Raw genomic sequence first — 144,179 nt, 5'->3', positions numbered from 1 at the left:
AAATTAACCACTCCCCTGGTGGTGCCTAACCCTAACCACTCCCCCGGTGGTGCCTAACCCTAACTCCCCGGTGGTGCCTAATCTTAACCCCCCCGGTGGTGCCTAATCCTAACCACCCACCGGTGGTGCCTAATCCTAATCACCCCCCGGTGTTGCCTAACCCTAACCGCTCCCCTGTGTTGCCTAACCCTAATCGCCCCCCAGGTGGTGCCTAACCCTAACCACTCCCTCTGGTGGTGCCTAAACCTAACCACTCCCCCTGCAGAAACACCCTTTTACACAGAGAAATGATAATATCATTGATAATGTAAAATATGTACATACAAACAAAATAATATCAAAAACTATAACGTTGCAAGCTTCTTAAAACGATAACATACTTCAAAAACTTTAATGTTCTAATGTTGTTAGCGATATTTATTGGGCACCCCTTTTTTTTGTTTTTTTTATGTCGTATGGTGGCGCCCTTTTTGTCCACTAGCCGCCGGCGCCCTTTTTTCCTGCTACCGATTCCAGGGAGATTTGATGACAATGATTGAGTCTGCCTAAAATCTTATTACCATCAGAAGACAATTCCAAGGCTGCCTGTGTACAAGGTTCTGCTTTGAATTGTTTTTCTATTAGGTGTGTCTGTTGGATAAGCTTAAACAGTGAACTCCGGGAATCGGGGGTGAAAGAGGAAAAGAGAACACAAGGAGTGCCAATATAGTGTAGTATTTAAACCAATGGGCAATCAATGATAGAAATACTACTTAAAAAACAGGTTGTTAGACAGGCAACCACAGTACCAGACATGTGGAGAATTCCATCTCTGCACGCTTCTGTATAGGATAACTTCTTAGAACAAAATGCTGCTTATAGAACACCGGGGGGGGGGGGGGGGGGGGGGTTTAGGGGTCAACTAGGAGGAGATGGGGGGAGGATGCACCTAAAAATGTATAAAAGATTTAAAATGTTATAAATGATCTTACCTCAGACCAGGAATGGGGTATCAAAAATATTGGGACACTGAAAAGTCAACGCGTTTCACTGGTCTTATCCTCTTTCTCAGGTCAATAATCACAATGTCTGTGTGCAGATCACCACAGACCACAGAGGGTAAGGAGGCATATCTGTTTTCCCCCTTATTAATGGGGCCACATACTTCTGACTGAACCTAGCATACAGCACTAAAAAACGTATTTGGACTGCACTACCAAATTGTTACCTGTCTGTAGGTAAATGCAAGGGAGGATTACAGCTGCCTAGAATCCCCCCTCAGACCAGGGCTGGTGCAGTGTCTGGGGACAGGCACAAGTTGAGACACCAGAATATCTGCAGGTATCCTGCAGCTCACAGCACTGCCCCCTTTCTTTCCCTGCTACAGCTGACTTTGGATGGAGCAGCAGTGTGTGTACAGAGCATGGTGCAGCAGCGTGTGTACAGAGCATGGAGAAGCTCTGGGGAACTTAACAGAGTCATGTCTGAGCACACAGTCCTGTGCCCTGCTGTGTGAATGCTTCACTTTCCCCTTTATTAGCAATGTTGGCTGTCCTCTTTGTTTTCTGTATCCAAACTGCTTCTGATCGATCCCGTTGACATTGGGATCGATCAGGAGCAGTGCAGACATCAGGAGCAGTGCACTGCAGACATTTAGGAAATAATTGTCAGATCCTGTCAGTCGGATGGGAAAATTGCATTGTGTTGTGTACCCAGCATCAGGGCAGTTTCTAGGCTAAAATGCATCCAGGGCGAGGGTGTAAAAATTGCGCCCCCGCCGCGGAGCCAGGTATACATGCCCGCAGTATAGGTTAGCCAGGTCTAGTTGCACTCAGTATAGGTAGCCAGCTATAGGTCCCCCCAGTATAGGTAGCCAGGCATAGTATAGGTAGCCAGGCATAGGTGCCCCACTATAGTTGCCCCCAGTATAGGTTAGCCAGGTAGGTGCCTCCAGTATAGGTAGCCGGTATAGTTGCCCCTTCATAGCCGCTGATACACACACTGCTTCCGGCTAAACAGGAAGCAGTGTGTGTATCAGCGGCTATGAAGAGAAGAGGAGACCGGCGGTGATTGGAACCAGGGAGGTGAGTTGCCCTCCCTACACAGCGTTTCCTTGCAATCACACTCGGAGGGGGGAGCACGGAGGGCGGCCCACGGAGAGGAAGGGAGGGAGAGGTTGGGCTGCCCTTCCCGCGGCTGACTCCCCCCTCCATTACAGCAACCACACACTCCTTCAGCGCCCAGGGCGCCTGCACGGGCAGCATTGCCCTAGAAACAGGCCTGCCCAGCATGATGTCCTACCATATTATTATACTGTATTGTGCATGGCTGAGGGAGACCTTTCAGGAATCCCCCATTGAAAATGCTGGATTTGCCCCTGCTGTCAAAGACACAGCAGAGAGGCCTTTCTGATCTCTCTTCTCATAATGTTTTGTCCAATCTCTGAGACTCTGACCGTAACCAATGAGGGAGCGTAAACTGTATGTATTTTTGTATTATTTATACTACTGGTTTGTATAGTGCCACAAAAAATGATGAACGTATATAAATCAATAACAACTACAATAATAACATTTCCCGTTCTTATGCAGTGACGAAACTCGCCCCAGTGCGGTAATAAACAGCAATAAAAACCTGACAAAGGTTCTGACCATTCCTGGCTCTGTCTAAAAGAGAGGAAAAGTTGTGAGTCAATGGCATGTGCAGAATTTAATTGCAGAGAATGGGGGAAGGGTTTAGGAAGTCACTGAACCACCAATAAGGAGTAACAGATGGATGGAGTTGGTCTAGAGGTGAGACCCAACAGAGAAGATATACATGTCCTCTTCCAGGGGCGTAGCAATAGGTAGTGCAGAGGTTGCGACCACATCCGGGCCCTTGGGTCAGAGGGGCCCCAAGGGGTCCTCCCTCAAGTGCAGTATTAGCTCTTTATTGGTCCTGTGCTCATAATAATCACTTCTATAGATAGTTTGAATAGTAGTAATCATTAGCAAGCTGTTCCCCATTCCCTTCTTGCACCTCTGACAGTGTGGTTGTCTCTGGCAGGTTTTGCTGTGCCATATCAATTGTTATGTATAGAGTGCTTGGCGGGCCCCAATGTAAAACTTGTATCGGGGCCCACAGCTGCTTAGCTACGCCACTGTCCTCTTCATACAGCTCACTACACCCATGTGTTTTTCTTCTCAGAGAAGTAACATGTGGTTCTCCAGCTGCTGTGGTCACATATATCTATCTCACTTAGTTCCATCCATAGTGTTGTATCTTTTATTAGCTTATTTCCTCATTCTTTAACTTGTTGTTTATCCATGTTTGACCATTTTCTTCAGTCTTTCACATGACACCATCACTTATCTTGCTATGGTGCATCTGAATAAAGCTGACCATACGCATACACGCAAAATGGGCACCCTGGAAATGTTTTAACGCTGGAAATATCCACTTGTAGAATATTGGTAAAATAACCAATATTCTACTGTTGTGCAGTGGTCAATTTTACCAGTATTTTACTATCACTAAACGTAACCCTATTCTCACACAAGCCCTCCCTCTACTGATGCCTAACCCTAACTCTTTCTACCCACACTGATGGCTAACCAACCCGCCCCACAATGCATAACCCTAACAGACCCCCCACCACCACCAATGCCTAAACCTAACCAAATCCCCCAACTGATGCCTAACCGTAACTCACCCCACATTGATGACTAACCCAACCAACACCCCCCTCCTCCCCCCCATACCTAACCTTGTATTATACAATAAATATCGGCACCAGGGATTTTTGGACGCTTTATAGGCACCCATGTTAATAATGGCTATAAATGGAAATTTGGGCGCTGGAGGAGCCTGATAAAATAACTGGTAATGGGGCTGTCTTCCATAAAACCTGCAGATAAAAATAATCTTAGGCGCCTACAATTCCATTTATAGCCACTAATCCCTGGCACCCAGGATTCCTGTTTCGGGCCATACACTGTTTAATATTTTCAATAGATGTATCATTAGATTCAATTAGATCATCCAATCTAACAAAAATAGGATCTTTTTGGTCAATATTTTGATCAATATACTGATCAAATAAAGACGCAGGTTTTTAGGTGATCTATCTGTAAGGTCCCAGAGGGAAATCAGGGGAAAAGGGAGGGGGGAGGGGCCACGGGCAGCACTAGCACGCAGCCAATGTGTATAATAAATGTGCACTGCATTGGACAGTACAGCTGCAGTGGTCAGATCTATATTAGGCAAGATTTCTGCTTTGGTCTAATATCAATCAGTGATAGCATGTGCAAAGTAGTAGATCTGTTTATTCTTTACAAAAGCACTCCCTGGAAAGGATCTATACAAAGATGTCAGCCAAGTTCCCTTGGCAATTAGACTGAGCAGGTGAAATTCTGTAAGTTCTTTTCTAAATAAAGAAATAACTGATAAACGCCCACGAGGAGATGAACTAGTCCAAAACCTGACAAATCTGTCTCCCTACGGTAAGTGACAGTGACATAGGAAAAAAGTAATTCATAGTGCATTTTACTTTGGAAGAAATGTACATTCATATGCATGCATTTTACATTTTAACATTTTTATGGTAGTTGCCCTTTACAAGTATTAGACAAGGCACAGAATGTTTCTCCTACCAGACTCAAAGCACCTGAACAGCAGCCACTAGGACACACTCAGTAGGCAGTAGCAGTGTTAGGGAGTCTTGCCCAAAGTCTCTTTACCAAATCGGTGCTGGCTTACTGAACAGAAAAAGCTGCGATTCAAACCCAGGTCTCCTGTGTCAGAGGCAGAGCCCTTAACCATTACACTATCCAGCCACTTAAAGGGTACTGACTCTACTGTGTTGTTTATATCTAAAATATATAACAAACATTAAGTTGAGTATTTAATATGTACTTCTCGACGATTTAAAGGGCTAGTAGAAAATATACTCACTTATTGTAAGCCTTATGTTTGGGTCTAGCAGGGCTGTGACTTGAGAGCTTGACATATGATTTACATTCTTGTGAATGCTAGAGGCTAAAAGGTAAACACAGCTTTATTTGACTCAGCTCCTGACTTGTTGAGTAAAGATGTGTTTTCAATTTAGATAGCTCACTGGCATGCTAAAACATCACGGTCTAGAAGCAGCACACACTGGCTCTGCTGACGCCTGCTAATGAGTCAACATGTTATATGAGCCCTAAATAAAAGCAAGATGCCACCGAGTAATGAGAATTAACAACTGTGTAAATATGTATACTAAAATCTGGTGTAAACATGACTATCAATTCTTTAGAAAAGCATACCTTTAGAAAGGAAAATGAAATGCATCCATTAGCATTGATATGTAAGTATACAAACTCCTTTGGAACAATTGGGGAAAAAGTAAAGTTAAAGGACAACTGAAGCTTGTGGGATATGGAGGCTACCATATTTATTTTCTTTTAACATGGACCTGAACTCTTGCACAGGACACAGGGAAAACAGAAAGAAATGCACCCTGTGTGTTTTTAGAGAGAAGAGCCTGTCTAATTCCCCCTCATGTATAAGTGATCACTAGTGTAATTTGACCTCTCAGCTGTGTCGGCACAGGAATTTGGCAGACCTCAGCAGACACAGCTAATATGTAAACACAGAATGTAAACCCTTTGTTTGCATCCATGAAACCAGGAAGTAGACATACTGCAGATATTGTAGGAGTTATGTAAGTTGTAACAAAAATGTTTTTCTTTAAAGGTTGTTATACTGCTGCTTATCTTTTAGAGCAGAGAGGAAGTTCTGTGTTCAGGTCTGCTTTAAACAATGCTAATTGCCTGGCTGTTCAGCTGATATTCTCTCCCTCTAATATGTTTAGTCATAGACCTTGAACAAGCATGCAGATCAGATGTTTGACTTAAAGGAACACTATCGATTTACATATTTTTTCAATTGAGATAGGAATTGTTTGGGAAGTGCTGATAAGCACTGGTGTATACATTTCACTGTTATCAAAATACTTTCACATTTTACTGGTGTCAAAACTGATGGCAGAATGTACCATGAAGGGAGGGGAAATTCCCCTCACACTTCATCAGTTAACCCTGTGTGTAATGCTGTGTGTGAGAGTGAGAAAGCTCCCAACAGCTGCAGCTTCTGTGTCCTGTGTTTCTGACTGAAGTGTGTGAATGGAACAGAGGAAATGTAACTTGTTAACATTTGTAATCGTCACAGCTTTTCATACTGTTTTTGCTTTCGGAGAAAAATACTCTGTAGTCTGATATGTAACTCTGGCTGTGCATTGAAGCAGACACCCCTTCTGCAATTGATTTGTCCCAATATAGCTAAATCCTACCCTCAATACGTTAAAGCTTTTGCCTCTGATATTTAACATAAAAAGTAGGAAAATGTTTACACAGCTACTAGACATTATTTGCACACTGTCATTTTAGAACACTTGGGTATTGATAGTATTCCTTTAAGTTTGGCTGCATTTGCCGCATGTTTGTTTCAGGTGTGTGTTTCAGTCACTACTGATGCATGAAAGATCAGCAGGATGCCAGGCAACTGGTATTGTTTACAAGTAAATAAATATGGCAGCCTCCGTGCCCTCTTACATCAGTTGTCCGTTAAAGATGGCGACACGTGGCGAAAGAGACCAGTCCTCATAAAGAGGAACTGTAGTAAAAATGATGTAATTAATAAATTACAAAAAATGTTAATATTCATTTGTATATTATTTACTCAGTGCTTGTCCATTGTAAAGTCTTTCCTAACCCCAATTTACATTCTAAAATGTATCACATGTGGTCCTGTCAGGTGATGTCTGTGGAATGTATGTTTACTGAGCATTCTAAAGACAGCTGGGAAAGGGGGGGGGGGGGTTGTTTCTGAATTCTGCTTATCCATTCGGCCCATGGTAAGCACCACTGGGGTTTGGGGCTACATCAGGGCTGGATTCACCATAAGGCACTGTAGGCACATGCCTACAGGCGCCTGATGATGGAAAGGCGGCTCACTCCCCTGCTGAGTGCCTCCCTCTCTTCTTTGATGTGCAGAGGCCCAAGTCGTGTTTAAATGAGAGGCTACTCACCTGACTCTCAGCATTCCACTGATAAGATCTACTTCAACTAAGGGAACCTCTAGCTACCTAATACTTTGGGTCACTTCTAGCTACTTAATACTAAGAGAACCTCTGGCTACCTAATCATAATGGTACCTGTAGCTACTTACGCCAGGAAAGGGAAGTAAGGGAGAAGTGACAGCTGGGCCAGCCAGCACACTAGCAGTGCAGTTCGGTTGGGCCTTGTAGGTTCAAGTATGGCGAAGTCTAGGGTGCCATGAGATCTGTGCCTATAGGCTCATGTGATGTAAATCCGCGCCGGGGCTACATACCTATGTACAATAATATACAGATATAGGAAGTGTTTATGATGTTGAAACCAGGAATATAACCATAAAAGCTGGTATTATTAATTATTTACTGAATTCTATTATACATTGTTACAGTGAAAAAGTGAACTTGTGCCCAACTTTTTATGGGAAAATTGGGCCTTAGTAAATTATAAAAATTTTCTATCACTTAAAGAGAGTCTGAAGCCAGTTATTTCCTATTCCTCTTCAGTATTAACATCAAAGATGATTCGCCACATCCCTGTGGCAGGAAATCCCTGGGGCAAAATCCTCTGTCACTTCCCGGAAAAGGCAGAGCTCTGCCTCCAGTGAAGTCGATCTCTGCCGATCTCCGCCTCTCTCAGTCTTCTTTCACTGAGAGAGGCAGGGAACGGCGGAAATTGATTGGACTGGAGGCAGAGCTACTGCGCACAGTTTTGCCCCCCCCCCCCCCCCCCCCCCTCCCCGGGCAGCAAAATCTACGACTTGGAAAGTCGTAGAATTTTGCCCCAGGATTTCGGGGGGTTAAATACTTCGTTCTGCCAAGGGGATGCGTCGAATCATATTTGATGTTTATGCTGAAGAGGAATGGGAAATAAAAAAAGGTAACTTTACTGGCTTTACACTCTCTTTAGCTGTTTCTACTGGCCAGCTGCTGCAATCTCTATTCATGTGATATTGTGACAAGATCAGTGAAGCTGAATTATTGCAAATTCCATCTCTTTTAAGAAGGCAAATCACTCTAAGCATTGCATTGCATTGCATAGTTGGATGGCTTTTCGGTCTCTTTTAGTCCCCTATAGTTTCTTTTGGGTCACCCTGAGCTGCTTGGTTACTCTGTTGTACTGGTCCAGGCCCTATCCCATTGAGCCATATCAATCCCTGCCATGCACTGAGGAGGACCAAAAATCTGAAACAGGCTGTCTGCATGTGGGGTTGATGTGGCTCTGAAAAATGTAAGGCTATAGGCTTGCTATACACCAGTGGTTCTGGATGTAAGCCTGGCTTCAGGGGCATAAAGTTATCATTTGCATATTCAGTAGCAGTGCATTGTGGGTAACCACAGATGTTGACTTAAAGCTGAATTATTGCAAATTCCTTCTGTTATTATTGTTATGCATATAAAAATAAAAGTTTTGAAAGAATATGTTGTTGGGTGAGGTCCTTTATATTGTGAAGGATCAAAACACAGTCCTCTTTAAAGGCAGTCCACCTTGCCCACTGAAGCTAGTATATTACTTTAGAAAAGGACTCATATAGTCGATGCAATCTCAAAATTACAAAAAAATTCCTAATAGAAAAAACTTTATTGGCACATATAGAAAAAGGTATATCCAAAGATAGAAAAATATAAAAACACAATTCTTCAATATCAAGCAGTGGGTCCTCATAAAGCCAAAGACACAAAAACAATATCTGGTTTGTCTTGGTAAGTGATTGTAGCTTTGTGGGTATTACATTTTTCAAGGCAACGACACATGTTCGTTTCGGGCTTTTGTAACTATATATGCCCTTCGTCAGGCCAAGATACCCAGCTCTGTGTGGCTCAATCAAGCGAGGAAAACCAAGTAAGAATCAACAAGCAATATGCTGGGGGCGCCTGAACATACCAGGCGAACACAGTACCTTCCCAACAGCGATGGAAACGCTAAGACGTGGGAAAAATAAAAGAGCATGAGTGGATGGTGTTGGTCAGACTTCTTTGAAACTATTTTTTCTGCTAAAAAATGTCCATCTGTCCCATGTGAAGAAGTTGAAAGGTAGATCCGAAATAATAACTTCAGGAAATGACAATATAGGGTGTACAAATAGCTTTAGACTGCTGCATATGTGTGAATACACCCAAAAGTGCTGTGCTGGCTGCAGATGGCAGAGGCTGTAACTCTTGTAGTTTGTCTAATTTGGGAGCATTGTGTGTGGCTGTCACTGCACCACACACCCTGCACAGCCCTCTGCTCTGCCCTCCCTCATTCCTCATCAGATAATGCTTTTACAGCTATCTTTATAGCTTCCCTTCCTCTTCTCAAGTGGATTGTCACCTTCCAATGTGCTGCAAAACAATTAGTAGCTCTACTATCAGCTAATGAGATGATAATGTGGTCTCTAGCCTATAGGGGCTCACAGGAGCAGAACAAAACATCCAAAAGACACCTTTGGGCAAACATTGATCTGACAAGGTAGAAAACTTCCAGCCAGTTCTCCATTGTTCCCAACTGCCAATGTCAAGATAAGTGAAGTGTCACAGGTCAAAGCCTATAAAAACTCAGACTAGATGTAGGCTCTGTTCCCACTTGAAATGAGAAAGGACATTTTTTGTCTGGTCTCCGGGCATTGCAAAACTGACAGTGAATGACTCCTATTTTATAAATAGGAGCGGTTCACACTTGTCACTCTGCATCAGATCCGTGGGCTCCATTGTGATAGGCAGGCCGCACTTCTGTGACGTCCACGATAATCTTTGGGCAGGATGCGTTCTCCATATAGCCTATGGTGGTAACACATCTGCCCCGGGCTCCAGCTGACCATAGCAAACCATCAGAGTGGACACTACTGTCCGCTCCCGTATATGAACCAGATGCAGATGGGAACCGAGCCTTAGGCTGGGACTGGGTACACACTATGAGATTTTCTGGCCGATTTACTGTCAGATCGATTATTTCCAACATGTCCGATTTGCTTTCAGATAGATTTCCGAGCAATTTCTGATCGATTTTACAGCTTCAACAGTGTATGAATATTTATTCCTGTGATACAATGAGGGCAGCCATGTTCTGTTAGTCACATTGTCACAGCCATGCTGGAGATGCTATCAGCTTACCTGTGTGTAAATTCAGTCCCCTCTCCTCCTCCCTCCTCCCTTCTGCCTCTGAAATCAATGGCTAGTAACACTTCCCCCTCCTCCTGCCCAGACTGAGCTCCTGTAAGCCCTTGCTACTGACTGAAAATGCCAAGGCACTGTGATAAGCTGTGGGCGAGGCTTGTTTCGTTTATAGGGAATTAGAGTATTAAAACAAAACAAAAAAAGTGTTTGACTTAAGGAATGCCCTATAAACTATATGAAAGAAACACAATTATGCAATGAGTAAAAGTTTATCTCGGATCCACTTTAAGGTGCCCATACATATAGCGAATTTTGCAGCCAATCAACCAAGAGACAGGTCTTTCTCTGATCGTATCTGAGATTTGTTGGGTGTGATAAACCAAAAGCAGATTCCCGATGGATTTCAGCATAAAATCTTTTGGGAATCGGCCTCATGACGCCTCCTTGTTGCCTTGCCGCCCCCGGCCGCATCCCCCCAAATGTTAGATGTACCCCCTGGTGCCTGTGCATTCATACTTAAACTGTCACGCCATGTCCACCACTGTGTGCGCACTGTACTTCCTCATTGGCCCCCTACGTGGTTCCTGGTGTTATAGCAGGTGGGACTATAACACACGTGCCCCATGTGCAATACGCCGGCAACCACATGGGGAGCTAATGAGAAAGTACAGTAGACCTAGTGGTGGACACCCAGAGGATAACATAACAGGTAAAGTATGAATGTACATCCAACATTTGGGTACATCTAACATTTGGGGGGACATGATCGAGGGTTTCCGTCGTGTTTGACATTCACGATTATCGCACGTCGGTACCGCCACACACCCAATCGACTATGTTGGCCCATGATTTCCCAGCATGTCCACTTGATACATTCAACCAATTCTGGCCCCAAATTCGTCAAATAGTTGATCAGGCATGCTCTTGGCAGCACTGATTTTCATCCGATTCAATAATAGTTATCAAATTGGATGGTCGATGGGCCACTAAATCAGCATATGTATGGCCACCTTTAACTGTAAGTCTGTGCAAGTGTATCTACCATACGAACTATTATTTTGAAGTTTGTTAAATGGCATTTGACTACCATGTATTGTTAAATCTAGTTGAACATTATTAACCTCCCTGGCTTTATGCCTGACACAGCATCGTCCCGGGAGGATTTTTTTTTAAATAAAATGAGTTAAATATTGTTAAGCTAGCACTTTGCTAGCTAACTATGGTGCCCAAGTCGCTCCGGTCCCCTCAGATCGCCCCTGATCACCTCCGGTATACATACCCCCCAGGGATCCCGCGATGGTGCAGCCTCCCAATCAGCACCCGACTTCGCTATCGGGAGGATCGGAACTGCGCATGACGTCATGACATCGATGACATCATGACGTCATGTCCGATCGTCGCCATAGCGACGAGTGATGCTGATTGGGAAGCTGCGGTTCTCGCGGGATCGCAGATGGGTGAGTGTTGCCAGCGGCGATTGGGGTTGTCCGAGAGGTGCCGGGAGGCTTGGGCAGCATAGTTAGCTAGCCAAGTGCTAGTTAACATTAAAAAAAAATGTATTTAAAAAATCCCTCCCGCGGACGCAGCCAATTAAACTGCGTACCGCCAGGGAGGTTAATAGTAGGGGTGGGATGACGAATCCTGCGAATCCACGAATCCCTCGAATATTAGAAAATATTCGAGATTCGTGGATTCGAATCCCGACCCCATTTTCCACTACACGAATCCGCCGAATCCCGACGCTGCATCGCCGCGCATCCGCCGCTCGCACTCGTCCCTGCTACCTATACTGAAGGCCGCTATACCTAGTTACCTACCAATACTGAAAGCACATGTACTGTGCTACCTATACTGAAGGCCCCTATACCTTGCTACCGATACTGAAGGCACATGTACCTTGCTACCGATACTGAAGGCCTCTATACCCTGCTACCTACCTATACTGAAGGCCCATATACCCTGCTACCTATACTGAAGGCCCATATACCCTGCTACCTATACTGAAGGCCCATATACCCTGCTACCTATACTGAAGGCCCATATACCCTGCTACCTATACTGAAGGCCCATATACCCTGCTACCTATACTGAAGGCCCCTATACCTTGCTACCTATACTGAAAGCTACCAATATTGAAGGCACCCATACCTAGCTAGCTATACTGAAGGCACCTTTACCTCGCTACCTATGCCTGGGTACCTATACTGCGGGCAACTATACCACGGATCGCACAATTCTTATGTGCAGGATTCGTTAGATTCGGGATTCTAAAGGTTCGAGATATTCGAGAACCTTTTTAGATTCGGATCCGGATTCGAAGAAATTGTGGATTCGTCCCATCCCTAGTTAATAGTGTTTATAAGAAACATAAATATCTGGTTAAAGTTTCATGTAGAAACTGAGAAGAGTCTACTGCTATGTCCAAGACACACTTTTGGTGGTCTTTCCTTTTATAAACTTGGGAGAAAGTTGTGATGGGTCTGCCCCTGCTGCTTACACTGTGATGTAAGAAAACACAGCACACATGTTTTACTGCAGTCAGTGAGTCCATATGGGAAATACCACACTAAAACAACACAAAAAGGTTTGCAGACTACCACTTTCTATGTGGTCTTGTTGCATAAGCTCTAATTCATAATTTTTAATGCACAATGGGCCTGATTTATCAAGCTGCGCTGCTGTGAAGGAGTGCCTGCTTTGCCTCCCTTACATAGCAGCACTTGCAGCTATGTAAGGAGCGTACCTTCCTTAGTTACGCGCTTTGCTTATATAGCAACGTGCGACCTTAACTGCTGGCGGTCCTGTAAAGTATTGTTACCACGACACTTCACTTGTGGCCGCTACTATGTTAATTTACATAGTTGTAACTATGTAAATGAACATAGTAGCGGCCACGAGTAAAGTATCGTGGTACCGATACTTCACAGGACTGCCCGCCGTTATGGTTACGCGCGTTGCTATGTAAGCAAAGCGCATAACTAAGGAAGCAAGCGCTGCTATGTAAGGGAGGCAAAGCGGATGCACTTTCACATTAAGCTGCGCTGCTTAGCAGCGCAGCTTGATAAATCTTGCCCATTGTGTGAAACAAATCACAAAGCACAAATGTATGGACAATAAACATAAACCCAATTCAATTTAAAACACACTACGCTGACCAATTTGAGAGTTTCTACATATATACACTCACGGTGGTGCGCTCCTTAAACTTATCAAATTCCTAAAATTATAAAGGAAATAGCGCTCCTGCTGTGTCCACAGTTCTAGATATAGAAAATAATTAAAACTTTTATACGGTTTTACGCTATTGGAAGGACTATGTGTTTTATTTGAGGTGATTGCTGTGGATACACTGCTGGGCAAAGTACTACTAAGAGGAGCCAGTATAGGCAGGGGATTGCCTGAAAATATCCCAGAGGCGTATGTGACCCATCTAGCCGAGGGTCATCTTCTAAGGGTGAGTGCCCACTTCTGAGGGTGAGGTGGTGGTGGTCATTCCATAAGCTTCTGGAAAGCAAGTCTGGCATGGAAGTGGATATATAGGACTTTGCATATACTATATCTAGAACTGTGGACAGGGCAGGAGTGCTATTTCCTTTATAATTTTAATAAACAGAAACCATCTTTAAATGTTAATGCTTTATCACCTTGCTTGCTGGGTTTGCAAAAGAGCCAGTGTAAGATGCTTCTTGCCCGAGTGCAAAGTACGGTAGTCTTTGAGCTGTCCAAAGTCCCCCTCCTACCCAGTCATCACCCACATCAGATATTTAGGGTGGAATACGGGGGGGGGGGGGATTTGGGGATCCAGCCAGTCTTTCCTCTGAACATGAAGCTGACCCTGACCCCCTCTTCCCAGATCCACAGCGGAAAGCAGAGGGAGGAGGTGGGTGATGTCAGGGGAGGGCTTTGTGGTAGGAAAGCAACTCCCTTTCTGCAGACAGCTCCATACTTTGTGCACAAATCATTGGATTTTTCAGCAACGTGGACACAGGAAAAGCCCCTTTCCTCCCAACAAAAAATGGTGCTTTGAAAAAGGGTGGATTATTTTCCAAAGAGAAGAGACCAGGCAAAGAGCTTATCCAGGCCAGAAATGATTACAATTGCTGATTAGCAGAGATTAGCAGAACAGTACAAGTTTTTACACGCAGGAAATGCCTTCAAATGTTCTTTTATGTACCTAATAGTAGGCACTTTAATTCTAGTTTTTGGGGAGTTTAATCACACTTTAAATGATGCAAATGGCCAGTCTGCAGTGCAGTGCTGTACCTAGGGGGCGACACGATGGTGACTAGGGAAATGGGTAGAATTTATCCGGCAGTCTGGCAGACTTGGCAGGAACACTACATGCGCAGGGAATGGCAGGAATGGCAGGAAGGCTGCTGCAGCCAGATTAAGCTGTGATGTTTAAATAAGCCGGTCTATCAATTCCAGAACACTGGTACCAGGACTGCCAGTCTAGTGATCTATACAGCCAACAAGAGACTCATCAAATGCTTCTGGATGAATTGCTCAGAGGTATCTGTTACATAATTCATATTAATTGTATGAATTATTTTATGAACACAAGTTTTGGTGTAGAAATACATTTAAAGGGAACCTACACTGAGAAGGATATGGATTTTTCCTTTTAAAGTAATACCAGTTGCCTGACTCTCCTGCTGATTCTGTGTCTATAATACTTTTAGCCACAGCCTCTCAACAAGCATGCAGATCAGGTGCTGTGACTGAAGTCAGGCTGGATTAGCTGCATGCTTGTTTTAGGTGTGTGATTCGGCCACTACTACAGCCAAAGAGATCGGCAGGACTGACAAGCATCTGGTACTGTTTAAAAGGAAACATCCATATGCCTCTCAGTTAAGGTTCCTTTTAAGCTATAGTTGAATGAGCCAGTGACTCTGTTATGATTTTATTATGAGGCCTTTCCCATGCAGCTATGCCCCCATTCTTCACCAATGAATAGAGGACCTCAGGTGTTGGATGAGTAGGAAAGAAAGCACATGATCTAGGTTTTTTTTTCATGAATCCTTCACATTTGGAGGTTGTTGTTTTTTTTTCCCCCAATAACTGGTGTCTAGGTTATTTAATGCTCTCAAGGTCAAAAGGCCAATGTTAAATAAATCTTCCAGTTGACAACTAACCTTTGTAGGGAGCAGCATGATTTGCACGCAGCATGTTTGGTTACCAAGTGCTTTTGGCCCTCTACAAAAATCCATTTGATTCTAGTTCTACATAAGTTAGCTGGGTTTCCTCATGTTAATGGTTCATTAAATTGCTGACCATGTGATTTTCCTGTTTATTCCCTGCAGATTCAATCACACTGATCAAACTGGATTAGAATGAATTTCCTTAAAATGTCTAGTTGATCGAATTTTGTCTTACAATTCATTGAATGTATTGTTTAGACTGGACAGAAAATCTGGGTAAACTGACAGCCCATTGCGTTGCACTGCATGGATTAGTGCAATGCTGCGTTTTAACCCATTTTCAACAGATTCCCTGCTAGAAATTTAAAATCTATGTGTTGTGTGTAGAAGGAATCTATTTCTTTCTGAATCCTTTCAGAGGAACATTGGCCTTGATGCATGAATTATACCGCGCACACACGGCATGGATTAATATTACCATGCGCAAATAGTGCGCGGTCAAGTCAGTGTAGCATGCATGCGTAACTACCGTGCTTGTAGCGTGATTGCTGTACTCCAGTACCAGGGTGGCTACTATGGTAACGTGCACTTTACCGTAGTAGTGGCAGTGCTACTGAAGTACAACGGTCACTCTATGGGCTTGATTCACTAAACCGTGATAACTCATATCACAGCCGCACTAGTGTTTTTGCGCAATCGCAAAATTTAGCGCGTAAAACGAGAAAACGTGTACGAAAACGCCCCATGAGTGCATCGCGCAGCAGTTATGTGGGCATGCTATGCTGACATGACCGCACACTATGTGCACACGGTGATATTACCACTTAACGACCGCCTAACGCCGATAGGCGTCGGCAGGTTGCAGTGGTGTTTCCATGGAAACGGCCGTTCCATGTCAGTTCACGGTGGTTGTCTCCGTGAACAGCCTGCGAGCCTTAGATCGCAGCTTGCAGGCGAAACGTAAACACGTGGGGAAGAAATTCCCGGTGTTTACGTAGCACGGCGCTGCTGTTGCAGCAGCGCCGTAAAGGAGATCGGCAATCCCCGGCCTCTGATTGGCCGGGGATCGCCGGCATCTGATAGGCTGAAGCCTATCAGGGGCGGTGCAGGATGGATCGCCGTCCTGTGCCGCCCACATACAATAGGAGAGGGAGGGAAGGAGAGGGAGGGGGGAATAGTGCTGCAGAGGGGGGGCTTTGAAGAGCCCCCCGGCTCGGCCACACAGAGCTGCAGCGATCAGACCCCCCCAGCAGGACATCCCCCTAGTGGGGAAAAAAGGGGGGAAGTCTGATCGCCCTGCAGCAAACACGATCTGTGCTGGGGGCTGAAGAGTGACGCAGCACAGATCAACCAAAACACCCCTGGTCCTTAAGTGGTTAACCCACGCTGTGTGTGTGCGGTATAATTACTGCTGGTTCATGCATCAAGCAGGTTGGGAGGAAATCTATATGTGTATGGCCAGCTTTACTTCACAAATATAATATACTCCGTACATCGCTGTGGAAGATGACAGCGCTATGTAAATATTAAATAATAATAATATAAACCATTGAAATAACAATCTGTACTAGTAGTTATCTGATGCAGTTGCAGTGTGGCCACCTGAATCGGAATTACTGGATCTGTTCTAGATCAGGACCTCACAGAGTTACTTGCTGAGGAAGACAGGAATGGGAGAATTATCAAGAATGGGGGTTGGTAGAGGGAATGTAAGTTTTGCTCTAGGGCATCATGATTTGTAGTGAAATCCCTAACCATTTGCATACCTAGGGGGAAGCGACAGGGGGGTGGGCTGCCCCATGCTCACCATGGTGGCGGGTGACACCTGGAGTCCTGTGCAGTTGCCCGTGCATGCCCCACTGCTGGTCCTTTGCCCCGGCATCTTGTGCTGTCCCAGCTGAGTGCAGAGTATTGAGCATGCGGAAGCCGTGTCTGTTATCGCACCTTCACAACGGAGTCCAGTGATGTCTGATTTCCTATCACCGCTCAATTCTCCTTCTGGTGCCAGCATCACTTCCTGTACTTGTGTGCTCATGCGATGCAGGAAACGATGCCAAACGCTAAGAAGAGAGCTGAGCGGTGATAGGAGGTCGGTCTTCACTGCACGGAGGAGCAGGTGAAATAACTTGACTTTTGGACAATGTCCTCCCCATGCTTTCAGAGCCTGTATGAGCCAAAACCAATTTCGGGTACAAACCCCCGTTTGTACTTGGCAAAATAAATTATTCTGATTCTGATAACAGAGCATGTCTTCGGTATGCGCATACTCTGCACTTATCAGGGGTACATTACATTCATTCACATACAAAGCCTTACATCCATTGATCACCGCCTACTCAGCTGCACGCCTCCACGCCCACCTATATCCCATCAAAGAATGACATATACATATATATATATATATATATATATATATATATATATATATATATATATATATATACAGGATCTTCTCAAAAAATTAGCATATTGTGATAAAGTTCATTATTTTCTGTAATGTACTGATAAACATTAGACTTTCATATATTTTAGATTCAAATACACACAACTGAAGTAGTTCAAGCTTTTTATTGTTTTAATGTTGATGATTTTGGCATACAGCTCATGAAAACACAAATTTCCTATCTCAAAAAATTAGCATATTTCATCCGACCAATAAAAGAAAAGTGTTTTAAAACCAAAAAAGTCAACTTCCAAATAATTATGTTCAGTTATGCACTCAGTACTTGGTCGGGAATCCTTTTGCAGAAATGACTGCTTCAATGCGGCGTGGCATGGAGGCAATCAGCCTGTGACACTGCTCAGGTGTTATAGAGGCCCAGGATGCTTCGATAGTGGCCTTAAGCTCATCCAGAGTGTTGGGTCTTGCGTCTCTCAACTTTCTCTTCATAATATCCCACAGATTCTGTATGGGGTGCAGGTCAGGAGAGTTAGCAGGCCAATTGAGCACAGTAATACCATGGTCAGTAAACCATTTACGAGTGGTTTTGGCACTGTGAGCAGGTGCCAGGTCGTGCTGAAAAATGAAATCTTCATCTCCATAAAGCTTTTCAGCAGATGGAAGCATGAAGTGCTCCAAAATCTCCTGATAGCTAGCTGCCTTGACCCTGCCCTTGATAAAACACAGTGGACCAACACCAGCAGCTGACATGGCACCCCAGACCATCACTGACTGTGGGTACTTGACACTGGACTTCAGGCATTTTGGCATTTCCCTCTCCCCAGTCTTCCTCCAGACTCTGGCACCTTGATTTCCGAATGACATGCAAAAGTTGCTTTCATCCGAAAAAAGTTCTTTGGACCACTGAGCAACAGTCCAGTGCTGCTAAGTTCTCTGTAGCCCAGGTCAGGCGCTTCTGCCGCTGTTTCTGGTTCAAAAGTGGGTTCATGTTTCCATCTGCTGAAAAGCTTTATGGAGATGAATATTTCATTTTTCAGCACGACCTGGCACCTGCTCACAGTGCCAAAACCACTGGTAAATGGTTTACTGACCATGGTATTACTGTGCTCAATTGGCCTGCCAACTCTCCTGACCTGAACCCCATAGAGAATATGTGTGATATTGTGAAGAGAAAGTTGAGAGACGCAAGACCCAACACTCTGGATGAGCTTAAGGCCGCTATCGAAGCATCCTGGGCCTCCATAACACCTGAGCAGTGCCACAGGCTGATTGCCTCCATGCCACGCCACATTGAAGCAGTCATTTCTGCAAAAGGATTCCCGACCAAGTATTGAGTGCATAACTGAACATAATTATTTGAAGGTTGACTTTTTTTGTTTTAAAAACACTTTTCTTTTATTGGTCAGATGAAATATGCTAATTTTTTGAGATAGGAAGTTTGTGTTTTCATGAGCTGTATGCCAAAATCATCAATATTAAAACAATAAAAGGCTTGAACTACTTCAGTTGTGTGTATTTGAATCTAAAATATATGAAAGTCTAATGTTTATCAGTACATTACAGAAAATAATGAACTTTATCACAATATGCTAATTTTTTGAGAAGATCCTGTATATATATATATATATATATATATATATATATATATATATATATATATATATATATATATATATATATATATATATATATATATATATACATATATATATATATATATATATATATACTGCATATAAGCTAATGTCCTTCCATATTATTATCTTGTATTTATATAGCTCTGACAACTTCTGCAGCACTTTACAGAATACATAGTCATGTTTCTGACTGTCCTCGGAGCAGAAGATCACAATCTAATCCTCCTACCATAGTTATAATCTAATGTCTTACCATAGTATGGGGGGAGGGGGGGGGTGTTTGTAAATAGTCAGCACCAGGTGTCAAATACCCCCTATGTTTGCCATTGCCCCTAACAGAATGACATTCATCAGCACAGCAGTTTATGATCACTCCACAACTTTCTGACATTTTAGTACATCAGGTCTGCTGGTCCGGGAAGAATTACAATTTCATTTAAACAGTACCATGGACAGAGGAACGTTGCTTGGTAAAAAACAGATGTTTTGCATGTGTATTAACTGTTATATTTTACTATATTCATCTTAATATGAATGGCTACATTAATTTGTGTGCGCTACAAGAGAAATAATGTACGATCCGTAAAGACACAAAAGGCAATTACCGTACCATGGGTGATCAAGCTTTTTGTAAAAAGAAAATCCAAGGATCAAACCACAGACTGGAGCCGGCAAACTGAGAGGTCTCCCTGGTCTTGGCTGGTCTTTTTACCCCTGCATAACATAACTAGAGCATTTCCGCAAACAATTGCGATTATGGCTCTTGCTGTACTTGGCGAAATAAAACTGATTCTGATTTTTGTCAAACAAACAAACAAAAACAACAGTGTTCAAATATATTTCTGGAAAAGGTATGGAGGTAGTGTGAACCCCTCTTGATGCGATCTGGCCCCTATAGCCAGGACCAGGCTGCTCCCAAAAAGTCACTGAAAATAAATGAAGAAAAAGAGAGGGGCGCTCTGAGTCCTTTGTGTGATAGATAGGTAGTCCGATAGGACAGGTCTCACCTGTTTTAAAAGCGGCCGGCACAGCGTGCACACAGCCCGGATGCGTTTTGTCCCTCTTAGCCGAGCCAGGGACCAAGCTCAGGCGCGGGGCGGAGATGACGTCACACGCTCCAGGAAGTGTGGAGTCCGTTGCCCAGTAACGCCAGAACGCCGTGCCTGGGGAGCTTTCCAGCACATTTATCCAGTGACATGCAGCGCCAGCGACTCTGCTTTGAGCGTTCTGGCGTTACTGGGTAACGGACTCCACACTTCCTGGAGCGTGTGACGTCATCTCCGCCCCGCGCCTGAGCTCTGTCCCTGGCTCGGCTAAGAGGGACAAAACGCATCCGGGCTGTGTGCACGCTGTGCCGGCCGCATTTCAAACAGGTGAGACCTGTCCTATCGGACTACCTATCTATCACACAAAGGACTCAGAGCGCCCCTCTCTTTTCTTCAAGTATATTTCTGTGACCCAAAATTGCAATTGCAAAAGCAAGACCCAACAAAGCCTCTGTTTGGGAGAGTCCTAAGTCCTGTCAGCCCTATTCAGGAGGTTATGATGTAAACACTTTCAAAGAATCTATAATCCTCCTGGCAGACAAACACAGAGGTTGCACTAGAGGGTCTTCCTCTGACTTGCACCAGTCAGAAGATATTTACACTGGAATTGGGGTCAGCCAGCAGAGCACCAAACGTTTATTCAGAGGTTTGTCCTCAACAATAACATTAACAAAGAGCCAAAGCTGGCTCTTAAAGTTAAAGGATCAACCCAAAAGTAAAATCTAAAATACGTATGCTTCCAGAAGTAAATGACTTGTAAATGACTTGTTTCCTATGTCGCTGTCACTTATTGAAATAACCTGTACAGAAATGCCAGCTAGCCTGGTTACTTCTGGCTGTTGCACTGTGCCTCTGTTCGCCCTCTCACATCAGTATTTTATTTTCTACCAAAATCATATAAGGACCAACAAGATCCTTAGGGGTGCAGTATGCAATTGTCACATTGATTGAAGACACACTACATTTAATACACCTTGTTGGAGCATCTTTATTAGTGAATAACATTATCGTCTGTATAAAAAAACAAAAAACTTTTTGATAATGATTTTAAAAATGTAGCGTGATGGTGGTGTGATGCAACCTCATCATGTGCTAATATGAATTATCATAGTCCACGTACAGCTTGCTACACATGTGCACAGCACAGCAGACAAGAACAGTCAGATGTGGAAAGGGGATACACACTGGTCAAACAACACAGAGGTCAGGGTCAAAACAGGGGTCACAGGATTTTACCTTCTATATCCCAGCCTGCATGTGTACAGGAGGCCACCCTGCTTTGTGAAATCCTCTGGGAGCTGTATTCTAGACTAGTGTTCTGGGAGCACCTAATCCTGGTTCTGTAGTTGAGAATTCTTTAACTCCACAGTTACAAACATTTTTTTAAAGACTCTCTGAATTTTAACTAGGCACTCTGCATTGAAATATAAATTATTCACACCTTAGATCGGCCCCTTTAAGCAGAGTACTTACCACCCGACGGGTCCAGCGATGTCCCCTTGACAAGCATGCAGCAATTCCTCTTTGTCATGCGGCGTTACACGAAGGCACACAATGATTGCGAACAGGAAGTGTAGCGATCGCAGTACTTACCGCGGAGTTGTCAGAGATCTTAAAGATCCGATCCGCTGTGACGGTCGTTATTGGTGCGTGTCGCTAAACGTCGTTTACACGATTGCGTGCCTGTCCCCATGTCGTGAGATCTTGGAAACGACTGCTCGTTGCTCAAAAATTGTCAGGAAAATTGCGTGGTGGGTATGGGCCTTTACAGTCTTCCTGAAATATTGCCTGGGTCATAGGCTGCATAACACAGCCTATACACTATACAATATTTTTTGCCCAATTCGATATTCAAACGTCTGAGCAAAAATCATGGTTATCCACCAGCCCACGATTGTGTTTTGTTTTTTTTGCAAGGCATTTTTTTTTTTTTTTGCATCATCAACCCACTATATCAGACACAATGCCTATCACTGGTAGATCGCAAGACAATCAGTGCCGCGGTGCAATAGTGTATGGGTAGCTTTAGCAGTGCTAGGGTCCCAAGTTAAAATCTGATAGATGACACAACCAGCATGGAGTTTGTATGTTCTCCCTGTGTTTGCATAGGTTTCCTTCCTCTGCGCACTACAATTTTCTCCCAAAATCCTAAAAATGGCCCTAGACCAGGGGTCCCCAAACATTTTGGGTCGAGGGCCGGGTCAACATACTTCAGACAGCTGGGGGCCCGAATGTACATAAAATGATGTAGAAGTCTTTGCGGGCCAGACAGTGAAGCATACACAGATGACAACCTGCAGTCCAATTGGACAGCAGTGTCACCTGATGTGGAATTTAATTGAAACCATAGTTTCCTAATTGGTTTGGCAGAATTTTGCTGATATTGGTGTCCATGGCAGGACTCATGGATTCCAGTGGCAGCCCCCCAAAAGTGCACAGTAGCTGCAGTGGGCAAGCACAGATAAGTAGCTCACCTCTCGGCTCAATAGACGATCTATCCTGTCCTGGCGTCCCCTTATCCATTACGCATGTGAAGCTAAGAGGTGAGTTACTTATCATTCCATGCCCTCTGCTACTATTCTGCACTCCGGGGGGAGGGTGTCCTTCTACACCTACCTGCACTGGGGGCCCTCTTCCTAACTATTCTGAGGGCCTATACTCAGGGGTCCTTATGGCTACCTATTCTGAGAGGGCTACCAACACGCGGGTCCTTCTGACTACCTATCCTGGGAGCCCTCTGGCTACATATACTGCAGGGGCTACCCATACAGGGGATCCTTCTGCCTACCTGCACTGAGCACTATGGCTACCTTTACTGAGGGGGCTACTTCTAGCTACCTACATGAGGGACCCAGTGGCTTCCTATACTGAGGGGGCTACTTCTAGCTACCTATATGAGGGACCCAGTGGCTACCTATACTGAGGGGGCTACTTCTGACTACTTATATTGGGGTCATCTCTGGCTACATATACTGGGAAGGGAGCTGGCACTACTTTTGGCTAATGGTGGGGATGTCTTTGGCTACCTATACTGGGTTCTACCAGGGAAAATCCCTCTGGCTATCGTGTGTGCGTGTGTGTGTGTGTGTGTGTGTGTGTGTGTGTGTGTGTGTGTGTGTGTGTGTGTGTGTGTGTGTGTGTGTAACTTCTTGCCTTACAACTTTTTTGGGAGGAAGGGGCAACCAAAACTTTGCTATGAGGCCCCATGATTTCTAACCATGCCCCTGTGGGCTGCAGAATATGTTAGCGCTATGTAGATACACAACAGGTTGTAATAACATCAAGGCAAAAAAAAGGTCATAATAATAAATGGAGTATATTTGCTGACTTTAGGACGGTTACATTGTTTCTTTTTTTACTAAATATTTTTACTTGATACTTGCACTTTTCCTCTCCTTTTCATAGAGGTAATTGTGAGGTCTTCTAATTTCTAGACATTGTGCTTCACCAATCTCAGCTTACTTTTATTCTCTAGGACTCTGCTTTGCTATTTTGAGCAGGGCTTTCCCAGGCTGATGACCTCTGGCAGCAGGTGAAGAGCTGGTGGATGCTGTCCTACGTGCATGAGTGCATACAATGGCTCCCTGTGAAGGGGACAGACTATTTGGTTTCAATAAATTTGGGTGTCATTAGATACATTCTTCTGTAGAAAGCCTGTGGAGCTATTATACCCAAATGTATGGAAAATAACCCACAAAGGCACGCAAAGTACTCCTTGTATGTATTCTATTCATCTTCCATTTAGGTTTCTACAATTAAATCTTGTTGCAAAGTCTTTCCATGTGTCTTCCCAGAGGAGGCCATACTCAAGACAAGGCACAATGTGTCAAAGAAGCTGAAATAGGAAACGTTATGTATATAAGAACCTCTACCTCCTGTCACCTTATCAGATCCTTCCATACTGGGAGGGTTGAACCACTGGGACATGACGAGGAGAGAGGTATGCATGGAATTAAAATGGAAACAACATTTCAAAATCAAATAATTTCCTATATAATCCATCCTCTGTTACAAAGGTTGGAAAAAAGACCATGGACAGAAATCGATAACCTGAGGCCCCGTTCACATTGCACGCGTTGCTGTCCGGATTTCTGCAACACGTGCAGGAGGCAGACACGCACAACATCAGAAAGTGCATAGACTGTATAGTCTGATGTTCACACTGCATGCGTTCTGGACCAGTGTGGTCCGCGAACGCATGCTGCACGCATTTTTCCCGAAACGCGCGGGGTATCAGCCACGCAACGCATGCAAACGCAGACAGCGTGCATTCGTACGCATTACGTTCCGATCGCACCACCATCTGCGTTTGGTAATATGAATGGGGCCTCACATGATGGCAGTTCCACCACTATCTAATAAAATAATACTTTGGTGCATTAAAGTGATACATTGAACAGATTAAACAACAATCTAAGCAGTAAGCTCAGCCTCAGCTCCAGTGCAACTTACCTTTCCTTGGGCTGATCTCAGTAGTGACTGCTTTGGGATTTACCACTAGGGATGACACAAGTTCCCCAGAAAATCCTTTTTCACAGAGATTAACAAAATGTTGTATTTGAGAAACAAATGCTCACTCCCAGACAGCTTTCTGACATTTAAATTAGTCCACAGACAGCCTGTCTGCAAATAAAAGGTGCAAATATTTGCATATCTGTCTGCAGTACCAAATTTAGCAGGAGCTGTAATGAATCGGCCATAGACAGGAGAGAGTTTGGTTGCACAAAATCGTAGATTACGTGACCAGCAGACGGCTTCATGTGCAGGTGTCCTTCTCAAAGCCCCCCTCCCTATCACTGACCTGCACACTAGGAGCTGCAAAAATAAAGATAAAAATTTGGTATTTTTCAAATGTAATGGCTGCCAAAAAAAAGTATATGTCAAAATGAATAGCAACTGTAACCAACAGACTGATATGACACAGTGCCAGAAGTTCCCACCCATGACAGAACCACAGCAAGGAGCTAGACATCTCTGAGCTGGACTTTTGTTTCAACACATCTCTATCCACTGAGTCAATGCCTATATGCAGCCTGCCATTTGCAGCGAATGAGGCACAAAATTGCAAGCACACATTTGGGCACTAATTACCTAGTCTTACATATGAAACATCATCATATACAGTATATGGTCCACTTATTACACGGGTCTTTAGTTATTCAGTAGTCTTCTGTAATGCAGTGTTTAGAGCAGAGGTGGAAACTTCTAAAATCTATCACCATGTGATCAGACTAAATACCTAATTGGTAGAACAGTTGTAAATCCAGTTTCTTTCCTATTGGCTGATGGAGTGTACAGCACACTGGTAGAGGATACCCTCCTGAAAGTATTTTTTAAAGAAGGCTGTATTCATGGAGCTGCCTATGGTCTTGGTTGCTTGACTACATTGGTTGCAGCAAGGCACATTCATAGAAAAGTGCCACAGAAGAAATTTGTATCCTTTACTCTGTACTGTACATGGCTGCTCATCTCATTCATCTTTCTTCTCATTCTTCCTCTGCTGCTCCTCTCTGTCAATCTCTTCATTGGCTACCAATTAACAGGAGGATCCAGTTCAAACTCTTAAAGCTGTCAACCGTACTATCTCAGGAAAAAAAATATACAGTATATAAGTAGATAAATACTCTACTTACATAACAGATGTATTGCACTGGTAATGTTATGATTCCTGTGAATTTTATAAAGGAAAAGTAGAGAATCCTATTCTAGACAGGTTCCATATTTACTGTGGCTATTTTGAAGCCAGTCGTGATGTAATATCCGCCCTTAGTCTCCTCTGCCTGATGCAAGTGTTTAGGATGGACTGAGAAATGGAGCAATGTGTTTTACTACATGAACCACACCTTTCCTGATTCAGTCCCATCAATTAATTTAAGCTGTGCTAAATATGTGTGAGGACGTTTTGTTACTATAATTGCCAATTCTGTATTTTGTACCAATTCTGTACTTTGTACACTGGTGTATACCATTGTCTGTATAATTATGTACTCCATGTTTGCTTCTTTTACATTGCCATGGAATATGTTGGCGCTTTATAAATCAATAATAATAATAATTGGGTTGATATCTATATTCACTGAGGACTTCAGTTCCACCACAAGAGGCAAATGAAAGCAACATCATCCTATCTACACACTCCTCCTTCAATTCATACCATATGCTTCCTCTTTGCAGGACACCTTCTCCTTAAACCTAGCGCCTGGAGCAAAGCATCGTAGGACCCATGTCTTTTGTCCATGTCTTTTGTCATTGAATGCTGCCATTTTGTTTGGTACTGTACCTAGGGAAATGAACCACTCTGCCAAGGAGTTATTGGTTGCTTTACAATAGCAGAACCGCAAGTGGATGGCCTTCGCTGTGTTCAGGTAGGCAGTGTCATTTATGACGGTGGAACCAAGTTAGTTTCTGCTGTGTGGAGAATTTTCCACTCATAACCTGTTTTTTACACCCAATAAATATCATTATATATAAATTTTTCAATAAGTATATTGACTTGGGAAACTTCTGAGAGTGGCCAGGAAGGTGTGCATCCACATATTGAAATAGTATATGTCCACCACACTTCTAACGTAGTACTACGTGGCCTCCTCTCTGGGTTATAGCACGACACATCGACCCAGTGGATATATACCTTGTCATTACTGAAATGGCGCTACCATCAAAGGAAGGCTGTAAATGATTCCCTGTTGTCTCTTGGAGGCCAGATTGCTTCTGAGACCTAGGCTTCTTTTCCCACAGCCATATAATGAATGAAATATGATATATAGATCTCATTTTGGCAAGCCACTAAATTGGAAGCCAAAAGAAGGCCAGACTGAGGTCATGTCATCAATTTTCCTGCTCTCCAGCCTCATGGACATTGGAGAAAGGGCACAAGGAAAGGGGGAGAAGGAGTTCATAAACTCCATCTTGCTTCCAGGGGTCAGCAGTTGTTTGCAGGAAGTGGGTGTTGAGAGATGTGCCATCCTTCAGCTAACTGGATTTCAGTATACAAGAGACAGGTAAGGTATAAGGAAAAGAAACATGAAAAGAAGAGTTGTCTAAAATGTATTTATCACCTCCTTCAACAAAACAAAAAAGATCGGCATTATGTAGAGTATGCATTGAACTCAATGGACGTACAGTATCTCTTTTTTTAACCCAACTAACAATGTAACTATTGTACTATATTCTACCCAGGTGATCTGTATTATACTATTGCTAGCCAGTGCTTAGATAATCTTTGAATGTCCATTGTGTTTATTTCTGGTGCCAGGTAATTACCTTTATTTAAAAAAAAAAAACATTAGAGGGGCACTACAGCGAAAAACTGTAAAATTTAAAATATGTGCAAACATATACAAATAAGAAGTACATTTTTTCCAGAGTAAAATGAGCCATAAATTACTTTTCTCCTATGTTGCTGTCACTTACAGTAGGTAGTAGAAATCTGACAGAAGTGGCAAGTTTTGGACTAGTCCATCTTAGTGAATGGCAGTTGCTCTGTCCAACTGCCAAAAGACTGTGTAGGAAGGAGGGAAGCTGGCTAGCATCATTGTTTAAAGAAAACCTGAACTGAAAATAAAAAGTCAAAATAACCATACACAGGTCATACTTATCTTCCATGTAGTCGACTACTCACTCTTTCTCCTCTCCTGCGTCCCAATTGTCCACTGTGATCAATGGAATTCTCCATCCTCCATTTTAAAAATGGCTGTTACCTCCTAACAGCTTCCTGGTCAGCACACTGTTAAACTGTCATATCACCCACTTGTCCCATAGGGAAACATGGACATTACCTTGCACATTCAGTTATAACTGACAGCTGCTGATATATAACTGACAGCAACTGGTATATTTCAGTTCTGACAAAATATTGTCAGAACTGGAAGGGATCACTGTAAGAAGAAATTGGTGAGCCTCTGAGAGGAACTGACGGCGAGGTTAGTATGTAATATTCATTTGCAGCAACGTCATCTGTTTATTTTAAATAATTTTCCTCGCTTCAGGTTCCCTTTAAAGAGGAATGCCAGTGAAAATAATGTAATAAAAAAGTGCTTCATTTTTACAATAATTATGTATAAATAATTTAGTCAGTGTTTGCCCATTGTAAAATCTTTTAAATCCCTGATTTACATTCTGACATTTATTACATGGTGACATTTTTACTGTTGGCAGGTGATGTAGCTGCTGCATGCTTTTTTGGCAGTTGGAAACAGCTGTAAACGGCTATTTCCCACAATGCAATTCCCACAGACAGGAAACTGCCAGGAGTACCACAGTCTTCAGTGTTTCTTGTAAGAGGAGTTTTGCCACAATATCAGTCATACAGCGCCCCCTGATGGTCTGTTTGTGAAAAGGAATAGATTTCTCATGTAAAAGGGGGTATCAGCTACTGATTGGGATAAAGTTTAATTCTTGGTCAGAGTTTCTCTTTAAATCCTTTTTAGGGAATATCTTTATAAAGAATAAAAGCCTTGCTGAGAATCCCCTATGAAGGGATGGGCTAGTCCAAAACCTGCCACTTCTGTCAGATTTCTACTGCCTACTTTAAGTGACAGCATTATAGGAAAAAAGTAATTCATGGCTCATTGTACTCTGAAAAAAAAATGTACTTCTTATTTGTATATGTTTGCACATATTTTAAATTTTACAGTTTTTTAGTGCCCCTTTAAAAAGTTTCCACAGTTGGTGCACAGGTAACTTCAGTAGTGCAAATAATAATTAATGCTGGGTGGTCGAATAAGTTTATTTTAAAAGCTGTTGTGTTTGTTTTTTTAAAACAAAAAATGTAAACAGTGGAGTTAGTGTTTTTATTACTTTTTAACACTTGGGGCATGAATGAGTTAGGGGCCTGACAAAAGGCTCTTGTGCTCCTTGACCTCCAGAGTAGGCCACTATCTGACCGCTCTATCCCCACAGCTGGCAGGTAGCATATACACCTCTACTCCTTTGTACTGGACATCACCCCAGGGTAAGAGAGATGTCCAAAGAGCTCAGTCAGTGTTTGTCATCATCAGACACTTTCCAGTCTTCCCTTGAAAGACATCCTCACAATGTAGAGGGGGTTGCAGGCTGGTAGAACAGCAAGGAGAGCCCAGCAGTGCTTCTGTAATATGACACAAGCACTGCTAGGTGAGCGTTAACAGTTAACACCTGTTTCTTGCAGGTCACATGACAAACACCCTGCCAGCTGAAAAGGTACTCAGAAGCAGTCTCTAATGACACAAGTTTTTGTGAGATCTCGTGCAATAAAATTTTGTCACATGAGCAAAATTGTTCTCATATTCATAACAGTGAATCCTGAAATGAGAGTGCGGCAACAAATTTAAAATAAAATTAAGTCAGGACGGAATTTTACTTCAATCAATGCCTTAGATAGCTAATTCTATGTGATGGTGAGGATTCTATCATGTAGGGTGACAGAGGCAACTGAGAAAACAAAATGTGAGAATGGAATCTTTCCAGTATGACTTTTAGGCTACTTTCCCACCAGGACGTTGCATTTTAGGGGACTTTATGGTCGCATAACGTGCCCCTAACGCAACGCCTGGTGGTGTTGGATGTGGACGTCAGACTGCGCCGCGTTGTGCAGCTCACTCTGGCGTCCGTGATGCCGTGATGCGTACTCGGACGCATGCGGCATCACGTGGTCCCGCCAGCCAATCGCCGCACAGAGCGGCCGCTCCAGGAAGTAAACACTGCACGTCACACATGAATATTAATTAGCCATGTGGCTGGCTGAGGAGGAGGAGGCGAGACCTCCTCCTCCAACATTACTGAGCATGTGCAAACAGTCTAACGCGGCTTAGCCGCTTATCACGTACAGCATGCAGCACTTTAACTTGACGTGCTGCGTTACAATGTAACGCAACGTGGGCACTGTGAACAGCCCATTGACTTTTCATTGCTGTGCGGTGGGGTGCGTTACAGGCTGCACTAACGTGCGCCTGTAACGTCTAACTGTGAAAGCAGCCTTATAGTACAGAAAGCAAGCACATTTTTTACATGTTCAGTGCGCCTGAAGGCTGGTGAAGGCTAAAGTCCAGTCACAGGCATGCAACTAGATACAATGGCCCATATGCAATTCCCTTTTTCACCTGAGTTTTCTCCTAGGAGATCATTTTTCATGTTCTATTTAAAATAACTTTCCAGTACTTCTCAACTGAAAAAGTACTGAAAAGTAGGTGAAAAAGTACTGTCAAAATAATTTTGAGTATTTTCTTGCTTTCTGGTGGCTTAAAAGGCATTTTATTGAGAAGTTTAAAAATATCACCTAGGAGAAAACTCAGGTGAAAAAGTGAATTGCATATGGGCCAATATGTGTTATGCTGGGCATACACGGCTCGATTTTGCCGCTCGATTCTTCCGCTCGATCGATTCCCCGCTTGATTCTGCAGGTGATTCTCTTATCTTCCGCTCGTTTTTCTTATCTTTTTCCATTGTCCTCAATGCAGAATCGAGCGGGGAAACGATCGGGCCGGAGATCAGACATGTCGGAAATTATCCATCGAGCCATCTAAATGGCTCAGAATCAAGCCGTGTATTCCCAGCATAACATGTGCAAAGATTTGAAATTCTGTCTTGTGATTCAGGTAGCTTTAGATAAATAAGCCAGCCCAGCCTCTATTTTCTTCTCTTTCACTCCAGAAAATCTATAATAATAATTTCCAGGCTGGCCGTTGTGTGTACGTGTGTCCTTACAGCCCGCACACGTCCCCTCCTGTCCTTTGATTGGCTGTGGCACTGTGTCTGTCTGCCCTGCACACACCCTCTTCTGCTCGGCCCCATGCTGATTGGACACTGCTCTTAACCTCTTGAGGACTGCAGGGCTAAACCCCCCTAGTGACCAGGCAATTTTTAGTTTAAAAGGCCACTGCAGCTTTAAGGCCAAGCTGCAGGGCCGCACAACATAGCACACAAGTGATTTCCCCCCCCCCCCCTTTTCTCCCCACCAACAGAGCTCTCTGTTGGTGGGGTCTGATCGCTCCCTCCATGTTTATTTTATTTTTTAATAAATATTTGTGTTGCCGCTTTTTTAAAAAAAAAACCCTCTTCCTTTAAATTCCTTCCCTCACTCGCTCCCTCCCTCCCCACAGCCGGCCAATTACGGCAATCGGCTGTCATAGGCTTCTGCCTATGAGAGCCGATCGCTCTCCTGTCCCCCAGGGGGACAGCCGTGTCACACGACTGTCCCCAGTGCAGCGCTGCTGCTGATCGCAGCGCTGCACAGAGTAAATAGACGGCGATCACGCCGTCTAACAGTCTCCCGAGCGGCAATAGCCGCTCGGAGACTGAAGGCGGGACGGAGCTCCGCCCCCCAAGCAGGAGATGCGCTTGCAGCCTGCGCGCGATCTCCTGCAAAACAGAGCCCCAGGACTTTACGCCACTTGGCGTTAGGCGGTCCTGGGGCTGCCGCCGCGGCCACGCCTACCGGCGTGACACGGTCGGCAAGAGGTTAATTGGATGGTGCTTGTGCAGCGTGAGAGTGGGTGGATAGTGTAGTGGTTAGGGGCTCTGCCTCTGACCCAGTAGACCTGGGTTCGAATCTCGGCTCTTCCTGTTTAGTAAGCTAGCACCTATTCAGTAGGAGACCTTGGGCAAGGCTCCACTGCTACTGCCTATAGAGCGCGTCCTAGTGGCTGCAGCCCTGGTGCTTTGAGTCTGCAAGGAGAAACGCACAATATAAATGTTCTTTGTGTGTGTGTTGGCGTGCACAATGTCTGGCAAGATGGCACACACAACATCTAGAGAGATGGCGTGCGCACACTCCTGCCCTGTGCAGCATAGAGCATGCCACCTGCTAGTACAAAATAATCAGGGACATGCTTAGCCCACTGACTGGGCTGTGAATAAGTACTGATAAGACTCAGATAACAACATTTATTTATTTACAGTATTTTACTTTAGTTAGATTTTAACCACTTCACCACTGAGGGGTTTTACCCCTTGAACACCAGAGCAATTTTCACCTTTCAGCGCTCCGTCCATTCATTCGTCTATAACTTTATTATTACTTATCGCAATGAAATGAACTATATCTTGTTTTTTTCGCCACCAATTAGGCTTTCTTTAGGTGGGACATTATGCCAAGAATTATTTTATTCTAAATGTGTTTTAATGGGAAAATAGGAAAAAATGTGGGAAAAAAATATTATTTTTCAGTTTTTGGCCTTTATAGTTTTTAAATAATGCATGCTACTGTAATTAAAACCCATGAAATGTATTTGCCCATTTGTCCCGGTTATAAAACCATTTAAATTATGTCCCTATCACAATGTTTGGCGCCAATATATTTTATTTGGAAATAAAGGTGCATTTTTTCAGTTTTGCGTCCATCCCTAATTACAAACCTGTAGTTTATAAAGTAACAGTGTTATACCCTCTTGACATAAATATTTAAAAAGTTCAGTCCCTAAGGTAACTATTTATGTTTTTTTAATTGTATTTATTTATTTATTTTTTTTAAATTACAAAAAAAAAAAAAATTGGGGAGTGTGGGAGGTAATGAGTTAATTTATTGTGTAAAACAATGTATTTGTATGTGCAAAATGCTTTAGGGTGTAGTTTACTATTTGGACACAAGATGGCCACAGTGAGTCTGTTTACATGCGACCTGTGTCCGGAAGGACGCTTACAGGAAGCAGTAGGAGGCTGGGAGAATCACAATGATCGCGCTGTTTCTCAAAGAAGCAGCAGATTATTGTGGGGGCTTAGATCAACGAACGGGAATGGATTTTACCGTTCATTGATCTCCGGGCGAGAGGGCGGCGGCGCGCACGAGCGGCAGGAGCGCGGACAGCGGCGGTAGCACGGAAGGTACGGATTTCTCCGTCCCTGGTTTTTTAGGGGGGAAAAAAGGGACGGAGAAATTCGTACCGCCGGGGGTAAAGTGGTTAATAATACTTTTATAATGTAAACATCCATAACAATGAAACAGAAGTAAAAATATCATATAGGTGAGAGGTAAAAAATGAAGGGCAAGGTCAGGTGACATAGTTATCATCATCTTATTAAAATGGAAAATAGTAAACTAGCCTGACCCTTGAACAACATTGTACTAATATACTGCCTCCACCACTACTTGCTGTCTGCCCTCATCTTATTAGCTCATCAATCCCCTACCCCAAAGCCAGATCATCCACAAGGCAATTTTGGGCAGTTCTGTAGAGCAGGAGGAGATGGCAGCACTTCACAAGGCGCGCAAACTGTTTTTGGAAGCTAACATCCTCCATTTTTTTGCATCTGTTTTGAATGCAAGTTGTGTAACCTGCCTATATTTAGGCTATGCACATCCATGCAGTTGGTCATTCACATGTAGCCTCCCTTGTAAAGCGCTGCCATCTCCTCCTGCTGTATAGAAATGTAAGTTTACATGTAGCTAGCTGTATCCATGCAGTTGGTCATTCAGATGCAGCCTGCCTTGTGAAGTGTTGCCACCTCATCCTGCTGTTTAGAAATGTAAGTTTGCATATGGCTAGCTGTATCCATGCACTATTTCAGTTTGCATTCCGTTTTAATCTGAGTTTATGGTTTAGTGCATAGTTTGCATCTAGTTTGAATTCAAGGTGTGTATTTAGCCTATAGGGGGCTCTGCACACCTCTGTTGGTAGTAATTTCAGGATTAGGAGCGCTGCCAATTTCACCCAATTCTAGGCAGTTGCCTATGGACTGGAGAGAGTCAGGGGACCATCAGTGGTGGGAAAAAAACTGCTATCTTGCCTAGGGCCTAATTTCATCTTAATCCATCTTAATCCATTTCTGCCTTACCCCGTTGCATTAAGTACACTTCTGCCTCCCTTCTCTAGGTTCTCCATTAATTAGTCCTTTTCTGATCCTCCTCCCTCCTTATGAGTTCTCCACTGCCTCAAACGTGTTGTAATTAGTGTTTTTCAGCCTGTGTTTCATTAGTCCTCCTTACCCTTCTTTAAGTAGTCTCTATGAGTATGGATGCATTGGGTTATAGGAAGCTGATAAAAAAAATCAAGTACTTATTATATGCTATCTGTATACAAATTTATTTAATCATGGTTTATAATGTACCGAACACATGATTACAAGTTTCTAGTTATTTTTTATATTTTGGTGGCATAGTGGTTAGCACTGCTGGGTCCCTGGTTTGAATCAAAGCTAGAGCACTATCTGCACAGAGTTTGTATGTGCTCACAGTGTCTGCATGGGTTTCTTCCAGGCACTCCAGTTTCCTCTCACATCCCAAAAACATACATACTGTATATACTCAAGTATAAGTCTAGAAATTTAGGTCTGATTCACTTCATAAAAGTATAGGGGTTGACTTATACATGAGTCACAGGCAACACTGAGCACACTGTGTGTACTAATTGTTACATTCCCATTTGCAGCAATTTACCCTGTGGTAAGTGGCACTTTCTTGATAAATGAACTGCTAAGAAAACACAGGTCTGAAAGTCCTGGCTACAACTATTAACAAGGAAAGGGGGGAGGGGGGATACTGGGCTGCATAAAAGGGAATGAATAATTGCAGCACTTGGGGGCCTGGAGGAGGTATGGGCTGCACTTAAGGGACAGGAGGGGATAATGGCTGCAATACTGTATGCAGTGCAGTTATTAACCCCTCATGAGACCCAAGTGCATCCATTAAGTTTGCTGGGTAGACTTGTACTTGAGTCAATAAAAAATTACAGCTTAAGAGGGTTGAATATTGGAGTCGTCTTATACACGCGGTCGACTTGTATTCGAGTATATACGGTATAAGTTGAGGGCCCGTTTCCACTTGAGCCACATGTGAGACGCGCATCGGCACTTCCGGGTCTGCGGATACGCTGATGAATCCCGATTTGCCTGCGGGGAAACTGCGGATTCGGAGTGAAAACCGCTCAAGTGGAAACGGGCCCTAACTGACTTCCCCGTAAACTGGCTCTACACTACAAAACATACACTGCTTGATACATACATAGACATATGACTATTCTAGAGACTAGGGATTAGATTGTGAGCCCCTCTGAGGGACAGTTAAGTGACATGACAATATACTCTGTACAGTGCTGTGGAAGATGCCAGCACTATGTAAATACTAAGTAATAATAATCATATTATAACTTTGGCCCACAGATCTGTTTTGCTTTACATTCCCTCTACTGAATTTTATAAACAAAGTGGCTGGGTTTATAATATGTGCAGTTATTTTTTTACATTTACTTGCATTCAGCTTTAAGTTGATTGCGCTTTGCAGACTTGTTGTTCCATTGTTATATTCATGCTGGAACATCTGACCATTACTGACCATAACATCTCAATCATACCATTAAATATCACATAGCAATATTCTGCAGTTACGCCCAGATTTGTGAACAAAAGACATGTTGTGTTGGGTTTCCAACTCGTAGTATTTTCAATTCAAGTCCTACAACAAAACGGCAGCAGGAGATTACTTGACATTTCTTCAGTCCAGTTTGCAAACTATATCACAGGAAATTAAAATAGGTTGTGGGTCACTTGATTGGAAAATGACATAACCACAATGACATAACCATTTGTTATAAAACAATGGAGTGACTGTGTGGGTTGGTTGAGTTCAGTCATGTTCATTGGTGGAGGTAGACAATGTATTGGATTGTCCAAGTGATGGTGACCTAGGTAATGGAATTATGGTGGGCACTATGTACTGTGCCCTCTTAATTGACACTGGCACTGAGGATTTCAGTACAGTGAAGTGAAAGCAGAGGACTTGACCTTTCTTTGGTAACCTTACAGAAAAAACTTTCAAGACACAATAAATGAAGAAAGGTCTACAGAGGCATAACCATGGTAGTGACTGGTGGGAAGTCGTAACATAACACCAGAGAGCTTACTTACAAAAACAGGAGCAGGAACAGTTCCACCTCCCCTCTAGGTATCTTTGCTGAATTTTCTATACACAAGTTTCTAAAGTATTTGTGTAAAGATGTTTGCGCTGCCATATTTGACATCTATTAGAAATATGCTACTTAACTGGCTGTCATGTCCATGCTTAACCCTTTATATATGACTCATATTTGCCTCTTATAAATGACTGTAAATTATGCTGATAAAATTTTCTCATTAAAAATAATTTACTTCGCCTAAAATTAGGAAAATGTATGCCTCAGGGCAGTTTCTAGGCTAAATTGCACCCAGGGCGAGGGTGTGGAAATTGCGCCCCCTTCCCTGCCACCCCCATGGACTCGCAAACCCTTACTCTTTAGGAACAGTCACACAGCCACAGGTCACAAGTAGATCTGCCTACATACTAGTGACCAGCCTCCCATCTAGGAGAAAGCAGGAACCAGGAAAACACACAGGCGAATAGAGCACCGGCAAGCCGACTCCTCCATGGGGGCTGAGCACCTACAGCCTGCAGTACTGCTACAGGACATCAGGTGTCATCACGCGGTGGTGATGTGACGATGACTTGACGTCGGAGAAGTCAAGGAAGGGTGATTGCGCTGGTAAACTTCTTTCTTTTTCCATTTGGCTGCACCGTGCATCATCAGCTCCCTAGCAGTTATGTCCTTCTGCCTGTGCCCCCTTTTTTCTACTTGCCGGTCTGCGCACAGGGTGGTCACCCTACCCGCACTGCCTAAGAAACGGACCTGCCTCACATGTTACCTATGGCCCCATAGGATGTGTCCCACTTTTTCAACATCTCTTTCAACATCTAGTGGCGTAGCTTTCTAGTGTCTCCTTAGTTTTGTCTCAGCTTTCAAGGTACCACCAAAAATGTGTCCTAGTTGTCCTGTCCACCCAAATTTTTACCCAGCTTTTCAGAGCCCCCACAATGTGTTCAAGCCACCAAGTATTCCAAAAAGTGTTTCACTTTCCCTACCCCCTCTAAAGTATACATCATTTTTCTATTGCGATCCGCAATCCAGACCAGGTTGAAGTAAAAGGCTGATATCTTTATTCAAAAAATCCACAGACATGCAATAAAATCACAGGATCAACTCACGCGTATCGGGCCTACCATCTGCCCTTAGTCGTAGTGGCTTGGCTTGCCTGATCCTGCACCGACTGGTATGATGTTTGGGGGTCCTGAGCTTATATGAACTTTCCTCACTGCATTTTTCTATTGCCCTGCAAAGTGTGTACCAGCTTTTTAGTACTTTCCTCCTTCCACACCCAACATGCCACAACCTTTCAGTGCCCTTCAAAGTGTGCTTTCCACTGATCCAAAAAGTGTGACCCAGAGCTATATTGCACCATGGTGTGTCTCAATTTCTCACTACCTGTTATATTGTGTCCCACTTTTCCAGTGCTTCTAAAGAGTGTCACAGCTTCCCAGTTTCACTCGCAGTATGTGCCCAACTTTGCAATGACCATTATATCTGTAAGGAGACTGGATCAGAAGTTTGGGTTTCAGGCAGTCTACAGACTTAGTATAGGAGTTGTTCCTTTACAATCCTGATGTGTCTGAATCTACTGGTTCCATGACTGTTCCAGGGGTGTGACTCGATCAATTTTTTAGCAAGAAGTTTTGAATCAGGTTGATACCATTTATTGGCTAACTTAAAAGAATAAGAGTAAGCAAGCTTTCGCCTGTATAGCCTTCATCAGTCTTCAATCCTGTTTGCTCAGTCATTTTTAAGCAACACATCAGAATGATTAAGAAAGGAAAAACACAATCGAGAGCTCCCAATAGTGTATTATTGATGATAAAGAAATGCCAAGGTAGGAGCAAATAGATATATACTAAAAAGTATGGGTTGCTGGGTTCAGGCAACCACTTAAAGCACTTATGGGGATAAAGGCCTGTCCCCACTCAGGCTAAAAAGTCGCTCTCTGTAGAAGGAAACCCACAGTGTTCACCCATCCACCAGGTGGATAAAAATAATTGCAATGGAAACAGAGGCGCCAGCAGAGTAAAAATTGATCATAGGCAAAAACAGATAAATGTTGGGGGCAAGGGTGGACTTACCTCCCCAAAACCAAACACAACCACTATGTATGGTTTAAACAAGATGTGATTGTACTCCAGAGCAAATGCATCGTGTTTCGTGGGTCTCTAGCCCGCTTCCTCAGGCAATAATAAAGATAGGAATAACTTGGAAGTTGTGTAGCCAAGTACAGCGCCTCTGTGCCTATTACTATAGAAGATTAACCTTTTAGCAAACAAATAAAGTAAAACTTTAAAACTTTATTTGGCTGCAAGGCCAAATTTTTCCTGCCAATGTGCAGGCGGGCCTTCCCCGGCCTGGCAGGCTTTACAGAGTGGGGGCAGGGAGCTGTTATAGTTACCCGTTTAGAAGGCTGGATTGGCTTCTTCTCTCCTCCACCGCGGCAGCTATGTAATCCCAAAATTGTTTTATGGGTCCCGATCACATCCGATCCCATGATATGACATGATTGGGATCCAGGGGATGGAGTCGGTGTTACAGTGCCACTCGGTGGTGGAAGAGGGGTGATGGAAGGGTCTCTTCCACCACCCCTCTTCCTCTACCAAGTGGCACTGTAATGCTGACACCATCTCCTGGATCGCAATCACTTGTCATATCATGCAATCAGATGTGATGGGGACCCAGAAGATATGTTGGAAGTTCAGCACTGCTGCCGTAGGTGGAGTAGAAGCCGATACAGCCGTCTGGACAAGTAACTATAACAGCTCCCTGCCCACTCTGCAAGCTGCATTAGGCAGCCGAGTTTAGCCACCCCTGGCATTAAGCCTCAAGTTGTTTCAAATGAGTAAACAAAAGGAAAAAAACAAGGAGGGGATTTCAGTGCTAGCCTATCATGGTGAAACATTCATAGTTGATCAGGAAAATACAGTTTTGCACAGATTAAAGTAAAGGATTTTACACACAGGGAATACTTGAGAATGCTTTCAAATGTTATTTTATGTAACAAAGAGTAGTTACTGAAATGTTATCTTTGGGAGTATAATCCCATTTTAGGTGGTTCAACTTAACAGCTATTTTGGGTTATGTGACCAAACTTTAAAAAAATATATTTTTGGAGTACAGAAACCTCATTTCACACAAAATATGACTTTTGGGCATTCTGATTTCTAAGCTGTCAAGTGGTATATTAAAAATCTAGGTTTGTCGATTTGCTATAAAAAATCTAAAAATAGTATCCAGTAGAAAGACTGGAAGTTCAAAATCTGAGTGCAATAGCAAGTAGAATGCTTACCTCCTGAGTTCTTGGTCGGCATGAGAAGCTATTACCTGGCCAACAAATTAATGTTTACCAAGTTTTATAGAAGGACTGACCTTTAAGGGTTTATTGTACCTTCAGTAGTATCAAGCGGTGCACACACACACAAAACAAGCAGTGCAGTACACACACACAAAACAAACACACCCACACACACTCTGTTACCTGCAATACACACACACAGAGACACTCTACTACCTGCAATGCACACATGCACACTGTGCTACCTGCAATACAAACTCAAACACGCTATGTTACCTTACCTGCAATACATGCGCACGCACACACACACACTGTTACCTGCATCACACATATTACCTGCAATACACACACACACACACTCTGTTTCCTGCATCACGCATGTTACCTGCAACACGCACACACACACACACACACACACACACACACACACACACACACACACACACACACACACACACACTCACTATGTTACCTGTATTGTAATTGCAACAGTTCTCATTTTATTAAATCTGTATTTACAACTGTTTACCTAAACCCCAGCAAACATAGCAGTGCACTCACTTCCTGTACTGATCATTTTCCTTACTTCAGCTGGAAGTGAGTAAAGAACTATTAAAATATACAGTAATTATAATTCAAGTATATTTAAAAACTGATATTCATAATTTCCCTCACTTTATCTAAAACTAAAAAAAGTACATTTTGACATAACTTTAATTATGTAGTTTTCTAGCAACGTGGCCATTCTATTGGACTTCCATTTTATTTTCACTTTGCAGATTTGTTTAAAAAATATACTGTATATACTCAAGTATAAGTCTAGAAATGTAGGTCTGTTTCACTTCATAAAAGTATAGGGGTCAACTTATACAGGAGTCATGGGCAAAACTGAGCACACTGAGTAATGTGTGTATTAGCAGTGACCTTCCCATTTGCAGCAATTTACCCGGTGGTAAGTTATAGGAAATGCCAAGAAAACACAGGTCTGAAAGTCCTGGTCACAACAATTAACAAGGAAAGGGGCAGGGGGAAATACAGGGCTGCATAAAAGGAAGTGAATAATTGCAGCACTTGGGGGCCTGGTGGAGTAAGTGGCTGTACTTAAGGGACAGGAGGGGTTGATGGCTGCAATACTGTATGCAGTGCAGTCATTAACCACTCCTGGTCCCCAAGTGCAGCCATTAACTTTGCTGGGTGGACTTATACTTGAGCCAATTAAAAATTCCAGCTTAAGAGGGTTGAATATTGGAGTCAACATATACACAAGCTCGACTTGTATTCGAGTATATACCTTTGCATCATGTCCATATTTGGGAAGTCCATCCTATCTTGGTGCACAGGTCCAGTTTCTCCTCAGTCTCTGACATCCAAAATGGTTGAAAGGGCACAAATGTTTTTTTTTAATAAAAGTTTTTATTGATTTCATTATTTTGACAAAAATAATGTAAATGTACAGTCAAGCAACAATTGACAAACTTACAGTACATATGAATAAGCGTATTTTGTTACAGAACTTCCCATGTTGGATCACAAAGCCGCCTCTTATGACTGAGATAGTAGTAGTGCGCTATATAATTTACATATTTGAAGACAATAGCGCCCATCTTCATTAAAGTAAGAACAGATGGTAAAGGGAACCTGAATTAAGGTTACATCTATAGTCTTTTACTTATCTGTGACTTCTTACAGCCCCTTGCAGTTCACAAGGTCCCTCGGCATCCTCTCGGTCTAGGGGATGCTGTAACTGTGAGATGGAATGCAGGACCAGGATGTAAGTAGTACATGCAACTGGATCCTGGCAACGCGAGTATCTGTGATTACCTGCTCTGCATGTGCCTGCTGTTGCACCCCCCACCTGGCTATCTATACCAGGCTACCTATACTGGGGTCACCTATACCTGGCTACTTATACTGAGGGCACCCATGGCTGGCTACCTATACTGAGGGACCTATACCTGGCTACCTATACTGAGGGCACCCATAGCTGGCTACCTATACTGAGGGATCTATAGATGGCTACCTAAACTGAGGGTATCAATACTTGGATTCCTATTCCGGAGGCACCTATAGCTGGCTACCCATACTGGGGGCACCTATACCTAGCTAGCTATACTGGAGGCACCTATACCTGACTACCTATACTGAGGACACCTATACCTGGCTACCTATGCTGTTGGCAACTATACCTGGCTACCTATACTGAGGGCACCCATAGCTGGCTACCTATACTGAGGGACCTATAGATGGCTACCTAAGCTGAGGGTATCAATACTTGGATTCCTATTCCGGAAGCACCTATAGCTGGCTACCTATACTGGGAGCACCCATACGTGGCTAGCTATACTGGGGGCACCTATACCTGACTACCTATACTGAGGACGCCTATACCTGTCTAGCTATACTGGTGGCACCTATACCTGACTACCTATACTGAGGACACCTATACCTGTCTAGCTATACTGGTGGCACCTATACCTGGCTAGCTTTACTGCAGGCACCTGTACCTGGTTAGATATACTGGGGGCACCGATACATAGATAGCTATACTGGGGACACCTATACCTAGCTGGCTATACTGGGGACACTTATACCTAGCTAGCTATACTGGGGACACCTATACCTAGCTACTTATACTGGGGGCACCCATACCTGGATAGCTATACTGAAGGTACCTATATCTGGCTACCATATGGGGGGGGGGAGTAGGGCACATCTAGCTACCATACTGGAGAGGGAAGAGGGAGTCCATCTGGCTACCATACTGGGTGGAGGGCACATCTGGCTACTATACTGGTGTGGGAGGGAGCACATTATTTAATGTAGGGGCCTGGGTTCTGTAGTTACGCCACTGCTCCCTGACCCCATCCTTTTCAAATAGTTCCCTCTCATCCTATGTCATGTAACCTTAAACTACCTGTTGTAGACCCTGAGAGACCACACTCCTCTAACTCTAGGTGTTGATAAGCACATTAAACAATTTTATAAGTACTGCTTTGCACCCGAGCTGCTGGTGACTGCCACAACTATCATGTTATTAGATTGAGCTCTCCCCATCTAAAACTTTTGACTTATCTCAAAATGAGGACTCTTCTAACAATCTTTCTTCTTCTGCTGCATATTTATGGAAGGTTTCAGGATATTTTTTTTTTCAGATCTTCAGCAAAAGGCATCACTCTTTGATGTAATGGCTGTGCAAACAGTGTAGCCGGAGCTCTCTCTCGCTCAGGAATCAGCTGGGCACAGTGCTGCATTGTTGGAGGCTGGAGCCACATTCCAGGAGGCAACTGGCAGACTGCAGCTAGTGGGAAGTGTTATGTGACATCATACGGCCTGAGCAGCCAGCAGGCCACTCCCGTCATCAGCTACCTACATAGGCAGAATCCAAAAGGTGATCTTATCCAGCAGACTTGGTATGCCAGCCACGGGCAGCCAGCAGGCTGTAGAGCCCAAGTTATAATAAGTTATTATTTTGTACACATCTTATGACCCTTTAAATAAGCGCCAATCATGATCTCCTGTTAACAGGGCCGGGCCGAGGCATAGGCTGGAGAGGCTCCAGCCTCAGGGCGCAGTGTAGGAGGGGGCGCACAATTCATTCAGCTGTCATTCCTAATTGTGTATGAAGCAGAAAGAAATAAGAAAAGGGGATACATAGCAGTGACTGCGGGCCAGAGAACTAGAGATTAAGGTGTTGGGGAGGTTGTGGGCCCTGTAGCCCTCTTAGTCTAATAGCAATCAGTGTGTGACGGCTGGGGTGGGAGGGATGGAGGGGCGCACTTTGGTGTCTCAGCCTTGGGTGCTGGAGGACCTTGTCCCTGCTCTGCCTGTTAAAGACGAATTCCTTAACTGGGTTTCCTTCTAACTAAATCTGATATACTTTCCATGTTTTTTACCGCAATACAGAAACCAATAAAGCTTTGTGACCCATCATTTATTATTGTTTAGTGTGATGTTTCCAAATATGGATGTAACTTTGTGACTTCCTACTTTTCTATATCTCTTCAGGAAACACAGGTAACATTTTTGGCCTTCAGCAACTTCTACTGAGACCCATAATAGTTTTCATTGAACTGAGGCCCGGTTCACACTGAACGGATAAAAAACTGATGTGTGTAAAAACTGACTCGTGAAACGGATCAGTTTTTATTGGGCATCAGTTTTGGACCCTTGACTCTCCAATCCATTAGCGCGTGGTTGGTCGACCTGGAAAAATCAGCCCCTTCCCAAACTTGCGATCCGTTCCAATGGAGCAATGTGAACGGATCCTATGGATTGAGATAGAATCCATCAGGATCTGTTTGGGTCAGTTCAGGTGTTTTTGTTATGGCAATGTGAGCCGGGCCTCAGTCTTTAATGTAAACTTTTTTTATAATAAAACTTCACCAAGGCTATCCTTGTCAATCTCCATCTGAAAACAGAATTGTACTAGCTGTAAAGGCTGACACACACCACACAATTTTCCCCTGAGACTGATGGGTCGATCGATAATTTTCAGCATCTTCACTTGTGCAGTATTAATCTTCAGATCAACACTACATAAAAACGGATCTCTTTTTTTAACGGGTGAAGATCGGACAGGTCAGAAATTTTTAGTCGACCTGTTGGAGAAATACATTGTGTGTACCAGACGTAATACTTTTCTTGTGGCTGATCCCTCATCTGAAACAAAATTGGATGCCAGGAAAGTCTCTCCTGATCTGCATACTGATTACAGGCAAGGTGCATGACTACGAAAGAGGGTACCAAAGGTCTACTTCATATACCTCCCATGACCAGAGCCAGATCATCCACAACAAGGCAAAACTAGGCAGTTGCCTAGGGCCTGGAGAGAATCTAGGGGCCTGGTGGGTGCTAGCCCCCACCAAATCTTACTAAAAAAAGACAGGTAATCATCAGAAATGGCCAAGAACTACTGCTATTTCAGTGCTCACAGCATCACAATGGGTGCTGTCGGAAGACACATTAGTAGATTAACAAAATCACCGGAAGAATAATTAGGCCAGAACTCACTGCATGAGAAGAATTAATGAAGATGACAGTGATTGGCTAAGCTACTCTCTTTGTCATTGGTTGTCTCTAGTCACACCCATGAGACCTGTCCCATCCAATCAAACCACTAAAGGAAATAAATTGCCATTGGTTGCCTATACACCTTAGAGGGTAGTGAATATGTTAATTTTTCTCTCGCCTAGAACTCCACCTTTGACAAAAAAAGTAGATGCCAGTTAAAAGTAACTAGTAATTTACTAGAACACATTAAGAAAAAAAAATAATGCTATTCTGGTCTATAACCTTGTTCTTGGTGGTTGCATGAAACAAACAATCAATTTCGAAGTTTTTCTGACTGGTAAATTAATCACGTTCAATTTACTTAAACATGGCAGTCAAAAATTAACTAAATAGAACTGAAATAGATTTAGCCCATACACTGCAAATATTCCAATACTGCTCCCCATCTGCAAGTTAGATCTGTAGATTCAATTGGTCTGTCCTAGGAAGTTTTTGATCAAAATAAAAAGTTGCATCCTGAAACATCCAACTTGTCTCTGGAACATAAAATGCCACTGCTGACCCTCCCTTACAGCACTTAGAGCCCAAAAGGGAAAAGCATGCAAACATAGATCCCATTCAGCAGGACCACCTGGCCAGTCCTAGCATCAGTCTGGAAAGCAATTCCCAGCTTTAGTGGCTGCCTATAAACTTATAAACTGATAGAAAAAGCTCATTGATGGCTTCAGTGACATTCTTGTGATCAGACTGCAGGCATGTTCTGCACTGGTGACAGAATAGATAACAGCCATGCACAGAGATGCAAGTTGCTAAAAAAAAGTTGAACTCACCAGCAGTGCTTACAGATACAGATTACAGACAGATGATAGTTAAATAAGGACATACACACACATAGGAGCAGATATTACATGCAAGAGCTGTGTGATCATCTGCATATTAAAAAGTCTGCCAAGAATGAGGCAAGCAGGCTGATTTCTAACAGATGTACTCACTGCAGGCTTGTGCTTATAGCATGAATGAATGAAGATTTGAAAGTTACACAGACAGGAGGGAAAAAAGAAGCTGAAATTCCACATCACACAGACATTGCCCTGAGCCTTAGCAGCGTGTTCCAGAGGCCACCTGAGAAAGTTGGACCGATCCAATGCCAGTCCCTCTCTAGAACCGTATGAACCTGGGAGACCTCCCCAGATCGCCTCTAAAATCAGACTAAACTTCTCCCCTGCAGCAGAAACTCTCCAGCAAACTTTTCAGGAGAGGAGATGGACTTTTAGCACATCGGATTTTTTTTTTCTCTGCCTGGCTTCTTTCTAAATGGTGGTACTTTTTTTTCCCTTGACAGAGGAATGAAAGAGTGTAGGTGATGGGGGAGGCAGGAGAGAGGGAAGGAGAGGTTGGGACAGCGAGAGGGGAGGGAGAGAGGGGACAGAGTGTGGCAGGCTAGGGAAAGGGACCCTGTAGGGGAAGGAGGGGTCTGCTGGGATGGGGAGAGGGCAGAGAGGAGTGGAGGGGGCTCAGATTACAGCACTGCTGGGGGCAGGGGAGGACTAAGATGTGGGCATATACGTTGTCTTCAAGGCAGTCACGACTATAACTTCAGTACCTTGGCCCAGAGCAGCTAGTACTAAGTTCTGCTGGGGCCCTGGTACTGGATTCTCCCTCTTTTCCCAAGAAATCGGCTGCATGAAGACAAGATAACTTTTGGGGACAACCAGCCTCCTCTCCTTCCTTCCCCTCCTTCACTTCTTCCCACAAAGGTTCTGCATGTCTAACATTTAGACATGTTCAGGTTTGTGGATTCAAGGACACTAGTGCTGCTCGCAGCCACCCAAGTCATATTATTAGCGGTTGTACGATGCCAAGAAGAACAAGATGTCCGTAAGTTACAGCTTGATTTTTTTTTTTAACTGTTTAAAACTTTTTAAAACTTTTTTTTTTATTTAATTATTTTTATTTTATTCTATTTTTTGTCGTGGTTGTTATTGCTGTTTATACTTCGATTGCACTTGCTAGAGGATTTGGGAACAGCTGTGGCATTCAAGGCAATCCCATCCAGCACTGAAGGAGTTAATGCTATCAGGGCTTTTAAATCGAGCAGCCATTCAATGGCATTCCCCCGGTCAAGTCATAATTGCTTGTCATTAGTCAAAGCGCCAGGGGTGCAAGTGCATGAGTCCACTCTCAAGGTTATTGCATCCTTATTAGTGACAGCAGCATCCAGCAGAATTGACTGTACTTGGCAACTGCAGCGCAGGCTGTGCTGATGCTATATTAATGTACTTGTGCTATTTAGCCCAGGCCAGCAAAACACAAAGGGGTGCTGAAATAGCAGAGGGAACCTACAGTATTGGCTTAGAATCTTAGAGCCCTAGTCATTTAAGGCGATTGATAGATACAGTGGCTTGAAGGGGTTAATTTGCCAACACTCCGTTCTCAAGACGGAGTCATGGAAAATGCATCAACCCCATCTGAAATTCTTCAATGGTTACGTTTACCAGTGAGACTAGACATAGTAACCACAGTGAATCAGCTATATAGTAGCTGATGATGAGACCTTTAATGGCACAGGAGAGCTGCTTGAGACGTTAAAATTCCAGTCTTTCCGTGGAGACTTGCAAAGTTTAGAGTTGATTGATAGAGGAAGCCTACAGTGAGAAGGGAGCCTGGGCAGTGAGCAGGACAGCCTGGACAGCAAGCAGAGGAGCCTGGGCAGTGAGCAGGACAGCCTGGACAGCAAGCAGAGGAGCCTGGGTAGTGAGCAGGGGAGCCTGGACAGCTAGCAGAGGAGCCTGGGCAGTGTGAGCAGGGGAAATGGGCAGTGAGCATGGCAGCCTGGACAGCAAACAGAGGAGCCTGGACAGTAAGCAGAGGAGCCTGGGCAGTGTGAGCAGGGGAGCCTGGACAGTGAGCAGGGGGGCCTGGGCAGTGACTGAGGAGCCTGGACAGTGAGCAGGGGCAGCCTGGACAGTGAGCAGGGAAGCCTGGACAGTGAGCAGGGGAGCCTGGGCAGTGACTGAGGAGCCTGGACAGTGAGCAGGGGCAGCCTGGACAGTGAGCAGGGGAGCCTGGACAGTGAGCAGGGGAGCCTGGGCAGTGACTGAGGAGCCTGGACAGTAAGCAGAGGAGCCTGGACAGTGTGAGCAGGGGAGCTTGGACAGTGAGCAGGGGAGCCTGGGCAGTGACTGTGGAGCCTGGACAGTGAGCAGGGGCACCTGGACAGTGGACAGTGAGCAGGGGAGCCTGTACTCAGCACAGGCTTGGTGGTGGTGGCTGCCCCTGCAAGCTGGAGGGGAGGTTAGCTTGCCGACACGCTGTGCTGAGCACAGTAGCTGCATTCTTTCTCAAACTGATCTCTTGCAGTTTTTAAGGAACATAAAACAAAACTCCCAGAAGAGGCCTTATGACAAATGTTCAAAAGCATTCCTGGGTTACACATTTGATTCCAAGGGAATTTCAACAGGGCTTCACAAAATAATAGCCATTGTTTAGTGCTTGAAATTTTGTGACTGCACAATAATCTTTGTAGGCTATCACCATTGGTCCACTACTAAAGTGATGTGTAGTTACCCATAGCAACCAACCAAACATCAGTACAGTTCACTAGGAAGTCTTCCATGGTTACTAGGTGATATGGTAGCCCTGCTTTTGCACAAATATATATTACTCTCTGTTATTATTATTATTATTATTATTATTATTATTATTATTATTATTTATTTTTAATTAGCATTATTATTTTGTATTCAGTCAGATATGCCCCTAAAATGTGAACCTAAGCTAAGTATTCTTAAACAAAAAAAAAACATTAAGGCTAAAAATGTATTTAAAAGTATTTCTGTGATTTTAGTTTAGATCTTGACAGAAATTACTTCAGTATTGTTAAAACTGGCAAAAAATAGAGGAATATATGAGAGAACACCTGGCTGAGGGAACAGTCTGGGCAATCCTTCGAGATCAGTGCTGGAAGCCTTATTTCTTAGCAGAAATGTTTTAACTTGCTTGGGCAGGTCCCCAGTGGTAAGAGAGAAAATTCTTTTACGAGCCCCTTTTAGTCTTTGCATCCTACAGATTGTAAAACCATTGCACGGAGTGTATGGAAAACGCACATTCTTCTGACTATTTGCCACTTTTTACTGGAAAAATTCTCCTATTCCAAAGAAAAAGGTTTTTTTTTCTTCTTTTAAAGAAACTGACATCTGCAGGAAGATAAATATGTGTATAAATTCCTGCAGAAGTCAGTGGAAACTTTCTAAATTATTCTTAGTCTCTGAGTTACATTTGTTTAGATGTACATTATAGATATATCTTTTGCTGAGAAAAGTGCTACTGTAAACACCTCATGTGCTTAAAAAATGTGTTGAGTGTTTGGCCTAGAATTCTGTAGGCCAGAAGCCTGCCGTAGATTTGTGTGAGGTACCCTAGAGGCAAGGAAAGGGCTCAAAGGAGGTGGTTCTCTGACTTTGTTGTCATGGATTTGTGAATATTGTATTTTGATAGCTGAATTGATTGGGTCCAGTTTGATTGGGGTCTGTGAAGGATTCTCTGTATCTTATGGCTTGTTTGAAGTGGATGAGCTGTTAAAGGCATGTAAATATGGTTGAAAGCTGAACGATGTGGCCTTATTTGAAGACTCCAATTGACTATTGTGATGGTTTATTTGCACTGTGAGGATTGGCAGCAATGGGTTCCAGATGGAGTTGAAATTCTGCCCATATTTATTTAAACTGGCCCCTGACAGTGAAACGTGAATTGAAACCTCTGTGTATTTTACAGAAAGACCCATTCATCAAGGGTCCTCTGGGCTACCCAAGCCTAGGCATGGGATCCAAAGGGAGCTGCTGTCAGTATAATGAAGTGCAATTCATGGGGAACAATGTCACCATCATACCCCCTTTGTGATTTTTTTATACAATTTATCATTTTTTAAAAAAAATCCTTTTAGCGGATTTTAATGATGCAATTTATGCATCACATTTTCACATGCTATGACTCATTATGACTTTTACATACAGCCACTACTTATTCATTCCACAAAATAGATTTTTATTAAACTTTGCTTTTTATTTACAGAAATAAATACATTGACCTTTTCCTATTTCTCAAAGCTGCCTAAGAGGCCCTGTGGACACATCCAACAGTTTTTGTAAAACTACTAAGTTACCTTAAAGAAACTTTCTGTTATTAGGGATTCTCCATAGTTCACGCTGTAATATTAGGTTACAACTTCCTATGATTCGGGCCAACAAATACTGCATAAGGAGATTCCCCTCCCTCTTACCCCAAGCGTCTCCATTCTAATCTGAACTTAGGTCACCTTCTGCTGTCTGGGACAACACTGCCCCACTCTGGTGAATGTCTAAATGACACCTACATTTAATCCGCTGCTGCTACTAATTATACTGTATTCTTTTTGAGCATTTTAAAACTAATTTACGAGCAATTTGACCCAGGAGTGAGAATATTTTCCAGATTAAACAAAAAAACATGTTTAAGCCAGTTTCTAGAAATGTCATATAGGTATATATACATACACCCCTATGTATATATGCACATAATTCCTGCGATATATGACAGTTTTGACTATTGTGTTATTATTTCTGCTTTTTATTTTTATTTTTATTCTCATCTGCTCTGCTGTCTCCCCTGCTTCCTCTTCCTCCACTGATAACCCCCTTCCCTTTTGCCCACATGGCACAGTCGATACAGGAAGCTGCGTACAGGATGGGCAGAGGTATAATGACAAAGATGTCTGGAAACCCGAGCCTTGCAATATCTGTGTGTGTGACACTGGGATTATTCTGTGTGACGAGATAATCTGCGATGAAAAGCAAGACTGCCCCAATGCTGAGATCCCCTTTGGAGAGTGCTGCCCCATCTGCCCAACTGAGCAGTCCTCCTCCACCAGTGGTCGTAATTTATTTATTTCTTTTCCATAAATAAATTACATGTTTGTGCCTATGGATGGAACGCCTTTCTTTAACAAAACTGGGCATCCATAGGTACCTGTTGCTAATTAAAGGGCACCTTGTGACTTATCTTCTGCCTGTATAGGATACATAGGGTTCGGAATATACCACTTCTTCCCCAACCTATATATACCCTAAAAGTATATGCATCTTATGTTTTAATCGTGTGGTTCAGAGCTTTGATACGGCTTAAATTAGAGACCTCACTGGGGTTGTAATACTACTGTGTCCTTTTTTTGCCTTCTGACGAAACCTCAGTCTGCTCTCCTGCGGTTAATCTTGGCAGGTCCATTGAAAGCTCACATAGTACAAAACCACGTGCAACTATAAATATGAAGGCTGGATTAACCTGTTCCTATTGCTTTGTGATGAAATAAAAAGGCAGAAGATGCAATCACTGAGATCCCCTTTTTTTAATGGTGTGCCAGCACAGTTAGCACTGCGATTGTCCACAGTATTTATGTTTGATTACAAGCTCTAGTGGTTAACGAGCTGTATCCTTGCATTTGGACATTGGACGAATAATTAGCAGTGCTCTGTGCAGGTATAATTAACATTGATGATCACAATAACCATTGTTCGCCTCATGTACTAATCGTATGCTCCATACCTATCATTTAACTGCTCATGTGAAACATTGCGACTAACAGCAAGACCATATAACCCTCTTTCACATTCTACCACAACAAAGAGGCCCTTTCCATTCACTTCATGAACTTGCACTGATCTGGGCTTCTGTAGTAATGTAGAGGCATGTTGCACATCCACGTTGGAATGGAAGTATGTACTAGGGTGCTGGTTAAGTAGTGGAAGTCTTGTGTCATGTGATTTAACACTTACCTTCTTTATGTGACATGAAGAAGGCCTTCATTGTATTCAGCTGTTGTCCATGTCCTGATTTGTCTGTGTTCCATCGTGGTTTGATACATTCATTTTTGGGGAAAAGTCTCAATGTGGATCACGCTTTATTAACTTTTTTCTCTTTTCCTTTTTTTTTTTTCCTTTTCTTCCAATGAATAGGGCAAGCTGTACAAAAGGTAATCTATTTTTGTTTACTTTTATATCTGAGGCATATATAGTCTAGAATGTTAAATGTCCAGTAGACTTTAGGCACCGGTGTGATAGTGCAGAATTCATCCATTGGGGTGGGTTATTAAAGGTCATGTTCAATGAATGAAGAATCCCAGTGAAGTTTTCTCTATGAAAAAAAACAAAAACAAAATAGTTTAACTGAACACCTTTTTTTTGTTTGTTTGGTAGTTTCATCTCATAGAGTTACTTTTTCAATTTTGAGGAGTAAAGGAAACCTTATAGGTACAGATAATCTACTTACTTTCGGTTTACCTGTACTGAAAACAATCTGGAGGACTTCCCTTTACTCAATAGAATTGATGGAGCTACTGTGTAGATATAGTAAAACATCTTTAAGAACATAATAAGGTTTTGCTACTTTGTTTTTCCTTTGGAAATACCCTGAACTCAATAAATGGGAACCTTCAAAGAGCTGTTTGGCAGCACGGTGATGTAATAAAAAAGATAGAACTCTTGCCTAGCAGCGCTGAGTCCCTGGTTCAAATCCCATACAGGGCACTATCTGTGAGGAGTTTGTCTGTTCTCCCTGTATCTGCGTGGGTTTCCTCCCATATCCCAAAAACATACAGATAAGTTAATTGGCTTCCCCTTAAATTGGCCCTTGACTGTGATGGACAAGACTATGGTAGGGATTAAGGGGCCCATACACTGGTTAATTTCAGCCATTGATCGATCGGAAATCGATTCTATCAAATCTATCAATCGATTTGCGGATGATTTAGTTCGATTTGATCTATCTGACAGGATGGAAAATCTAGGTCGATCTGCTGCTGGCAGTAGATAGATGGCCCATAGAGTTGCATTGGATCGAATGGTCCAATAATGCATTTAGATCGATTTCCAATAGATTTAATTCTGAAATCTATTGGAAATCTTTTCCTAGTGTGTGGCACACATCAGATAAATTCCTGTCAGATTCTATAAGTGTATGGCCAATTTTAGGGTGTGAGCTTCTCCGAGGAACAGAGCTGTAAAGTGCTGCAGATGATGTTGGTGTTATAGAAATAATACATATTAATAAAGATTTTTAGTCTTATCACGTCTAATTTCAGTCAGATAAGTTGCTTTTTAATTCCTTCCCTCCTCATTGGATGTTTGATGTAGCCATGGTGATATTCCACCGATCATCATCATTAGTAAATCTCAACCAATGAGTCACCCATCTTATACATTATCTGACCTATTGTGTCTGATAATGTTTCCTATATCACATATGGGCCAAGCTAGTGTTTTTTTACAGATTCATGTTAAAAGGTTATGGATGATATAGAAATAAGCTAAAGTGATATAATATGATGATATCTTGTCACTGAAATAATCCTTTCATGTACAATTTTCTAGGGACAAAAAGGTGAACCTGGCGACATTAAAGATGTGAGTAACTTAATTCGGTGATAACATTATAATTTCTCAATTTAAAATTGGACACAAGCCACTGTAATAATCTCAGCATTTCCATACAGTTAATTGATGAATGTTGTTTTTGTTATACAGATTGTAGGACCAAGAGGACCACCAGGGCCACAGGTATATTAAAACCATGTTTAAAACTCAACCCTTTATATGATAAATGTCATCTTAATGTTTTATTCCTGCTTTTAATACATATTAATGTACTTTTTTAGGGACCTTCTGGTGAACAAGGACCAAGAGGTGACCGTGGTGAAAAGGGCGAGAAAGTAAGTAAACAGACAAAAAAAAATGTATAAAAAAAGAAGACCAAATTAAATGATGTGCATTGAGTTTAGAAATAGAACAGACATGGTACAACCCATCATCCAATCAGCAATTAGCTGAGGTTGGCCTAAGAGCCTGATTGGTAGAAATTACAATTAAGGTGGCCACTAACAGTCCAATTTCTAGCGAAAAATCGTTAGATCGATCAGAAATTCTGATCGAATTGGTTGTAAAAAAATCTCTGTTGATGGGCACAATGGATTATAAACGATTATAAAAACAGTCGTCCGATTGGATTTTCGTCGAACTAAAATTTGTATTTTCTTGTTGGTTGTGATAGATAGAAAGCAAAGATTGGTTCGTTGATAATGTAGTGAACGATTTCACTTCCAATCAGAATTTCTGATCGCTCGAATAATTTTTCGCTACAAATTGGACCGTTTGTGGCCACCTTAAGACTAGTTCGCAGAGATTTTAGCATTTGCGGTTTTGACATCAGTGGGTTTTGTATATAAGTGGTTGTGGCATTCTTAGGGAATGTAAGTAATATTGGAGCATTGTATGGATAATTATTAAATGCCTTTATAAAAGAGGACACCCCATTGTACATGACGGCATGTCTGTCCCATATGGGTATTAAGACATATTGGCTGTATTACAAGCCCACTCCATCTTGTACATGAAAAAGGGCTATGAGTCTTGCATGACTCCATAGTAGCATGCTTATGTTGTGCGACTGTAATAATAGGGATACTTATTTTCCCTGTAAATTAGGTTGTCATTTATCGGAAACAGCTTTCCAATTAGTTAGTATGCATTTGCATTTTTTATAAGTGTAGCTTCAGTTTTTAAGGCAAACAACCATCTTGCATGGGTATGTCATAACCAGTCCTCTATACTGAAAAAAATGAAGGTCATTAGTTTTCTAAGATTATGACAAGCTACAGAGCACTGTAGAAAATAAATGATACAGATTTTTGTAAATAGTGTCTGTTATTATGGGGCAAAAACGTGTAGACCTGGCCTGGGTCATATCAGACTGTAGTGAGGGTTTCAGAAAGGTTAATGAATGAGTGTTTGTACTACTGCAGTCATCTGTACAACAAGCACTAAATTGAATACATCTAGGAAAATCTGGATGTGTTAAATCAAAGTTCTTGCTATGGGTATGAACACATGACTGTAAAAGGACCATTGCTAACTCAGTTACCTTTCAGCAACCTCCACTATGATTTGATATGACACAGGCAAGAGTTGAACATTTTCTAGGCTTACAGATGATTTTTGTAAAAGAAAAAAATCTAGTTCAGGTTTTCTGGATCACTGATGTTGTTCTGCTCAGGAGAACCTTCAAGAATGAACCCCAATGTATCCATTTTTTTCTGCCAATTAGGGTTCTCCCGGACCCCGTGGAAGAGATGGCGAACCTGGTACTCCTGGAAATCCAGGACCCGTTGGCCCAGCTGGACCTCCCGGACCCCCTGGCCTTGGCGGAGTAAGTAGTCTCAGCTGTGACACCCAGGCTTTTCCCGTAAAAGCCACAGAGTTCACCTCACAGACTCATATCAGCCTGGGACATTTGCTCTACATGGCTAAACCCAGCTGACGGTCCTGAAAGGCTCCACTGTTAGAAAGTAGCTCACAACAGTCACTCTTTGTAGTCCGGCAGTTTGTTTGCATTCCTCTGACACAAAATATCTTCTCTGCCCAGAAAGTTTTTATTTCTTCTTTGGCTGGACACTGTACAAGCAGATGATTGTCCAACTGCAGACAGAGGCTCAGGGGTGGCTCATCATTATCATCAGCGTGCAAACTCCAGCCTAGAGCAGTGTCACCTACCCAGACTTACCTACACTTACGTTCTTTTCACAGATCTTCGACTTTCACCGAAACGTCCATCAAAGAAAGCCTAACGTGTTTTCTTTTCAAAACAACACTTATAGATCTATGTTACACACACCTTCAAAAGGCTTGTGATTAAGGCTTAATGGATAAGAGAAAGTCTATTATTTCTAAAGGCACATGAAAGTGAACCGTGCGGTATTCTGGGAAATGGTCTCTTATTCGAAAGTAAAAAGTATTTCACAACTTCCTAATTTCACAACCTCCTAATTCAAGCTTGTGGCTTTGCTAAATGCTCATACATGTTATGGGAACATCCATAGGAAGATCCCTGTTTTGTGTTTTATTACCCCTCAGTTATATAAGCTATGTTAGCTAAACCTTGTTTATATGTTGAATAGTTTGTAAATTACCCTCTTTATGTAATTTTTAACTTAAAATAATGGGAAGCGCTAATGAGAAAAGCCAAACACAAAGGCGTTCACTGAAAGTGGACCTGAACTCAGAACTTCCTCTCTGCTCTAAAAGATACCCAAAAACATGCTAACCTTTAGAGAAAAGCATTTCTTTGTTACAGCTTAAACACATCCTGCAAAAAATCGGCAGCGTGTCTACTTCCTGCTTTCATGGAAGCAGACATATTGTTAACATCCTGGCCCACATGCAATTAACTTTTTTCACAATGGAGATCATTTTTCATTTTCTATTTAAAATAACTTTCAGCACTTTTCAACTAAAACGAAAAGTAGGTGAAAAAGTACTACCAAATTATTTTGAGTATTTTCTTGCTTTCTGGTGGCTTAAAGGGCATTTTATTGACAAGTTTATAAATATCACCCAGGAGAAAACTTAGGAGAAAAAGTTAATTGCATACAGGCCCCTGTGTTTACCAATTAGCTGCTCTGCCGTGGCAGCCAGATGACCCAGCTGAGATCAAATGACAACTTGTGATTAGTCACAGATGAGGGGGAATTAGAGAGGCTAAAAGCTCTAAATACATTCAAGATACAGTGTGCATTTCTCTGTGCTTTTCTTCTGTCCTGTGCAAGAGATCAGGTCCACTTTAAGAGGTGTCTTAATGACATACAGTAGAATCCCTTTATACTAACTCCAAGGGACCAAGAAAAGTGGTTTACTATATCAGAATAGGTCATACATTGTATACTTATACAGATGCATTTGCTGGGATCTGAGGACTGAGTTTACTATATCCAGAGGTTTACAATATCAGAGTTTACTATAATGAGATTATACTGTATATAATACATATTTTTAAAGTGACCATAAAGGGAATCTGAACTAATATATAAGAACATAGAGTATTCCATCTTTATTCCTTTTTAAAAAAGCCAGTTGGTTGGCTGTTATGCTGGTCTTTTGCAGAGGCGTAGCTAGGAGTTTTCAGCGCCTGGGGACAATGTTTTTGAGCACCCCTTTTAGATAGCTACATGTGACTCATTTATATAGCCAGATGTGCTCCCCTTTAAATAGCCACATGTGCTCCCCTTTTTCTGCTGCTGTAAGGCCTGGTGCACACCAAAAACTGCTAGCAGATCCGCAAAATGCTAGCAGACTTTGAAACGCTTTTTCTTCTTTTTCTGTAGCGTTTCAGCTAGCATTTTGCGTATTTGTGAAGCATTTTTGGTGTAGTAGATTTCATGTATTGTTACTGTAAAGCTGTTACTGAACAGCTACTGTAACAAAAAACGCCTATCAAACCGCTCTGAAGTGCCGTTTTTCAGAGCGGTTTGCGTTTTTCCTATACTTAACATTGAGGCAGAAACGCATCCGCAATCCAAAATCTGCAGCAGCCCGGGAGTATGCGTTTCTGCAAAACGCCTCCCGCTCTGGTGTGCACCAGCCCATTGAAATACATTACCCTAGCGGATCCGCACCCGCAAGCGGATCGCAAACCGCAGCCGAACCGCTCTGGTGTGCACTAGGCCTTAATGTTTCTGCACTCTTCTGCAGAGGGAGGAAGAGAAGCAGAGGCACTTTGGGCATCTAGCGAGCCATCGCTCATGCACGTGGGCTTGCAGCGGCTGTGCTGAGCGCCCTCACAGTGCTGCACCTGGGGACACATGTTCCCCCTTGCCCACTCATACCTACGCTATGGGTGGTCTTTTGGCTTCAGCAGTGTCACACCTGGAACAGGCATGCAACCAGCAGAGTCAGAACACTTGACCTGCATTCTTATGGTGGGTCTGTGACTCAAAGGGTGTTAGAGGCAACATAGATCAACATAACAGCCAGTCCAGAAACCTTTTTCAAAAAGGGAATCAGCAGTGCAGCCTGACATTCATCTTAGTTGCAACAAGTCACCTGTTTGTTAAGGCTCATACACACGGGCACAACTGTCGCCACAAACACGTGGCACACGCATGTCTGGGGCGACAGTTTCCCCGTGTGTATGAGGCGCGCACCCTGAACTGTCGCCGGAGACAGCAGTTGCCGGCAACTTCTGTCTCCGCAACTGTCTCTAGTCCGCCACGCTTTCTGCGTGTGTATGTGCGGACTAGCGACAGCTACCCACACACTGTGAACGGAGCTTCCGGCGGGGGGCCGAACCTTCGGCAACAGCTTCCACCGCGTCTCTGCCTATTGGGCAGAGACGTGTAGACAGCTGTCGTTCAGGCGGAGCTGTCCCCGAGCTGTTGCACACACGTCTCCTGTGTGCTAGCAACAGCAACGAACCGTAGTCCGTGTGTATGTACCATTATAAAATCAGAATATCCAGACTGAAATCTTTTTGCATATATGAATGTGAGGAAATCAACAAAAGTATGGATGACGGGAACAGCCACATTTCAGCAGAAAAAGTAGCTTAAAGTGAACCCGAGGTGAGAGTTCTATGGAGGCTGCCATATTTATTTCCTTTCCAGTTGCCTGGCTATCCTGCTGATCCTTTGCCTCTAATATTTTTATCCATAGACCCTGAACAAGCATGCAGCAGATCAGGTATTTCTAACATTATTGTCAGATCTGACAAGATTAGCTGCATTCTTGTTTCTGGTGTTATTCAGACACTACCACAGCCAAATAAATCAGCAGGACTGCCAGGCAACTGGTATTGTTTAAAAGGAAACAAGTATGGCAGCCTCCATATCACTCTCTCCTCGAATTCACTTTTCTTTTATCTTGTGCATGGCTGAAACTTCTAGTTTTGGTCAGTTCAGAGAAATCTGCAGCTGTTGAACTACAGATCCCAGCTCATCCTACTTTCAGCTTACTTTTTGCAGGCATATTGCATGCTGGGTTCAGGTGTCTGTAGTGAATCATTGTGAATAATGCCCACTCCAGAGTTTGTATCTTCAAAAACATGTAAAAAAATATCCCTTATCATAAGAAGTTGCATATATATATATATATATATACATAAAATTTATTAAAGAGGACCTCCATGCAAAAACTAAAAATCTGTCAGTGCTGCTGTAATGCAAAGCTATATTTACCTCCGGAGTCTTGTCCCACGAAGCCGCCCCGCTCTCCTCCGAGAAAAAACGCCAAGCTATTTACTGCAGGGCACAGAGGGCCTTATTCAATTCAGTTTTTCTCCTGAGTTTTCTGCTAGGTGATTTTTCTTACCTTTTCAATAAAATGCCTTTTAATACTCAAAATAATTTTGACAGTACTTTTACACCCAATTTTTGGTACTTTCTCAATTGCAGAGTGCTGCAAAGTTATTTTAAACATAATATGAAAAGTTATCTCCTAAGAGAAAACTCAAGAGAAAGGGTTAATGGAATATGGGCCATACTGTGCCTTCTACATGGGAACATGAAAGTCCATAGACTTCTACATGGGAACATGAAAGTCCATAGACTTCTACATGGGAACATGAAAGTCCATAGACTTCTACATGGGAACATGAAAGTCCATAGACTTTCATGTTATCATTCACACTACAGTCAGTTGCTGTGCAGTGCATTTCAGCTCATCGGGAGTTAAAGCTCATGGAAATGCATAGAAATGCACAGCAACTCACAAACCCATTCAGGGCTTGTTCACATTTTTTTTAAGCGCTAGCGATTTTAAAAATCGTTTTAAAAGCACTTGTGTAGTGTTCACTTATGTGAGTGTTCTCACATGAGCAATGAGCTTTCTATCCAACCGCAATTGCGTCTCCTGCACCATTTTCAGAGCGTTGCAATTCAATAGAAAGGATAGGGAAATCGCTAAACGCTTGAAAAAGGGCTTTGAAAAGCAATTTCCCGTGTGCTTTTAATGAATAAATACATTGTATTTATTAATTTCCCGGGCAAAGAGAAGTAAAAAAAAACGCTACACAAAAGCGCTTAGAAATGCGATTTTCTATGTGAAAATCGATCTGAAAGCGATTCGAGAAGGGCTTTCAAAATTGCTCAATAAATCGCTCAGCGCTTGCAATAGCGCTGACGATTCATAATGTGAACTAGGCCTCACACCCATTCATGAGAAATTAGTGTAAATGAGCCCTAAGAAAAGCTTAATGCTGATTAGATCAGAAGTGCCCCAATACAGGATACATTTCTTACTTGCTTTTTTTTTTTACTGTAACTATCTGTGTAAAATGTAACAGCACCAGTGAGCAAAGGCATACTTAAAGGGACTCCGAGCAGTGCAGAAACTATGGAAAGATGCATATCATTTTAAAGCTATCTTTCTCCTCTTTCCAATGATATATAAACCGTCGCCCTACGCCTTTTAGTTTTCGCTATTTTCGCAATCGATCGCGAAAATAGAGAAAACTAAAAGGCGTAGGGCGACGATTTAGGAGTCGTCAGAAAGAGGAGAAAGAGAGCTTTAAAATGATATCCATCTTTCCATAGTTGCAGTGTATTACACAGGGCGACTTTTTCTGCTGATTGGAGCTGCTGATTCTGAGAAAAAGTCGCCCTGTGTAATACAATGTAACTATGGAAAGATGGATATCATTTTAAAGCTCTCTTTCTCCTCTTTCTGACGACCCCTAAATCGTCACCCTACGCCTTTTAGTTTTCTCTATTTTCGCGATCGAAATCGCGGCCGCGGCAATTTCGATCACGAAAATAGCGAAAACTAATGCTGGATACACACCATGCGTTTCCGCGTTTGATGCGTCCGTCGATACGCATCGATTTGATTATTTCCGACATGTCTGATTCAAGCTTCGATGGATCGTTAGGTCGATTTGCCATACTTTACATGGCAATCGACCTAAAAATCATCGAAATGCGTTCGGAAATGCTCGGAAATAATCGAATCGACGCATATCGACAGACGCATTCGTCACGGAAACGCATGGTGTGTATCCAGCATAAAAGGCGTAGGGCGACGGTTTATATATCATTGGAAAGAGGAGAAAGAGAGCTTTCAAATGATATGCATCTTTCCATAGTTTCTGCACTGCTCGGAGTCCCTTTAAACTACCACAAAGAATGAAATACCAAATCTTAATAAGAGTTCATTTATTCTGAGTACTTCTGAAAATGTAGTTTAGTGATTAGGGGCCTGATAATAAAAAAGATTTGTACTTTTCCTTTTTAGCAGTTTAAAAATCCATTAGGGTGTATATATAATATCTACTTTTCTAAACTCCCTTAAACCTGATTGGATGTTTGTGACAGATATCCGTGCTGTAGTGAGTCTTCTCCACTTCTTGCAAGGCACCCTTCTCCCATTGATAAGGTCATAAGAACAAAGAGCTGTTACTTATATGTATAAGTAACCCTCTGATATCCAGAAAGAAATAGGGGTTAATAGTCTGGGAGGCTTATGGCACCTGATCATCTTCTTACGATGGAGACAAACAAAGGGTTAAATCGAATATGAAAATATTGACATAGCGTAGAAACACTTAAATGAAATAAACGTTCTAAACTAATTTTAAATATTTTTTAAAATCTAGTACCATAATCCACGTCTATTCTGCAATTTGTTTTTGTTCTTCTTATGTTCTGTTATTCTTCAGTATTTCACCAATCTTGATTGCAGATCATCCTGCAGTCCTCACCCATTGCTTTTGCATGCTGCCAACTGACTGGTAGCCCCATGCATTTGCATGTTTGCATTTCCTATCAAGGCTTTACATTGGTTTATTCATCTGGACCAATGGGAATTCTCAGCAGAAAATTCAAATTAGCCCCAGTGGCCAAGTTCAATTCAATCTCCCTGACTGGTCGTATATGACTGGTCGCTACTGAGACAAATGGACCAATGGGAAGCTGCTGTGGGAAATTCTGATATGCCAATGCCTGTTTCCTGGTCAGTTGGAGGTGTCCAGGTGACAACATGATGGTCATCTGTAAAAAAAGATAGAAGAAATACAGAAGGAGAATATAAAAGAGGAAAAATAGACGTGGATTGTTTTGTGGTATTGTGATAAAATAATTCAAAGCCCTGTGTTTTTCTTTCATTAAAATATTTTCTTAAAGGTGCCTGTATTTTTTGTACTATTATATCCTTAATAATACATATGATTTACCTATTCAGCAGGGTGGGTGGGGCTATTTGGTTACCCTGTATTAAGACCATATAGCATCCTAAATCCCCATACAAATACCTCATGCTTTGCTATGAAGGTATAGATAGGTTCCTTGTCTTTAACAATAGAACAACGGTGCTTTTCATGAAGGGGAGGCATAGGTGTGGTCTCTCCGCCCCTCCAAAGGATAAAATACATGCGGGTCGATATTGGCCAAGAGAGCCTCATGCTCACCGGGTCCACCTTCCTCACTACTCACCCTCCATGAGTAAATAAGGTAATAAGATGGCTGGAGGGACAGGGGCCTCCCAAATCCATAACCCTTAACCAACCCTTTAGCGATGCCTAACCCTTAACACACCCCACCCCCCCATGGTGCCTAACCTTTAATTCCCGCTACAATGATGCAATTAGTGGCATTGCAGGGAAGTTTAGGCGCCTGCAGGCTTCCAACTATATGATTTTCATATTGAGACTTCCTAATGCCGTTATATGAATTTCCCTATGAATTTAGTATTGAGTCTTCCTCTATGTGATTTTTGTATTGAGTCTTCCTATTGCCTTTAAAAAATATTGTGCGCCCTTATTATACTGTGGGCAAAAGCCACTAACAACATTGTGCTGTATGCGATGCCATTTTTAACTCCTTGGCGTTTGTTCCTTTTTACTGGAATACAATATACATTTTTTCCATAGCATATGTAAAAAACCGTGTGAACAGCTATCAGCTATTAATCACTGCAGCCATTGCCTACGCTAAAGGCTTCCTACACATGGGCAGACAAAGGTGGTGAATTCACTGGCTGTCAGCTGTTCCCATGTACTGGCTGGGTGCTTTTAGCGTGTGGCATGGGTGGTGGAGACACAGCCACCGTATTGAGTCCCAACAGAACGAGGCTGCAGCCATGCATGGAAATGACATGTTGCGTTTTCTGTCACCACATAACCCTATCGTGTGTCAAATATTGCCATGTGTAGGGTACAACACTGCCATTCGACTGCCTTAAATTACAGACAAAAGGTGCTTGTGGGCTGTGGCTATGCTTGTGGCTTGTTTAAAAGCAACCTGAAGCAAGAGGTATATGAAGCCTGTCATATTTATTTTCTTTTAAACAGTATCAATTTTTCTGGAATCCTACTGATCTATTTGGCTGCTGTAGTGTCACACACCTGAAACAAGCATGCAGCTAATCTTGTCCAATTTCATTCAGAAACATCTGATCTGCTGCATGCTTGTTCAGGATGTGTAGCTGAAAGTATTACAAGCAGATGATCAGCAGGACAGCCAGGCAACTAATAACGTTTAAAATGAAATGAATATGTCAGCCTCTATATCCTTCTCACTTCAGGTGTGCTCTAAATTTGTAAATGTGGGACCAGGATTGTTTCCTCATTGTAAGATTTATAAATGTCTCAATTACTTCAACGAGATAAAGTGGAGTAAAAAGTGCAAGCTTGTGACTAGACTCCCCTGATGGAATAGGAACTGGAGGATGATAGAGAATGGAAGGTAGTCAGTAAAGGCAGACTAGACATTTAGGACTGAGACCCACTGGCAGCATCTTTGGAATGTTTGCGTTTTGCTGGCCATTGGCAAAGCGCTACGGCAATGGAACCCTATGGGGGTGGTTCCCATGCAGCGCTTGCGCTGGGCGATGTTGATCAGGCTGCAGCACAAGAGCGATCGCATTGTTGGTATGCAGGCCCAAATCATAATCCATCTGGGAATCGCAGTAATACCGTGGACTTCAGCGATTTTGAAAATTGCAGACAGTTTGCGAACTGTCACAAAGCACTGCCAGTGGGTCTCAGGCCTAAGGCTTGTGTCACACTTATTAGAATCGCATGAGTTTTGCCTCAGACTGGAAACGCATGCGAAAATGCAGATGATGCTAGTCTACGGGCTGCGCAGAAAACACATCGCTATTTATTTTTTCAATGGGTTTTTATGAGTAGGAAAAAAATGCTCAGCAAGTTTATTTTTTATGCATGTGTCTTGCTATGAATATTATGTATGGCAGCACTAGCTTAGATCTGTTTTAGATGAGTCAATGTAATGAAATAACTGTTAATGCTAACTACAATGTTTGTCTCTACAGAACTTTGCTGCTCAAATGACTGGAGGCTTTGATGAGAAAGCTGGTGGTGCACAGATGGGTGTTATGCAAGGACCAATGGTAAGAGTGACAACAAAGTATTACCAGAAAAAAAGAATCACATAGATACATATGCATACCACCATGCATAGTGCAGTGCCACATATGTCCACTATACAGTGCTGTAAAAACGAATTACATACATACACATGCCTTACACAGTGCACAGTGCAGTACCACATATGTCCACTAGGCAGTGCTGTAAAAACGAATTACATACATACACATGCCTTACACAATGCAAAATGCAGTACCACATATGTCCACTAGGCAGTGCTGTAAAAATGAATTACATACATACACATGCTTTACACAATACACAGTGCAGTACCACATATGGCCACTAGGCAGTGCTGTAAAAATGAATTACATACATACACATGCCTTACACAATACACAGTGCAGTACCACATATGTCCACTAGGCAGTGCTGTAAAAACGAATTACATACATACACATGCCTTACACAGTGCACAGTGCAGTACCACATATGTCCACTAGGCAGTGCTGTAAAAATGAATTACATACATACACATGCCTTACAGTTTACACAATGCACAGTGCAGTACCACATATGTCCACTAGACAGTGCTGTAAAAATGAATTACATACATACACATGCCTTACACAATGCACAGTGCAGTACCACATATGTCCACTAGGCAGTGCTGTAAAAATGAATTACATACCTACACATGCCTTACACAATACACAGTGCAGTACCACATATGTCCACTAGACAGTGCTGTTCCAAACATCCGTTCTGAGTCACCGACATGGACCTAATAGATACATATGCATACCACCATGCATAGTGCAGTGCCACATATGTCCACTAGGCAGTGCTGTAAAAACGAATTACATACATACACATGCCTTACACAGTGCACAGTGCAGTACCACATATGTCCACTAGGCAGTGCTGTAAAAACGAATTACATACATACACATGCCTTACACAATGCAAAATGCAGTACCACATATGTCCACTAGGCAGTGCTGTAAAAATGAATTACATACCTACACATGCCTTACACAATACACAGTGCAGTACCACATATGTCCACTAGGCAGTGCTGTTCCAAACATCCGTTCTGAGTCGCCGACATGGACCTGATATGCATAAAGAAAGTGATTATTATTATTATCATTATTATTTATGAACTGTATTAATATAGCACAGAGGTCTTGCGTAGCACTTTACAGAGTCTTGTCATGTCACTGACCGTCCATCAGAGTGGCTTACAAATATAATCTAATCCCTGCCATAGCCATATGTCCTTATCATGAACTAAGGCCAATTTTGGAGGGAACCAATTAACTTATTTGTAGGTTTCTGAATTGTGTGAGGAAACCGGAGTGCCCAGAGAAAACCCACACAAAACGGAGAACATACAATCCTAAATTCTGACAATTCTGTTTTAGGTACCTATTTTAAGTCAGTGACCCAAACTTATTGACATGAGAAGATGCCAACCAACTAGCCCTACAAAAGGAGGACAGCAATTGCAGCCTCCATATTTGTCTCATGTTGTACTTCATAGAGAACATTGTTCTTTTAAAGGACCACTTTTGCCAAATTTTAAAATTTAAAATACATGAAAACATGCTGTAAATTACTTTTCTCCTATGTTGCAGTCACTTACAGTAGGTAGTAGAAATCTAACAGAACTGACAGGTTTTGGACTAGCCCATCTCTTTATGGGGGATTCTCAGGGTTTTCTTTCTTTTCAAAAGCACTTAGTGAACGGCAGTTGCGCAGTCCAACTGTCAGAATAGTCTGCAAACAGGTAGAATCTTGGTATAGATCTTTTGTAAGGAATAGAATTAAATACTGAGAATCCCCATGAGGTATTGGACTAGTCAAAAACCTGCCAGTTCTGTTGGATTTGTACTAACTACAGTAAGTGACAGCAACATAGGAGAAAAATAATTTATAGCTAATTTTGCTCTGGAAGAATCATACTTCTCGTTTTTATGCATTTACATGTATTTTAAATTTTAAATATTTTATATTTAATTAAATGAACTTACATCAAACAACAATATCATTATTGTTGATGCCCTTTGCCACACTGCTGCATGACCCTCACAGGTTAGTTTGGGCACCTGGTTGTCTGCAGAGGAGATTATGGGATTTGAGCTCCACAGTTCCTGAAGAGCTGGAAGTTCCCTCAACCTTTTAAGTGAAATTCATTCTGACGTTCTGTGTAGCTCCGACATCTGCACATCACAATGATAACAATGTCTGCAGTGCCCCCAACAAATAAGCAGACAGGCTTGTAATAATTATACAACCACACAAATTAGACCTAATTACGTTGATGATTTCCTTTCCCAAACTAAGTCGTCCATTAAATAAATCAATAAAAGCAGCCACACAACTGTAAACATAATGCAGGATTTGTTTAGCCCTGGACTGGAAATCTCCAACATGCAGACATCAGCCGATGCTTCATAGAATCCCCTCAGAATTCCTCCAGGAAACGTCTGTGCTACAGCTTTTTTGGCAAGCACTAAATGAAACCGAGAGCTGGTAAACATGGCCGTCGTCCAGCCAAAAGACTCTCAGAAGCTGCCCTAAATAAATATAAATGTGTTACTGAGTAAAAACAAAAAGCATACAGTTACATACCAGCCGTGAGGCGCACAGAAGCCCTTTGATTCCCTCTCTCAGTAATACTTCACTATCTACTTTATATTTTAATCATGTTTTCTTTATATTTCAGGGCCCCATGGGACCTAGAGGACCCCCTGGACCAACAGGCTCCCCTGTAAGTATTTGCTTATTGAAAACGTCTCCTGGAAATTCATGTATAAGCCTACTGTTTCTGTTCTAACCATTAATTCATTTGCATTTTAGGGACCCCAAGGTTTCCAAGGCAATCCCGGTGAACCTGGAGAACCTGGTGCTGCTGTAAGTTAAATAGATTTATTTTATTGGGCAGCTACACATAAATACACATTTCTTTGCTAAAATACGGTGTTACTACAGTCATAGTTTACATACTAAAGTGCTCCTATTCCATGAAATATATCAAATTATATCAACATGTTTTGTTTGAGTAATCACCACTTATAAACTCCCCAAATCAAACCATATAATACTTTTCTCTTGTATATTAGCACTTTTGTATTAGTAGGTGGGGACTATTGGAAATACAGCATTTAGGGTTCCGATAGAAAGGGAAATACATACATGTCAGGAAACCATTTGTTTCTTTTTACTACCATGGATCATTTTTTTCTCTTGATGCTTAAAGAGAAACTCCGACCAATATTGAACTTTATCCCAATCAGTAGCTGATACCCTTTTTTACATGAGAAATCTATTACTGTTCACAAACAGACCATCAGGGGGCGCTGTATGACTGAGATTGTGGTGAAACCCCTCCCACAAGAAACTCTGAGGACCGTGGTACTCCTGGCAGTTTCCTGTCTGTGAACCTTGTTGCATTGTGGAAAATAGCTGTTTACAGCTGTTTTGAACTGCCAAAAAACCATGCAGCAGCTACATCACCTGCCAACAGTAAAAATGTCACCATGTAATAAATGTCAGAATGTAAATAAGGGATTTAAAAGATTTTGCAATGGGCAAACACTGACTAAATCATTTATACATAATTATTGTAAAAATGAAGCACTTTTTTATTACATTATTTTCACTGGAGTTCCTCTTTAAAGGGGAACCCAAGGTGAAAGGGATATGGAGGCTGCCATATTTATTTCCTTGTAAACAATGCCAGTTGCCTGGCAGCCCTGTTGGTCTTCTGGCATAAGTAGTGTCTGAATCAAAACCTTGGAACAAGCATATAGCTAATCCAGTAAAACCTGAGTCAGCTGAGTCAGAGAACCTGATTTGCATATGCTTGCTCAGGGTCTATGGCTACAAGTAGACACAGGCTCAAGAGGACTGCCAGGCAACTAGTATTGTTTCAAAAGAAAATAAATATGGCAGCCTCCATATCCCTCTCACCTCGGGTCCCCTTTAAAGTTCAAGACATGATTTATTGAGTCATCTTTGGTCTGGAGATCATCTGTGATTGTGATTCTACAGCCTTGATGTCAGAGAGAGATTTCTGGAAAGGCTACATAGGCCCAGGTGTAGGGCGGTTGCTTGCTAAGGGGATGGCTAGACATGGACGAAGGGTTTCTCCATATGGAAGAGGAAGCTGCAAATGGGAAGCAACAGATGGAATAGGGAGGCTGCCCACGGGAGGTGAACATGACAAAGGGGTCCTGCTGTATATGGATGTTATACATAGAAAAGGGGGTGCACTTGGAATGGAAGGGCGCTGTTGAAAATGGAAAGGAAGTCAAAAAAAAGTTGGCCTAGCAACAGAAAAAGTATAAATTCGGCCTTGCTTGACCCGTTACTGGTTGGGATTCAGAAAGCTTGTTTTTATGTCAGAGCATAATGAGATTTTCTGACAAATTAACAAGTTAATGTTTGTGTGGCTGGAGACAGTTTTGGCAATTCTCACCCACTGTGAGAATTTTTCTTTTTTTCAATAAGCCCCGGCCAGCTTTGTAGGGTCAAACAATATCTCCTGTATTTTTTTTTTCTTGTGCTCAAAGATGTCTTAGTAAATCAGTCATGTGACTTTTCTGCCACTTCCAAGCACACTGTTTCTGATGTAAGCCTACTTGGTCCACCATATTTATGAATAACATTTTCTTCATCCTCCTTACATCTACACTCATCATTCATAACATAAGTTACATGTTTTAAGAAAACAACTGTATTCTGATTCTGATTGAAGTGCACAGTCATGTGACTCTCATGTCACTTATGTTTCGAGCCAATCTCCAGGCTGGAATATACCACTTTACAACTCAGTAATGAGAGTGTTCACATGTGGTTAGATGGCTGGAAGCACTGAATACAGAGAGTGACTTGAAGGTTTGTGGGTGTGGCTGCTGCGGGTGCCTGGATTACATCATCCTGCTGCTCAGGCTGCAAAGGGGCAGGCATAGACTGTGAGGATTGCTGCCTATAGCAGTGACAGTCTGTAGTGAAGGAGGGCATGTTTTGACCAGACACTTTAAAGGGCATTTATTTCACATCAACTTATCAAGGAGCTTCTGCGAAACAGAGACAAGGTTTGAAACTGCCTGTCTTGAATTCTTAAAAGTGTTTCTAATCCAATTTTGAGAGGCATATTAGGCTGCAGATGTAATTTCCCAGAACCAAAGACTAGTTTAAAACCACTACAGTGCTTTGCCTACACTTGTTTCTTTCAGAGGGACAGGGCCGGATTTAAGGCAAGGCCACATAATCCATGGCCTAGGGCACCACATGATCAAGAGCGGGTGGGCAGCAGGCTATAGTGTAGGGTCACCTAGCTACCTATACTGGAGGGAGGTGGGTCATCAGGCTATCTATACAGAAGGGGGGAAGGTCATCTGGCTTCTTATACTAAAGGAAAGGGGGAAGAGGTCATCAGGCTCTCTAAACTGGAGGGGGGGGGGGGGGGGGTTATCTGGCAACCTATACTAGAGGGGGCGGCTGCTGACATTGGCCTTGGGTGGTAAAGAGTACATATCCGTCCCTGCAGAGGGAGAGTGTGTAGCGTTCTGCTCTTTGGGATTTCTGTTTGCTATATTGCTATAGTTTGTCAACAGCTAGTACACACAAATAGATATATGTGTTTCACCAACATAACATAGCATGTAACAGATACCACTTCCAGTCACTGTGCAGTAGAGGGAGCACTACTTCATCTGTTTTCAGGTTATCTGAGGTTTGTGCAAGTTGTATAACAACCTTGTGTTTGTTTTTTCCTTAGGGCCCTATGGGTGCCCGTGGTCCTCCCGGCCCTGCTGGAAAACCTGGCGATGATGTAAGTTTCCAGATTCTGTATTTATTCGTTTGGATAAATAAATGTAGCCTAATGCTTAATGCATGTGCCATTACAACTGTACATATCATGCAGATAAATAGGACAAAGATTGCGCGTACGTGGATTCTCACCAACCATCACTTTGGCACAGGGTGAGCCGTATGACAGCTTGCCCTGCTGCCGCACAAATTCCGGGTGGCATTAATTACTATTCCCCCTCCGAGTTGTAGCAACTCATAGGGAGAAGTAATTTGGAGTGCGTTGATCAACTGCAGCCGAATTACACTGAGGTGTTCAGGTTAGGCACAGCGTGGGGAAAAGTGTGTCGAAATGACCTGCTTCTAAAATAGCGCTGCTTAGTAGGATTTATAAATAAAGTCAGCAAGAAAATGTTCTTTGGTGCAGAATTTATAGCCAGCCTTAGTATGTTTACATAGTGTTTATAGTGGCAGATTAGGCTATTACAACTCCCAGCTATTTCCTTGAGTATTGCTTATAGGTCAAAAAGACCCCCACTGACCATTCAACTGGCAATGGTAAAAACATCTGCATGGTGACTTCACCTGTCTTTCTCTAACTACATATAGCAAAGGTGGCTTTTAGCCATACTGCTGGGTCAACTGTGAATTGCTGGTTGGAGTGATAGCTGTCAAACATTTACAGACACAATTAGGATACAGAAATGACCGTGTGCACTAGAATACAAAGAAATATATTTTTATAGTGTTATTCTATACCATGTTCTGGCATGATACTAGTTGGATAGTATACTGGTTAAGAGCTCTACCTCTGACACTGGAGACTTCCTGTTCAGTAAGCCAGCACCTATTCAGTAAGGAGTCATTGGGCTAGACTCCCTAACACTGCTACTGCCTACTGAGCATGTCCAATTGGCTGCAGCTCCATTACTTTGAGTCTACCAGGAGAAAGGCAAAGTATAAACGTTAATTGTCTTGTCTAGTTGAAGTTTCATAAAAGTTTACTGTTTCATGTGAATCTTTAAACTGACCTTCGTTTTATTACTTTAGGGTGAAGCTGGCAAACCTGGCAAATCTGGTGAACGTGGACCCCCAGGACCTCAGGTAAAGTTGAACCCACTAATAGATTGTGAACTTAAATGTGCAGAACTCCTTCATTACATAGATAATAATGTAAAACTTCCAACTCCAGTCATTATAAAACAGCATAGTGTGATATAGTAACATGGTTGACATTAATGCAATGCCAATATGCCACTGGAGATGTCGATGGAATCTGACTGAAATTATACCGAGAAGATGTCCCGTTCCAGGTTGAGACATTTATTGGGGAATTATGCCAAAACCCACTAATGAAATGATGACATCACATGTGGAATATATCGTGCTAAACTGGTGGACTATGTGATAAGGATGTTGTATATGTATGAGTAATGGAAGTTCCAGCATATTCATGGAACAGTAAAAGATCACGCTCTACTGGATGAACTCTGATGCTAATGAAATCGCTACTGGAACGTTGCTTCAGATCATGGAGATCATTGGGCTACAAGTTTGGTGCACTTACTTGACCAATGGACACATACTACACAGGTTAAATATTAGTTGTATGTGTAAGAAGCATCTTCTTCTTGTGGAATACCAGTGTGATCCGCTGAAGAGACTGATGGACATCCAGTTGCGTTTGTGTGGATACAATGTTAATATTGTAAATTGAAGCTTTGCTTTACTGATGGAACCATTGGACAATGGAGATGATATCCTACTTGTGGAACACCAAAGCTTTTGAAGGACGATACTTCGTTGTATGATGCAGGTTCATTTGAGAACATCATGGCCCAGGAGTGGAACACTGAAACTTTTATACCGTCACGTAGTTCTAATAATAGATGTGGCATATTCGGTTATCCATTATGCTGTCACGATGACTTTCTGGAATACAACCTGTGTGGACCTGATCAAAATTCTGTGTCATGTCATAGTGATTATTACAAATTTTTGTTTAATGGTGTAAACACTGCATTACTTAATCCTGTCTGTTTTTTTTTTAGGGTGCTCGTGGATTCCCTGGAACTCCCGGACTTCCTGGAGTAAAAGGACACAGGGTTTGTATTAATATTTCTATATAACTACATTACTTTGTTTGATAAAACATTACGTAATTATCACTTACAATTCAAACATATGACATTTGAAATTAACTTTATGGCTAATGCATTATTACCATTTAGCCTTCATTTTAACCATCACATTTATATTACAACTCTGTGCACTGGTAACCCAGATGTATGTATGCATAACTTGTCTCTGTGTTTCAGGGTTACCCAGGTGTGGATGGCGCAAAGGGAGAGGCTGGTGCTGCTGGTGCCAAGGTAATTGCCTGTTTAGTGTAGCTTCTTGTAATTCATCCTTTTCCTATACACTGATGATGTTCTTAAGTATCTTTTTAGTGTATTTTCAATGACTCATCCTATGGTTTAAAAATTGATGAAGTCAGAGCCTTACTCTGTAGTAGTTCCCAGTATAAATATTGAAGCACGAAATTTGGCTGCCAGAGAGCTGCAGAAGTTTGGGCGCTGCCATTGGCGCCCGTATTAATATAATTTAGCAGCCCTTCCTTCTATAGCTAATATTTGTATAGGTGCCTATGGCGGCTCACAATATTTAGCATTTCTTTTGGGAGGGGGGTGGGAACAGTTAAGGCTAGGCATGCTGGGGGTGGGGTGGTGAAGGTTAGGTATCAGCAGGAGGGAGGTTGGTTAAGGTTGGGCATGGTGGGGCAAAGGTTAAGGTTAGACATTGGGGTTGGTTAGGGTTAGGCATTGGAGGGGCGGGACAGTTAAGGTTAGGCTTGCGGGGTCGTGGTTAAGGATAGCCATCAGAGGGTAGGTGGTTAAGGTTAAGCATCGGGAGGGGGGGTTAGTGTTAGACATCGGTAGAGGAAGGGTTCTGTGTGAGAATAGGGTTAGATTTAGCTGTAGCAAAATATTGGTATAATTTATCGATATTTTACTATCGTAATTTGCACTTTATAATAGTAGAATATTAGTAAATGTACTAGTGTTCTACTAGCTGATATTTCGGGCGTCCACATTTTGGGACGCCCTTCTTACATTTATGCATAAATATACTGTATGCCCAGGTTTTAAGTTTAGACATAAATGTTGTTTCCAGCAAATAAAGCTGTAAAGTTGATATTGAAACAACAATATTCACTGAATCTTTATGATGACAAACCTTATTAAACTTGTCATGTTTGCTTCCTGTAGGGTGAAGGTGGTGCTCCTGGTGAAGCTGGTGCTCCTGGTCCAATGGTAAGTATTTTTGTTATTTGGCATACTACTCTACACCACAATACAGCTTTTGACATTCCACTGTAATTTAAGGGAAATATAACATTTGTTATCAAATTGACATAAAGATAATTCAAAGCTGCACTTTTTTGCAGTTACATTTTTTTCTTTATTATTATCTTCCCATTACAATTTGCAGCTAGCTGAGAACTTCCAAAACTGACAATCAGCACAAATTTATCTCCATTGTAACCATGACAACAGTACTCAAAAGTACTGTTACTATGGGAGTTCCCCATAAACTCCCCACCTTCCAACAGGAGTAACAAGTAGCTCACAGCAAAACCCTTGTTACTCATTTTCAACACAACGACTAATCCATTGATTTGCAGTATGGATTTGAACAGCATACGTTTCAGCACATAAATTCAGCACATAGATTCAGCACATAGAATCTCCACCAATCAGATGATATAATGACACCACAATCTGTTAGATAAACCGATGCTCACATACATCTCTCTGTAGTGGTAAGGCCTTCACATCGTGGAAGGCTATTTTATCTATATTATCTTAAAACTGCAAATGTATGTCATTGGAGGATGGACATTGTCTTTCATAGATGTGAAACACTAAAATGGTCATCTGATTTTTAGGGTCCCCGTGGTCTGCCTGGTGAGAGAGGACGTCCTGGACCTTCTGGCGCTGCTGTAAGTACTAATCAAACCATTCTGATTCTGATATAGAGATAATACTGGGTTTGACTAAATTTTAAGATACATGACATCTTAATTCAAAGCCAAAAAGAGCCTGTAGATGCAAACCAGTGAACACACAGTTGAAAAAGCAACACTGGAATAAAAGCCCATTAGAGACGACTCATCCCCTAGCATTGGACTTAAAATAATCATGATGAGGCACATAGCGGAGGTATGGAGGCTCTCATTCTTCAGGGCTCTTGAAGTGGAGCTGTCAGCCATACTATCTCAGAAAAAAACACATATATAAGTAGATAAATACTTACTCTACTTACATAACACGTGTATTGCACTTTCGACATTTTGATTTTAGTGATTTTACTATAGTAAAAAAAGTGAAAATCCTTCTTAGGATTTTCCATTTTGTCTGTGTCTATCTTGAAGCCAATCCTGACATCATTTCCTCCCTTACTCTGTCTGTGTATCATTGCCCGCCTCTCTCCTAGTCTTCAGACATTCCCACTAGTACAGCTCTGCAGTAGAATGTGCATTAAGAAATATTGGCCAATCAGAGAAGAACAGAGGTGTGAGAGGGGAAAACAGGAGGGAAAGAGGCTTCAGCCAGTCAAGCTGCATTAGTTAAGTATGAGGGGAAAGTAAAGAAGCAAAAAAGAAAACCCAGCATGCCCTGCAACTTCCTTTTTTGCAGCAGATGTACCAAATAAGAGCCAGGGAAACTGGGGAATGATGTTTTATGGAGAAAGAAAACAAGAGTGAATTTTAACTTCTGGATTGCCTAATTAGCATCCTTATTACTTGTTTACCAGGTACAAATAAAGAATTGATTTTTCATTTTATGCCCGACAGTTACTCCTTAAGAATCACTATAGCCTCGATATCATCATTAGATTACCACAGAGGAGAGTAACTGTTCCCATATTGTAAAGCCATATAATAAGACCAATTAATCAAATACTGCAGTGAAGTGTCCACTATTGAAAGTAAACATGAAGTGAAAAGTAAAAGTCAAAATAAACGTACACACGTTATACTTACCTCTTGTGCAGTCTGCTTATCAATCGTTTTCTCCTCTCCCATGTCCAGTTTGTCCACATCAATGGAATTCTCTGTTTTACTACTAGCAGGGGTGTAACTAGAGTGGAGCAGCACCTGCTATCGCAGGGGGGCCCAGAGTTTTGGGGGGCCCCAGCTGCTGACCTTCCCTTCCTCCGATACTGGAGACAATACTTCAGATCAGGTGTTTTGTGGCTACACTTGTTGTGGGTATGAAGATCATGATGGCAACACTTGTTTTATGACCCTTGTGAGATGAGCCTCACAGCCGTGAAGAGCACAAAGGGGAGGCAAAGGAAGGGGTGGGAGCATTAAGGGCCCCATCAGTAGGGGTGGGGGGGCATGAATTATAGTTATGCTACTGCATACTAGTCACATTGCCGTAAAAATTAGAACCATGTGCAAAGAGACACAGTAACCTATAATAAACAATCATGTTTCAATGAAGGTAGGAACCTAATAGTCCATCATGTGGACTAAACTGATCCTGGCAATTATGTAACCATTAGGCCTTATCCCTTCATTTTTATAACCTGCACTAGATCAGCCTAAGCCATAATTAGTTGATACGGGCAATTAAGCCCATGGTTTGTTAAATCAAGACCAGTAGTCCGTGAATCACCGGCAAAGAAACTGAAAGTTGGTTGAACTTGTGCCAATAAAAAAAAGTTTCCGGTATGTATGTAAAGAGATGTTCTGATTCTTATGCAGTCAGCCATCTAGGAGACAGTGATTGTTAGCAGAGTACCTCAGCTAAGCGTGACAGTTTTCACAGAGGCCTGGATTATAAACTGTTACATCTTTGAAGAGAGGAAAACTTGACATAACTTGCATGGAGAAAACAATTAAGGGGCGTGAATAAGGATTATATATTTTCATTGAAGGCACCTCCTACGTGTGCAGGCTAGTCACTCCTCAGTGGAATGAAAATATGTGTTTATAATCATAATATAAACTTCCGACCGAGACTGAATCATGAATGATTGAGGCAAATCAGCATACTTCCTTTATCTAAGTCTCAGGGAGGAAAGAAAACAGTTATCTGAAGTAATTTTCCTGTGTAAATAAACATGAAAGCATTTATAGAAAATAGAACTGATCAAACTCTTGTTAATCCCCTGCGGCTTGCAGGTCAGAGTTAACATTCTCTTGTACTGTGCCTGTCTGTGTGAAGATGCTCTTTGTTTGGGCTTGTCTCCAGCATTCTTCTTTACCTGACATGGGCTCACAGCTGCCCTCCGCTAACCTTCATAGTCAACATTAAATCTAGAAGATACAATGGGGTTGATTCACTAAAGTTAAGTAAAACTGCAGAGCACAGGTACCCGCGGCAATTGTACCCTGATACTTACACCAGTTATTTACACATGTTGCACAGATAGAGCAACTCACATTACTTAGGTAACACACACCTTGCTAGCAAAGTGTGCGTTACCCAGGCAACACGAGTTACGCTGTTTGCGCAATTTACTTTTGCACCTGGTTTAAGTATTGTATTTGCACAGGTGGCACGGTGGCACCTGTCCTCTGCATGTATATTTCAGCAGGGGACAGCCCACTAGACATTTCATGAAACTTCCTACCATGCAGTAAGCATGTTTTTCTTCTACCCCTGAAAAGTTAGTGTATCTCATGATCTTACCAAAGGCCTTTCTACACTTTTTGCTGTGATTTCAAAAATAAGCATGTTTTCCCAAGCAAAGTCTATTGTTCTCCAGGGATAATAAGTTATCTGTGTTTTCTGCCATTAATGGGCATGACCGATCATTTCCGATCAATTACCGTGGGGAATGGAAATGATCGATTGTATTTTAGATGGCCACCTTTAGATTGGCATTTCTGTTTATGCTGTTGATAGAGGAGGTTGAAACTATACGTAGCATCCAGTGTAAGGACCTACAGACACCAGCTTGAGTTTTGTATTGGCCCCCGCAAGCAATCTATACAAAACAATTGATGTTGAGCAACTAAACCAACAAAGGAAAGCCGCAGCATCATAAAGGGAAACTGAAGTGAGGGGGATGTGGAGGCTGCCATATTTATTTCCTTTTAAGCAATACCAGTTTCCTGGCTGTTCTGCTGATCCTCTAATACTTTTAGCCATAGATCCTGAACTAGCACACAGATCAGATGTTTCTGTCTGAAGTCTGACAAGATTAGCCACATGCTTGTTTCAGGTGTGGGATTCAAACACCACTGCAGCCAGAGATTAGCAAGACTGCCAGGCAACTGGTATTGTTTAAAAGGAAACAAATAGGGCAGCCTCCATATCCCTCCCACTTCAGGTTCCCTTTAAGCAGGGGAGGGGAACAGTTTGTTAATGACAGGGCATGCGGGAAATCTCCCTATAAGGCTCAACCCCCGTCAACACAGAACAGAAAATCTAGTGTCCATTGGGAAAGGATTTTTAATTTCTTAAGTATCTCTGAAGCTTAGTAAGTAACATAAATTGTTAATGGGATGTCATAAAACCGACTTGCATGCAAATTGAATGCAAATTGTATACAGTTTGATTTTGGCTGACCCAATTACAAGTGGCATACAATTGACATTAAATTTGCCTGCAAGCGATGTTTGCCATCTCACTGATCATCTCTGTCTGGTTAGCTGGAAATAAATAATAGTCAGGAAGCCATAGACCCAGTCTGGGGAGCTCTAAAAGTCCTGTTTGAAAATTATAAAAAAACATCCATAAGCTTTAAAGCATTTACCACACTGGCATTTTTTCCAAGGTCTGGTTAACATTTCACTGAATGAGCGTTGCCTGCAGCAGCTAATCTTACATGTTATAGCATGTAAAGTCCTTTTCATGTTTCATTCAGCTTTAGTCATTGCTAAAAGTAGGGAAGCCACATTATAGCAGTTACTGTTCATTTGCCTCAGTATGAGCTTACTACATTTGTCAGTTCCCTAATTTCCCCTATTACGTCTGATCTAATAAATGTCTCCTAGATACACATTGAAAATAAAATTGTTGCAATTCCACATTTCACCCACATAGTGGCAGTATAGAGACAGGTTTATAACTGTGTGCAGTGTAACATTTGCACCACTATGTGGCAGCGTGGAGACAACCACATTTTTCACAAAAATATTGCTGTGCAAGCACACAAAATGTATTTACCCTGTTCATGATGTTTAAACAGTTAAATTTAAAACCTGATAAAGTGCGGTAGTTACCCGAATTGTTCACATTTATAAACTTTAAAACATCAAAAACCAAAATAGCATAGTTAAAAAGTTAGTGTTAGTGTTGGAGATAAATAACTGAAGGACAAATATTAAAGCCCAAACTAAGCATAGGTCACTGTAGGCAAGATGATTAATAGCTAAGATTTTGCAGTTATTTAGTCTATAGTGACTGATTTACTTTATGTCGTTACGCATAGGCAACTGCATTATTAGTGACTCGGTATTGGGTATTACCTGCATACTTTAACATTAATGTGGCTGAGGGTGCCAGAAATGGAAGTGATGTTTCTCTGTAGTTAGCTGATACACTGCCACGTTTCTAGACATGGGCAGAACCACATTTCCGAAAAGGCCTCAATGGCTTGGGCCTTGGGTGGCTGCTATCCAATGGGGTGCCTGGAAGTAGAAGAGGGGTTGCTGCATATGAAAGAGAAGGCTGCAAATGCAATGGAAGTTGCAAATGATTAGCAACACATGGAAGAGGGGAGCTGCTGCCCAAGGGACTGCTGTATATGGAATCTATACATGGAAGCGGGAACTGCATATGGAATGGGAGTGGGCTTAAAACAACAGGGAGGGAGGAATAGTGCACCATTTCAAAAGTATGCTATTTGTACTATTAGTAAATCCAAATAGTATGGGTGAATTTTTTTTTTACAATTTCAGATATAATGAATTATTTGTAAATTTTACCCATTTCAAACTACTTAGAAAAAGAGTCTACAGAGTCTTGGTTATACAGCACTGACGGGGATCGGCTGATGCCGGATAAGTGTGCTTTCTGGTTGCTTAAGACTCAGTGTTAAAAATAGGCCTAGCTAATACAATATTATACTCCACTCTATATACACACCATGCAGTCTGTATTACGGTAAATGCTAAAATACAGTCATTGAAAGTATAATACCTTTTTGGGACCCTGTCTTTAGGCACAGCAAAGCCCCAAAACAGCCTCAGAGGTTGATCTTCACTTCTGTTAGTACTGCCAGCAATATGTGCTGGTTGGTTGAGACTGCTGGTTACTTAGTTGAGTTCTGGATAACTTAGACTCTACTGTACGTCTCAGCAAGCAGAAGGCAGGATTATCCTCACTGAACATTTGCAAGGTGGGAAACACATTATTGCCCTAAAGTAGTCCCTCAAGGCTTGATTATTGCAGTTGATAGCTGAATGTAAGACAGTGTTGGTCAGGATATGGCTACTCTTTAGGTCCCACTCTTTCAAAAGAGCACCCCCTGTACTAGTACCATTTATGTCTATTAGCTTAATAAATGTCGTAAATGACCCATCAGTCATCAGATGTAACATATAATACACATAGTTCCCAACTATAAATCAGGCATTTCAGTATAACTGTTAACACAGTATGTTATCTGATCAAACATGATTTACTACCTGGCAGAATGCATGTATGTTACTATATACACCGTATGCACAAATAGCAATCCTCTCTCTCCAGCTCTCTAAACCGCAGAATGTAAGGAATTCAGCTGTCTGCATGTGAATTATGATCTACAGATGTGGCTATTATCAAATTAGTGTATGATAGATTAGTCTTTTCTTTAGCAAACGTTCCTTGTGATATAATCTATAATAATGACTGTGTAATAAAACAGAAGAGAGATCTCCAGCTTCAGATGTAAGTCAGTGAAGAGTCATATTACAGAAGGAAGATTATTCATGTGCACTGTCCACTGTAGGGTCATTTGTAAAATACACTTATGCATGAATGTGCAATGTGGCAGGCAGAAGTTATTATATGTAACACTGCATATGTATTAAGGTATTTTGTTTCTCTTACAGGGTGCTCGTGGTAATGATGGTCTCCCAGGTCCCGCTGGTCCACCAGTAAGTAATATTCCAGCTATTCACATATCAGCACGTCCAACACATCTCAAAGAAGCTTCACAGCATTACTAGTATAAGACAATGGGCGGAGCCATGTAGATGATCTTTTTATATTCCATGGCTAAGTTTGGTATCTACAAGTAATGATATATAGCCAGCCTTAGGGCCAATTCATATTACTGCTTCGAACCAAGGGCAACCACCCCACGCAGTTGCACGGTACTGATAAATGAAGTATACCAAATGGCTTAATATATGTTCTATGGCTGCTTGGCGGCACAGTGCGATACCTTAGCCTGAATATATCAGGAGACATTTGGCCATAGTTATGTCACACACACCATAGACTTCCATGTAGTTGCCATCATGTCACCAGGATGCTGAGAACTGCTTTGGTATGGCTTGGCACTGCTGCATCCAACACCCATGTGAATAGATCCATAGATGTCCTATCATTTAAAACCTAGTAAAAACATTTCAGAAGATTTTTTTTTTTTAATAAGAATCCACTGTTGATCATGTCCCCTCTATGCGTTCCACATGAAACAAAAGGACAAGACCTTGTTCTGATGTTACTGCTTTGATGTCCACATAAAGAAACATTGGCCCCGATTTGCAAATAAAGAGAGCAGTGGAGAGCCTGGACTGGATTTTTTTTTTAAAACTGCTTGCTGTTAAATAGAAAAAGTTTGCAACCCTCACCTGTATCATATCAAACATTAATAAAGGTTGGTAAAAGATGAGTGACATGATGGATGAGCAATTTCGTTTTGGAATAATTCAAGGAGTATCTGGATATATAATAAAAAAAAAAACCTACAATGTAGGTGCAATAGTTACAATTACTCATGTTTCACTAATCCTCACTGGGATAGGATTCAGGTGAGTGTTGGAAACATTTGTCCCCAATAGACAATTTTTTTTTAAGAATTTGGTCCAGGTTTGCCACATAACTCATTCTGTTCACTGTTGTCCAATCTTAGTTGTCCAATCTTAGTATATCAGGGCCATCGACATACCCAAGTTCACCAGCAGGAGGAACACTAGATAAAGGCCGGTGATCAGAGAGATCCAGGGCCTTGCTAGAGATGATTAATTAGATTGTAATTTTACCTACTTAATGCACATTTTGTTCCAATTTGTAGCAAAGATTGAAATTGGACCAATCCAAACTGACAGTAGGTGCATTGGTTTGGTCCAATTTCAATCTGCAAATTGCTCATTTCCCACTCACAGCGACCTAAACCTAAATGGCTAGTTTGCATTTATAAACCACTATAACAGTATTATTTTCCTATGACAAAAGGAAGTCTTGTTTGTAGAAAGCATCCACGAACTTCCTCTGGTGATTAAATCTCAAGGTCATTCTCCCAGGAGCATTATGGGAGATTGATGTCATATGAAAACTATGCATGCTGAATCATGAAGTATAGGCACTTCCATGTGGTCCATCATAAGAAAGTAGATGCTAGCCAAAGCCACACCTGCCAACTTTTCGAGATAAGAAAGAGGGACACTTTAAGACACACCCCTGCCACACCCCTAATCATGCCCCACCACTCCCCTAGTCACTCATACCAGAAAGAATTCAGAAGCAAAAGACAAAGTTTTAAAAGTGAGACCACACTGGTCTGACAGTTAGGCGCTATGGCCCAAGCTCTAGCAAAAAGCAAAACAAAAACAAAAAAACAATATGACTGCTCCCATTATGAAGACCATCTACAGCAGCCTTTTTCAACCTTTTTACAATGGAATAACCCTGCAAATAGTTTTTGGATCTCAAGGAACCCTTGAATGTATTTTGCAGGTGGCATGGTCTCTAAAAGCTGGTGTGGCTGTTTTTATCTCTACCCCATTACCCCAGTTCCCTTCATTATAATGTCTCCTTAGTCTAGTGCTTTTATTAATGTGCTCATTATTATTCTGAATGTAATACTGCTTTTTACAGTACCCCTATTATAGTGTGCTTTCTATCATACTTCCCCCAACCCCCACGATGGGGGAAAATGCAGAGGAACCCTGCAGAGTACTCAAGGAACCCTGGTTGAGAAAGCTTGATCTACAGGCTCTGTTTTCAGGCCTTATCAGCCATTTTTATCGTCTTTTTTTTTAGCTGGTTATTTTTAATAAGTGAGATTTTTAATATCCCACATAGAAAGACTGTGGATACCTGTACAGACCTCATCTAACAGCTGAATCAATCACAGATGGTCATTTCAGCTGTAGAAAGTTTAATCCCTGCACATTCTTTAACTGCCATGAGAGATGGCTGCTTCCTCTGTAATTATTACATGGTGCGACCATCAATGGAGGATTTGCAGTTGTTTAAAACTGCTAATATATAATTATAATGCATGGGATAAACTGAAAAGGTAAAAAAAGAAAGGAAAAAAAACTCTCAAGTCCGGTAAAGAAAAGAGCAGCATTTCTAGATGCTCTGTAATATGAGACCAGGCAGTTATTACTGTTTAACTGCACAGACATCTGCTCACATGTGGAGTCCCAGACACAGAAGTTCACTAAACTGCCGTATGAGCCGCGGAGAGAAAAGCACAAAAATTCAAGAATAATTACACAATGATTAGGATCGTTTAAGGATTTTGCCCAGTAACCGTATCATCTCAATATAATTCAAATCCGGCTCTTAGTATTTTTATTTGTAGAAAAGGAAAAGCCTGTGATGTTTAGCAGTCTTCCTGGGCATATCGCATACAGTCCATTCATGCAGCAGTCATTTCCTCCACAGCTGTAAAAATACTTAGGGCTAAATAGCTTGAAGTTGTGTCTGTACGGGGATTGAATCACAACCTTGTCTTTGTTTACAGGGACCTGTTGGCCCAGCTGGAGCTCCCGGTTTCCCAGGTGCCCCTGGCTCTAAGGTATGTGGAAACTCAAAGCAATCTGTCTGACACGTAGACTCATATAGCGGTAAACCAGCGATGACAGTCAGGGGAGAGACAGCCAGGGAGAATGAGTGCTTTAGACATATGAATAAATACCAGAGACTGTCATAGGAAGTCAATTGATTGGTTGTCATTACTGCATTGATTAGCATTCCAGTAGCAAAATTGAGTGCAGTGATGTTTAGAATTCCTGAGCTGTAACCTGACTAGTGAGGCTTGGACCTACGGCCAGGAACAGAATAGACAGAAGAGAGTGTAGCTATGCTATCACTGTATTGTCATTTATTGAAAGGTGCTAGCGCAGGCAGTTGTAAAGTTGGACACTAATGATACAATTTGCCGAACGATCGTTTATGAACAATCAGGTGGCCACTAATGATACAATTTGCTGATCGATTACGAATGATTCTTTGTATGAACCATCGTAAATGATTGTTTGAGACCACTAATGGACATAATGGTTAGGATATTTCTGTCCATTAGTGGTCCCAAACGATCATTTATGATTGTGCATACAAAGAATCGTTCGTAATCGATCGTTCTGCAAATTCTATCATTAGTGGCCACCTTCACTCGTACGAATGATCGGATACTATTGTTGGGGCCACTAATCGACAAAATCTCCTAACCAATCCTATCAGATCGATAAATCAATCAGATTTTCTGATTTATTCCATCAATCTGATCGGATTGGTAAGGAAATTGTTGCCCATTAGTGGTTCCAAATGATCATTTCCGATCGTTCATACGAATAATCTTTCGTAAACAATTGTTTCCCAAATTGTATCATTAGTGGCTATCGTAATATTTCTTCTATGGAGATGATTGGTGAGATGCAAATAACTCCACCTTACATGCAAACACAATGCAAATTGTATGCAGGTAGGAATTGAACCAATCAAATGTACTTGCTGTTTTTTGATTGGCCCAATTTCAAGCCTCGTTCAGTTTGCAAGTAAGCTTGGATTATTTTCTTCTCTTGACCATTTCAGGTCTCCTAGAGTCCTATAGCATAATTGATGATGTTGCAACCAATCATATATTAGTGTCTACATTTCTGGCAGTGCCACGGGGGTGACATTGACATGTGATTGGTTGCTTGGGGTAGTGTAAGTGTTTTTAGGGTTTGGTATGAGGAGCTTGAAGCCTCTGTTACAAATATACAGCAGTAATGATTATCTTATGAAGTAAGACGTTTTGTGAGACTGAACCAATGTACTGATATTTCCTGAAGTGATGGGAATATGGAGGCTGCCATATTTATTCTCTAATAAACAATGCCAGATAAGTCTCTATCTTGGAAAGATTCTTTCACTCTGGTCTGATGCCGCTGGCTGCATGCTTGTTGCAGGCGTGTGACTCAAAAACATCTAGAGCCAAAAACTCAGCATGACAGCAAGGCAACTGGCATTGTTTGACAGAAGCCTCCATATCCCCCTCCCTTGAAGCCCAATGAAATCCATTTCCCCCCCCATCTGTCCTTTACCAGTCAAGAGAGCAGACAGAAGAGACTGAAGCTTGGTTCACCCTATGGGCGATTACCTAATGGCTGTCCTATACTAGGAGCATAAGGCGATGTTCACCCTGTGGGCGATTACCTAATGGCCGTCCTATACTACAAGCGTAAGGCAGTGCGCAATCTGCACATTATACCATGCGCGTTACTTTTCATAGCATGAATATTGCCATGGTAACTTACTCATAGACACATATTATCCAGAAACGCACCAAAGAAAGTAGATTAGTAGAGAAGATCACCGAGAGACATGTAATTCTGTCTTGCATGCAAATTTATTGCAATTTGCATTTAGCTTGGAGTTGGGCCAGCCCAAATCAGCCTAATTCCAAGCTGCATATAATTTGCATTAAATTTGCATGTGTTTGCATCTCATTAACCATCTCTGTAAATGAGTTCCTGTGAGTTGTTGGCACAGCCCACAGAATGTCAGCCTTTATTATCAGTGAAGGGTGGATGTTTATAATACTTTTAGCTGCAGTGTGTCTTGAATAGGTGTCATATTTCATGTACAGCAGCAGTACCATAATGAAAAAAAAACCCTCTAAATATGCCGCAGTGCACATTTTCTCCACCAGAGGGCACATTTATTAGAACCATAATGTAGCGTTTCTAAATATTCTGTCATAAGCATATTGTTTTTTTTTAAATTATAATCATGACTGGTTTGTAAAACAAGAACATTTTGTTTGGTGCTTTACATGAACTATATCACAAACACATAGCATGCACAAGTAAAATATAATAATATAGGCTTAATAGCATATTAATTATGGATTAGTTAACAGGACTTTTTAAGTTTCAGTTTTCAATGTTTCTAAATTATTATTTTATTAACAAGCACAAGGATGCAGTAAACAATTTACTTATTTTTTCATCAACAGATTTTTTTATTAATTTTCCACATTATATTAACAAAAGTAATGAATGCATATTTTGTTGTTGTTCAGTCACTACTCTTTCCCATGGAGCACACCACGCCAGGCCTCTCTTCTGCCTCTCGAACTTTATCCAAGCTCATGTTTGTTGCTTCCATTATATATGGCCATCTCATTCTCTGCCCCCCCTGCTTTTACCCTCGCTCTTTTCCAGCATCAGGATCTTCTTCAATGAGTCCTGCCTTCTCATTAAGGGGAAGATTCATCAAATGCCAGTAATAACAGCAAAGCAGTATTACTGCCGCTCCCACATGCAGCACCGTGGGTTACGCCTGTAGCGCAACTAGTAGTGCTAGAGTAGCGCGACTGTTGCTACAGTAATGCATGCTACTATCCATAATGCTTGTTAATAACGTGCGTTACCGTAGCAATGATCAGGCTACTCTGGTACTGCAAGTAGTGTACTTCCTGTTCAGCGCTGCTGGACAGGAAGTAGGTCACTGGGATTCCTGTCGATCCACACATGCATGCAGCGTCACACCGCGCTCCGCCATTAATACGTGCAGTAGGCGTGGATAATGCGGTAACGCAGGAATGACTGTGCGATGGGATTGTGGTGATTTTACTGCTTCCAGTCCAGCTTATACTTTCATTGCCCTTGCAACGGGGGAGTGTACCGCATGGCGATGTACCATGGGATACGTAAAACTGCCCTTAGACAGTCAGACTCTGTGAAAACATTGGAACTTAGAACTAATAGTTTAAATCACAAATTGAAATGTAGAATAAGAAAGTAGTTCTGGTTTCTCCAACCACCTGCATCAGTTTCTTTGGTTGAATTAACTTTTTATTTTTATAACAAAATTACAGATTAGTTTCCATATAATAGAAGTCGTGAATAATGCATACAAAGCTAGATCTTACAGGTGGACAAATACAGAGCAGGAAAAGGATTAGTACAAAATATTTGTGGGTAGAGAAGTTCAAACTGAGAACAAAAAGGGCACAAGGAGATTGGGAAACACAATTCTGAATGCCCCTCTAAGTTATCTTGGAGGACTTCAATAGAGAGCTGTTATGTTTAGTGCTGGAATTGTATTCCCAGGAGTCTGGATACAGGGGTCGCCATGGTAACCAGACAGCACAGGGGTCCAGCCTGGAATTTGGATAACCGTGGCCTTTTGCTAGGACAGACAGGAAAGAATGCGGCCATGCAGGAATAAAACAATGACTGAAATAAATCCAGCAGTGTCAGGAGCTATAAACCGAGGCGCATTGCTCTTTAAAACATTTCCTTAACAAAAATATTCCTAGCATCGATTAGCTACAAGAGAAGTCTATGCATCTGCAAGCTGCTGTCCGCTAGTGATGCCTAGAAACCTGCACTCCAGAATTGTTTTTATACTGCTTTAGGATATGCTGTATAAGGCTCCCTGCACACTGCAAATCCATTTTGCAATTCCAATTCCGTTTCCGATTTTCCCTGAATACAATCAACAGACAAACTGAGGCAAAAACGCAGCATGCAGTAACGATTAAAGGGACTCCGAGCAGTGCAGAAACTATGGAAAGATGCATATCATTTTAAAGCTCTCTTTCTCCTCTTTCCAATGATATATAAACCGCCGCCCTACACCTTTTAGTTTTCGCTATTTTCGCAGTTGAAATTGCAGCGGCCGCGAAAATAGAGAAAACTAAAAGGCGTAGGGCGACGATTTAGGTGTCGCCAGAAAGAGGAGAAAGAGAGCTTTAAAATGATATCCATCTTTCCATAGTTACATTGTATTACACAGGGCGACTTTTTTCTGCTGAATGAAGCTGCTGACACTGGGGAAAGTGTCGTCCTGTGTAATACAAGTAACTATGGAAAGATGGATATCCCTTTAAAGCTCTCTTTCTCCTCTTTCTGGCGACACCTAAATCGTCGCCCTACGCCTTTTAGTTTTCTCTATTTTCGCGATTGAAATCGCGTCCGCGGCAATTTCAATCACGAAAATAGCGAAAACTAAAAGGCGTAGGGTGGCGGTTTATATATCATTGGAAAGAGGAGAAAGAGAGCTTTAAAATGATATGCATCTTTCCATAGTTTCTGTACTGCTCGGAGTCCCTTTAAAAATCAGAATCGGATGTAAAAAACGATTAAAAATCGGAATCAGAATCGGAATCGCATGCAACTGAAGTACTCCTCAATACACAGTGTCTCTATATTGCCAGTCTATAAATAAGGTAGACGATATGGAAAAGTGTCATCATTTGCAATATAATCCTTTCCAAACAACTCTTCTGTCACCTCTCTGCATTTCTGTGTCAGAGATCCCTGTATCATCTACATGTACTGGCTTCAATGTGGCTCTGGGCAAAAATGACATGAGGCCCCTGATACTCCCCCTCCCTGGGAGCCCTGACACTGCTGCCATGTCCAATCCCAGGCCTCCCCCAATATAGAAAGTTGTCCCCGGTGCCCATGCTAAGTATAGGCTTTGGAATGCACTTACCTGTGGATGCTCTCCTCCTTCACTATGTGGTCCTTCATCTTCATCCTCACAGTGCACCTCTGCTCTGTGTGACCCAATGACGTATACCGTCTCACTAGTGGGTGGAGCGCGCTGGCTGCACAGATGAGTGCTCTCCACTGCAAATAAACTGTAGGGGCCCCAAGGGACTACTAATCACACTGGGGGAGACCTGGGAGCTTCTGCATGTCTTTGTCAGGATTCCCTGTTCCATCTGCATGTCTGTGTCAAGATTCCCTGTACCATTTCCATGTCTGTGTCAGGATTCCCTGTTCCATCTGCATGTCTGTGTCAGGATTCCCTGTACCATCTTCATGTCTGTGTCAGGATTCTCTGTTCCATCTGCATGTCTGTGTCAGGATTCCCTGTTCCATCTGCATGTCTGTGTCAGGATTCCCTGTACCATCTTCATGTCTGTGTCAGGATTCTCTGTTCCATCTGCATGTCTGTGTCAGGATTCCCTGTTCCATCTGCATGTCTGTGTCAGGATTCCCTGTACCATCTTCATGTCTGTGTCAGGATTCTCTGTTCCATCTGCATGTCTGTGTCAGGATTCCCTGTTCCATCTGCATGTCTGTGTCAGGATTCCCTGTACCATTTCCTTGTCTGTGTCAGGATTCCCTGTTCCATCTGCATGTCTGTGTCAGGATTCCCTGTACCATCTTCATGTCTGTGTCAGGATTCCCTGTTCCATCTGCATGTCTGTGTCAGGATTCCCTGTTCCATCTGCATGTCTGTGTCAGGATTCCCTGTTCCATCTATATGTCTGTGTCAGGATTCCCTGTTCCATCTCCATGTCTGTGTCAGGATCCCTGTTCCATCTTCATGTCTGTGTCAGGATTCCCTGTTCCATCTGCATGTCTGTGTTAGGATTCCCTGTACCATTTCCATGTCTGTGTCAGGATTCCCTGTTCCATCTGCATGTCTGTGTCAGGATTCCCTGTTCCATCTTCATGTCTGTGTCAGGATTCCCTGTTCCATCTGCATGTCTGTGTCAGGATTCTCTGCTCCATCTTTATGTCTGTGTCAGGTTTCTCTGTTCCATCTACATCTCTGTGTCAGGATTCCCTGTTCCATCTATATGTCTGTGTCAGGATTCCCTGTTCCATCTGCATGTCTGTGTCAGGATTTGCTGTTCCATCTGCATGTCTGTGTCAGGATTCCCTTTTTCATCGGATTATCTGTGTCAGGATTTCCTGTTCTATTTGCATGTCTGTGTGTGTGTCAGGATTCCTCCTTCCTTCTGCTTGTCTATGTCAGGATCCCCCTTTCCATTTACATTTCTGTGTCAGGGTTCCCTGTTCCAACTACATATCTGTGTCAGGATTCCCTGTTCCACCTACATGTCTGTGTCAAGACTCTGCTCCTGTTGCATCTGAATGTCTGTGTCATGGTTCCTTGTTCCAACTACATGTCTGTGTCAGGATTCCCTGTTCCATCTACATGTCTGTGTCAGTATTCCCTATTCCATCTACTATCTGTGTCAATATACCCTGTTCCATCTGCATGTCTGTGTCAGATTTTCCTGTTCCATCTACATGTCTGTATCAGAACTCCATATTCCATTTACATGTCTGTGTCAGGATTCCCTGTTCCATCTACATCTCTGTGTCAGGATTCCCTGTTCCATCTACATGTCTGTGTCAGGATTCCCTGTTCCATCTACATGTCTGTGTCAGTACTCCCTATTCCATCTACTATCTGTGTCAATATACCCTGTTCCATCTGCATGTCTGTGTCAGATTTTCCTGTTCCATCTACATGTCTGTATCAGAACTCCATATTCCATTTACATGTCTGTGTCAGGATTCCCTGTTCCATCTACATCTCTGTGTCAGGATTCCCTGTTCCATCTACATGTCTGTGTCAGGATTCCCTGTTCCATCTACATCTCTGTGTCAGGATTCCCTGTTCCATCTACATGTCTGTGTCAGGATTCCCTGTTCCATCTACATCTCTGTGTCAGGATTCCCTGTTCAATCTACATCACTATGTCAGGATTCCCTGTTCAATCTACATGTCTGTGTCAGGTGTTCCTGTTGCATCTACATGTCTGTGTCAGGTGTTCCTGTTGCATCTGCATGTCTGTGTCAGGAGTTCCTGTTGCATCTGCATGTCTGTGTCAGGGTTCCCTGTTCCAACTACATGTCTGTGTCAGGATTCCCTGTTCCATCTACATGTCTGTGTCAGGATTCCCTGTTCCATCTGCATGTCTGTGTCAGGGTTCCCTGTTCCAACTACATGTCTGTGTCAGGACTCCCTGTTCCATCTGCATGTCTGTGTCAGGGTTCCCTGTTCCAACTACATGTCTGTGTCAGGACTCCCTATTCCATCTACATGTCTGTGTCAGGATTTTCTTCTCCATCTGCATGTCTGTGTCAGGATTTTCTTTTCCATCTGCATGTCTGTGTCAGGATTCCCTGTTCCATCTGCATGTCTGTGTCAGGATTCCCTGTTCCATCTGCATATCTGTGTCAGGATTCCCTGTTCCATCTACATCTCTGTGTCAGGATTCCCTGTTCCATCTACATCTCTGTGTCAGGATTTGCTGTTCCATCTGCATGTCTGTGTCAGGATTCCCTGTTCCATCTGCATGTCTGTGTCAGGATTCCTTGTTCCATCTGCATGTCTGTGTCAGGATTCCCTGTTCCATCTACATGTCTGTGTCAGGATTCCCTGTTCCATCTGCATGTCTGTGTCAGGATTCCCTGTTCCATCTGCATATCTGTGTCAGGATTCCCTGTTCCATCTACATCTCTGTGTCAGGATTCCCTGTTCCATCTACATCTCTGTGTCAGGATTTGCTGTTCCATCTGTATGTCTGTGTCAGGATTCCCTGTTCCATCTGCATGTCTGTGTCAGGATTCCTTGTTCCATCTGCATGTCTGTGTCAGGATTCCCTGTTCCATCTACATGTCTGTGTCAGGATTCCCTGTTCCATCTGCATGTTTGTGTCAGGATTGCCTGTTCCATCTGCATATCTGTGTCAGGATTCCCTGTTCCATCTACATCTCTGTGTCAGGATTCCCTGTTCCATCTGCATGTCTGTGTCAGGATTCCCTGTTCCATCTACATGTCTGTGTCAGGGTTCCCTGTTTCCTCTGCATGTCTGTGTCAGGATTCCCTGTTCCATCTGCATGTCTGTGTTAGGATTTGCTGTTCCATCTGCATGTCTGTGTCAGGATATGCTGTTCCATCTGCATGTCTGTGTCAGGATTCCCTTTTCCATCCTATTATCTGTGTCAGAATTTCCTGTTCTATTTGCATGTCTCTGTGTGTGTCAGGATTCCTCCTTTAATTCTGCTTGTCTATGTCAGCATCCCCCTTTCCATTAACATGTCTATGTCAGAGCTTAGGTAATTCTTTATTACACGATCCAAATTTGCGGGTATACACCTTTAACGACTCAAAACACAGCCAGAGATTAAAACCTATTTCTGCGCAGAAAGTAGAACATTAAAACCGAGGAGCCAACCCACACATCCCCTAAGTCAATGCTCTAGGCTTGTGTGCATGGAGTCTGTCAAAAGGACTCTTATGCTCCATGCACGCAAGCCCAGTCTGCCCACCTGTCACACAGCATCTCACACCATGCATACAGCAGCTGCCTCCCCCTGATGGGGATAAGTCCTGTATGGTTAGACAAAATGCAGCAAGCAAGCGTTAGTCAGTTAGAAGGGGTGCAAGCCAGTATACTTATAGACTGTTTGATGAGGCAATGTCATTCAGGCATCATTCTCCCATTATGTCATCTTATGCATGCATCATGATAGTTATACTTGCAGTGACCCCACGATATGGAACATGTCAGTCCAGCTTCATGATTATTTTCACCTCCTCTCTGGTTGCCTGCGGTATAGTCCACTGGGATAATATTGTCCAGCGCCTATGTCCCTTTATTTGGATCTAGTCCAGTTTTTATCACATCCACGTGCAGTGCATAGTGAAATAAAGTCCCAGATATTTCCATCCACGGGCTAGGCAGATCAGCTAGGCAGGACTCTCACTCCACCTACACTTAGTATCAGATGGTTGCTGTACGCTGTCTCACTGTGTCAGCATGCAGACCTATGAGTCCGCTTCCGCATAGTGGACGCCTCAGCCAGCCGCAATTTCACTTTACCTGGCTTGGTCAGAGGGCGGCTGGCGGGCGCTATCCGACTGTGACAGTGTGGGCAGTGGGGACGCTGAGTACGCGTGGTGCGGCGATTGACTCCTCCCACCCAATATAATCTCTGTCTGTGTTTTGAGTCGTTAAAGGTGTATACCTGCAAATTTGGATCGTGTAATAAAGAATTACCTATGTGACTGAGATGTGTCAGGTGTATATGGCCAATTTTGTGAAATTCCTCTACCTATTTACAAGTTAATACTGGCCACACCAATTCACCAGTCTTCATATTAAATACATAGAAGGTGATCTGTATATACGAGCTGCAGTCACATGGCAAACCTCCAACTTTTTATCTGTGTCAGAACTCCCTGTTCCAACTACATGTCTGTGTCAGGATTCCCTGTTTCATCTACATGTCTGTGTCAGGAGTTCCTGTTCCATCTACATGTCTGTGTCAGGAGTTCCTGTTCCATCTACATGTCTGTGTCAGGATTCCCTGTTCCATCTGCATGTCTGTGTCAGAGTTCCCCTGTCTATCTACATATCTCTGTCAGGATTTCCTGTTCCATCTGCATGTCTGTGTCAGAGTTCCCCTGTCTATCTACATGTCTCATCTTCATCTGCATGTATGTGTCAGGATTCCCTTTTCATCTGTATGCCTCTGTCAGGATTCCCAGTTCCATCCGCATGTCTGTGTCAGATTTCCCTGTTCCATCTGCATGTCTGTGTCAGGATTCCCAGTTCCATCTGCATGTCTGTGTCAGGATTCCCTGTTTCATCTGCATGTCTGTGTCAGGATTCCTTGTTCCATCTGCATGTATCTGTCAGGATTCTCTGTTCCATCTACATGTCTGTGTCAGGAGTTCCAGTTCCATCTGCATGTCTGTCAGGATTCCCTGTACCATCTGCATGTCTGTGTCAGGATTCCCTGTTCCATCTGCATGTCTGTGTCAGGATTTGCTGTTCCATCTGCATGTCTGTGTCAGGATTCCCTTTTCCATCGTATTATCTGTGTCAGGATTTCCTGTTCTATTTGCATGTCTGTGTGTGTGTCAGGATTCCTCCTTCCTTCTGCTTGTCTATGTCAGGATACCCCTTTCCATTTACATGTCTGTGTCAGGAGTTCCTGTTCCATCTACATGTCTGTGTCAGGATTCCCTGTTCCATCTGCATGTCTGTGTCAGGATTCCCTACTCCATTTACATGTCTGTGTCAGGATTCCCTGTTCCATCTGCATGTCTGTGTCAGAGTTCCCCTGTCTATCTACATGTCTCTGTCAGGATTTCCTGTTTCATCTGCATGTATGTGTCAGGATTCCCTTTTCATCTGTATGCCTCTGTCAGGATTCCCAGTTCCATCTTCATTTCTGTGTCAGATTTCCCTGGTCCATCTGCATGACTGTGTCAGGATTCCCAGTTCCATCTGCATCTCTGTGTCAGGATTCCCTGTTCCATCTACATGTCTGTGTCAGGAGTTCCTGTTCCATATCAGTGGCATAGCTAAGGAGCTGTGGGTCCCGATGCAAGTTTTACATTGGGGCCCCTTAAGCACTCTATACTTAACAAATGATAAGTTACCCTAAAACCTGCCAATGGCAACTACAGTGTCAGAGGTGCAAGAAGGGGGTGGGGAACAGTTTGTTAATGATTACCACTATTCAAAGTATCTAGAGAAGTAATTATTATGAGCACAGGACCAATAGAGAGCTAATACTGCAGTTGACGGAGGGACCCTCTGGCCCAAGGGCCCCGATGCGGTCGCAACCTCTGCACCCCCTATTGCTCTACCCCTGTTCCATCTGCATGTCTCTGTCAGGATTCCCTGTTCCATCTATACTGTATGTCTCTGTCAGGATTCCCTGTTCCATCTATATGTCTCTGTCTGGATTCCCTGTTCCATCTACATGTCTGTGTCAGGATTCCCTGTTCCATCTGCATGTCTGTGTGTGGATTCCTTGTTCCATCTGCATGTCTGTGTCAGGAGTTCCTGTTCCATCTACATGTCTCTGTCAGGATTCCCTGTTCCATCAACATGTCTGTGTCAGGAGTTCCTGTTCCATCTGTATGTCTCTGTCAGAATTCCTTGTTCCATCTGCATGTCTGTGTCAGGATTCCCTGTTCCATCTGCATGTCTGTGTCAGGATTCCCTGTTCCATCTACATGTCTGTGTCAGGAGTTCCTTGTTCCATCTGCATGTCTGTGTCAGGATTCCCCGTTCCATCTACATGACTCTTTCAGGATTCCCTGTTGCATCTACATGTCTGTGTCAGGATTCCCTGTTCCATCTACATGTCTGTGTCAGGAGTTCCTTGTTCCATCTGCATGTCTGTGTCAGCATTCCCCGTTCCATCTACATGACTCTTTCAGGATTCCCTGTTGCATCTACATGTCTGTGTCAGGATTCCTTGTTCCATCTGCATGTCTGTGTCAGGAGTTCCTGTTCTATCTGCATGTGTCTGTCAGGATTCCCTGTTCCATCTACATGTCTGTGTCAGGAGTTCCTGCTCCAGCTACATGTCTCTGTCAGGATTCCTTGTTGCATCTACATGATTGTGTCAGGAGTTCCTGTTCCATCTTCATGTCTGTATCTGGATTTCCTGTTCCATCTGCATGCCTGTGTCAGGGTTCCCTGTTCCATCTGCATGTCTGTGTCAGGATTCCCTGTTCCATCTGCATGTCTGTGTCAGGATTCCCCGTTCCATCTGCATGTCTCTGTCAGGATTCCCTGTTCCATCTGCATGTCTTTGTCAGGATTCCCCGTTCCATCTACATGTTTGTGTCAGGATTCCCTGTTTCATCTGCATGTCTGTGTCAGGATTCCCCGTTCCATCTATATGTCTGTGTCAGGATTCCCTGTTCCATCTGCATGTCTGTGTCAGGATTTTCTTTTCCATCTGCATGACTGTGTCAGGATTCCCTGTTCCATCTTCATGTCTGTGTCAAGAGTTCCTGTTCCATCTACATGTCTGTGTCAGGATTCCCTGTTCCATCTGCATGTCTGTGTCAGGATTCCTTGTTCCATCTGCATGTCTGTGTCAGAAGTTCCTGTTCCATCTGCATGTGTCTGTCAGGATTCCCTGTTCCATCTACATGTCTGTGTCAGGAGTTCCTGCTCCAGCTACATGTCTGTGTCAGGATTCCATGTTCAATCTACATGTCTGTGTCAGGAGTTCCTGTTCCATCTATATGTCTCTGTCAGGATTCCCTGTTCCATCTACATGTCTGTGTCAGGGGTTCCTGCTCCATCTACATGTCTGTGTCAGGAGTTCCTGCTCCATCTACATGTCTGTGTCAGGATTCCCTGTTGCATCTACATGTCTCCGTCAGGATTCCCTGTTCCATCTACATGTCTCTGTCAGGATTCCCTGTTGCATCCTGATAGTTCCCTGCTTTGAAGTATGTAGATATGAAGAGTCAGAGGAAAGTCAGAACAGCTGATCTAAATAATTGTATGGAATCTGAGATTTTAACTGGACTAAGAGTTGTCTGTCCTCTGTGGTGTAATGCACAAAATTGGCCACTAGGTGGAGCAAGCATTCAGTTTATTTCATACTATGAGCATGTTTTTTGTGCCAATCATTTCTAATGCAGATTGGATCTTCCTGCCTTGTTTTATCATACTGCCCTCAGATGTGAGTTGTGTTTTACACTGAGAATTTCAAATGTAGCTATTCTAACGCTTCAGGTTCGTGTAGTAGTATTTTGTTTACATTTTTATGAGTTTTGTAGGAATGGAATGTATATGTGGATACCATCCAACTATTAGATCATGTGATTCTTTTTCCAACGGCTTGCAGAAAATCTAAATGAGCTTAACAGATGGCAGGAGTTTGTATAGTTATGTAAGACTATTTAAATATAATAGTAAAGCAGCAATAATTATAAAAGAAAACCAAAAAAGATAGAAACAGGCAATCATTACTTTCGTTCATCAATAATATATAATGGTATATTTACTATAAGTTTAGCTATTTTTTATTTATTTTACATCCATACAGGATGAAAGTACTTTAATTGTTTTATTCACTGGTATAATCTAATTAGTGTTTACTGTTTTGTATACAGACGTATTGTTATTATTAGAGTTGTTGTTTGAGCTTGCAGTTCATACTTCTGATGAACTGTATTGATGTAGTCATAATATTTAGCTTTGCAATACCATTAATGCCATCAGTATTGAATGTCTCACTGTCGTCTCTTCCCACCAGGGTGAAGCTGGTCCTACTGGTGCTCGTGGTCCTGAGGGTGCTCAGGGTCCCCGTGGAGAGTCTGGAACACCTGGATCTCCTGGACCTTCTGGTGCCTCTGTAAGTAAATTGTAACATCATCTCTTGTCATTTCCAAGTCAGACAACTATCCACACATAGATGTACTATCTCACGCGTATAGATGTGAGACAATAGAAACATGTTCGATAGCTCTGATGCTATAACAGAAAAAGTAGTCACGTTTGTAAAAGTATGAATTTTGCAAGGACTCAGCACACTCGGGAACGCAAAATCTTCTTTGCAATGATAACGATTTTGCATTGCGCTGTTTCCTGATTCCTGATCAGCGATTGCATTTAGCAGTTCTCATTACAGTGAATGAGAATCACGACACAATCGCCGGGAAAATGCTGTATGTAGCGTGTTTGCAAGTGGCAATAATCGCAAACGCACCACAATCGCTGCAGTGAGAGTAATCCCATAGGATTACTAGTGCAGCGCTTGTGCAGCAGCGCTTTGCTGATCGCTGGTGATCAGCAGGGTGCGAATCATGGGCACAAAGCACCCAAGTGTGAATGGGCCCTATTTGTTATGTGTTGCATTCAGCATGTTATGCTAGCTGAGCACAGTGAGGGCTCAAACCCACTAGCAGACTTTTCTAATTGCTAGTGATTTGAAAAAGCTCTTGCTAATGCAATGCTATGAGGGATTTTTATAAAATCACATCGCTCAAGTGGGATCACATCCATAGCATGATAGCATTACATTAGCAAGAGCTTTTCAAATCACAAAGCGCTCAGAAAAGTGCTCCCAGTGGGTTTCAGGCCTCATATGTGTTTCATGCGAGGTAAGAGATCCCATCAGATTATTTTATTCTTAGAATAATTGTATCCATGCCTGGGCTACTCTTTCTTGGTTATTGATTTTATAATAATGCTTCTGGTTGTGCAGTTAAGAGGCAAAGTGAAGCATTCCACCATTACCTGCAGGTGGACAATCTCAGTACATTATCTGATTACACCATGATAGGCAGCAGTGGTCATAACATCAGGGAGACAAGAAAGACTTGTGCACATTTGCTTATTTAAGTAACAGCTCTGTCCCAGTTTTGGGGTATTACATTTAGAATAGAAATAACAATAGTTTAAGAACACAAAACCTGCATAGCATTATTCTACAAACTAGAAAATCCATTTAAATTGAAGGCTGGTTATGGGTTGGTAATGGTAGCCAACATGGCAGTTACTGATTACTGATAAATAAGTAGCTGTTTTCCTTCAAAAGCCCTATTTTTATTTTCAGATATGTGTTCAGGTCTTCTTTGTATCAGTTTGCACTTCTAACCTTCTGCTTGCTGTTCTTACAGGTGCAAAATGTACAACATAGAATGCACTAATTTATTGTTCCTTACATTTTAGGGTAACCCTGGTACTGATGGTATCCCTGGAGCTAAAGGTTCAGCTGTAAGTATCAAATGCAATTTATACCTTGCAATAGCATTAGTTATTATAACATATTTGTTCCGGACCTTGTATACAAATAATACGTTCATACTGACATGTCTTTGTATATTCTATCCAATAGGGTGGTCCTGGTATTGCTGGTGCTCCTGGTTTCCCTGGCCCACGTGGTCCTCCTGGGCCTCAAGGTGCTACTGGTCCTCTTGGTCCTAAAGGTCAAACGGTACGTCTATTATTTCTGTTAATAATGTGCATGTAGACTTTGGCTGTTGTTTTGTGGAAGAGAAACCGTTTATGCTAGTTAAGATAGATCAATCTTCAAGCCTAGCCATAGAAGCAGGTCAGAGAAAGTAACCACCAGATGATATGGACAGAGCAAGAGTGTACTTGCTGAAGAATCATCAATGGTTGGATCTGCAGTACTTGGTAAAATATAAACAGGACAGAATTTGTAAAAATTAATGTGTTGTCCACAGAAAATAGTTCTTGAACCAAAGTCATGAGACTCGATATGAGCACAGCTTATAACTCCTCCCCTGATTGGTAGCTATTTCAGAGCTGAAATGTTATTGTGTATTCATAGTCTGGTAACAATCCAATGATGTATAGCATGTATTGACTAATATGTTGTTTTTGTTTGTTTTAGGGTGACCCAGGTGTTGCAGGTTTCAAGGGTGAACAAGGTCCCAAGGGTGAACTTGTAAGTATTCTCGTATATCTAATCCTTATTGGGTGCCATGTTGAAATTTAGACAAACACTTTGGGAATGCACGTGAAAACATTAACCACTTATCTAACTTTGCCTCATGGTGAGTTTAGGTTGCAAATTGGCAAAAATCTCGATCTTACCATTTTCATAGCAAAAACTAGGTCACCAATTTTGCTTACTCTTCCCTAAAATCACAAATACCCACCCCATTAAAGAGAATCTGTGCTGTAAAATTTTTACAGCAAAAAGCATACCATTCTATTCATTATGTTCTCCTGGGCCCCTCTGTGTTGTTTCTGCCACTCTCTGCTGCAATCCTGGCTTGTAATTAACAGTTTTAGGCAGTGTTTACAAACAAACTAACCAGCTTGTGATAGGCTCACATAAGCAGAGTGTGTGAGTCATACAGAGCCTGCAGGGGGCCTGCAGAGGGTGTGTATCGCTTCTATCCAATCACAAGCAGCCATGCGCATTCCACACATTCAAGCCTTAGCCTAACAGAGCCGACAGAAGTAAACAGATTAGATCATATAACAGAGATAATACAGCCACTGTGCAATTAGGAAAGGCTGCAGTAAGCCAGAGCACATTAGAACAGGTATAGGAACTAATAGGATAGAAGAAATAAGGCTGAAAATTCTGTTACAGAGTCTCTTTAAGTTTCATATAATAGAAGAAATAATCATCAAATAACTTAAACAAACTGGGCCCTTTTTCAATTCACTTTCTCTCCCAAGTTTCCTCCTAGGAGATAATTTTTCATCGTTTGTTTAAAATAACTTTTCAGCACTCTGCCATTGAAGAAGTACCAAAAAGTGAATTAAATTGTACTGTCACAATTATTCTGAGTATTTTCTTGCTAGCTGGTGGCTTAAATAGCATTTTATTTATAAGGAGTGAAAATATCACCTAGGAGAAAACTCAGGAGGAAAAGTAAATTGGATCAGGCTCTTTGGCCCATATCCTATTCCTTTTCTCTTTAGTTTTCCCCAAGGGGATAGCCTCAAACCTTATCAATAAAATACCTTTAATGCCTAGTACACACCATGCAATTTCCCAAGAGATAGACGAGACGATTATTTCCGATAGGTCCGATCTGATTTTTGATCATTTTTCTGATTAGTTTTGTATAGAAATGATCTGAAAATTGATCTGACAAATTATTGGAAATCAGATCGGACCTGATGGAAATAATCGATTCAACCCGACTATCTGAAGGGAAATTGCATGATGTGTACCAGGCATAAAGCTCCCATCAAGCAAATTGCTCAAAATAAGTTGGATATCACTTTGCCTACTTTTTAGTACTTTTCAATTGCTAAGTGCTGAAAATGTATTGTTAGATAAGAGGAAAATTATCTCCTGGGAGAAAACTCAGGAGAAAAAGTTAATTGCATAAGGGCCTTTTGTATTCATAATTTACCTTCACTTTTTGTACATAATAAAGTGAGTCAGGGTTCACACTATGCTGGAGTGGTAAGATAAAATGTACCGCTGACAGGGCCCACTGCAAGATCCACTGCCACTCCAGAGCAGATGCTTTTATGTATCAAATAATGGCAACACAATCCACTGTCTGGAAAAATTATGTCTGCACGACCATTTCATACACTTGACTGCAGACATTTTCTTTGGTAAAATACAGGGCAGCAGTGTGAACAGGCCCTAAATTGATATTTGTAAAACAAGAGATTTAGTGGATATACCCCTATGGGCCATATGCAATTCACTTTTTATCCTTAGCTTTCTCCAAGTTTATATTTTCCCACCTTGTCAAAAACATGCCCTTTAAATCTCCAGCAAACAAGAAAATAAACAAAATTATTTTGATAGTACTTTTTCTACTACTTTTGGTACTTTTTGAAAGGGCAAAATTCTGAAAAGTTATAAAACCACAGTTATTAATCCATAACTAATTAGTTGAATAAAAGGAAAATTAGCATAGAGTTAAGATCAAGCCAGGCGGTAAGTCTTTTGCAGTACTTAGAGCTGACCCAAACTTTTTTTAAAGTTTAGTGATAGAGTGAGCAAGTCTTACTCATCTGTCATATACTTTTGGGTTAGCTTTCTAAATATTTTTTCTCATTTACTTTCCCAGTAGCAGAAAGTTAGATGAAAATTCTCCAGTAGAGATGTAGATTGCATTAAAAACACTCCTAATAGCAATGCTGAAAGGTATTAGAGCATTTGTAAGATTATCATAGCTGTTGTGAGCCATTTTATAGACCATTACAGACTAGTCACTTGACTTTGCAGTAGGAGTTGTGTTGTCCTTTGTTTACTGATCTTGTTTTTTTTCTTCTAATTTTTAGGGGCCTTCAGGTCCTCAGGGTGCTCCCGGTCCAGCTGGTGAAGAAGGCAAAAGAGGTCCCCGTGGTGAACCTGGTGCAGCTGGGCCACTTGGTCCTCCTGGTGAAAGAGTAAGTCTGATAGTTTAATCCAACATCTATCTCTAGTTATGCAGATGAAAACTCAATTTCCATGTTGTCAGGCTGAAAAACAATAGCCTATTATTATTAAAACTCTTTTTCTCTATATTCTTTCATCTGGATGCCCAAATTGTGGTTTAAGTACTTTCTCTTCTTTTGCTTAAAGGGATACTGTAGGGGGGGTCGGGGGAAAATGAGCTGAACTTACCCGGGGCTTCTAATGGTCCCCCGCAGACAGCCTGTGCCCGCGCAGCCGCTCACCGATGCTCCGGCCCCGCCTCCGGTTCACTTCTGGAATTTCTGACTTTAAAGTCAGAAAACCACTGCGCCTGCATTGCCGTGTTCTCGATCCCGCTGATGTCATCAAGAGCGCACAGCGCAGGCCCAGTATGGTCTGTGTCTGCGCAGTACACTCCTGGTGACATCAGCGGGAGCGAGGACACAGCAGCGCAGGCGCAGTGGTTTTCTGACTTTAAAGTCAGAAATTCCAGAAGTGAACCGGAGGCGGGGCCGAAGCATTGGGGAGTGGCTGCGCCAACACAGGATGTCTGCGGGGGACCATTAGAAACCCCGGGTAAGTTCAGCTCATTTTCCCCCGACCCCCCTACAGTATCCCTTTAAACCTAATTTCCCTTTTTCAGTCAGAACAATGCATCTCTTGGAGTTCTAACTCTCCTCTGAATTATTTTTTCAAGACCTTATCACTTGGCCTCTGCACCTAGGCACCACTGATGATAAAGCCTTGAAGTTAGTTCACATATAATTGATTTGGTGATAAGGCTTTGTAAAATCACATATCGTAAATGGGGAAAGGGAGATTGAAACCTAGAGCACTGGGGGGATTTTAGGAAACTCCCAGACTATGTGTCAGAGAGCCACTGCTTTAATTGCTGCCCACACAACTGAACATTGCAATGATGCGCAGCATAAACTCCAGCTTGTTCATAAAAGGCCAGAGTTTATTTTGCAATGAGTGCACTACTGCAATTGGCAATGGTGTTCTTGCACTTCCTGTTTGCCCTTGACTGACTCCTGTGGGTCTGATGATGTTGAACACATCATGTGACTTGATTGACCAATGAGAGGAAGATAATATTTCTGCTTTCTCATTAATTTAATGGCCATTATTGGATGCCAGGGATTGACCAAAGGGAAAAGCCCTTCATTCCCGCTTCCAACTGGTGGGGCCTGTGCTCATTGCCAGAGGACTTGTACAGTCTTATAAAGTAAAATTCCTGCATAGAAGGTAGTGGTGCTAACCTATGGTAAATATGCAATGCAGTACTGTACTTTCCATCAACTTAAGACATTTGATCCAAAATGTACTGTATAACTTCACCTGTTAATATCAACCACAAATACCTTAAACATCTAATAGTATATGTGAATATCTTTAATAGTAAGGAGTAAGTCCATGATCTGTCCTAGTAATAACTTCAGCTTGTCAAGAAATACTCTCATATAAGTTCTGAACTGTATGTTAATTTTTGCTTGATGTAGCAAAACAGACGCCTCAAGTTCTTAGTACATTTACACTCAGGTGCTGTTACAAAATGTAAAATTAGGCTATTACATACAATGCAATATACTTATTTTAACTTTGTTTTAAAATACAGGCTTGGCAATGCCATTCTTTATGCTGAGAAATGACTCGTAACTGGATCTTGCTGAAGTGTTGATTTGATCTGCGCAGTGATGATAAGCAGATCATTTATAACAAGAGAGAAGAAAGGCAACATGATAGAAGTAGAATTTTTTTTAAACAACGCACTATCAGCATAGCCTAAGGGTATAATTGTATCCTCTGCATATGTATCCTGTGCATACTGAATATGACATATCAGTAAATAAATAAGTAAAAAAAAAATTATGCTAAAATTGATAAAACCAAATTGTATCCAAACTTTTAAACCCTTTAAACCGATGTATGCTGAGGCAACATTTTTTAGGGTTCTGGAGGTGTGTGTATTAATGGATAAAAACAAAAAAGTTTTGTAATCAACCTAACCAACCCATGCATTGTTTTTTAGAGGACAAATGAGGCTTTTTTGATGATATATATAATAATAGTGATATATGAAAATGTTATTCAGAAATACATTTAAAATAAACTATCAAAAAATAATGGAAAATTGTTATTTTTAAAATGTTAGCATTTAGTCGCATAGGTGAGAAGGGGGTTTAAAGTGGCCTTGTCCCATTGTGGAGGAAAAAGTGCCTCTTCCATTCCTTAATGCTCCTTCCGTATAGTGGGATCTGGAAGCTCCCCTTATTGGAGCGCCCATATTTTCCATCCTGGGAAATAAACGCAGGAGTACATTAGTACCTTGTACCCATTCCCACAGAGTAAAACATATAGAACAACACAAGAAAACCCCATGAATTTCCCCAAAAGTAAATCTACTCAATCACACAGTCCATTATTGTATCAATTAAGTCAACAAAAAAATGTAAATGCTGCATCAGTCGTGACAGCCCATTGCTAGCTGATCTGTATACAATAAGATTGGAAAACTAAATGATATTTTGCACTATAGATGATAAATATGGCATTAGCTGTCACTATCTTGGTTATCTAACCATGACCCTAGGCTACAAAGTTTTTGGTGACATAAATCAGGACAGGCTACATAATTAGTTTGGTTGAAAAAAGACATTCGTCCATCAAGTTCAACCAGAAAAAAAAACACCATCCTGAACCAGCACATATCCCAGTTGATCCAGGTGAAGGCAAAAAACCTTACAAGGCCTAAGCCAATTATCCTTAAAAGGGAAAAATCCTTTCCAACTCCAGATGGCAGTCAGATAAATCCCTGGATCAACTGTCATGGGAATTACCTATTAATTATAGCCATGGATGCCCTTCAATGCAATAACTACTTCCTGAGAAAGTTCTTGTTAATCTCTAAGGGTGAATTAATATGAGAATGCCTTATTTTTCTGGGACATACGCAATTTTTATGGCTTGCGTGATTAAACTTACAGCACAGACTAACACACCTTTCTATCATATTGGCTCTTCTTGCATCCATGCATAGAGTTGGTCTATTCTTTCTGTACTTGTGATATGCTGCATACTTAAGTAGGCACTGGCTTAACTAGAAGTGATAACCATTGCTCTGTTTTCTTTTTATCCTAGGGTGCCCCTGGTAACCGTGGTTTCCCTGGTCAGGATGGTCTTGCTGGTCCTAAGGTAAATTGAATATGATGACTTGAGTTCTTACTTTACTTTCCAGACAGTTTAAATATGCCTTATGATATGGCATTTTATTATATGCTGCTACCAAAGCAAATAAAGTCGAAATAAAAAATATTTTTTTTATTCAGTTTAACAAATATTACTATTAAAGATAGCTGTGTTTTCTAACATAAGTGATTGACCCTGAGTGACAAGTTCTTCCTTCTCCTTAATTTTTTAGGGTGCTCCCGGTGATCGTGGTGTCTCTGGTCTTTCTGGTCCAAAGGGAGCTAATGGTGATCCTGGACGTCCTGGTGAACCTGGTCTCCCAGGTGCAAGAGTAAGTACAGATAGCTCAATACGTTTGGGTCAGAAATGTATGGAATACTGAATGTTGTGTTCTGTAGTGAATCATTTTCACCTTTATTCTATTCATGCGAAGAGGGAAAGCTATTCCGTGGCAATATACGGTATACTAAGATACATCAGCTCATCATGATTTTCAGATCCTTGAACTTCCAGTTGAGAAAATCTTAAATGGGTCATCTGAATTTCTATAAGGGTTAGACAGTTTTAGCTGTATTGGAAACAATGCAGTATCAAAAAGAAATAATATCAGTCTCACGTTTGCAGTGAGTCAGACCGGACCCATAGAGTTAGTGTGCTGTGCCCACAAGATGGACCACATTGCTTGTTGGTGAGTGGATCGGCAAAGGTGCCTGATCATGTCCCAGTTTAGATACATTTAACAGACTCATTTGCCCTGAAGAAGATACATCTGTGTCCCAAAACGCTGGTTTGTATCTTCTTGAATAAAGTTATCATTTGAGGAAGTGCCAGTCTCTTTACATTACTAATGGATTGATTAGGGCGGGGGTGGGCAAACTTGTGCTGGATCGGGAAAACTTGTGCTTGATCGGGCAAACTTGTGCTGGATCGTGCAACATTCTTCTAGAATGTGGCTCGTTGCTACTCTTCTACCCCTCCCTTGCTCCCTCCCTCCCAAGTTTGTGTGGGCAAAGATTATTGGGTTTAACTCACCCTATCGCTCGCTCCAGCGGCAATCTCTGTGGCAATGGTGTTGTCATGTGACACACTGGTACGTAATGATGGCATGTCACATGAAGCCACCTGTGTAATGAAGATTACCACTGGAATGAGCGATTGGGTGAGTTCCTTGTGTTGTTGCGTGCTGCATGCAACTTTGAAAGGGCAGCGGGAGGGAAATGATGGGAAGAGAGGAATCCGGACATCTAGCGGTTTTACAATGGCCGTGGGCTGCAGTTTGCCCAAGCCTGGATTGGGAAGTGCTGTAAAATATCCTGAAAACTTGGACTAGAGCTCTCCAGCGACCAATATATGGCTTATACGTGTGTGTTGTGTTGGTTGTACCTTTGACCCATAGAAAGATGAGCAACATCTCTCTACAAAGCAGGCACTAAGTTCTTGATACACATAGCACTGAGTATGTATTTTTTGAGGTGGGTGGGGTAGGCTTTGATAAAATAGCTATCTCTAATTAATACGTTCAATTAGCTTAAAATGATTGCTTTTAAACAGAAATAATGAATACATATTTTTAATTATTTAGTCTATAGGTGGTCAGTACTGGAAGATACTTTACAAAATGTAGGATGGAAATAATGATCCATGGACTGATTGCCATGGGTCTTTTATAGTAATGAGACTGGACTGCTATGGTACTTAATACAATTATAGTACTGAATTCATTTTCATTTTTCGAATATACAGAATTATCTCATCTTAGGCATTAAATCATCGCAGTCAATCTCTTTCCATTCATAATCAAACATCTATTATGCTTGATGGTGAAGGCTGAAGCTGACATGATCTAATGTTATGTTTAAAAGAAACAGTAACCTAACTCTCATTCATTTTTCATAGGGTCTCACTGGTCGCCCTGGTGATGCTGGTCCTCAAGGAAAAGTTGGTGCAACTGTAAGTTCACTTTAATTTCTCAGTTCATATTTAAATCCAATCAGTTAGCAGCTTTTACTTTACATCTTTATTAGATAGACTCTGTCTGAAACACCAAACTGATAAACTGATGACTGCTTCTTTCTTCTTTTAGGGTGCTGCTGGTGAAGATGGCCGTCCAGGACCTCCTGGCCCACAGGGAGCTCGTGGACAACCTGGTGTTATGGGTTTCCCAGGACCAAAGGGTGCCAATGTAAGGAATGTCTGCATGCCGTACTCCTTATATACATATCATTATATTCAAATCAACAAACATCAACAAAAAGGATGGAGTATAGGAGATAGGCCCCCCCAAATTAAAGAAACATTCCTTTTGAACCAGAGAATATAAAAGTGATTAACTTGGTTGCTATGGGACAGAGTTTAGTTTACTTCACATGATTTAAGCTAAAGTTTTCTTAAGCAGGGCCAGAATTATAGTATTTTCATTGCAAAGTCCCATAGCCTAGATCAGGTTAGTTTGGTACCGTGATCGGCAGGCGTCTAATATATGCCGGTGCTATTTTTTGGCAATAGGGCACCCAGCTGGTCATTTGGGTGCCGGATGCGGATTGTAGCTGATAGGCTACTGCATACGATCGGCTCAGTTGTTTTGGGCATACGGGGGATAATGTTAGGCATTAGGTGGGGGTTAGGTACTTACGGGGCATGAGGGGTGTGGGTGGGGGAATTAGGCTTACACACTGAATAGTTAATGTTAGGTGCATAGTAAAATATCGGTAATTTAAATTACCAGTAATTTACTGTTTAGCAGCACCACCTGATGCCCAGTTGATGTGATGGCACCACAATATATACTTCCATAGCCTGGATGAACCCCAAGCTGTAACCCCTCTTATAAGAGAATGCTTTATTTTTAAAGCTAAATCTTCAGTTAAATGTAAATGGACACATTTCAAACCCCTATCTGAGTAAGCATCAGTAGCATAGGTAGAAATCATGGAACCCTATGGCAAAATTCCGATAGGCCCCTCAGACCTAGGCGCATTTAAGCAATAGCCCCTCCTTTCCCCCCATGAGTGGGCAAGGCAGCATACACTTACACATAATGCACAGGGTTGTAAAGTAAAAGGGTAGAGGAAATTAGAAGAGTTGTGAGTTCATCAGTAACCACTAGGCCCCTCCCCTGCTCTGTGGCCCCATAGCAGCTGCTATGGCCTCTGTGGCTATCTCTATGCCTCTGGTATTCATATACTCTGTATTCCACACCACTGCCACTTTTGTATCATTATAAATAAGTAGCTTTATTATCCTGCCATAATTGATCAGGTCAGTTGGATTATTTCATTCATTTTTAGATCAACAGTATTATTGTTATGAATACAATCAGGGTATAGTATATTGGAATTGATGCAGTTACTTACTAATATTGTTTTATTGCAGGGTGAAGCTGGCAAACCTGGTGAGAAAGGATTGGTTGGTGCTCCTGGTCTAAGAGTAAGTGGATTTAATTTTCATTATATACGTATTCAAATGATATCTATAAGGAACAATAAGAACTATTATAAATTCCCCAAATAGATGGTCAAATTGGGGAACAGGGCTAGTTAAAGTTAGGGTGTCGTTAAATGTATGCACACATACGTGTGTGTTTGTGTGTATGTGCGTGTGTATTTTTTTTTAAATGAACGTGGTAGGAGTTATTGCTTATTCAAATCTAACAAAAAAGGGGCGGCGGACAGCAAAAAAATATCAGCTTTTTTGTTTTGCCTACTTACTGCTACTTTTTAAAGCTGGGTTTCTTTAAACTTTTTTCAAAAGAATTAGATGGTTGTTACTATATAGTAATAGACATACCTGCATGTTTATAAGTCCAATTTGTTTGTAGGCTGGACAACTCTGAATTTGGACATGCAGTATAAACAGTGTTTTTGGTTATTTGCACAAATATGATTTACACAATTTAACACAATTTATACAATTCTATTTTCTAAGTAATGTGTTGGATACAAGTACTTGCTACTCTGTTTTTAAATAAAACATCAAAAAATTATTTTACAGCTAAATATATATGTATATATTTCTGTTCTAGGGTCTGCCTGGAAAAGATGGTGAAACTGGTAATCAAGGTCCATCTGGTCCTGCTGTAAGTACTGTTTTGTTTTTTGTTTCTCGTCACAGGACTACAATACAATGAGAAATGGCCCTCTGTATTCCTTCTACTGTGACTTAAACTAGCAGATAAGAAAGCCATGTAGGTATGCTGGACAATCAAAACACAGATGTATGCAGCTTATAAAATAAACACTCCATTACAAAAAAAAAAAAAATGCAGGGAGGTTAACAGCACTAAAAAATATTTTACATAAGAATGCATTTCATATTGGCGTAGCGTAATGCCTAATTCACGAACTATTTTGTTTAAAAGTGTAAATAGCAAAACTAAGCAAAGGACAGCTATGAAAAAACAGTAGCCCACAGATTTCAGTTTATATACTTATATTGGATCTAAGCTCAGAATTTCCTCTATGCTCTGAAAGATAAGCCTCAGCATGATAACCTCTAGGGGCAAATATGTTTTACAATCAAGGGAAATCCTAAAAAAATAAAAACCCTAAAGTTTTAACTGGATTAACTTTCAGGGAGCACAGAATGGGTTAAAGCCTTCTGGCTTTTCCTGTAAGGGCAGAGCAGTGGCACGGTGAGTCACAGCTTCTGATAAGGCTAATTATACTAAGATGTAGCTAAACAAACACAGCCAGCTTAGGGCATTTATTTTTTTTAATTAAAACTTTTCATTGTGTGCTGTGCAAGAGTTTAGGTCCACTTGAATATATACATTTGATTTATAACTATAAGTTATCATCTTTAGCACATTGGTGTTAACCTGTGCAAAAAAAACCCACCTTATGCTCTGTAGACTGTTATGCCTTTGATTCATCTGAGATCCATAGATTGTTCACTTAAAAGCAGTCCCATTCCTAAAAAGAGATTCTTGTGTAGAAAAAGTGCACTGAGCTTATGGCTTATACACATGGGCAAACAATAAAGTATGCTGCATCATACAAAGCAGTGCAGTTTCTAGGCTAAAATGCACCCAGGGCGAGGGTGTAAAAATTGCGCCCCCCCCCCGAAGCAAGGTATGGGTGCCCACAGTGTAGGTTAGCCAGGTCTAGTTGCACTCAGTATAGATTCCCCCAGAATAGGTACCCCAGTATAGGTAGCCAGCTATAGGTCCCCCCAGTATAGGTAGCCAGGCATAGGTGAGCCAGTATAGTTGCCTCCGGTATAGGTTAGCCAGATAGGTGCCTCCAGTATAGGTAGCCAGTATAGTTGCCCACAGTATAGGTTAGATAGGCAGGCGTCCCCGTTATATGTTAGATAGTTAGGTGCCCCAGTACAGGTTAGCTAGGTGGGTGCCTCTAATATAGGTAGCCAGAATAGCTGCCCCCCGCATAGGTTAGATAGGTAGATGCCCCCAGTATAGGTTAGTTAGGTAGGTGCCTTCAATATAGGTAGCCAGTATAGTTGTCACCTGTATAGACTAGCTAGGTAGGTAGGTGCCCCCAATACAGGTTAGATGAGTTAATGCTCCCACTATAGGTTAGATAGGAAGGTGCCCCCCAGTATAGGTTAGATAGGTAGCTGCCCCACAGTATAGGATAGGTAGGTGCCCCCCAGTATAGGTTAGATAGGTAGGTGCCCCCCAGTATAGGTTAGATAGGTAGCTGCCCCCCAGTATAGGTTAGATTAGGTAGCTGCCCCCTCAGTATAGGTTAGATTAGGTAGCTGCCCCCCAGGTTAGATAGGTAGCTGCCCCCCAGTATAGGTTAGATAGGTAGGTGCCCCCAGTATAGGTTAGATAGGTAGCTGCCCCCCAGTATAGGTTAGATTAGGTAGCTGCCCCCTCAGTATAGGTTAGATTAGGTAGCTGCCCCCCAGTATAGGTTAGATTAGGTAGCTGCCCCCCAGTATAGGTTAGATTAGGTAGGTGCCCCCCAGTATAGGTTAGATTAGGTAGGTGCCCCCCAGTATAGGTTAGATTAGGTAGGTGCCCCCCAGTATAGGTTAGATTAGGTAGGTGCCCCCAGTATAGGTTAGATTAGGTAGCTGCCCCCCAGTATAGGTTAGATTAAGTAGGTGCCCCCCAGTATAGGTTAGATTAGGTAGGTGCCCCCCAGGATAGGTTAGATTAGGTAGGTGCCCCCCAGGATAGGTTAGATAGGTAGCTGCCCCAGTATAGGTTAGGTAGGTGCCCCCCATGATGGAGGGGGGAGCCGCAGCCGCGGGGAGGGCAGCCCGACCTCTCCCTCCCTCTCCCCGGGCCGCCCTCCATGCGATCCCCCCTCGGACGGACTCGGAGTGCACTGCAGAGTTATTATGCGCAGGGAAGCGCTATAGAAAACTACTCACCTCGCTGGCTCCACGCGCTGCTCTCTCGCCGCCAGTCTCATCTCTCTGCCTACACGCTGATACACACACACGCTGCTAAACAGGAAGCAGCGTGTGTGTGCATCAGCGTGTAGGCAGAGAGAGGAGACTGGCGGCGAGAGAGCAGCGCGTGGAGCCAGCGAGGTGAGTAGTTTTCTATAGCGCTTCCCTGCGCATAATAACTCTGCAGTGCACTCCGAGTCCGTCCGAGGGGGGATCGCATGGAGGGCGGCCCGGGGAGAGGGAGGGAGAGGTCGGGCTGCCCTCCCCGCGGCTGCGACTCCCCCCTCCATCACAGCGCCCCCCTCCCAGCAGCGCCCCGGGCGGCGGCACGCCCCGCACGGCCGTAGAAACGGCCATGATACAAAGTGTAGTGTCTAAGTCAGATGCTGCTGTTGCAACCCTGATTTTTGCTATGTAACAGGGATACAGAGGCGCCAGAAGAATAAAAATGTCTAAAAGTTTAAAATTTGTTGAGGCAGTGGTGGACTTACGTCCTCTAAACAGACACAAGATATGCCAACGAAGTTTAGCAGAACAAATTTATTTACATACTCCAGGGGAAAATGCAATGCATTTTGCAGGTTTGACCCCGCTTCATCAGGGAATAGGTAGGAGTAGGTACAGCGCAGGTCTGTAGCTGGGCCAAGCATCTGTCTGATTTTTGCTAATTCCTCCCCAATGCATTTAGGACTCCATTTGACAAAGGTAACTGAAAAATAAGATTAATTGAGCAGTTATACAGTAAATATGGTTACATAATTAACAATTATTAAATCCAGTCACTGAAAAGAAAAGGTTCCTTTAAGGTCAGATACAGCAGATTTGCATAACATTTATAATTATGCTAGAAGTTTGGTGTTCTAGGTTTCATCCAGCATACTGATGGTCTTCAAGATGTATTACTATAATATTTTAATTAAACAGTTAGCCATTGATTATGCATACTGATTACATTGTCTTCCCTTAAGGGTCCTGCTGGTGAGAGAGGTGAACAAGGTCCTCCTGGTCCTTCTGGCTTCCAGGTATGTTCATATACACAATTACATAGTTCACAATAGTGTGAAAGTGAGTTACTTATTGCTGCAACCACTGAGTTTGGAAAATGATATTAATTGTCTGTTCTTAATGTACATAGGGTCTTCCTGGTCCTCCAGGTCCTCCCGGTGAAGGTGGCAAACCAGGTGACCAGGTAAGAAAATATTTATTATTAATGCCATTTGCTGACAGTTAGGCCTCTATGACATGGTCGGCTACAGGTGGTGCATGTACCACCTGTCAGCTGCTCCCATGAACCTGCCTGGCACTTACAAACTCCTGGCACAGGCAGTGGGGAGGCATCTGATCTATGGATACACATCAGAACACAGAGGCAGCCGCACTCAAATGTGAGGTGGTTCTTTACTGATATGTAATACCACACTGTGGTTAAAAACTCTACCACTCGGCTGTATTAAATTGTACCCGGAAGGCTCTTGTTGGCTGTATGGCCGGAAGATCAGAGGCTGAACTTCCCAACAAGGGCACAGTTCAGCCTCCCATGTAAAAGAAGCCTTATTGAATTATGTTTGCAAAAGCTTTATCCTGCTTTTATATTACTGACCAGTGATGTAGGTTTCTTTTTGCTCATCCTTTCAAAAGAATTAAAAGAATGGGAAACTTACCTCATGACAATGTTTTCCATGGAGGTAACCACGCTACTTGATGCAATACCCTGCTGAGGCTGGCTGTAGTTCTATAACATCTATATGGGGGGCTTGGGAAATCCCATTAAATATTCATATAAAAAATAAACACAGATTTAAATAAAAGCCCAGAATGTATGGTTATACATGTTTTTTGGCACTTCCAATCTTAGTAATTGGAATAAGCAATTTTCCTTCTGAATTTAGGTTGTTAAGTAAAATCAAGGAACAGGAAGCATAAGTGCCTTCCTTTCTGTTTTTATAAAATTATTGGTAGTTATTTTTCCCTAAATATATAGTTATACTCCTACTGCTTTCCCTCTATACCTCTATGGTTTCCTAAGGTAAAAGGGGTTCTGGACATTAAATTCAAAGCACCCTGTTTTGCTGCAAATGTCCTGTATGAAAGTACGAACCTTTCCATCATAGCTAATGTTCTAAGAGACTGATTAGCTGGGCCCAGCACGGGACCATAACTAGCCAATAAGAGACTTAAGAATGCAAGTAAGTGGTGTTAAATTGGTCACCATGTGTTTTCACAAAACGTTTGCTAAATGTTAAAAGACAATATTTGTGCAAAAAATAAATAATAAATTGGGCTAACAAAGGGTTCATCCCTAAAAAAAATGTAAAGGTTCCAGAAGCAGTCACTAATGCATTCCCCTGTCAAATGCTGAGCCTCATACAAGGTACTTTTTGCATTTGAATATAATCTGTATATAAATAGAAATGTATTCTTTACTCAAGAAACGTTAGCTGATTACCTTTGTGATATATAAGCACTATGAATATTGCCAGGGGTTACTTTCTGGTGACTTAGAATATTTCAGTTTTCTGTATATGGATAAGTTATAAGATACTGGGTATTTATCTTTTTGAAATAAGTAAGAAAACTATTGAATTTGCTGATATATGCAGTTAAAGAAACATTCACTGATCCTAAAGATGGCACAGGTTTCTCAATGTAAATATTAGATAAATACAATGATCAGAAAGGACATCTGAGTGCAACACATAAAGCTATGCTGCTGTAAGCTATTGCAGTGCAATAAATAGTAAATCTATCTGGATCCCAGTTGAGCCGGTAGCTTTGTTTTTTTACCTATGGATATAATTAGGGTAAATTAATATCTGTGTCCAGATATTCCAACCTCTGAGGTTCCAACCTCTGCAGCACCTTGAGTTTTTGGACTAGTAATAGGTTGCCACAACTCATCAACAATAAATGTATTTGTGATCTAAAAAAAGAAAGCCAATCCTAAGGCTAATAATTACAAATGATTCCTTTCTGGCAATGCTGAGCTATACCATATTTGGTGTTTTTTTTGTTATAGGGGAGCTACTTCTGCATTTCATTGGTCCATTTTTAAGAAGCATACTGTTGCATATACTTAGCATAAAATTTGCAACATTTTACAATTAATACCTTTTCATTGACCATCCCTGTTCGGCACATATCCCCTCCGGAAACAATGTTTAGCTTCAGTCCTCTGATCATTATGGACTATGGGCATAGCTTTAGTATAACAGCCTTATCTTTTGGCAACTTCATTTTCTCTAAGTTTTAAAATTCCTGGTTCACCAAGTCAACATAATTTCAGATATTCTTTAAAATCTCTTTCACAAAGTCAGCATAATTTCAGATATTATTTGAAACCTGAATGTGGTAAAAAAAAGTTCCAGTTTATTACTGATATTCTATAAAATATAAAAACAATATAAAGTTCAAATGAGCCTTAGCTCTTACAATACTGAATAGTTTATGGAATGATCAGATAAGCTTCTTCTCTGCATGTAAATATTGTTTTGCTTTGTGTTATTGTAAGAATAAATGATGGACTGTATTTGTAGACAGCTATACATATTATCTGTATGTGCAATAGCATTCCATGTAGATAGAAGATTGTTGTTACTCATCTTGCGTTATTTCTGATTGTTTAAGGGTGTTCCAGGAGAAGGTGGTGCTCCAGGTCTTGTAGGCCCAAGAGTAAGTACATTTTGTATTTTATTTGCTAAATAATTTTACTTAAGATTTTCTGGTCTTTGCATGTATTTATTAGAAATTTCTAGCTAGTATTTCTGGTAATCTAATACACTTTATTTCGCAACTTGGCCATTTTCAGAAACTGGATGAGCATTTTTTTATTTTGGCCCATAGTGTCCTTTCCTGTTCATTTTTATTATTCTTGTTTTTATTATTTCTTGTTCTCTAAATTACTACTGGTATTGTTACCTTATAGGGTGAACGTGGTTTCCCTGGTGAACGTGGCTCTTCAGGTCCTCAGGGTCTTCAAGGTCCTCGTGGTCTTCCTGGCACTCCCGGTACTGATGGTCCTAAGGTAAGTTGGTATAATAACTCCCATGTTCTTCATTTTTAAAGCAAATATTAATTATGCACTATGCAATTTCTGTTAGGTAATTGTTCTTATTTACCTTTGCTAACTAGGGTGCTACTGGTCCAACTGGTCCTAATGGTGCCCAAGGTCCACCTGGTCTGCAGGGTATGCCCGGAGAAAGAGGAGCTGGCGGAATCCATGGACCTAAAGGTGACAGAGTAAGTGAACAAATTTCGGTTTATATTGCTTGTATAGGAAAGAAACGTTTAAAAATGCGGATGAATCACTCATTTTACACTTTCTATTTATTTCTGTTTATGTAGGGTGACTCTGGTGAGAAAGGCCCTGAAGGTGCTGCTGGAAAAGATGGTGCTAGAGTAAGTACCGTAATGTAATGTGAGGAAACTCAAACACATTAGACAAATCTCACAATAAAGAATACCAAATATAATCTTTTATTGACTAGTTTTAGTTTTGGCTAAAGTTGGAAAGGGTAAGAGACTATTGAGTGTGAGTCAGTCCTAGCAGAATTTTCCTCATTTTCTTTTCCTTCCATGAGGACAGAGAAAAGGGGTTAGAAAGAGCTATAATATCTATTTGATATTTATTAGTCATCCTTCATTGTCGCTACTGCGCACACCCAAGGAATACTACATTAGATCCCTGGTTCACAACCACAAAAGAAAGCAAGAGGACATTTTCCAAAGGGGGACACACCAAATAAGACATCTCACACAATCTTTCCTCAAAGATCTTCTGAAATCTGAAAAGTCAAAGGAAAATCTAACCTTTGCAATGTGGGGGCATCCAAAAGTGGACATGTACACTTGAGGTGGTCTTGTGCTTTCCTCTGGGTGCAGTATAAAGGTGCAACACAACCTTGTCAAAATAGCTACTACAGAATCCATATATCACTGCACCCAGTTCACCAAATAAATGGAGGAAAGTGGCAGTCTGTCATTTTATAACATGCCAAGGTAGGAGTCCACAATATAAGGGATATTTACTAAACACAGCATAAAGAAACATTTGGATTGGTATTGAACTGGATATTGGCCACCAGCTGCTCCACCAACGATGTAACTCAAGTAGACTTTACTGGTAGCTGATGATAGGAAGGTGTACTAGATATTGCTGTAGTGGCTGGTTCATATTGGGAATTGTTGTGTCCAGTGTGTATAATGAGTTAGGGAAGGGTATGTTAAGTTGATCTTGTTGAATAGATGAAGTCATTTTTTTCCAACAGGGAAACAGACATTCTTAAATTAGAAATAACACTCCACTTGTGTTATCGGATGAGCCATTTTTCATCTTAATAGTTTAAGGTACTTCCTGTGGCTAGTCCTATGTATTGGTCTAGTGGTTAGGCCACACTGGGAATTGCAGTGTTTGTGTTTTTGTTGCACGCCTGAAGCTGACCAAAATGTAAATGTCTCTTCTTTCATTGTTCTTATTAATTTCTATTTTCTTTCTAGGGTTTGACTGGTCCTATTGGTCCACCTGGTCCATCTGGTCCTAATGGCGAGAAAGTAAGTGAAACTTTATGTACAGATTGACAACCAACAGAAAGTAGGAACGTGACTTTATTATAAAATATTACATTAAAATGTCCTGGTATCATGGTACTATCACCACAAATTCTAGTGGCATGATCCCTATGCAGTATCATATTTGCAGGATTGCTTCCTGATCAGTACACTATCTGGTCTGTTTGTATGCTCTATCTGTGTTTGCATGAGTTTCCCATGGGGTACAGTTGCTGCTAATATTCTAAACCTAACCATTAAGTTAATAAGCATCACCCCAAATATTGAACTTGAACTACAGCAGGGGTATCAGACTAACACACATGCCGCATACATACATACATACATACATACATACATACATACATACATACATACATACAAATACACTTAAATAGCTGCTATGGATACTATTTCATTTTTGGGTTAAAGGCACAGAGGGTTATTTGCCACCTGAGTGGGTGAAGTCTTCATAATTCCAACACGGACAGGTACACATAGCTTGCAATGCCACGCTTGGGTAATCCTGTAGACACAGTGATTCAGCTGTGCAATGTCTAATTTCACCATATAGTTTACCAGTTGCTGAAGATTTGCAAGTCCCCATCTAATATCATTTGTAGCTAGATAAAGGCATAAATTACCCTATAGATGAGAACCATATGCTACTCCCAGTGACCAAATTAGTCTCCTATAGTATAGCCGAGCAGCCATTACCATAACACTGCCACTATCCATAGCTGGAGCTCGGCTATACAATAGCTGGAGTCCCACTTCAGTCACCTTCAATTACATTGTGGGATATAGCGGTGTCTAAATCACCAGGTGGCTATGCACTGAAATACCCCACTTCGAGTGAACCTCTTCATACTCCTCATAGGCACTGGCAAAGGTTTCCTGCTTGTCTGTCAGCTGATTATTCTCAAATGTCAGCTGCTTTAGATAGGTGGGACTATTTGCAAATGTAATGTATATGTATGGCAGCATCTCCACATGTGTGAAGGTCCTGCCTCCTCATGAAATGAATGTGCCATAGGAGTAAGCCAGGTGTTCAGCTTCTCTGAAAAGCAAAGACCTTTGGCCATACACACATAGGAAGTGAGGTGAAATTGCTGCATAACAAACACTGCAAGTTGCATGTCTTTAACTGCCTTCAACCATGCAACTCTTTACCGTGGTGTGCAGTTTGTAAGAGTGATAAAATGCTGCATTTTTCCACTCTCATACTATCAGTGTTCAGGGACCCTTAAAGCAGGCTTGAACTCAGAACTTCCTCTTTGCTCTAAAAGATAAGCAACAGCAAAGTAACATTTAAAGAAAAACATTTCCTTGTTACACCTTATAGAGCTCCTACAGAGATGCTGCAGTGTAGGTACATTCTAATTTGCTGGGAGCACAGAAAGAGTTAACCTCCTGTGTTTACATTTTAACTCATAACTTGGCAGACAGTTAACAGCTCAAATTACTCTGGCTCATTATTTGATGAGAAGAGAGAATTAGACAGTCTGCTCTCTATAAACACACACAGGGTGGATTTCTCAGTTTTCCTTCCTTCCTGTGCAAGAGTTCAGGTCCTTTTTAAAGGTGTTAGGTTACAAAATGAGTTGTATAGTGATGAAATATGTTTTATCTAAGATGGTATAGGACCCCAGAGAGACTGCATAGGATCTTTCCTTCAATATCTCCATTATGTTTAGAGGATGTCAGGATGTGGGATCTATCTGGCATATATTCTGGTATTGTCCAGTCATGCAAACAATTTGGAATAAATTTCGTCAGGGAATGTCTAATTTAATAAAAAAAACAATTGTCCTGCTCCCTCAACATACGCTTTTACAATCCCTAAAAGATGGAATAGGATATATGGTACCTTTATTGCAGCAATTTTATGGGTGGTTGCTAGAAATTGGAAAACATCTGATGTTCAATTTGATCAGATTCTAAATAGAGTCGAGGAAATGAGATTAGTGGACTATATTTCAAACACTATAGCTAATGCTCTGCCATTATTTCATGCTGTGTGGAATGATTGGTCTGCTGATAAAATGTTCCCGGAACCTGATGTATAATCTAGAATGTCACTGTGAGACACGCTTTTTATTACCTGGAATTATAGGCAAGGGAGGGAGTGCATCTGCTTTTTTGTTATGTTTTATTTAGAGTAGTTAAATGCCTTTTAGCTTTAACAACATTAATGAGGTCATTTTGGATCGTTTCTAACTAATGTCAAGATCCTGATATTATCTTGAAGTTTATTCGATTATATATATAAACTTACTTTTATATTTTGAAGATATGTATCTGTGGACAATTTTCTGCATTGTTTGTAAAACTTTTCTTGATCCAATCTTTTGAATAAACCTTTAATAAAGGAAATATGTTTTATCTTTTTTTTTTTTTGCACTAGTTGTATAGCCCTTTAAATATAAATTGTTCTTTTCCATGCCATAGGGAGAATCAGGTCCTCCTGGTCCAACCGGTATTGTTGGCGCCCGTGGTGCTCCTGTAAGTATTTTCTCTCTTTATTCATGTTTATACATTACAATTATCATATTTTAGCCTGCTGGTTTTCATTTTTTTGTATGTGAATAATCTTCATATTTACTGATGTAAATTAGTGATGTACTGTAATCACCGTTTTATTATGACCCTTTATTTAAAGCTGAAAAAACAAATTTTAAATGCATTACACACACACACACACACACATATATATATATATATATATATATATATATATATATATATATATATATATATATATAGCCAGAAATTAATTTTTACATAGTCAGATGCCTTCTTTTCATAACCACACCTGTCAACCTAACGATCAGGTAGTCCAACACAGAGGCTGGAATATGGCCTGGTTTGCAGGGGGTGTGACTATTGTCAAACTTCCTTGCCAATATGTCCTGATGCAGGAGGATATCATAGCCTTTCAGCAACTTTGTTGTTTAAATCAAATTTTGCAGCCTTTGGTAAACTTTTGAGTTGACACAAGTTCATTTTAAATGCTTTATTATATTATCTGTGTTGGTGAGTTTAAAGTCCAGTTACAGGACTTGTTTTTCTCCCCCCCATCCCATTTCTCTTGAGTATAACATATAGATGTACTGCGCACCATGAATACCTCCTACACATACATCTACAGGACTTACAACTTTAACTTAAGGAATCATCAACCTCTGAGCAGGCCGTGCTGCTTTTTCCTCACCCCTTGATCTCCTTCTCACCGTCCTCACCGTCCTGGTTTTGCCCTTTTCCCTGGGCCACACCTTCATTCTTTTTGAATGTCAGGCCTACAATAAAAGTCTCTAAATGAGATTCTGGATAATCCCCTTTGACATGCGATCAGGCAACCAGGTTTTAGGTAGCTCAAGAAATCCACTGTGTAGAAAAGAGAAGTGAGAGAGAGTGCTCTAAAAACAATAGTTACAAAGCACGTTTCCCTGTCCAACACAGGTCTCATCTGTAAGACCTGTCTTGGACAGGCAAACATGCTTTGTACCTATTGTTTTTAGGCCCACAATAATGCATACCAGCCTTCCTGGCAATTGTCAATAGCAGGCCTCCACAGATCATCAAAAACGTAGCTGGGAACCCCTATCACTGGATCCTTGAGAGGATATAATCACTATTGGGGACCTTAGGATTTGGAGGGGAGCTCTTCATAGTGTTAGGTGGGTTGGGAGGATGGGAAAAATTCTATATATGGCCTTAAATGTTTTTATGTTAGTTGATAATAGGACAGTTTATTATGCAGGACAGTACAATAGTGCGTAGATGTAGCTATATTACATTTTATTTTTCAGTTTTTCACATTCAGCTTTGATAAAGTAATAATATTGAAATGTATTATTTTTAAGTTCTGAGTGTTCTAATATTTTTTACTTTCCTCAAGACGCTAATACCATCATTATTTGCTTCCCTTGTAGGGAGATCGTGGTGAGACTGGCCCACCTGGTCCTGCTGGATTTGCTGGCCCACCTGTAAGTAAATGAGGCATTTTACAATTATCCCCTTTTTTTAAATGCAATGATCTTGTCATTGAGGCCAACATAAATAGTAACTTACTTAAAACCCAGTTTGTGTAAAGTATCTTACTATTTCTTAGAGGGAAAGTAAAACTGTTATAATCAATTTCCAAAGAAAAAATAATATAGCTTCAACTTGAGCTATACCATACTTCTGAAAGATGAGAATCTTCACAAATATGCACTCAACAATTACATTTCCAATTTTTTACAATTTCCATTTTTATCTGTATACAGTTGTTTTGTTATCAGTATACACATAATACAGGGTGCAACCCTAATTGCCAGTATAAAGCAGAATAGGTTTTCCAACAAGGGAAACACTGTATTATACTGAGTAAACCAGATTTAAGTCCTTCTGGGCCACTTTACTTAAAAAGACGGGGAGGGATGAGTCTGTTGAGTGGGAGTCTACACTCGCTGAAAACCACTTTGTGCTAGTTCTGCAACAAAGTGTATTAAGTTCAGAAGTGGATGAAAAGGCATTTACGTTGGTATGCAATCGTCACCTAGTTATAGTGAGTCTTATCATCCAGTTTTAAAGATGCAGTTTGTAGCCTAATTTAAACCTACTTACACACTTGTGTTCTGGGGGAGAAGGGTCTATCACCAACATGATATACTGGTCAATACTGAAGACAGGAGGAAAGCTAGTGCAGAGAGGCAGTTGTCCCGCTGTTGTGAAAAGGAAGTAGTAGATGGATGGGCAACAGCAAATGATGATACTGCACCTGCTGAGGTGTGACAGCAATATTCCCTGACACAAGGAGATTGCACCTGCTGTGTGGGAGAGTGAATGTGGGGGCGGCGATGCACTGTGGAAGGGGGTAGAAGGCCATAATTGTGGTACCTCTATTTGAGATTCAGACTGCAAGGATCGTCAGCACACCAATTTTCAAAAGCACATAATGTTTATTGTGCCAGTTTCCACAAGATAGACCAACAATTGTTTCGGGGGCCATGCAGGGTCCCCCTTTATCAAGGCATGTGGTTACATGGCATGTTACCCCACTCGCTTTTTATATCCTACAAACAACACAATCCCCCACCCCAAATGAGTGACCTCACAAAAACATCACAGTGATTGACAGTTGTAAACATTCACCATCTTCTTAAGCTTACTTCTCATCTAACAAATATGCAGGTCAAAAACATAATGACGTGCACACAGTACTACCTTAGCCTTCTATCTTACCATTTCGATTTGCCCCCGTTGCTCCAGGTGTCACCAGATGTCACTATCGTCTGTGCCATTTAAATTTGGCTCTGCCCCCCTGGCCGTTATGTCCACAATGTTACACATTGATTCCCCAACCGAACTTTAGATCTCTATTTGAGATTCCACCTTCTGCTCCCATTATGGCCACACAAGCAATAGCTGTTTTACTGCTGGTACTGGGGTGTTCTGGCTGAGGAAGTCTTTGGCTTAAGCCCTGAGCCTCCCGGATGAATAGTAACCTCAAGGCTATTTTAGTCTGGGAGAGAGAATAAGCATCCAGTGAACTGGCCAAGTCCATTTGCAGTGAAGTAAAATATAAATGCAAAGAACCATAAACCAAAAATAGCAATAAAACCAAAAATAGGAAATCTTAGTGTCCACCTTCTACAGACACTATGCTGAACTAAAATCATAGTTTGGTGCCTGGCATGTGAGTATGGGGAAGGAAGGCGGGGGAGGGTATACCATAGTGGCAGGGCTTTTTAGTATTCAACCTCATGGATAGGGATACAATCCACTGGTAACATTATGTCTCCAAGTGCACTGAAAAGAGAAAGATCTTATGTTGAGTACAGAACAATCCCATGGTATACATTCAGTTCAGAAAATCCAGAACCAAAACAAGTAGCTGTAAGCACAGTTTTTGCAGCTTATTGTTTTGCCAGTTTATGTACTATTTTGACATGGGACATTTGCTTAGCTTTTTTTTTTATCAATTTCATTAACATATCATAGATACTGTTGCAGGCATGATGAGTTAACAGTCTATTTATCTGCATAATCAGTTGCTTAGCTATGCCTTCTGTGCCTAAACCAGGTGCCATAAGATGTTTTCTCTATTGTTTTTCAGGGCTCTGATGGTCAACCAGGTATCAAGGGTGAACAGGGAGAGTCTGGACAGAAGGGTGATGCTGGTGCCCCAGGTCCTCAAGGTCCATCTGGTGCTCCTGGTCCTTCGGTAAATATATCATATACTTTCACCTAGGTATATATCAAAAGCATCCCATGACTAAAGTTTGCAAACACCATGAATAAAATCAGTTAGATACTCTTGAATATTGGTTCAATGCCACTTTTACTGTAACATGAGATAATGGCAGAAATATATAGAAGAGGACATGTGGTGTAATTTTGGTGAGTATGCCTTTTGTGTGACTATAAACTGTATCTGGAAAAAAAATTATGATCTCATATTTATGTAAGGCAAAAATTCCTTACAAAACTCGGCCAATTAACCATGATAGGGAAAGAATAGCACATATGGCTTGCCTAACGTACATACATATTTGGAAACTGTACATGGAAGAAATACTTTTAGACCATTCATAGATCTCTAGATATGGAAGAAACGGATTTCATTTCAATTGGTGAAAATATTACAGTACTGGGTTGTAACAACATTTCTTTTCTTCATTTTAGGGCCCAACTGGTGTTACTGGTCCCAAAGGTGCTCGTGGTGCCCAAGGTCCAGCTGTAAGTATTACCAACATTTGCCATTGTTACAATTTTTCGTTTTTATGTAGCTCACATTTAGGAAATAATAACAGACACAGAGTTACAGCCAACGTCCTTCAGCCTGATAGTTGTAGTGCAGAGGAAGACTAAGCTGAACTTTTTAAAATATCTTGGTCCATGGAGACTGAGTAGGTAGTCAACATGCATTTCAGAGCACCTTCTGTTTCAGTATACAAATACCCTGCATCATATCATGTGGGGCTTTCCTTAAAGAAACTTGTGTTAAACTTGATTGAGGTCCCTCTTACACATAGACACCTTTTTTTGCATTGTGCTACCCTTTCTGCACGCAAGGTAATGCAACAGCAAAGAAAGTGTATGGTGCCTAGTACATTAACTATGTCATGTTGCGTCGGAAGCTTTCGATCTGCTACCGACCCACCGGAAAGTCAACAGCGCATTACTGTCAAATTTCCGTGGCAACTAAATGCAAGTTAATGCGGGATGCAGAGACTTTAAATATGTTGGCGGCGGCAGTGTGGCGCACATGAGCAGAATGATGCAGATAGGACAGGGAAGCCGAGAATCTCAGTGATGTAATTCCTGTCTAGCAGGGTGTACATCACTGGGAGAAGGGCAGCGCTATGCATATGACCCCGTTGGCGCATTCTGCCATAGGGTCATATGCTCGTCTCAAGTGTAAAACTGTCCTCATTGTTTGTGGAGGGTAAGACTTTATTGTGTGTGGCCTTAACAGCCTCTTTACAGTGCTTGTTTTGGAAAATTTGTCTCAAGGTAGCTAAGAAGACTCTACATTATCTTGTGCTTTGAGCTCCCCAGCTGTCCACCTGATAAAACATAAGCTCTGCACTGGAGCAGAAGCCTGCCACAATGTCCTATAGACCTATTTCTCTACATGAGCACTATAGGAAAGATGGTTAGGCTGTATGTAATACAGCCTCACTCTTAGTGTATTCTTTGTCTGTAAAAAAAGAAGAAGGAGAAGCTATATCTGAGCTTTCCTTATAAAAGTTCTTCAACACATATCTTTTGACATCTGAAGGTCATTTCCAGGAGATATTCATCTCTCTCATTTGGCTCTCTGTGAGTCTCCATAAAGAGGTTAACACAGCTACCTGACTGCTTAACCCTGGCTTGTCTAATGTAAACAATATCCTGTCAGGGGAGCTGCAGAGACACAGGTAACCTTTTAGTGTTTGCAGCAGCCATCAAATGACATTTAGGAACATTATTTAGCTTATTTGAGGTGAGGTCCAGTAGAGATTGTTAAGATAAAACTAGTACAATGGAAATCTCGTTAGGTGAAATGAAGTAGATATTACTGTTAATTCTTTCCATCTCTGTAAGTGTTCAGGTATTTCTATGAAAAAGTAACTATTTAATTTTCTTTCTGTATAGGGTGCTACTGGATTCCCTGGTGCTGCTGGAAGAGTTGGTCCACCTGGTCCCAATGTGAGTAATTTTGTTTTTGAGTTTCAATAAAAGCACAAATAAACAGGCAATTATTGCCATGCTAGGAATATCATTTTCATAGATGTGTATCCTAATAAGCCCTGTAGCTTACTCCTTGTTTATCTGTCACCTGATGTGAGGTTTTCAGTGCTTCAGGCCATCTCTTCCATGCGATAGCTTTTGCTAGTGGACCACTACTACTATAGCCCAAAGGGCACCTTTACATAAATCTAGCAATTGGCAATCATCTCTGACCACCATGTTTAGGCTATGGCTTACAGCCTTTACCAAGCAAAACTGGCCCTATGTAAGTGGTCCTATGGCACGTATAGCCTATTCACCCATGCAACACACAGTGCCACACTTTGCCATGCACCGTTTCTGGTCCTTCAATACCCTCGGTATACTGATGTGTATGATATGAATGAGCAACAGTGTGATAAGTCGATATTGCACTGTCCCTGCAAGAGGCTTAATTGTACAGTTCTGCCAAATGCAGGTAGTATGTGTGCATTTGTGTGTGTTTATATACAGTATACACGTGTGTGTGTGTGTGTTGATACAGTTATACAGTATACACGGGTGTGTGTGTGTGTGTGTGTGTGTGTGTGTGTGTGTGTGTGTGTGTGTGTGTGTGTGTGTGTGTGTGTGTGTGCGCATGCGCGCGTGCGTGTTTATATACAGTATACACGTGTGGGTATATGATGTGCATGAGACTTTAGGCCATGGCTTGTGTGAGCACTTACAAATCAGGCCCTGCATGTCAATTGCACATTATAGAATGGACAATCAAGTTTAAACTATTTCATCCGATATATAGAGCTTGATTCTCAGAGTACATAAAACAGATCAGTTCTTCTTGATTAATCAAATCAGATTCAACGTTCATGGAAACAACATATTAAACAGAAGTATTCTTTAGCATGCTATAGCACATGCTAGTATTAAAGCAAATTGGCTGTTTTGGGAATCTCAGCCCATAGGCCAAGAGTAAAAGAAGGATGGAGGCCTTTCTACTAGTGCATTGCATTATGTGTAATCCACATTGTCATCTTGTCACTCATATAGATATTATATAACAAGTAATACTAACAAGTAGATAAATAGCATGTCCATATAGCAAATGAATATTTTTTTAAATTAAATACATGACCTTTATATAATCTCATGGTAATATGATTATTTTGGCGGTGTTTACATATTTTTAATCAATGTAACAGGGTAACCCTGGAGCTCCTGGACCCCCTGGATCTGCTGGCAAAGATGGACCCAAGGGTGCTCGGGGTGATGGTGGTCCTCCTGGCCGTGCTGGTGATCCTGGTCTGCAAGGTCCTGCTGGTACTTCTGGTGAGAAGGGAGAGCCTGGTGAAGATGGTCCCCCTGTAAGTATAGAGAAATCTATCTAGCATCACATCTGATATCCTAACAATTCAGTAATGGAAAAAGGTATTAATTAAACAATTAGTGACTTCAGAACATAGTTAGTCATTAGAACTTACCAGGATTTAAAAGACTTGGACAAATCAAAGAAACAACATTGATATGTACTAGTACTATAGAATGCTTTATGAGCTTCTAAGTGAAATACTATCCTGTTTGAGAGATGAAGAAGCCTTCTCCACATGCTAAATATCAGATAATTCTGTAAATATTTGGTGATGCGTGGACTTGGTGCCTTTATCTCTTTACCTGGGGTTTACACAACCACGCCTGAAGTTATTTAGTTGCAGATCTAAGAGTAATACTATCCTGAGATGTGTATAAAAAACCCACAAGGTGTTTGCACTGTAGGATTCAACTGATCTTACGAGACAATGTATTCCTTGACCGTGAAAAAGGGGCCTTTAGCACTCTAAAGTCCAGCCTCATACCATTATTATCTGCAAACGTATTGGACTGTCTGTCACCCTGGCCAGTCGGCAGAGGCGGGACAAGGTCCTCCAGCACCCAAGGCTGAGACATCAAAGTGCGCCCCTCCATCCCTGCCACCCCAGCCGTCACACACTGATTGCTATTAGACTAAGAGGTGCCACAGGGCCCACAACCTCCCCAACACCTTAATATCTAGTTATCTGGCTTGCAGTCACTGCTATGTATCCCCTTTTCTTATTTCTTTCTGCTTCAAACACAATTAGGAATGACAGCTGAATGAATTGTGCGCCCCCTCCTACACTGAGCCCTGAGGCTGGAGCCTCTCCAGCCTATGCCTCGGCCCGGCCCTGCCAGTCGGGCACAGGGTGAGCAAATACCGGTAATGGCCCATCCTGCAGCCACTAAAATTCTGGGCAGTGTTACTATTTCCCCTCCGAGTCATTTTCAACTGCTAAAAAGAAGTAATATGGGGTTTAGCTATCGCCAGCACCGAATTACATTTAAAATCTCACTGTGCTGCTATAGATGTAATAACATTTTGTCTATGGCGGTGTCCAGGTCAGGTGCTATGCGGCTGTGAACATGTGCCAAAATGACTTGTTTCGTTATTATCTTGTCATGTTCAACAGTTGGCAACAGACATGTTCGATCAACTTTTTCTCCTGAGGTGTCTCCTGCCAGTACTTTCTAACATACTTTTTGCTACATTTTCAATTGCAGAGTGCTGAAAAGTTATTTTAAAGAGTATTTGAACAATTATCTTCTAAAAGAAAATGCAGGAGAAAACGTTAGTTGCATTGAGGCCATTGGGCCATATGCAATTTTCTTTTTCACCTGAGTTTTCTCCTAGGAGAAAAAAAATCATCTTTCATTTAAAATAACATTTTAGCACTTTGCAATGGAAAACGTATCAAAAAGTAGGTAAAAAGTACTATCAAAATTATTTTGAGCATTTCTTTGCTTGCTAATAGTTTAAAAATCAATTTATTGACAAGTTTCAAAATATCACCTAGGAGAAAAGTCAGGTGAAAAATTCAATTGCATATGGGCCATTGTGGCTTATTTATCAATGCAAGGAGACTGGAACAAATAGTGGTTTTTTTCAGTAAGGAGTCCTTGGACAAGACTCCCTAACACTGCTACTACCTACTGAGTGCACCCCAGTGGCTGCAGCTCAAGTGCTTTGATTCTGCCAGGAGAAAAGCACAATATAAATGTTGTTTTGTCTTGAATGAGTTGCTCAAGGTGGTCAATCACAATCCTTATTTCAGCCAACCTTAAAACCTAATTGATTGGTCTTGAATACTGTCTCACTTTTGCTCCAGTTTTTCTTTCACAATCTGTCCTGAGTAAGTTTAGCATCCTCTTCTCCAAACAAAAGCCATCTAGGCGTTTGACTACATCATGTGGTATCACATTGACCTGATAAGATGGTGGGTGTAAAAACTAAAGTACCAATACATAAAGTACCTAAAACACAAAGTACCAACATTTCCAAGTTCAGCCAGCGAATTGGCTTAAAGAGAAACCATAACCAAGGACTAAACTTCATCCCAATCAGTAGCTGATACCCCCTTTCCCATGAGAAATCTTTTCCTTTTCTCAAACAGATCATCGGGGGGCTCTGTATGGCTAATATTGTGGTGAAACCCCTCCCACAGTGTGATGTCAGCACCAGGGTCCTGACATCACACTGTGGGAGCCTTGTTGCATTGTGGGAAATAACCACTGATTCCAACTGCCAAAAATGCATAATCTCTTTCCACAGACATCACCTGCCAGCAGTAAAAATGTCACCAAGTAATAAATATCAGAATGTACATCAGGAAAAATGTTACAATGGGCAAACACTGACTAAATCATTTATAAATAATTATTGTAAAAATTAGGCACTTTTGTTCATTATGTTATTTTCACTGGAGTTCCTCTTTAACTGCCAATTAGCAAGTTGAATTATCTTTGCATTTGTGTTTGAATTGAGTTACAATAGAGCTATCTGCATAGATAGTTGTACATATTCAGTGGAAATACATATGTTGATGAGTCAGTCCATATTTCACACAAAGTCTGCTAACCACATTTTTTCATTACATCATGTTTTAGGGTCCTGATGGTCCTCCTGGTCCTCAAGGTTTGGCTGGAAGTCGTGGTATTGTTGGTTTGCCCGGTCAGCGTGGTGAGAGAGGTTTCCCTGGTCTTCCTGGACCTTCTGTAAGTACATATTAAGTATAAAAAAATATTCATAATTTTGACAATATCTTACAAAATGCAATGCAGCATAAAAACAGGTAGCTCACTAGTTACTGTAAGTGAAAAAAAATAAAAAGGGATTTTTAGCTGCTAGAGTCTGGCAAAACTGGTAATATCTAGAAACACTAATTACAGTTTTAAGATCTGTGTTTATAAATCTGATATTACAGCAGACTAGTAATATAAACAGTTATTTATCATCATTAATCATCACACCACATGTACTCAACTTGTATAAGGTGTTAGACAAGATTACAGTGATAGTTAATTTCAGGTTAAGCATCCAAATCCGCCTACTGAACTCTATACATTTTCTATAAATACACATAATCCGTCCATTAGACTTGGTAAAATAAGTGGTTTTTAAAATAGGACATCTGTAAAAGACAAGCAGCAGTAAACAGATAACAATGGTAAATTCTAAATAAATATTGTATACATAATTAAACTGCAGTTATAGAGTACCCAGCAAGCTCATGGTGAAGCAGAACTCCTGTTTTAAGAAAGCAAACTTTTGTTTTCCATAATTACACTGGACAATCCTAACTTTAAGTTTTTATTGGTTAGGCTAGTTAAGGCTAACAAACAAGGATTCAATAATGTTATGATGAGAACAAAAAGTTATAATTTACATGCAGGTTTCACCATAGGTGATGTCTGATCATGTTGTTATTTGTTCAATTTATGTTGCTTAGGTTTCCTTTAAGGTCATTTGTAAGTTATAGCAGAGCCAGTTTTGCAGTGAAATCTTTTCATTTATGTCAGCAGAATAACTAATACGACTTTCATAAGCAGCAGCTTTACATTGCCTACTGTAGTAGTAATACTGTTGTAATTCACCAACACATTTGACTAAATAAGTGTAATTTGATTTTTCACCGCAACTTTATAAATAGGAGCCTGGCAAAAATAATGTGTTATGCAGACACATGAGACTTTTTGCCTACATGACTGTTTTCATAAATAGGTCCTTAGAGATGTACACATGAAAGTCACTAAAATTTGCTAATGATAGTTTTCACCTACTGATAGAGTTAAAACGTTTAAATGTTGTTGTCAGTCAGCATGTTGTTGGATATTCTTGCTAAGACTGTATATAGGTTTCTATTATGAATAATTGTTGTGGCCATCATTGCTTTGCTAGGGAGAGCCTGGTAAACAAGGAAGCCCTGGAGGTGCTGGTGACCGTGGACCCCCTGGCCCTGTTGGCCCACCTGGTTTGACTGGACCTTCTGGAGAACCTGGACGTGAAGTACGTACTCTTTGATACCCCTCTGATACCCTGTAAATATCAAGCATATCGTTCCACTTTTAAAAGTTATAGCATCTTTATCATTCTACACAATGAATGAAGTCCATGCTCAGACATCTACCCAAGTAGGACAGTAAAGGACAGATCTGTCTTGGAGTTTTCAGGATATTTTAGGCAATAGAGCCCTAGAGAGAGTGTTTAAAGGATGACATCAGTAATTACAAGACATGAAAACCACTGCTTTAAATACTGCCCAGCAACACTGCAACATAACAGTGGTGGGCAATATAAGTTTTGTTTTGTTTGTTAAATGCCATTTTTATTCTGTGTTTCTTACCTTTCCCTCAATATACAAGAGTAATCATTCCCATGGATAAATAACTATATAAGAGTTTACTAAAATAAACCTAAGATCAGCCAAGCCAGAGTTTGATGAACAATGGTAACCATGCCTGAAATACACTACACTGTAATAGGGAAACATAAAAATATCTTGTATTAATAAGACCCAGCTAAAGTATTTCAAACTAATTAATGAAGAGGCCTGCAGCTATTTAAACCCTCATATTTTATACCTTCACTAGGATGGGGCAGCCATATTGGATTTTTTTTTTCTAGAACATAGATTAGACTAGTATCTTTTATCTGGTGGCAGGGCCGGCCCTAGACTTTTTGCCGCCTGAGGCAAAATTAGAAAAAATCGCAGAGCTGGAGGGATAACTGGCAGAAAGGGGGTATTGGGCCTAGCGGTGGGGAGGGGAGTCGGACCCCCCCCCTCCCTCTCCTGGGTCCCCCGATCTGCGCTCCTCCTCCAGCATTAAGTACCAGCCTGCATAGGATGACGAGGCAACGGGCGGGGGAATCACTCACCTCTTCCGCGTTCCATCGTGCGCTCCACTGACGTCACTTCTTGCAAGGCCATCCACTTACAATACAGTGGGCGGCGTTGCCGGAAGTGACGTCAGTGGAGCACACGATGGAACGTGGAAGAGGTGATTGATTCCCCCGCCCGTTGTCTCTTCATCATATGCAGGCTGGTACTTAGCGTTGGAGGAGGAGCGCAGATCGGGGGACCGACCGCTAGGCCCAATACCCCCTTTCTGCCAGCTACCCCTCCAGCTCGGCGGGCGGCCCCCAGCATCCATGGACAGGCGGGTGCCGCCTCCCCAGATCTGCCGCCTGAGGCAAATGTTTCACCCCGCCTCATGAGCGGGCAGGCCCTGTCTGGTGGTATGTACCATGCAGATTCCCACACTCCCTAGTATTACCTTTTATTTACTACAGATTATATAATTTACCCATAATGCTCCTGTAAGGCAGAGGCAGAAAATGATTTCCCTTACACTGTAGATAATAACTTATTTATCCACTTTGAGGTTAAAGTTTAATCACTTGGACCAAAGTAAATACTATTCAAAAGGAGATGATTGGAATATACTGTAATTCAAACCTTTGTTTCCAAAGTTCTTCCAAACACTTATTATAAAATTATACATATTATAATGATTACTAGGGAACATTTTATTGCTTATTGCTAAGTTCAGAGGTGCAGTAATAATAACATTGTTCGGCTTTAAAATAAGCGGTGAGGTCATGAAATTTACTACATACTAAGGTGTAGAATTAATTTCTTCTTGGGTGTTGTACTCAATGAAAATAAAACACAACAGGGTTAAATAATGATGTACTCCTAATGTACCATTCAAAAAATACTGAATGAATACAGTGAAAGTTCAGTCAACACAAAAGCTTCAGATCTTAGTATATAGTTAGGTATAAGAGTGAATGGCATCTTTTGAGAAATGTGAACTGAGAATAATCTTGTGTACTTTTGTATTCTCCTATAGGGAAACCCTGGATCTGATGGTCCCCCTGGTCGCGATGGTTCCACTGGTGTGAAGGTGAGGTTTTTGCTGAATAATCTTAGCAACACTGGCAAAACTTAGGTGGCATAATAGACAGCAATTCTGCATTGATGTTTTTAATATTTGGGTGCTGAACCTTTCAATTCTACCTATCAATGTTTTAAGATGTTTCTTCAGATTATAGAAAGTATAACTCAAGATGAAACATTTCTGATAATAGATAAAAAATAAGCATTTTCTGCATGCAGTTGAATTTCTATAGTTAATCCCATGGACAGTTACTTCAACCATGCCCTGATATAATTTCTTCAGGCTAAAATGTGGATGGATACCCTAAAGTTGCTGCCCTGAACTCTTTATAACATTGCTTGGTATATTGTGAACTAGATGAAAGTCCTTGATTAAGTCTACACCAGATTTGTGTGATAGATCTCTATCATCTCACCAGGAGTGTAAATATAGGGGATCAGACCCTGCAACTGCAAGGGGATATATGGCTGTGGGGTCTAAGGCCAAACTACTTACCCACCCTTGCTTTTATACATGGGTCCATTCTCAAGAGCAGGTATTGTTTTGCATTCACTTGTTCTAGGTGAGCAGAGTCATGATGGCTATACTTGTTATATGAACCCTGGCATATGGGACCCCAGGCTGGGCCAGGAAAGGAAAGGAAAGGAAAGGGAGAGCTAATAATGGAGATTTGTAGTTATGACTCTGCATTGGTGGGCTGATAACGGAGATTTGCAGCAAATCTATACCTACAACATAGTCAGTTTTTTTTAACCCACTTGTATGTAAATGCCATATAAGTAGACCGTTTCATTACACCTTACAAAAGGGACAATAAAACACAACTTCCAAGAGAATGACTCCTCTTTACTATTGAACAAATCAGCGGTCACTAGAGCATCTAGGTTAAAAGTTCAAAATTCAAGTTAAAACTCCCCTGAATTTTTAGACTTTTTTTCAAAAAGGAGCATTTGGTATCCTGGCTACTCATCAAAAGGCTCCTACAGGCAGCAGCAAAGTTCACCGCTGTTCTGCCTGAATGGTCCTAGCTAATCCAGGCTACCTGGATCACACATGAGTAGAGTTGAGGGCTAATTTAACATCGGTAGCACCATTTTAACAACTGGAGGGAGTATGGGAAAAGGCCAAATTCATAGCTTCACTACATTTTTTAGAAAATTAAAGGAGGTGAAGCGTGTGTAATGGTGGGCCATGTAAGGGTCACATAAAACTGGGTTGGGTGCTGAGCAGTAGGTTGGCCAACCAGATCTAGGCTAACATGTTTAAAAAACTTTAATTTCCATAACATTGCAATTCAGTTACTGGAAGGAACGAAAGTCAAGAAAAGCTTTTAGGGGAACCAATGTACATTTTTAACCAACTCTTTATATATTTTAGGGTGACCGTGGTGAGACTGGCCCTCTAGGTGCTCCTGGAGCTCCTGGTTCCCCTGGTGCCCCCGGCCCTGTAGGTCCAACTGGAAAACAAGGAGACAGAGGAGAATCTGTAAGTATATTTTGTAACGTGTATGCTTAAATAGGTACTTCATTAATCTTCAAAGGCACACCTTATGAAATTGACATCCTTATTCTAACCCTTGGCCATATTTATAATTTGCACATTTGTATTTAGCATCTGACTTGTTTTCTGAAGAATTGTAGATAGATCTTAACTGCAAAGCTTGAAATTTGAATGAAATATTATAGACTATCATTGACCTTTGTTTTAGTTCCATTTGACCTGCTTTGCTTTGCAGTCTGTTTCCTAAATGTAGCTTTTGCTATTGTCCTGCCTCTGAAGTGCTTTGTCCATTGCAATGAATTTAATTAGTGGCAATGAGGAAATTATATTAAAATGTTCATGAAATACAAAATAAATTGCCATTCAAATACAAACACCCCCAAACGTAAGTTTTTTATACTATATATATCTATATCTATATAATTACATACATATAGGGCAGCACGGTGGTGTAGTGGTTAGCCCTCTCACCTTGCAGCACTGGGTCCCTGTTTCGAATACCAGCCAGGTCAACATCTGCAAGGAGTTTGTACGTCCTCCCCGTGTCTGCGTGGGTTTCCTCCGGGCACTCATGTTTCCTCCCACATCCCAAAAACATACGGATACATTAATTGGCTTCCCCCTAAAATTGGCCCTAGACTACAATACATACACTACACAATACATACATAGACATAAGACTATGGTAGGGATTAGATTGTGAGCTCCTCTGAGGGACAGTTAGTGACAAGACTATGTATACTCTGTACAGCGCTGCGAAAGATGTAAGCGCTATATATATACTAAATAATAATAACGTCAAGTAAACTATGATCAAAGACTACTTTCTTTATTAAGACAACACAGAACATTGATCCTGCATTCATGTAACTACCCAAAATGTTCAGCTAAATATGGGTAAAATATCTCAAATTGTAAATTAGCCTTTGCACAGTATTGAAAAACAAAAATTTGCTTTCCTAAAACAGAAAGAATTTGCGATAATTCAGGTTGGAGTGAGCTCGAGATGTCTCCCCGAGCACCACTGCTGAATATATGCAAATTAACCATTGTACCCTTAGAAGCTAAACACACCTCCAGGACCGCTGGAATGCAATGATGTGTCAGCTTGTTAAATTGTACAGAGCCATAATAATCCAACATGCATACAGACTGTTTCGGATTGTTTGATCCTCATCAGTGCATGGCATGGATTAATTTGGCTCTATGGAGTAGGGCTTGTAAACCGAGAGGTACAGACTAACCAGCAAGCTCATGGTGACCCAGAACTCATTGGAGTGTGTAAGGGACTACAATGGTCCTAAAAGCCCCCTTACTAAGATGTTAAGAAAAACAAAAATTTGCTTTCCTAAAACAGAAAGAATTTGCGATAATTCAGGTTGGAGTGAGCTCGAGATGTCTCCCAGAGCACCACTGCTGAATATATGCAAATTAACCATTGTACCCTTAGAAGCTAAACACACCTCCAGGACCGCTGGAATGCAATGATGTGTCAGCTTGTTAAATTGTACAGAGCCATAATAATCCAACATGCATACAGACTGTTTCGGATTGTTTGATCCTCATCAGTGCATGGCATGGATTAATTTGGCTCTATGGAGTAGGGCTTGTAAACCGAGAGGTACACGGTTTACAAGCCCTACTCCATAGAGCCAAATTAATCCATGCCATGCACTGATGAGGATCAAACAATCCGAAACAGTCTGTATGCATGTTGGATTATTATGGCTCTGTACAATTTAACAAGCTGACACATCATTGCATTCCAGCGGTCCTGAAGGTGTGTTTAGCTTCTAAGGGTACAATGGTTAATTTGCATATATTCAGCAGTGGTGCTCTGGGAGACATCTCGAGCTCACTCCAACCTGAATTATCACAGTATTGAACATAGGCAGATGCTAATTAAAATTAATGTTATTTTTTATGACTGAATGAGTCAGTCAGTAAACTAAAATGAAAACATTACTCTTGTAAAAAAAATATATAAAGTTTAGTGTTGTAGAAAATGTTAACTTAAATTGTATTAACATTCAAAATCCAAATTTGTATTTCATTGCAATCATAGCAACAGTACACCAATTGCTGTACAGCACATTATTGACTTATACGGCACCAACATTCTCTGAACAGGAAATGACATTTTCACAGGCACCATTTTCATGTAGAATTTTTTTCTGTGCTCTGATGATTGAGGTTGCCTACCTAATAGGTGTGCCCAAGTATCTTGTTTCTATTTTTTTATATTCCTGAGACTGACCATATAATTATAGCAGCTTGACACTCCCACTTAGTAATGTCAGTAGTTCAATGTGTCACTGTAATTATAAAAGAAGCAGATAAGAATTCACAGTTGACTAATCACTGAATGTAAAGAGTTGGCCTGGAGCGGGTCGTGCCCCCCAAAACACTGGACTATTATTTTATGCATTGTACCTCTACTGACCTTATTTATTTAAGCTGGAAATGAAACAAAAACCTGGAAAAATACCCTGTCAAGTTGTTTATGGAATATGTTTAATGAAATATTTATGCTTTATTTTAGGGTCCACAAGGTCCTTTGGGTCCATCTGGTCCCGCTGGAGCTCGCGGTCTGCCAGTAAGTAACATTTTCCATTTACCACTACCATGGAATAATATATCTGCTGTATACTTGTGACAGCTTTAGAAAACATAATATTTAGGGCCTGTTTCCACTATAGCGAATTTGCATGCATTAGCCGCATGCAAATTCGCATATGCAATGTATTTCAACGGGCCTATTTCCATTACAGGCGAAATTCGCTTCCCACCGCAGGTGAAAAAAAAACTGGCTACCTCTGTAACAATTTTCCACGTGGTTTAGCCGTTTTCGCGGTCACGCGTACGCGTTTGTGCGTGCAGATGTCAATAGTAATAAATGGCGAGAGGAAAATTGAAATAAAAATTGTGTATACATGTGAGCTCGCATGAAAAAAAGCGCCTGCATATGCACTTAAATTTGCATACGCATGCAAATCCGCAAACTATTTTTTCTATGCGGATTCAACTAGGTATAGTGGAAACGGGCCCTTAACGGACCTTTTTCTGATGCTGACCAGACACAAGATTTATCACTCAATGAAATGACCAGTCTTTTATCAGTTTGGTAAAGCCATACAGCACAGTAGTAAGTGGCTCAGTAAGTGGCTTCAGTGGCACTGGCAAATGTACTAAATGGAAGATTACTGTATCTCGGGGGCAAGGTATAGCATTGGGTGTTTAAATATCCAGGCATTGCAGTGATGTTAGGTTTTATCACCCCACGCATACGGCAATGTAATGTAAAATGGCTTAATTAGCGATGACAGTTAGGACTTGCGCACACAAGTAGCCATGTGTTTACAGCAATACACGGTACTAGTTTTGTGCAATGTTGCACTGCTGACCCCATTCAATAACGCAGACCAAAATGTGTGCAGCAATGTGTTCTCTGAACACACTGCAGCACAGCAAATAAATGGGACCATCAGAAAGTGCTGTATATGCCCTGTCTGATATACTTACATAGTGCACACTGTACACATTGCTGAAATCTGCACAGTGACGCACAAGTGTGCATAACCCGTTTGTCTATGTATGAACATATTACACTTGTTTTGTGCAAAATTACTGATAAAGTGCACGCTGATCACTGTGCTAACAGCATATTTGACTGATTACGACTATGCATTTTACATGTGAGAAACAAAAGATGAAATAAGCAGCAGCACTGTTTACACAATCTCTGTACAGAAATACCATAACAAGTAAAAAGATGGGTTGTCATATTACTTTGTTGAACGTTTTAGTGCTTTTGTTGAAACTCTTTCCTGTGTTTTAGGGTCCTCAAGGTCCACGTGGTGACAAAGGTGAAGCTGGTGAGGCTGGAGAGAGAGGTCAGAAGGGTCACAGAGGTTTCACTGGTCTTCAGGGTCTGCCCGGACCTCCAGTAAGTAAAATTGCCAAGGAAAATCTGAATTCGTATGTTTCAGTAGAATTAAAAAATAATATAATCGTGTATTGTCCTATAAGGATTTATTATGTGTGTTTGTATTAAAGCAAGTGAAAGCTTCTGATTTCTTTTTATATCAGCTTCATGTAATCCCTTGCATATGGGCAGAGGCGTATCTAGGGAAAACTGCACCTATGGCAAACACTGAAATCTGCCCCTGGGGAAGGTTGTGGATGGCACTCCCTCCAGATATTTTAACATGTAGCCTCTGTTGAATTGATTATGTCCAAGTTGAAGTGAAGCATGGCCTGTAAGAATGGAGTATCGTAATAGGTCAGCCCATAAGTATCCTCCAAGTTACGGTTAAGCAGCTTTTTTCCTTTAAAAGATGCAACCAGGCAGCAGAATGTCCCCCTGATGAAAACTAGTATCTGTATGGAGAACACCAAGGATGCTATGGAGCAGCACCCCCAATATGAGGCGCCCATGGCACATTCCATACCTGCACCCCTGTAGATACGCCTCTGCATATGGGTCTATAAATTGTGAGGAAAAAAAATTGTGTATCAGACCTATTTAGGGCATAAACTACAAATTGTAGCAAAGAACTGAGACATAATAGAAAACTGCCATCATTAGCATCTAATTGACTCTATTTTACTGACACAGAGTTCTGGTGGATTTCAGTAACTAGGAATTTAAATTGATATACCAAACTACATTGAAATAAGTAGGTAATGTTGTATTGGTGTCACTGCAAAATGCACAGTGACAAATCAAAATCACATAGTGCCATTATTTTATAGAAGAGATGTGTGCATCTCTCCACACCGCTGGCCATGTGATTTGGACATTCCAAAGTTAGCAAAGCATCCCAGGATTTCTAATGAGGAAACCCAGCTCTACCTGCATGCCTACAAATGCCCAAACTAAATAAGACAGAGTAGAACTGAAGGTATTTTCTTTCCATGACAGTAACGCTACAAAGTCTGACCTCAGAACAACAAGCTATTACGGGATTTTTTTCTAAGGCTTACTTGAAATTTGCCACTTAAAATTGCAAGTTACAAAAAATGTTACATTTGTAGGAAATACAGTACTTATTTACCTGCATAAGAATCCTTTTTAGGTATTGATAGTAAATAGGTATTTTAGGTATTAATAGTAAATATGAATAACACCTTAAAAAACAGTCCCTATAATAAACATTATGTGTGCCTATTCATTTGTTTTAATATAACAATTATCAGATACTATCATATTTAGCTGACACTATTATAATTGGGCAGGTTCAAAAGCAATAAATAACCGAACAGGTTCAAAAAGATGCAACAAAAGTAAACAAATCACCTCTGTGTTATTTTTGTATGGATAATTCTAGTTAAATCAGAGCAGAATGTATGTGCATCAAGGACATCCAAATATCTGAAATAAAATATTGTGCAATATAGTCAGCCATTATGCCATTTATCACATAGTACTATATGTAATCTTGTCTTTAAACAATGTTTATTTAACCTAAACTTACTTTTTTTTTTTACCATTTAGGGTACTGCTGGTGATCAAGGTGCTACTGGTGCTTCTGGTCCTGCTGGTCCAAGAGTAGGTGTCTAATTGACTAAAAATATTATTATTATTATTACTATTGATACCTTCATTTAGAAAGAATTTTATAATGTATTCTTATCTTGTTTAGGGTCCTCCTGGTCCCATTGGTCCTTCTGGCAAAGATGGTTCTAATGGTCTGCCTGGTCCAATTGGTCCACCTGGTCCTCGTGGTCGTAGTGGTGAAACTGGTCCTGCTGTAAGTACCAAGTCAACTTTATTTAAGTAAAACAATTCAACATGCTTATGGTATATTATTGTTTGCAACAGCAATCATGCTATTGAATGATGTCCTAATACTGCAATATTCTTTACTGATGACCATTCATATAGGGTCCTCCTGGTACACCTGGTCCACCTGGTCCTCCTGGTCCTCCTGGTCCTGGTATTGACATGTCTGCATTCGCTGGCCTATCTCAGCCTGAGAAAGGACCCGATCCTCTCCGTTACATGCGTGCTGACCAAGCCTCTAGCAACCTTCGCCAGCACGATGTTGAGGTCGATGCCACTCTGAAATCGCTGAACACCCAAATTGAGAATATTCGCAGCCCAGATGGAACTAAGAAAAACCCAGCTCGTACTTGCCGTGACCTTAAACTTTGTCATCCTGACTGGAAGAGTGGTATGTGACTTTAGATACATTTCTTTTGCTTAATCTGATCTTTGCCATATTCCGCATATCTAAGCAACATTGTTTTACTGATGCAGGGTGCTATGTAATCCTACTGGCTAGACGTGCAGAATGTGATGTCTAACTTTCTTAGGCAGTGCTATCTAAATCTAATTCTGAAAATGACATTACCTGCATCTGACACTCTTTTGCTAACTCTAGAGGCTCGTACACACGCTGTACTACAGGGAACGACGGGTTCGTCAGACCCTACCGCTGTACACACGTACTGTACACACGCTGTACTGTCGCTGGAACGCCCGCCCAGTGGGAGGGTCTGACGGACCCGTCTTTCCCTGTAGTACAGCGTGTGTACGAGGCTTAACTCTAACAGTTCATTTTTTTGTCTCTAATCTCCTCTGAGATAAAATGTTTATATTAATGGGGGAGAAGGCCAGTTCAGAAGGCCATTATCTAGCTGTTAACTGCATCAAATGGACAGGTTGGAAGTTGAAATACCTGAGGAACCACAATTTGCATGGAAAACCCACCAACTTCCTGAAGTGATAAAGACATTGAGTGATGGACTATATAATGGGCTTGATTCACTAAACCGCGATAACTCAAATATCAATGTACAAAATGGAGACGGCACACAGATGGCTTCAGTAGAACAACTGTATTATAGCATGCAGAGGCACACAAACAAAATGTTTCGGGCAGAGCCCTTCCTCAGGTGGACACCTGAGGAAGGGCTATGCCCAAAACATGTCGTGTGTGTGCCTGTGCATGCTATAATACAGTTGTTCTACTGAAGCCATCTGTGTGCCGTCTCCATTTTGTACATTGTACTACGGTTGTGCAGGAGTGGTGTACCTGCAGGAGGTGGGCACCGACACTGAGGTCTGTCTATCAGGCCTGGAAAGGTGTGTGACGGGAGAATATCTGAAGATAACTCAAATATCACACCTCATCAAAGATATCACACCTTATCAAGTTAACACGCCTTATCAGAGTAGCATAGCGAGCGCTACGAACCCACAGGGGCTCAGGGCAGGACGAGTGCCATTGCCAATTAGCAGGCATATGTTTGTAGCGCTCGCTATGCTACCCTGATAAGGCGCGTTAACTTTGATGAGGTGTGATATCTTTGATAAGGTGTGATATCTTTAATAAGGTGTGATATTTGAGTTATCACGGTTTAGTGAATCAAGCCCCTTGTGTGAGGCTTCATCCACAGTGGGATGTTGCGGAGCTGCGTTATAAACTTTTATAACGCAACTTACTGCACTGCAATGCTAATCCTATGGGATGTTCACAGTGCCACGTTAGCGACGCATTGTAACGTTTAGAGCTATTACCTCTAAACGCACACATTACCAGGTACAGGAAAGCATACTTTTCATTGCCTGTATGCTTTACTGTGCCTACTGTATGGGACGATAACGCAGCATTAATGTGCATTACCACCTTTTTTTGCATTTGCGTTGTAATGCTGCATTGTGACTTTCGTATTACAACGCAACGTCCCACTGTGAATGAGGCATCAAGAAACATTTAGCTTTCTGTGTACTAGCTGATCATTAAATCATACCTTGCCATTCATTGAAACTGTCATTTTTTGTCTAGGCGAGTACTGGATTGATCCTAACCAAGGTTGCACAGTTGATGCCATCAAGGTCTTCTGTAACATGGAAACTGGAGAATCATGCGTAAACCCAACTCCAAGCAAGATCCCCAAGAAGAATTGGTGGTCAAGCAAGACCAAGGAAAAGAAACACATCTGGTTTGGAGAGACAGTCAATGGTGGCTTCCAGGTAAGTACAGCACCCTGATCAGTTTGTCTAAAAGCGTAATGGGCCTCACGCTTCAGCTGTAGAACAGTTTCTGTTCTTTTCTTAGTAGCCATTCAGCTTTTCTCTTTTCTGTTACAAGCACAGGTCAGAATACAGTATGTACGTGTTTCTAGGAGAGGGGCAGAAAATGTTCTGCAATAAGGCACTTTCTAAATGACCCAAATCTCTTCAGATCTATGGAACAGAAGACATTATTCAAAGTGTTCTGGGTCTTTTAACCATTTATCTACATTTTCAAGAAAGGTCACATATGGAACCAGATATTTTGTGAGGTTACTTACCTCTGGGACTGAGAATGAGGCAGTGATGGACATTTTTAAGAAGAAATTAGGGAAGATATCCCAGATATTATGACAGAATACATAATATAATTATATAATGTTCAGACAAAGCAAAGACCATAGATTCCCTTTGCATTAATTATGTTGTTTAAATGCGGATTGCTTAAAAAAGGTATCATTTTTTTACCATTCTAAAATACTATAAATTTTCCATTGCAGTTCAGCTATGGTGATGACAGCTCAGCGCCCAACACTGCCAGCATTCAGATGACCTTCCTGCGCCTGCTGTCTACGGATGCATCACAGAACATCACCTACCACTGCAAAAACAGCATTGCTTTCATGGATGAAGCATCAGGAAACCTGAAGAAGGCTATACTCCTCCAAGGCTCTAACGATGTTGAGATCAGAGCTGAAGGCAACAGCAGGTTCACATACAACGCCTTGGAAGATGGTTGCAAGGTAAATATAATGAAGAAACTTTCATGAAAATGGCATCTAGTGTTAAGAATGAGGATCCTTATTTATTTAAAGGCTTTGAGTTTAGGCCATACATGTCAAACTCCAGCCCATGGGCCAAATCTGTCTGACAGAGCCATCAAATTTGACCCTCAAGTGGTTTCCCCACTTTTGGGCATTATGTTTGGCCCACTCTACGCCGCCAGGGAAGCTATATTGGAGGTGATGCCCTATATCACCAAGGAAGCCATATGGAGGAGCAAGGGGGGAAGCACTAGACACCAGGGAACTGTATGGGGGGCTCACTAGAAACCAGGGAACTGTATAAGGGATGGAAGAGGGGCTCGAGACACCAGGGAGTTGTATAGGGGAGGGAGAAGGCATTAGACACCAGGGAACTGTATAGGGGAGAGAGGGGACCACTAGACACCAGAAACTGTATAGGGGAGTGGGGGCCATTAAGACACCACGGAACGGTATAAGGGAGGGAGATGGCCATTAGACATTGAGGTTGGCCTGCAACTTGGTCCCAGTGGTCACTTTCGGCGAACTTTGTATTTGAGTTTTACACTCCTGGTTTAGACAGATAACCTGATAAATGCAGACCGTCAGAGTTTTCAGTCATAAAGGTACTCACAAGAGCAATATTTTTGCTGGTTTTCCTGAAGCACAACATCCATAAAGGGCCGAAGAATATGCTTCTTCAATGATAACATTATCACAGTGAATGGGACATATAAACAATACAGAGTTTAATCAAATATGCAGGTATATTATTGTGAGCTCCGTAGCAGACAAAAAGTAGTTCCTCACCACTGACAGGGCATGTGACGTATGCAGGAAATTTCCATATCTACTATATCTGTACATATTTTGGGGTCATTTGTCCCTGTATATCAAGCATCAGTATAAGAAGAAAAGCTCCAGGTGCAGCTCACCATAATGTATAAAACACAACTTTTAATGATCTTCAGTAAAATATTTCCATGCAGCTATAAAATTGCAAACAAGATAATACTTATCAGGCACACGATGACAAACAGAGGTGCGGAGGATAGTCGACGGCCGTTTCACCCCCAAATCAGGGCTTTCTCGAGACCGACCCTGTATGTACCTTTCATATTCAGGAAACATTAGTGGTACATGACCTTAGTAGTAAGCATCTTAAAGAGAGTCTGAAGCCATAAAAATACCTCTTTTTATTGGCCAGTTCTATTAAGCATTGAGATCATAGCTGATATACGCCACATTCTCACGGCAGAACGATGCATTTAAACCCCCAAAATCCCCGGGGCAAAATTCAGAGATCCTTCCTGGAAGAGGCAGAGTTTTGCGCAGTAGCTCTGCCCTGCTCGAGTCAATCTCTGCTTCTCCCTGCCCCTTTCAGTCTTCTTTCACTGAGAGGGGCGGGGAGAGGTGGAGATCGGCAGAGATTGACTGGACTGGAGGAAGAGCTACAGCGCAAAGCTCTGCCTCCCCCGGGCAGCAAAGTCCACAACCTTGAAAGTCGTGGAATTTTGCCTTGGGATTTTGGGGGTATAAATACCTCCTTCTGCCACGGTGCATCACTTATGATCTTAATGCTTAATAGAACTGGCCAATAAAAATAGGTCATTTTTATGGCTTTAGACTCTTTTTAAAGTGTACCTGTAGGGAAACAAAAAATGCCCCAAAGGGGTACTCACCTCAATAGAGGGAAGCGTCTGCATCCTCCAGAGGATTCCCCCGTCCTCCTCCATCAGGCCGTTCGAGCACTGTCCCCTCCGGAAAACCTTCAGCAAGGGCTTCTCGATGGCTCGCACATGCACAGGGTCTCGGGCTTCAGCATGAAAAGCACAACCCGATGCTACTGTAGCATTGGCCCCAAAAGGGCTTGGCTTTTTCCACGGAAGCCCCAGTGGGTCTGTGATATTGTACATGCGTAGTGCAGTTGCATGCTTGCAAGCTTGGGTGGTCTCAGTGCTGGAATGGCCTGGTGGAGGAGGATGGGGGAAGCATCCGGAGGATCTAGAGGCTTCCCTCTCCTGAGTGAATATCTGTTTTTTTTTTTAAATTCTCACAGGTTTACTTAGGTATTAGGTCTTCTGCATCCTTCATAGGGAGATTAGGAGAACAGCTCATAGGCTGGTAGACAAAGAATGATATAGTGACAATAGTTTGCTTGTATAACTCTATGGTATTAATGTCTGCTTAAACTAACCTCTGTTTACTTTGTTCTTTCTAGAAACACACTGGCAAATGGGGCAAGACAGTAATTGAATACAGGACACAGAAAACTTCCCGCCTGCCCATTGTAGACATTGCACCTATGGATATTGGTGGAGCTGATCAGGAATTTGGCGTTGACATTGGCCCAGTTTGCTTCTTGTAAAAACCAAAAAGTAAATAAAAATAAGTAAAAACCCTAAGGACCTGAGTACTTTCCAATCACTTTTAGGACTTCTGCACTGAATGGCTGAACCGACCCCAAATTTCCATTCATCCATGCGCTTACATTTTGGACACTTTTATTTTGTAATGCAAGGCCAGAACTGGGCAGACTACGGAAATAAAATCATGGTATTATTTATTTATTGTCTTCCTGTAAGACCTATGGGTCAGGTGAAGGTGTGACACTAACTGGCATGATTGAAGGCCCCTCCCCCAAACTGATGTACGAAGTGCAGTTTAAAGCATCCCTCCCCCCCTCACAGTGTATACCAGCAGAAGTACTGTGTGTCATTGAACGAAATGGTGCTATTGTTGTAAAAAAGTTTGTATTTTGTAACATCAACTGATATAAAAATAACTTTTTTTGGAAAGTACAAGTTGATCTGAGCTTTGTTCTTTTTTATTTTATTTTTATTAATACTGTAGATAGCAAAGAAAAGTTCCAGGATTTCAAGTTTGTCTGCCCTTTGTTTTTTTTAATTTCCAGTACGAGATGAAGGAAGTTTAGGGCAAAATCTACAACTTCCCAGGTTTAAGCTACCTCACACTAATTAAAAAACAAAAACTAGAAAGAAGAATAATCTTGAAGCTGAACTAAACATACAATGGGAGCTACAAAATCG

The 144,179-nt window shown here is 41.6% G+C and overlaps 1 protein-coding gene across 1 annotated transcript; it reads left to right on the top strand.

The window, feature by feature from the left end:
- Nucleotides 1–46,026: 46,026 nt before the first annotated feature.
- On the top strand, nt 46,027–143,933 carry COL2A1 (collagen type II alpha 1 chain). Its single transcript, XM_068267330.1, has 54 exons — nt 46,027–46,370; nt 50,190–50,399; nt 51,479–51,495; nt 52,892–52,924; nt 53,045–53,077; nt 53,176–53,229; nt 54,621–54,722; nt 63,611–63,688; nt 66,397–66,441; nt 66,531–66,584; nt 69,457–69,510; nt 70,539–70,592; nt 71,540–71,593; nt 71,807–71,860; nt 72,758–72,802; nt 73,438–73,491; nt 79,549–79,593; nt 82,419–82,472; nt 95,725–95,823; nt 97,143–97,187; nt 97,309–97,407; nt 97,831–97,884; nt 100,206–100,313; nt 103,462–103,515; nt 103,742–103,840; nt 105,406–105,459; nt 105,593–105,691; nt 106,882–106,935; nt 107,531–107,584; nt 110,841–110,894; nt 111,008–111,061; nt 113,497–113,541; nt 113,795–113,893; nt 114,001–114,108; nt 114,214–114,267; nt 115,366–115,419; nt 117,868–117,921; nt 119,352–119,405; nt 121,520–121,627; nt 122,089–122,142; nt 123,544–123,597; nt 124,818–124,979; nt 127,573–127,680; nt 128,864–128,971; nt 130,819–130,872; nt 132,244–132,351; nt 134,909–134,962; nt 136,205–136,312; nt 137,864–137,917; nt 138,012–138,119; nt 138,254–138,542; nt 140,160–140,347; nt 140,887–141,129; nt 143,351–143,933. Exons 1-54 carry the CDS (start codon nt 46,274–46,276, stop codon nt 143,495–143,497), a joined length of 4,479 nt encoding a protein of 1,492 aa, XP_068123431.1. The 5' UTR covers nt 46,027–46,273; the 3' UTR covers nt 143,498–143,933.
- Nucleotides 143,934–144,179: the final 246 nt, after the last annotated feature.

This window comes from Hyperolius riggenbachi, chromosome 2 (assembly GCF_040937935.1).
Source record: "Hyperolius riggenbachi isolate aHypRig1 chromosome 2, aHypRig1.pri, whole genome shotgun sequence".
In the NCBI taxonomy this organism is placed as follows: Eukaryota; Metazoa; Chordata; class Amphibia; order Anura; family Hyperoliidae; genus Hyperolius; species Hyperolius riggenbachi.
The sequence above is the reverse complement of the archived record's forward strand: the minus strand, read 5'-3'. Positions and strand labels throughout refer to the sequence as shown.

What these genes read in the sequence shown, in the direction of transcription:
- COL2A1 (XM_068267330.1), top strand. Translation starts at nt 46,274, where the DNA reads ATGTTCAGGTTTGTGGATTCAAGGACACTAGTGCTGCTCGCAGCCACC. An exon ending in CTGGAGTAAAAGGACACAGG is followed by an intron (nt 71,594 to 71,806) that starts GTTTGTATTAAT and finishes TCTGTGTTTCAG; the next exon opens with GGTTACCCAGGTGTGGATGG. An exon ending in AAGGAAAAGTTGGTGCAACT is followed by an intron (nt 105,460 to 105,592) that starts GTAAGTTCACTT and finishes TTCTTCTTTTAG; the next exon opens with GGTGCTGCTGGTGAAGATGG.